Raw genomic sequence first — 138996 nt, 5'->3', positions numbered from 1 at the left:
AACATTCCAGGTGCAGATTCGCAGATCATGGTCCTTAAAACGTTTGCGGGGTTCGTCAACTTTAGAGGGGTTTGTTTTTCTTTTCTTTCGTTTTTTCATAGTAGGCTGTTTTTTCTAGGGGAGGGTTACTAACCCGACGCCCAAACCCAAGTTTTTAACGTTCTTATGGGTGAACGCGCGGCACATGTTAGCTCACTACCTTTAACGGGTGTTAAAGGCAGTTCCCCAGGTGACACCACGGGGAGGTCAGTGTCCACTTGGGATGAAAGAGGGACCAAGATAAATCCTGGGCTTTGCCATGTTAAAACCGGTCAGGACCGTTCCTTGGTATCTTCCATCCCCTACGTCATGTTTGTTGTAACATCCTGTATTCACTGCCCCCATACAACAGTTCATGTATCATCAGGGGCAAGTCCATACTTACTTACTTACTTAGCTGGCCCATTACAGAACATTTGTCCCATAGACCGAACTAAGAAAAGATCTCCAATTCTCTCTGTTTCGTGCTTCGCTTTTTGGAATACCGCGCCTTGTCATCTCATCATCCACTTGTTTGCGCCATCTATTCTTTGGCATGCCAATTCTGCGTGCACCGCCATGTGGCTCGAATTTATACGCCTTTTTAGCGGGTTAATCATCGCTCATTCTTATTATATGGCCTAGCCAACGCAATCGCTGCATCTCGATACGTTTAACTATATTGATGTCGTTGTATAGCAGATAAAGCTCGTGGTTCATACGTCGTCGATATTCACCGTCAACACAGATTGGTCCGTAGATCTTTCGAAGAATTTTTCTCTCAAACACGCCAGGCTTCGGAACCATACATCAGCACGGGTAGTATCAGTGTTTTGTAAAGCGTTATTTTTGTTTGACGAGTTGTGGCTTTGTTTTTAAAGTGCTTACTTAAGCCAAAGTAGCATCTGTTGGCCAATACAATTCTTCTTTTTATTTCACAACTGATGTCGTTTGTTGTGTTTACGGCGGGGCCAAGGTATACGAAGTCTTTTACTACCTCAAAATTCTAGGAACCAACTTTAACAGTCTATGGACGCATTGTCATCAGCTTGGTCTTCTCGCCGTTTACCGCCAGACCCACTTTAGCAGATTCTCCTTCGACCTTCATAAAGATATCGGTTACTTCATTTACTGATCGTCCCATGATGTCGATGTCATCAGCATAAGCAAGTAACATTTGGCTATTGGTGTAGATTGTGCCACTTCTTTTGACGTTTGCCTCTCATATAACCTTTTCTAGCAGGATGTTGAAAAAGGTCACACGAAAAGCTGTCTCCTTGTCTGAAACCTCTTTTGGTACAAAACTCTTCGGAGAGGTTATTTCCTATTTTAACTGAAGATCTTGTATCAGTTAGAGTCATTTTACAAAGCCGAATGAGCTTTGCGGGGATACCAAATTCAGACATTACTTGGAATACCTTTGAACGTAGTGGGCTGTCGAAGGCTGCTTTATAATCGACAAAAAGGTGGTAGGTGTCGCTCTGCATCTCTTGGGTCTTCTCCAGGATTTGCCGCAGGGTAAATATCTGGTCAATGGTGGACTTGCCAGGTCTAAAGCCGCATTGGTATGGTCCAATTATCTCGTTGACCATAAGCTTTAGTCGTTCGCACAATATCCCTGACACGATCTTGTAGGCAATAGGGAGAAGACTTATGCCCCTATAGTTGGAGCATAAAGTCTTATCTCTATTCTTATGGACGGGACACGGGGTGCTCAGGTTCCAATCGTCGGGTACTCGTTCTTCCTGCCAGACGGTGCTAACTAGCTGATGCATACACCTTATCAGCGTGTCGCCTCCAGTTTTAAACAGCTCCCACACAAAATTTCTGATAAGTTCACTTTAAGACCTGCTCTCGAATCACTTTGATTTCTGTTGCAGCAACTTGCATTCGCAGCCTCAATTTCGACGTTGAATGCTTTTTCAGGGGCAAGTCTATACTTCTTTTAAAAACAGCTTCAAAGGTGTAAAAACCCCTATGCCACCATATGTAGTGGCAGGAGCGAGAACTGGTAAACCGATTTGGTCCAAAATTTGGCCTTCGTCATATGTTGTCCAAACTAAGTTTCAGTTCGAAGATGAGCCATATCGGTCCACACCTTCTGGTACCTCGCCCCAATATACCCCGATATCTCTTGAACAGGGCAACCAATTTGGTCCAAACTTTGGATCTCCTTGTTGAAGCCTGCCTGGACCAACTTTGATAGCAGATTTAATGCAAATTATAATTTCTTGGAGATTTTATGAATTTGTCTTTACCGGTGACATACAAAAAATGTACCGGCAGATATCGGTGCATGCGAAAGATAGCACATACCAGCTAATATTTCATCGGCCGAGCAGCGAACAACCCGTGAAAACATATCAATTGCAGACAGTTACTTTTGGAATTAACTGCGCACCGTTTTTGGCTTTAAAGACTTTAATTCAGCTTGGAGAAGATTGCAAATTGAAAGATAGTTCGTCGTCTGAAATATTAAGGTATGAAACGTATGTCGATGATGTGCTATCAGGAGGGCATAATATAGCTGAAGCCCGTGATAAACAAAGTCAACTTATTGAAACTTTAAGGGGAGCAGCCTTCCCCCTGAAGAAAATGGCATCCAACTGCAACGCTCTGTTGGAAAATTTGGCCGGAGAGGATCTTCTTGATGAAGAAATTTTTAAATTTGATGAGACAAGTACTGCTAAAACCCAAGGAATTCGCTGGAATGTGAAGAATGATACTTTTTTCTATAAGATTCAAGAGGTTAATAACACTCTGGTAGCTACTAAAAGAGATATTCTATCAGTGATTGCGAGGTTATACGATCCACTTGGCTGGACAGGGCCCATCATAGTGGTCGCAAAGCTACTTATGCAAAGTCTTTGGCAGGAAAAAGTTGATTGGAATGAAGCAGTTCGTCCCAGTATTATGGTATTCTGGAGAAAATTCCTTGAAAACTTACCAAACATAGCTGAACTGGAAATATCTAGAAGGATAAGATATTCGCCGGAAGCAGTCATACAAGCACATGGTTTCTCAGATGCCTCTGAGAAGGCGTACTGTGCAATAGTGTATATAAGAGTTGAGCGCCCATTGGGAGAATCGACCAGCCACCTGCTGGTAGCAAAAACAAAGGTAGAACCACTAACGAGTTTAACAATCCCTAAATTAGAACTTTGCGGAGCAGAAATGTTGGCGAAATTAATGAATTGTTGGGATATTCGATACGATTATAAGAAGTTTTATTGGACTGATTCGCCGATCGTGCTTGGATGGCTTCAAAAAGATCCACAGTCACTTAAAACATTTGTAGCAAATCGTATTTTGGCACTTAAAGAAATCTGTAACATTGAAGACTTGCGTCATGTAGGCACTGACGAAAACTCCGCAGATATTGGTTCTCGTGGTTGCACAACATACGAACTCAAACAGAACGAACTGTGGTGGCATGGGCCACCCTGGCCTTGAAAACCATTAGAAGAATGGCCAAAGCCAAGAGCCTTCGATCCTCCAACTTTAGAAACCAAAACGACATCAACCTTTACTCTTCTTTTTAAAGATAGAGGCATTTTCCAACGGGTTACATCTTTGAATAGAACTATCAAAGCAATAGTGCAAATCATTCGGTATTTTCAACGACGTCGATGCCGAACCCACCCTGGGTAATACCTTACTGCCAAAGATCCAATTACGACTGCGGAAATTATAGATTCTAGACGAAGAATGATGGCGTCGGCTCAAAAAACATTTTATCCTCTTGATTACGAACAGCTATTTCAGAAGAAACCACTTAACAAAAAGAGCGCAATAATGAGCTTGAACCCCTTCTTAGATGAAGAAGGTCTCATTCGAGTAGGAGTAAGATTAAATAGCTCTGGATTGAGTTATAATGAGCAACATCCTGTCCTTTTGCCCACAAAATGCGGCCTAACAAAACTTTTAATCCAATATACTCACGAAACTTTTCTTCATGCAGAACACAACATTATGCACAGAGCCTTAAGACAGGCGTATTATATTCCGAGGCTTCGAAATGTCATAAGAAAGTGCATAAGAGAATGTACGAAATGTACCATCTACAAGCAGAAGTTCCAGAATCAGATCATGGGAGCTCTTCCACGAGAACGAGTCACATTCTCCCTCCCTTTCACTTATACGGGAGTGGACTTCGCTGGCCCTTTCAGCATTAAGTCGTTCCCTCTCAAGAATGCAAAATTGTTGAAAGGATACGCTGCAGTTTTCGTGTGTTTTTGTACGCGAGCCGTCCATCTTGGGTCTTGCTCCTACCTCTCCGCAAATGCATTCCTGGCTACTTTCTCTAGATTTGTTGGAAGACGCGGTATGCCGAAGAATCTCTTCTCGGATAATGTGCGTAACTTTGTCGGTGCTCACCGAAAACTTCTTGAAGAACATGCAGCCTTTTTGAAATCTCTTGGAGAGAAACTCGGTGAAAAATATAGCGAGCAAGGATTTACTTGGACCTTTATTCCCCCTTATGCAACCCACATGGGAGGCCTGTGGGAGGCGGACGTGATGAGTATGAAGTCTCACTTAAAAAGGTCACTGTAAACTGGAATTTTACATTTGAAGAGCTTACGACGCTCCTCATACGCATTGAAGCTGTACTCAACTCAAGACCATTGTGCTCAGTATCGGAAGATCCAAATGAATTGGTTCCCCATGACCCCTGGTCACTTTTTGCGAGGAGCTCCTCTAACAGCTCCCCCTGAGTCTTGCCCAACCATACCCATGGAATCACTCTCATACATTAACAAATGGCAGCGGTTAAAAACACTTCATCACATATTTAGTTAGAGATGGAAAGCAGAATACGTCACTGAATTGCAAAGAAGATACAAGTGGAAAACTTGCAGAAATAATCCGAAGGAAGGTGAAGAAGACGCTCTTCTCGGATAATGTGCGTAACTTTGTCGGTGCTCACCGAAAACTTCTTGAAGAACTTTCAGCCTTTTTGAAATCTCTTGGAGAGAAACTCGGTGAAAAATATAGCGAGCAAGGATTTACTTGGACCTTTATTCCCCCTTATGCAACCCACATGGGTGGCCTGTGGTAGGCGGTCGTGATCAGTATGAAGTCTCACTTAAAAAAGGTCACTGTAAACTGGAATTTTACATTTGAAGAGCTTACGACGCTCCTCATACGCATTGAAACAGTACTCAACTCAAGACCATTGTGCTCAGTATCGAAAGATCCAAATGAATTGGTCCCCCCGACCCCTGCTCACTTTTTTGCGATTAACTCCTCTAACAGCTCCCCCTGAGTCTTGCCTAACCATACCCATGGAATCTCTCTCATATATTAACAGATGGCAAAGGTTTAAAACACTTCATCACATATTTAGTCAGAGATGGAAAGCAGAATACGTCACTGAATTGCAAAGAAGATACAAGTGGAAAACTTGCAGAAATAATCTGAAGGAAGGTGATCTGGTCATTGTCAAAGACGACTTACTACCCCCTACTGAGTGGTGTCTTGGACGAATCACTCAAGCTTTCACCAGAAATGATCTCTTCTCGAGTTGTGGAGATAAAAACGAAAAACGGTCTCATTGTTCGCCCAATTGTTAAGGTGTGCCTTCTTCCCATTACCGCACCTCAACCACTTCCAGATATTAAGGTTGATGAAGAATTGTCTAAAATTCTTGTCTAATTCAAGTTTCTCATTGTATATGTTTGTCTTTTCCTTTCTTTTCATTCACAGATACAACATGACTGACAGCAACCCAAAACCACGCTGCTTCCTTTGTGGCCGTAACCATCCGTTAAAGTACTGGCTAACTTTTCGTAAGAAGCTTTTTCTCGGAACGTCGCCAAGCACTTGAAGGGCAAAACATCTGCCTTAACTGCCTCGGCTATGGACACCACAGGTCAGTCTTTCAATCTCCACATCGATGTGAACGGTGCAAAGCAAATCATCACTCCATGATCCACCATGACATAACTCTCCATGACTCCAGTCTTGAAAACGTGGTCGAACCCAGTAACCACTGAGATGACAGACGACGTTGCAGACGAAGTGGTACCCTTCTACAAGCTATCCACCACATATCGACGCCTCCAAACAATAGTATGCTAAGTCGACTTAGCATGTTTTCAAGTTATTTACATTTTTATATTTAACGTCCTTTAACTTAAATTCTGTCAAATTTTGGTAATGATCGGACAATCCGAACAGAAGTTATAAACAAATATTTACTTAGCATAGTACTGAAGGTCAAAGAAATTTCCAAACTTTTAGAGCTTGTCCTGCAAAACTCGCTTTTCAGAATTAGCAAACTATTATTTGCAGGTGTCGAACGTCCTTTAACTTAAATTCTGTCTAAATTTGGTAAAGATCGGTCAATCCGAACAGAAGTTATAAACAAATATTGACTTAGCATAGTACTGAAGTTCAAAAAAATTTCCAAACTGTGAGAGCTTCTTCTGCAAAACTCACTTTTTAGACTTAGCATACTATTATTTGGAGGTGTCGATATGAAGGAGCCAGAGCAGTTGATTACGTACCACCAAAAAGAGCCCACTACCCATACGACACCGAGATACAGTCGGTGATCCAGTGCGAATTGTCCGCAAGCGGCATGAAGAAGGTGGTAACTTTGGCGTGGTTCCCTCAAGTGCCAAAGTCATGTGTTTTGTATGACAGCGTGAGAGAAATGGTTCAACAGAAATCGAAGACTGGCGCCATCTCAACTTGTGATCTGGACATCCACGCCCCTGGTGGTGTGATAAACGAACGATTTGTGGTACTGGAAAGTGCTCCATTTTACACTGCCTCCCCGATAAAGCGTCCCGACCATGTCATTCATGCAGACAGGCGACCATTAGCTCACCCTGAGCCGTTCACATACGGGAAAATCGACGGAGTAATTGGCCACGACCTTGAAGAGCAAATTATACGTGGCCCATGGGAGAAGTCCAAGCATAATCCAAACGTACTCATGCGATATACTATCTTTGGCGTAGTCTTCGACGGCTCATGTGCCCGTAGCAACATTCTTTTCCCATTTCCCCGCATAATCACCATGTTGTTCCCGGGAGTAAGTTGGAGCCATGTTCAACAGCAGAGACGTCCCCCTGACTCATCACTTTCTTGCCATCACTATTTAGTTTTTTTATTGTTATCAATTAATAGGCAATTCATGATGCCTATTTTAGTACATTCCAATATTTTCTCTCATAAACTTACTCTTTATCCATTATTATTACTAATACTCACATATTGTCATTGTATATACATATATATATCTTCACATATTTCGTACATATCGCAACTTTCAATTTTGTAATTAGTCTTATAGAAGATCTCAATAAAGCAGGAACTTTTAATTTGAATTGTCCTAGAAAACTGGATATTTGTTTCGCTTTTCTGGGAACCCAACAGCAGAATTCTGAAAAAAGATCAGAATTCTTCGCTCCTAATATTTTGTCCAAATTTAGAACTTTAATCTTAATCCACATTTTTGCCGGCAAGTTTATATATCCAAAAAGGGCCAGAAAATTCTGAAAAGACCCTATATACATTCTATCTGACGGTAGATGGAAGCTTCAATTCACATATGCTGAGGGTTTAACTCTGTCGACAAAGGCGACTGATACTTTTTTACTTGTTTAAACGTAATTGTATATTTCGAGTTCTCTCTGAATCGGAAATTTGCTTCCAAAAAATTGTTGGTGTATGTCAATATATCAAATATAGCCTCACATTACTATACCTGCAGATTCCACGTATGTTGAAGCAAGCAAACTCATGATACAAAATTAATATCTTTTATATACAGCATATTGTGTTTGCTTTTTTGGTCATAGACTGAGGGCATATCTCTGTCAGCACAGCTGACTGATACTTTCTTACTTGTTTAATAGGCAAAAGGTCAAAAAGTCATAATCCTAAAGTACATATATACCTTGGCACAACTATCTGTTTCGCACATTTTTGTCATTAAATAATATAAAGAAATATTATACAAATTGTTTAGCCGTTGTTTTTTATACACATAAGAATTATTTATGATTTTTCTTTTTATTTACCATTTGTTGATTATGCCAGATCTCGTCTATATTATGAGGGAACATTTAATTTATTAAGCAAATATAAATTCCACGTTTCCATATACGCATTGCTACATACATAGATAGGTATTCCTACACGTACATCAAAAGATAATGAGATAATGATTTTATACTAAAAAATAGATAATATAAAGAAAAAGGAGTAAACAAAAAATAAGAATTTCTAATATCATAAAATATTAAATTTATTACAGCAAAATATCCGGCGATTATATATGGACTGTGGACTAAAGGTTAAAAACAAGTAAACAAAAATCAGCCGGTATTGTCGAGAGTTTTTGAATGTACAAAAAAACATTAACAGGGGTGCTAGACCTAATTGTCTGTCCTATGAAATGATCTCAATTTAAAAATAAAGCGTTTTCGTTGTTTGACGAAATAGGTTTTGAAAGTTTCCATTTAGGTGTCAAGTTTGGATAGCAAAATTGTAGCGTTTTAATAAAGACCACAAGGATTTCCTGCTCCACAACCCTGGACTTAACTGCACATTTGTGCTCCAGGTGTTTGAAGGACTGACCTTAAATTGTGAATTTTAAGGAAGGTACCCAAGAAGTTGCCCGAAATAGACTTTCTTGGAATTTGATTTACGTTTTGAAAGCAGGGGTTTTGGTTGGTGTGATTTGTGTGCGCCAGAACTAAATGAAAGGAGAGAGGAAAAGTTTTAGCGGATACTAAAACTACAATGTTCATACATGAGAAAAATAAAAAAATAAAAAACAAAAAATGCCGGTGGGATTTTTAAATAAATCGCAGTCAAAGGTCACATTTTTAGGGTTTTTTAGGTTTTCATGATTTTATTTGGAAATCGCAAGACCTATCGATTTGGGACTAAAGAGAATATTGTAGAGAATTTTCACTGCTACACATTTTCTTTAGTTTCATTTCGATAGGATTTGCGATTTCCGAGTAAAATCTGGAAAACCTAAAAAACCCTTATTTAAAAATCCCTTCCGTGAGTTTTTTTATTTTTCTCATCAGAATCCACAAAAATTTCCCGGGTGTAAGCTCCTTTCATTTAAAGTTAGTTCAGGCGCACCATGTAGATCTATTTCTCGATGTATAGACTAGGTAAACAATTTCAATACGATTCTCGAACACCTAACAAACTTCACGTAATATTTTTCTTTTAAATTGTGTGTTGACAAATGGACGGATGCACCAGGCTAAATCGAGTCCTAACGCATATGTAAGGTCTAAGACCATTATTTCAATGAGGCACATTTCTTGGAGTGGCAAAGTGTCTATACCCTTAGGCGCAAGGTTGAGGGCATATAAGTTGGAAATTTGTTTATTATATAAGATCTATGTTCGAGGCAACGAAGGTGCATATACCCCATAGGGATGATTGGACACTTAGCAGCCCACCTCTAGACGGTATAGAGATTTATACCGACGGCTCTAAGATGGAAACAGGCACAGGATCAGGTGTCTATAGCAATTCCCTGGTTGTACGTATTTCATACAAGCTGAACGAATATTGTAGTGTCTTCCAAGCTGAAATTTTTACGATCAGGAAGGCCGCGGAACTGATTAACAACATGAGAGAGGATATATCTGGACCGGTGACTATTTATGTTGATAGTCAAGCGGCCCTAAAATCTCTCAGGTCCCTTTACATCAAGTCCGCGGCAGTTCTGGATTGCAAACACGCTTTGAAGCCACTAAAAACAATCGTCACCTTGTGTTGGGTCCCTGGGCATTGCAACATCGAGGGAAACGAGGCAGCCGACGAACTGGCACGCTGCGGATCGGAGTCACAAAGTATTGAAATCGACAACTCCATCAAGCCACCATTAAGTGGCACAATAGTACAAAGATAGTACAAATATGTCAAGAAAAATCAAGGGCAATCTGGCCAATCCCGTCGAAGACAAGAACCGCCTCACTGCTCCCAATGAGGAAACCAGACCTGAAACTAGCAGTGGAGATCATCACGGGTCACTGCAGAACAAGATCCATGACGAGTAAATGGGAAGTAGACTTGGCCGACTACTGTAGGCTTTGCGAGAATGAGGAAGAAATAGAGACGATTGAGCACCTTTTATGCCGCTGTCCTATGCTCATTTCCAGAAGACTGTGTACCATGGAGGTACATACCATCCAATCATTAACAGCATTTAGCCAAGCAGAGCTGTCGGATCTACTTCACCTTGCTAAAGGCCTGAAATGGCTCCGACATACTGGGAATGCGACAAGCACCACCTCTACACAGTAGCATCGTCAAACGCATTCCAGCTACATCTCACCCAATTTCACCACCTCAATGCTAACAATATTCGCTACATACCCTGCCAACATTTTTTCAATTTTTGGAAGATTGTTCGCTTAGATTAATCTTCTGTGATTCCCCACGGCGATCATTAGGTGATTGTTTACATTTTTTTCTTACATTTTTCAAATGATCGCCGTTGGGAATCACAGAAGACTCTTCTGGAAGAGCAACAGATGATTGTTACTAACATTTTTGATTTTGTTGCATATAATTCTCATATACACTTTCTACAGAACTTTGATATAAATGGCACGTATAATATTATGAGTATAGACAAACCACACATGTCCAGGTTTTGCGAAGTTTAACCAAAAGACAACATAGTTACTGAGGAAACAGTACTGAGTACAGTGCCTATAACAAATAACCACAACATAAAGGAATAATTAAAAACCATAACAAAGCAGAAAAGAAAACAAAAGCAGAAAACTAAACAACAAATAAAAGAAACAAAAAACAATTGTTCTATTCTTTTTTTTAATTTTTCTTTACATGTTGATCTTCTGAAGATCTTCCAGATGATTAATCTGCGATTCTTCCTCGCGATTCGCTCCCCGGACACAATTACTTTATGTCGGCGATTCGCAGGTTATCATTAGGCGCGCTCTTCCGCGATTGAATTGATCTTCCCCGCGAATCGCAGATTATCTTTAAGCGATTAAAAATTTGAAAAAATGTTTGCAGGGTATATCCGTATCTAATCAACAACATCACTACAACTATAGTCTCACCAACCTCTTCTTTACAGACGTACCGCTAATTGCTTCTCATCCACAGGCAACACCTTCACACACATCACTACACCTATGGTCTCATCTACACACACCCATAGTCTACATATGTAGACATTTTTTCAAATTTTTAATCGCTTAAAGATAATCTGCGATTCGCGGGGAAGATCAATTCAATCGCGGAAGAGCGCGCCTAATGATAACCAGCGAATCGCCGACATAAAGTAACTGTGTCCGGGAAGCGAATCGCGAGGAAGAATCGCAGATTAATCATCTGGAAGATCTTCAGAAGATCGACATGTAAAGAAAAATTAAAAAAAGAATAGAACAATTGTTTTTTGTTTCTTTTATTTGTTGTAAAGTTTAGTTTTCTGCTTTTGTTTTCTTTTCTGCTTTGTTATGGTTTTAATTATTCCTTTATGTGTGGTTATTTGTTATAGGCACTGTACTCAGTACTGTTTCCTCAGTCACTATGTTGTCTTTTGGTTAAGCTTAGCAAAACCTGGACATGTGTGGTTTGTCAATACTCATAATATTATACGTGCCGTTTATATCAAAGTTCTGTAGAAAGTGTATATGAGAATTATATGCAACAAAATCAAAAATGTTAGTAACAATCATCTGTTGCTCTTCCAGAAGAGTCTTCTGCGATTCCCAACGGCGATCATTTGAAAAATGTAAGAAAAAAATGTAAACAATCACCCAATGATCGCCGTGGGGAATCACAGAAGATTAATCTAAGCGAACAATCTTCCAAAAATTGAAAAAATGTTGGCAGGGTACATCATACCATAACATCTTCAACCAGTTTTCAATATCCAGTATGAACACAATGGACCTCAAGGTCTCCGAGTGTAGTGGCTACCCATACAGCAGCTGAGCATCCTATAACCTAACCTAACCTAAGATCTATGTATTTGTCATACCCTCCACCATTATATGGAGGATATAATTAATTTTTTCATCCCGTTGTAACACATCGAAATATTCATCGGAGACCCTAAAAAGTATATATATTTTTGATCAGGATAAAATTCTAAGTCGATATAACAATGTCAGTCAGTCCGTCCGTCTGCTGAAATCAAGATACTGCTCGCAATTTTTAAGATAGATCTTTGTAATTTGGTATAGAAGTTTATATTACTCCTAGGATGTTTGGTATTGCAAATAGGATATATCGATCCACGTTTTGATATAGTCCCCATAGAACGGTACCGGTGCCCGGACATAACTCCCACGGACATAACTTCCAAAATGGGTGTTATGTCCGTGCCGCAAATCGGACATAACTCCCAAAAAAAAGCGTACGTTACTCCAAACGATTTTTTTTTCAAAATTATTTCTTTCCTTGAGAAGGCCGAAGTATCCACAAAATCCTCTTGATAGATAGCAGTTCGGAAAAGTTTTACAATACTACGGTATTCGACGAAGACATTTTGTATACATGATAATTATTTAAATTTTTCACTATATTTTTACATGTAAATATAATTTTTTCTTTTTTAATTTACAACAACTTCGTATTTTTTTTTAATTGTGCAAAAAATGCGCGATTTTTTTTATACCCTACACCACTATGTGGGGAGGGTATTATAACTTGGTTTTGCCCAAAAAGTTTGTAACGCATTGAAGTAATGGTAGTAGACCCATACTTATATATATATATATATATATATATATATATATATATATATATTAATATTAATGTCTCGACGAGCTGAGTCGATCTGGCTATGTGTGTCCGTCCGTCCATCCGTCTGTCCGTCTATCCATCTAAACCTTGTAATCACGCTACAGGTCGCAATTTTGATCGGTTCGTCACGAAATTTTGGGTGTGGGTGAGGGTTCCGGAGGGGAGAGGGAGGGGAAGAAGCCTATTGATTTTGGTGATGGTCGGATAATATTCAGGGGTCGGAATGGGCAAAAAACTTATGTGGTTTAAAAGACAACGTTTTTTTCCAAAGCGAATATCTCAGCTTCTATATGGGGTATACCAAAAGCAAGACCTGACAATAAAAGTAGAAAATATCGCCTTTCTAATGATGCAAAGTAAGTTCTCGTAGGTGATCAAACAACGAAGATATTACAATAGTCGCAAATAAAACCCAAATTTTCATTCTTGCGATTTTAGTTATAATGACGAATATCACAGCTTTGGTTGCAGACTTTTCAAAAGAAAAGCCTGACTATGAAAGTAGGAGATCCCATCTTTACAATGATGCAAACTAGGTCGGCGTAGGTGACCAAAGAACGGAGATATTGCAATAGTCGGTAATACATCTCATTTTTTCCACTTTTTGGAAATCACGCTACAGATCGCAATTTTGATCGGATCTTCACGAAATTTTGGGTGTTGATGAGGGTCCCGGAGGGGAAGAAGCCTATTGATTTTGGTGATGGTCGGATAACAATTAGGGGTCGGAATGAGCAAAAAAGTTATTTGGAGAAAAAGTCTACATTTTATTCCAAAGCAAATATCTCAGCGTCTATAAAGGGTATATAAAAAGCAAAACTTGGCAATGAAAGTATAAAATATCACCATTGAAACGATGTAACGTAGGTTGTCGCAGGTGGTGCCACAACGGTGATATCGCAATAGTCGCTAATAGAACCCAACTTTTCATTTTTGCGATTTTAATAATAATGACGGATATCACACCTTTGGTTGGGGACCTTCTAAAAGCAAAGCCTGACTTAGAATGTAGAAAATTTCATCTTTAAAATTATGCAAATTAGGTTGGCGTAGGTGGTCAAGTAATAGAGATATCGCAATAGTCGTTAATGCATCCCTTTTTTCCACTTTTTCTGCAACACAATTTTGATCGGATCATCACGAAATTTTCTCACAGAGATAGAAGCCTATTGATGTTGGTGATGTCGATAGTGGCCTAGTATAAAATTAAATATTATTTATTTTGAATCAGTTCGCCTTAAGTCATTTGGTATAAAAGCCAGATAGGTGAAAACTTTCGTATCTCCGTAAAAGAAATGTTTTCGAGTGAAAATATTATGCACAGAGGTAGTGGTGTAGGGTATCACATAGTCGGCCCCGTACCGACTATAACCTTTTCTCTTTTGTTTTAAATATGCCCCCTTCAAAATTCAAGAAAATATGCCCGTACATTCCCTGACATTTTCAGGAAAATCGGTTCAGTAGTTTTGTAGATGTAACATATTTCAAAAAGTGGGTGTTGTCAAGTCTTTGGATCCTATAAAAGTGGGTAAGGTCTTTCGAAATAGATACATTCGTTATTATTGTAAATATAACATTTTTAAACCAGTAAGGAAAGGATCAAAGTCGGGCGGGACCGACTATATGATACCCTACACCACTGTGAATATGTAAAATATAAATCGGAGCTATATCCAGATCTTAAACGATTTTGATATAATTTGGCACATTTATTTCCAGACCGAATTCAGTCAATTCCAAATTTCATCAAAATCGGACTTATATATCGTGTTTGGAGCAGAAAATACACGAAATCGGCCGAAAATATATATGGGTGCTATATCCAAATCTGAACCGATTTCGATATAATTTGGGCACATTTATTTCTAGACTGAATTTTGTCAAACATGCCAAATTTCATCGAAATCGGAAATATATAGCGTGTTTGGTACAGAAAATACGTGAATTTTATTTATTTTTAGACCGAATTCAGTCACATATTCCAATTTTTTTTTTTTAAATCGGACGTATATAGCGTGTTTGGTACAGCAAATACATCAAATCAGCCGAAAATATGTATATATGAGAGCTATATCCAAATCTGAACCGATTTTCACCGAAAGCAATAGCATTCTTCCTATGGCTAAAACAAATTATACTCCGCAATTTTCAGCAGAATGGGACAAAAAATGCGACCTGTACGTTGCGAACAAAAATACATGGACAGGCGGACGGACGGACATGCATAAATCGGCGCAGAAAGTGATTATATGTATATCCCCAAAAGGAACTATGGGTCTATTTCGTTTCCTTTTGTATGTTACATACAAATGCACAAAGACGTAATACCCCTTACCACAGTGTGGTGTAGGGTATAAAAATGTGACCTTTGACCGCAATTTATTTGGATTTCCTCATCTATGAACATGGCTGTTCCAGAATCCACACAAACTTCGTAGATGTAAGCGGTTTTCATTTAAAGTTGGTTAAAGTGCACCCTGCATACCCTTGTTTTATAAGAAGGCGATACCGTCAGTGCATTGTACCAATTTTAACTTCTATATCTCAAAAATGGTAAAACCTACAAAAATATTATAAAGTTCAATCTTGTAGAAAATTTTCACAGCTACAACATTTTCTCTAAACTCATTTCGATAGGGCGTGTGGTTTCCAAGCAAAATCGTTAAAACCCAAAAACCCCCTAGCAATGTGAACTTTTACTTTTACTTTTTTTATTTTTAAGAATGTAACCGCCTTTCATTTATAGTTAGTTAAGGCACAACGTGACTTGTTTGTATTATATTTCAACCATTTACTTAAATATGTTTCATTTGAAATAAAAATTAAATGCAGATAATTCCTCGCTTCAACGCCTTCATATTGCCCCCATAGAACTGTACCTCCCGATTTTCGGTATTTTGAAGGTTGAAATTTCAAACTTATATGGATGCGATATCGTCAGTGCATTGTCCCAATTTGAATTTCTATATCTCAAAAATGGTAAAACCTACAAAAATATTATAAAGGTCAATCTTGTAGAAAATTTTCACTGCTACAACACTTTCTCTAATCTCATTTCGATAGGGCTTGTGGTTTCGAAGCAAAATCGTTAAAACCGAAAAACCCCTAACAATGTGAACTTTGACCGCGATTTATTTGAAAATGGCGATTTTTTTGTTTTTTGTAGTTTCAGAATTCGCAAAAACTTCCCTGGTGTAACCGCCTTTCATTTAAAGTTAGTTAAGTATTATATTTCAACCATTTACTTAGATATGTTTCATTTGAAATAAAAATTAAATGCGGATAATTCCTCGACTTTAGTTTATTTTACGCATTAACTGCATTATATCTGCTCTGATCAGTTAGTGGTCCTAAGATAACATTATCACACATCCCATAATATACAAATGTAGTGTACAAAATACATTTACTCAAATTTAAACACATACATACATCCGCATATACATACATATGTACGTACGATATGTATTAACAATGTCAAATATAACGTCAAAGAAGTTTGCTAATGTTACATATGTACAAACACAAACATATTTACATATGTTTCTATGTCTCCGACATTTTATTCGACTTTGTCTTCGGTCAATGTCGTTAAGTTTTTATCGGTTCTCTAAGTGAGGCTGGGTAATGATGGCTGGCTGGCAGGCGTATGAACAATTTAATGCAATTAAATTTATGCCATTTATTTGGTGTACCTGTATTAATTGAGGCCACAATTGAGAGTACGTCGACGTCGAATGTCATGATAATGAGGAAGGATAAGGCAGGTACACATCTTTACCTAAACATACAAACATTAATACCAACAGTGTAGAAACATTGGCCGCAAACATGCCAATCGCTGTGATGTCATCAATAATCTTAATGACATTTTGCAATGTTTGCTTGCAGGCTGGCTAGCTGGCTGGCTGGCCGACCATGTTTCATGTTCGTTGTTCGGATGCAGTCATTTATGATAAAATTCTATGAATTACGGCAATTTGATAAATTATGAACATGTCTGACAGTATTAGCGTAAGACAGCATATTTTCTACATTACAAAAAAACAAAAAACTATGTCATTGCTTATACGCCCTCTGGCCCACTTTTGGTCACACATAGACATAAAAGCTAACATAAAAACAACGTTGTAAAGCACCAGAAAACAAACGACAGGATGACAGTGTATGGTGCACACCCTCTCTTATGAATTACGCGATCACATCACCGAATTGTGATGTAATATTGTGATTTGTTGTTAGTTTTTATTTTATTTTTAACAAAACGAAGAAAGTGGTGGTGTGGCAGACGGGAATGGTGGGTTATTTGTAATTTCATTCTTTTTTTCCCCTAAACCAAATTTGTTGGTAGTTTATTTTTTTAAATGTTGTTATTTATTCAGAAATTTTGTTATGAATAAATGCTAAAATATTTCTACGTTTATTTATATACCAAGCAAGCAATAAGGAACACATACATACAAACGCACACACATGTTGTTGTTGGTGTGGGTAAACTTTATTTACTTGTCCTTTATACCACACAATAATTTGTTTTCATGGACATGAGATAAACTATCAAAGAGAAAGTCATGTCAAGATACTCACACACACACGCATAGTGATATATATGTGATATATATGTATGTAAGTCTTTGCTACAACTACACGTGTATGTATTTTTTTATTCTTTTGTTGTTCTTTGGCATTGTTATTCTCTGTCTTCTGTCTGAGAGCAGAGAAGGTAAATTTCGTTAGCTATTTTTATACGCGTAATTACTTAAGACAGCTATTTAGTAATACCTACACTCACACACATGTACATGTTACGTATAATTTCTATAGAATATTTTATGATTGTTGGGACCTAAAGCGGAAAATAATAGATTTATGATTGATTGCTATTTAATTTAGTAAAATTACAACCATATATACTGTTGAAAAGGTATGCCGCTGCACGTAGTCATGTTTTGAATGAACTCTTATGCAATACTATTATGAGCGTCGTTCTACTTCTGAGGATTTTATCCAAACTTTGGTGATCATTCTTGACACACCATTCGGGTTTAGCAGTAAAGAGGAGCTTCCATCTAATTAAGCTAAAATTATCGGGGTACACTCATTGATAATCCACTCAGTCCTTTCGGAGATGTTAGTGGGAATTGCCTTAAGTACGGTGACCAACGGATCAACCGATTCGGTTCAAAATTTGGCCTTCCTAATATTTTGTCCAAACCAAATTTAAATTCAAAGTTTAGCCATATCGTTGCACTCCTTCGGGTACCCCCCTACAAAAGTTCAAAACTTTTCGCTAAAATGGTGCGCACGAAATAAAGCTGATGTTGAAGAATTTAGCTTTTATTCGAATTGCAGCAAGTCTTTCATTCACTGGGGTGGAGCTGGATACCAGATGTTTTAGCCTCCGACTAACTACGAATCCGCAATCAAACTCATGCTTAACGTCATGGAATTTTTAATACAGTGCGTCACATTTAGGTGTTGTTGTGACGCCTTTCCCAATCCATCGTATTTCCTGTATGGCGGTAATATCGGCCATGTACTTTTCAAGTACGTCTGCAAATGCGAAGACGGCACCTTCTCTATAAAGAGTGCGAACATTCCAGGTGCAGATTCGCAGATCATGGACCTTAAAACGTTTGCGGGGTTCGTCAACTTTAGAAGGGTTTGTTTTTCTTTTCTTTCGTTTTTTTCATAGTAGGCCGTTTTTTCTAGGGGAGGGTTACTAACCCGACGCTCAAACCCAAGTTTTTAACGTATTTATGGGTGAACGCGCGGCACATGTTAGCTCACTACCTTTAACGGGTGTTAGTGTCCACGGGGAGGTCAGTGTCCACTTGAGATGAAAGAGGGACCAAGATAAATCCTGGGCTTTGCCATGTTAATACCGGTCAGGTTCCATCCCCAATGTTAAGTTGACATTTTAGGAGTTTTTTAGGTTTTCACGATTTTGCTTGGAAACCGCAAGTTCTACCGAAATTGAACTAAAGAATATATTGCAGCAATGAAAATTCTCTACAAGATTGACTTTTACGATATTTTCGTAGGTTTAGCCGTTATTGAGATATAGAGGTTCAAATTGGGACAATGGATTGACTGTATCGTTTCCTTATAAAACAATATCATACATGGTGCGCCTTAACTAACTTTTAGTGATAACCGCTTACACCTGGGAAGTTTTTGCAGATTTTGAAACAGCAATGTTCGTAGATGAAAAAATCCCAAAACAAGAAAAAATCGCTGGAGGGATTTTTAAAAAATCGCGGTCGAAATTTACATTTTTAGGTTTATTTTGGGTTTTCGCGATTTTGCTCAGCTGTGAAAATTGTCTAGAGAACTTCTAAAATGGTACAACCTAGGAAAAAATAACGAAAGCCAATCTTGTAGAAAATTTTCAAAGCTATAAGATTTTCTCTAGTCCCATTTCGACAGAACTTGCGGTTTTCAAGCAAAATCGTGAAAACCTAAAAACTCTTAAAAATGTCGACTTGAATCGTGGTTTATTTAAAAAGCGATCCGGCGATTTATTTATTTATTTTTATTTATTATTATTTTTTTGACGTTTTCATCTATGAACATTGTAGTTTCAGAATCCGCAAAAACTTCCCAGGTGTAAGCACCTTCCATTTAAAATTGATTCAAGAGCACCGTGTATAAGATTGCATATTTTCTGAGAAAATGACCGTATGCGTTTAGAAAACCTGACGGCCACAATATGTAGTAACGGGTGCGCCCGACAACTTTCGAACTAAATACTGGCTTCATCCTTTGCATATGGCAATACTTCTGCAAATCTTAGAAAAAAATCCAAGATGGTTCTTATCAGCCCACTCCTTCCGGTTCCTCTCCTACAAAAGTTCATAAATATTCGCTACAATGGTACGGAGCAACCGATCTGGTCCAAATTTTGGGATCTTGTAATATTTTGTGCAAACTTTGTTTTTGTTCGAAAATGGGTCATATCGGTTCACTGTTTAAGGGTACCTCCCTCACAAAAATTCAACATTTTTGTTTAAGTGCAGTTTAAGGTCTGTTCGACGATTCTTTGGAAATGTTTACCGTCATTTCAGTTGATCACTTGCTAGACTTGCCTACGAAAAACTTGATATCGATGTAAATGTTGCCTTTTTATTGCGAAGATCAGTTTTAATATTAATATTTAATTAATTTCTCGTTGGAATCGAGCTTAATGACCAATGATGCAAGTGAAAAAGGAAAGACGAAGATTCGAACCCACATAACCACCACTATGTGACATGCATGTTTCGTTTTTGGCAGAGGCTCTTCAGACATATCGGCCATGGAGCGGCTTCTCTTCTTCTTTCAAATGCATTTTTGTTTTTTTACAACAACAATGGGAATTTGCTGGAGCTGGCAAACTATCGATATTCGCAACATTCAAAAAATTGATTGCTATCGATACTATCGTTAATTTGTAGTCATCATTAATTCGGAAATTAACATGGCGGAAATGTATATGCTTTTGTGGACTTTTTGCACAATTGTTCACAGAAATATAAAGGAGAAAAAAAAAAAACATTATATTTATGTAATAAAAATATACAAAAACAAGTAAGAAATGTCTATAGTCGAACGGAGCCGACCATGGGATACCATATACCACTATCCCTGGACAATTGCTCTCTACGGAACTTCTTTTCAATGATTATGAAAATTTAATTATCAAATATCAGAGATGTAATGTATAATACTTATGACCAAAACCAAAAAGTTATCTAGCATGACAAAGACATTTTTGTAGCAGGAAAGGAAAATTTAGTTCACACAAACTAAAATGTAATGAAACCCACTTATGTAGTACTACTACTTCCGTTGTTTAACAGCTAAGTTATTAAAATTTTTACCAATTTCACACAAAAGTTTCAGTCCATTTAACCCGCTAACTATTATCTGATCTTCACGTTAGTTTGTACGCTTCTTCTTCTTTATCATAAATTCAAACTTTGTTTAAAATTTGCGGGTTATAATTTTGACCTACAGAGCCGCTACAAAATTGGTTAAAATTTAGTTTTTGGTCCATTTCATCCCCTGAACATTTCACGATCATCACCAAAAACTAATCATTTCTATACTGGCCCGAACCCAACCTCCTTAAAAAAATCGTTACAATCGGTCCATAGTTGCGGGGATAAATGTGGTTCTCTACACAGAACCCATTATATATTAGGCAGTAGGCCCGTTATCTAGCAAACACTTTATTGCAATTTACATCAGAGGAAAGGTAAGTTGTTTTTTTCCATATGTAGTCTACTTTGCGAAATATATATGTCCTCAAGGAATTAAAATATCGACCAAAAATACAATTTTTATATTTTTCATACAAAAGTAGTGGTCCATTTCACCCGCTAAAGAATATCAGATCATCATTCAAAATTGTAGGCATCTTTTTCGACCTATACTCTTACCCGGTGCAAAATTTCGTGACTATTGATGTATAATTGCGACTTCTAGCGAGTTTATTATTACACTACAAACAAATAACGGAATATATTAGGCTGTAACTCTGTTATCTGATCATTCACACCAACATAATTGGCATCAATTGAAAGGTCAAGCGTTCCACTTTCATGTATATCTCACTTGTCCGGAATGTCACTTCCAGGAATTAAGATATAAGCTGTATATTAAAAATTTTCACAATTTTCACACAAAAGTTTTGGTCCATTTAACCCTCTAAATATTATCCGATCGCCATCTCAAATTGCATGCTTCTCCTTTGTGATATACTCTTACCTTATTTAAAATTACGCGTTGATCGGACTATTATTGAGACCTACAGAGCCACTAGAAAATTGGATAAATATTATGTTTTTGGTCCATTTCACCCGCTAAATATTTCACGATCATCACCAATAAGAATAGGGATCTATTCTGATCTGAACCCGACCTCCATACAAAAGTTCGCGACGATCAGTCCATAATTGCGGCCTGGAGCGTGTTTACAATTTATAATGGACAGACGGAAGGACGGACACACATCTCAAAATCGCTTTATCTCGTCGAGATATGAAGATTGGTATACCACATTGGGGGTCTCCGACGAATATTTCGCGGTGTTACATGAATTTTTACCAAAACAAACTTATAATACCCTTTTCCACATTGTGGTATAGGGTATAAATACATTTTACTTTTACGAAAAATTTCTACGTGTGACTACGGACTTACTTTCTCACATCCACAAAACCGAAAAAACGCGAAATTTCTATTTATTTCAATGAATTTTTGGTTAGGGATTCTTAATCCGATCATATCGATAGACGAAACTTTCTATCGATATTGGTTTTTTAAAAAATAATCGATATTATCTATAGTGTCATCGATTTCTTGTCAGCTCTAGTATTTGCCCATTTAGTTGTGCTTTTATGCCAAACACTTAGCGCTGCCTTTGAAAGTAATGAGTTTGACTCAGCCTGGCTCAACTGATTTTATTTATTTGAAAATTTTACCTTTCTAATGCGAAGATCATTTTTAATATTAATTTTTAATTAATTTCTCGTTGGAATCGAGCTTAAATACCAATGATGCAAATGAAAAAGGAATGCCGAAGATTGGAACCCATACAACCACCACTATGTGACATGCATGTTTCGCCTTTGGCAGAGACTCTTCATTTGTGTTTTTATCAGCTATGTAATAAAAAGTAGGGCTTGGGTTACATTTTCGCGATTTAATATCTAAAAAATTAAAAAAAAAACAACAACAGGCTATAGTCAGGATGTGGCCGACTATGTGACACCCTACACCACCAACACTGTGCATAAGCTTTTTACTGCTAAACGTTTAATTTAGGTAATATTATCCGCCTATCACCAAATTCAATATTCTACTTCCTCTATGGAACCGCCATAGACCACCAAAATTTCGTGACGTGATAAGGTAGCGATATTTCCGTTGTTTCTCCGCTTACGCCAACCTACTTTACATCAATGTAACAGAGAACTTTCCCTCTTCCATTGATGGACTTTCTTTTTTGAATACTTTTACTATGTAGAAGCGGAGCTATTCGCATAAGAATAAAACGTAGAATTTTCTTCACATAGGTTTTTTGTCCATTCCGACCCCTGAACATTTTCCGACCATCACCAAACTCAATAGGCTTTTTCCTCTCTGGTATGTATCACCATTAACCCCGAAAATTTCTGACAAATTGGCGACCTGTAGCGTGATTTAAAAAAAATGAAAAAATGGGATGTATTACCGACTATTGTGATATCTTTGTTATTTGGCCACCTACACCAACCTACTTTGACCCCCCATCAATACCCAAAATTTTGTGACGATATGATCAAATTTGGGACCTGTTGTGGATTACAAGTTTAGATGGACAGACGTGACAGACGGACGGACAAACGGACACACATAACCAGATCGACTCAGCTCGTCGAGACATTCAGTGTGGTATACATAAGTATGGGTCTACGAGCATTATTTCGATGCGTTATAAACTTTTTGGCCAAAACCAACTTATAATACCCTCCCCACATAGCACAGTGGTGGCACTTACATGGGAAGGTGTGACAAAAATAGATCTAGATAATATATCGAGCAGAAATTTTTGTCGATGGAACCTAGTGGCCTAAAAACACTCTAACAAAAATATTGTAGTACTAGGTCCAAGTTTTCGCGTGGTTCCCATGTAACAAATCATCTTGAGTTGAAGTATTTTACTGTTACCAACAAATTGTTCAATCGAATTTGCTGTAATCTGGTACCAGGAGTTCTTATTTCAAAGTAAACCTACCCGCGAAAAATGTGCAGTATTGGTCCATGATTTGGTATATTCCTATATGATTTATATCTCGATTTATTTCGGCAGACTTGTCTACGAAAAAACATATATGGCTGTAAACAGGACCACAAAAAACATCATCAGTATAAATTTGCAAATGATCTCCGAACAGACCCTAAACGGCACTTGGACACAAATGTTGAACTTTTGTGGGGGAGGTATCCTAAGGAGAGGACCGATATGGGCCATTTTAGAAGTTAAACTAAGTTTGGACAAAATATGACGAACGCCAAATGTTGGACCAAATCGGTTTATCAGTTCGAGAGTTATTGTGCTCTCCAGCTGGTTTTTTACAACTTTCGGGCTGTTTTCGCAAGAAGTATGGACTTGCTACTGAAAAAATGTGTACCGTTGTAATTGAGACAGCGATTGCAAGTTGCTTCAACAGAAGTCAAAAGCAGGTCTTAAAGTGAACTTATCCAACATTTTGTGTGGGAGGTACCCGAAGGAATAGGCAAATTTAGTCCATATTTAAACCTGATCTATAACTAGTAGATATATTAGGATGCGTAAAGTATGGACCAAATCGGTCCTTTCCTTAAAGAGTTATCGTACACACAATTTTTCCGAACATTTTTGAACTTTTGTGGGGGAGGTACCTGGAAGAGTGAACCGATATGGCTTATCTTTGAACTTAAACTAAGTTTGGACAAAATATCAAGGCCAAATGTTGGATCGAATCGGAAGATCCATTCGAGGGTTATCTTGCGCTCCAAGCCCTACACACGGTGTCATAGGGGGTTTTTGAACATTTCAGGCTATTTTCTCAGCAAGTATGGTTTTGCCCCTGATGAAACTTGTACCGCCGTATGGGGGGACCGTGAATACAAGTTGTTACAACAAAAATCAAAACCATTCGAAAGCAGGTCCTAAACTGAACTTTTCCGAAATTTTGTGTGGGAAGTACATGAAAGCGTGGACCGCTTGAGTCCAAATTGGAACCTCATCTAAGTCTAGTAGAAATTTCACAATGTGCAAAGTATGGACCAAAATCGGTTACTTCCTTCAAAAGTTGTCGTGTGCACAAATTGTCCGAAGATTTTCAAACTTTTGTGGGGGGTATCGGAAGGAGTGGACCGATATAACATATCTTCGAACTTAAACTAAGTTTGGACAAAATATTGCGAAAGCCAAATTTTGGACCAAGTCGGTTTATCCGTTCGAGAGTTACCGTGCGCACCAGCCAGACAGACAGACGGACGGACGGACATGGCTAAATCAACTGCAAATTGTCTGAAACGGATTTCGTCCAAACATACTTGGGTCTAAAACCATTACTTCGGTGTGGCACATTTTGCCCGTATGAAAGTGTATATACCATCGTTAGCATAAATGCTGAGGGTATATATAAATTCAACACATAGAAACCGCAAATTTCCGCAAAATGTCTAAACAGTTTTGAAATCTACAGACCCTTGGCTTTATTTTGGTTCTAGTGGCGATTCTAGTATATGCTTGGAAAGTGACCAAAAATTTAATATTTTTATTTTGACCAATATTATAACTAAAATATTTGGTAACCCTTTCAAATTACAGGAAATGACATAAGTAAGAAAACGAAGCTTAGGGAATTTTCTAAACCATTCAACTTAAGTTAGGGCGTGAATAATATTCCTTTGTTTCAGAAAGTCGCTTATAATATAACCATTTTTTGTCATTTTGAAATTAATTTTTTGTTTTTTCTTAAAAATTAATCATGTTTGCAATCCTTTTGCTCCTTAAGAACCGCGAAAAATGACAAAAATAAGTTGAGTTTCGAAAAATTTGAAATGTTTAGAGCCGATTTGTATCTTTAAATTTTTAATATGGTGACATGAATTTTTTGATTTTTGTCGTTGGGCGCATCCACTGTGCATAGTGGTGTAGGGTATACAAATTACAAACATGTTATTTTACGTCAATATGTAAAGAAGCCGTCGGGATGTCTGGACTTCAGCGAATTTAAAACAAAACAATATGTGATTGGCAGTACAACCGTTGAAGTCACCACATATAAAGTTCTCATGCAGATGAATAAGGAAACGACGATGCTGGAAGTAGTACTTACACACAGTCGCTGTAAGACCAGAAAACTATGAACCTTCTGGCAATGTAAAATTCTAATCCATGAGATTGTTATAGCAGAAGATTTATTAAGGTCTGTGAAGAATTGGGGTATATGAAAATATGCCAATATCAGCTCAAAAGGGAATTCTACATGTCTATAATTTAGAGATGCGAGAAGATTATTTGGTATGTTGCACAGTGTAGATTCAATGTGAAATATCAATAGTTTTCGCGTAAATACCTAGCAATATATGTATACCACAGCAATAGATTTTATGGTTTATCAAACCCATAACTGTGGTTTTTAGGAATACTTTCTAAAGAACCACAGGAATAAATAAAGACGATTTTAACAACATTTGTATAGCTTTATTGAATTCGATTTTTTGTACACATTCAGGAGATTAAATCGTAGTTTTCTCAGCAATATTATTTTTAAGAACATATTTGTCGTCGTTGAGTAGATTTCCTAAACATTATATTTAAATTTAATTTTTGTACCATTGAAGCAATCAATATAAAGATAGTTTATGATAACCCTGGCCCGTACATGACACATTGCGTGTATCCATTAATTACATTTTTGTTCTGGTTTAAATGAAAACAATTTATTTTCTAACTCAGAAAAACAACAACAAAAACGAAGAAAGAAAAAAATCTATAAAAATAACAAATTGACGCATTCACGGACACTGAAAATAATAATTTAAACAAATAAAATAGAAACTTTTTACTATTTTAAAGTGTGAAAATAAACTCGTATGAAAAATAGAGAGCAATCACCAGCGAAAATATACGCATGCTATGGGTGAGAGCAAACCAACTATCGAATACCCTACACAATAACTCTTAGAAGAACAAATTCTATTTATGAGATTTAAAGTGATTTATTTATCACCTTCGCTAATCTTTTGCGGTATTCATAATATCCGAAAACTCAACATCCAATTGAATGCAACATCGAATTTCCTACATACATGCCTATCGCTTCCATATCCCTTGACAATGTAGGGGATGTATGCTACGCTATTATAAAGCGACCAAAAAACAGTTTGTATTTCATTTCGGTTTAACTTTTCCTATTTCATGAAGCGAAACATTTTCTAAAAATTCACTTTTGGCCGCTGATAGAAAGATTGAAAAAATAGCAACACTAGATAGATAGATACCAGCAGATACTGTAAAAATAACACAAATAGCCAGCCACCTCTCGTTGCCGACAACCGCCGTCTCACCTACCACCTTCTACATGCTGAACATGCCATGGTATTGTATCGCATTGTGTGATACAAGAATATATCTCTGGCTGAATTGCCATCAAAAGTTTGCTTTCGCTCCTTCTTTTCGTTATTGTCCGCTTGTCCGTCTGTCCGTGGCACCAAGAATAAAATACATTTTTATTTTTCGTTGAAATCACACACATATTTCACCACTTGGCCACTTTTTCCTCATTTACTCATTTTAATGTATCTGCCTGCTTGCCTGCCTATCAGCCAGCCAGCTAGTAGAGCCTGCAAGTTATTCTCTCAATTATGTGGGTTGTTGGGAAAAAAGTTGTTTGTTTCATTTCTTATTTTTCGAAAAAAAGAAATAAGCAAAAGAATTGTTTGACGAAGAACCTAGTGGCGAATTGTTTATCCATCTAATATATTTATCTATACATAAATGCCATATTCTAATACACTACTACATGGAAACACAGCGAAAGATGTGTGTGTGTAAAAGCTCATAACTATGCATATTGTATAAAAATACAATATATAAATTTTGTTTGTTAAAGATATTTTTGAAGGTGTTCACTTTTTGAACATTTATGGAAATCTTCATAGAAATTTGAGTAAACAATACCTGGGTTATTATCACAACTAAATACCTTTGTATGTACATCTGTACATACATATGTAATAAAATAATTTAGTTTTAGGCATAGATTTTAATTGTATATCTTAAGCGGGGATAAAAGGTTAAAACCTTAAATTTCGGTACCATTTCTATTTGAATGCAATGGTATGCACACCCGCCTTGCACACATAAGATCGTGGGCTCGATTCCCCGGACAGGCAACATCAAAACACTTTTCAACGGTGGCAAAATACCCCTCAGTAATGTTGGCGACATTTCCTGAGTATTTCAGCCATGTAAAACTTCTCTACAAAAGTGGTGTCTTAGACACGCCGTTCGGACTCGGCGATAAACTGTAGGTCCCATATCATTGAGCCAATATGAATCGGGGTGCACTCATTGATATGAGAGAAGTCTCCCTTGTCCCTTATGGGATGTTTGTGGAACAATTATATATATATATTTATTAGTGGAGAAAGTTTAATCATTGTTCGCCAAGGGGTAAGGCAGGGAAGACTAATTTCGATCCTCGATGCAGGATCTCATCTGTTCCCTTGTTTCTTGTATGTGGATATTCTCCACCGAAGTTTTTTTTTCAATAACTTCTTCAACAAAACAAATGTTGTACCCAAACATCAATCGTCAGCTCGAAGTATAAAGGTGAACAAAGAAAAAACTTGAATGAGAAGTTTTTCTTTGGCAATTTCACACAACCCCTACGAAAGTATTTGCAAAAACAAGGCAAACTTTCTCCACTGTTTGCCGACAGAGATATACCCTCAGCCTGTGTGGATTGAAATACTTAACAAGTAAGAAAGAGTCAGTCGGCTTTGCCGACAGATATATACCCTCAGTCAATATGAAGCGAAACTTTCACCTCCAAACAGATCGTTTGTATTTAAGGTCTCTTCAGAATTTTGTGGCCCTTTTTCGACATTTGGACCTGCCGACAAAAATGTGGATTAGGAATTAACTGCACTAAGACAAAAATGCTGAAATTTTATAGGGCAGGTACCCTTAGGGAGGACCGATATGGACAATTTTAGAAGTTAAACAAAATTTTGACAAAATATTAGGAGATCCAAAGTTTGGAACAAATTGGTTACCCCATTCAAGTGATATCGTCCTAGAATTTTAGTAACATTTTTTAAATATTAGGGAGAAGAACCAGAAGTTATGGACCGGTATTGCCCCATGAAACTAAGTTTGAATATAATATGACGAAGACCAAATGTTGGACCAAATCGGTTGAACAGTTCGAGAGTTATCGTGCTCTCCAAATGCCACATATGGTAACATAGGGATTTTTACACCTTTCGGGCTGTTTTCCCAAGAAGTATGGACTTGCCCCTGAAAAACTTTTACCGTCGTAATGGAGGTAGCAAATTAAAATCGCTACATCAAAAATCAAAGTGATTCGCGAGCAGGTCTTAAAGTGAACTTAACAAAAATTTTGTGTGAGAGGCACCCGAAGGATTAAACAAATATAGCCAATATTCGAACGTGATCTATATCTGGTAGATACTCCCTTCAAGAGTTATCGTGCGCTAAATTTTTCCGAACATTTTTGAAGTTTTGTGGGGGAGGTACCTGAAGGAGTGGACCGATATGGCTTATCTTCGAATTTAAAATATGCTTTGATAAAATATTACGAAGGCCAAATTTTGGACCGAATCGACAGATCTGTTCGAGAGTTATCTTGCGCTCCAAACACTTCACAAGGTGTCATAGGAGCTTTTTGCAACTTTCCGGCCATTTTCTCAGGAAGTATGGACTTGCCCCTGATGAAACTTAATCCGTCGTATGGGGAGAAGTGAATACAAGTTGTTGCAACAAAAATCAAAGCGATTCGAGTGCAGGTCCTAAACTGAACTTATCCGAAATTTTGTGTGGGAGGTACCAGAAGGAGTGGGCCGATTGGGGTCATATTGGAACCTCATCTAAGTCTGGTAGAAATTTCACGATGTGCAAAGTATGGACCAAATCGGTTACTCCCTTCAAAAAATATCATGCCCACAAATTTTCCGAACATTTTGGAACTTTTGTGGGGGAGGTACCGGAAGGAGTGGACCGATATAGCTCATCTTCGAACTTAAACTAAATTTGGACAAAATATTAGGAAAGCCAAAATTTGAAGCGAATCGGTTTATCCGTTCGAGAGTTATCGTGCGCACCAGCCAGCCAGACAGACGGACAGACAGACAGACGGACGGACATTGCTAAATCAACTCCAAATTGCCTGAAACACATTTCGTCCAAACATACTTGGGGTCTAAAACCATTATTTCGATGAGGCACATTTTGCCCGTATGAAGTACCGAAGTACCGGAAGTTATGAACCGGTATTGCCCCATGAAACTAAGTTTGGATATAATATGATGAAGACCAAATGTTGGACCAAATCGGCTGATCAGTTCGAGAGTTATCGTGCTCTCCGACAGCCACATATGGTGACATAGGGGTTTTTAACACCATTCGGGCTGTTTTCCTAAGAAATATGGACTTATCCCTGAAAAATACTTTTACCGTCGTAATGGAGGTAGCGAATGCAAATTGCTTCAACAAAAATCAAAGTGATTCAAGAGCAGGTCTTAATGTGAACTTATCCGAAATTGTGTGTGAGAGGAACCAGAAGGAGTAGACAAATATAGTCCATATTCGAACGTGATCTATATCTGGTAGATATATTAGGATGTGCAAAGTATGGATAACATCGGTCACTCCCTTTACGAGTTTTCGTGCGCACAGTTTTTCCGAACATTTTTGAATTTTTGTGGGGGATGTACCTGAAGGAGTGACCGATATGGCTTATCTTCGAATTTAAACTATGTTTGGACAAAATATTACAAAGGCCAAATTTTGGATCAAATCTGTGGACCCGTTCGAGAGTTATCTTGCGCTCCAATCACTACACACGATGTCATAGGGGTTTTTGCATTTTTCAGGCTATTTTCTCAGGAAGTATGGACTTGCCCCTAATGAGACATGTACCGTCGTAATCGGGGCAGTGAATACAAGATGTTACAGCAAAAATCAAAGGGATTCGAGAACAGGTCCTAAACTGAACTATTCCGAAATTTTGTGTGGGAGGTACCCGAAGGAGTGAACCGATTGGGGCCATATTGAAACCTTATCTAAGGCTGACACACATTTCAGGATGTGCAAAGTATGGACAAAATCGGTTACTCCCTTCAAGAGTTATCGTGCGCATAAATTTTTCGAATATTTTGAAACTTTTGTGTGGGAGGTACCGGAAGGAGTGGACCAATATAGTCCATCTTCGAACTTAAACTAAGTTTGGGCAAAATATTACGAAAGCCAAAATTTGAACCGAATCGGTTCATCCGTTCGAGAGTTATCGTGCGTTCCAGCCAGCAGGACAGACAGACAGACGGTCGGACATGGCTAGATCGACTCCTAATTGTCTGAAACACATTTCGTCCAAACATACTTGGGGTCTAAAACCATTATTTTGATGAGGCACATTTTCATCGTATCAAATTGTATATACCCTCTTTAGCTTAAAGGCTGAGGGTATAAAAATCAAAGCTATTTGAGAGCGGGTCCTAAACTGAACTTTTCCTAAATTTTGTGTGGGAGGTACCCGAAGGAGTGGACCGATTGAGTCCATATTGAAACCTCATCTAAGCCTGGTAGAAATTTCACGATGTACAGAGTATGGGCCATATCGGTTTGCCCCTTCAAGAGTTATCCTGCACACAAATTTTCCGAACATTTTCGAACTTTTGTGTGGGAGGTACCGGAAGGAGTGGACCGATATAACCCATCTTCGAACTTAAACTCATTAATGTTAGAATACTCGATACTTAAAGCGTTCAGGTTTTCACTAGAAAAATCATCATTTCAAAATCTGAAAAGCCAATTGATAATTCCCTTCGCCGGGATGAAATCATGATATTGGTAGCGATCAGTAAATTTTGCGAGCTGTCAGTGCGTTTTGTAAACATTACTCTCTGTAGAGAAAGTAATAATGAAGTTAAGCCAATGGGGAAATACTCCAGACTTAAGTAATCATTTGATTGAATCTTCAACTATAACAAAACAAACAATACGAGCATTCCAAAAAAATATGAATTCAGCGCATAAAAGCGGGGCTAAACATTTGGCCATAACTGCTAAAACCGCAAATGTCCGAAAAAAGTCTAAACAGTTTTGAATTCTACGTACCCTTGGCTTCATTTTAGTACTAGTGGCGATTCTTGCATATGCTTGGAAAGTAACCAACATTTTAAGAAAATCCATACATCTTTATTTAATACTTTCATTTTAATCAATTTTATAATTAAAAACCAGTAAGGAAAGGATCATAGTCGGGCGGGCCGACTATATGATACCTTACACCATTGTGAATATGTAATATATAGGGGATATATATATATATCAATTTGAAGTAATTTCTATATAATATGGTACATTTATTACTGGAAAAAATTTCGTCACACATTCCAAATTGCATTAAAAATGGACAGATATAGGGTGTTTCTTACAGCAAATATGTGAAATCGGGCGAAAATATGGGACGAATATATGGGAGCTATATCCAATTCTGAACCGACTCCGATATAATTTGGCAAACTTATTTCTAGACTGAATTCAGTCACACATTCCAAATTTCATCAAAATCGGACGTATATAGCGTGTTTAGTGCAGCAAATACATCAAATCAGCCGATAATATATATGGAGGCTATATTGAAATCTAAACCGATTTTCACCAAAAGCAATAGCTTTCTTCCTATGGCTAAAAAAATTATATTACCCAGTTTTCCGCTGAATCGGACAAAAATGCGACGTGTAGGTTGCGAACAAAAATACATGTACAGACTGACAGACGGACGGACGGGCAGACGGACATGCATAAATCGACTCAGAAAGTGATTATATGTATATCCCGAAAAGGAACTATGGGTCTATTTCGTTTCTTTTTTTATGTTACATACAAATGCACAAAGACATAATACCCCTTACCACAGTGTGGTGTAGGGTAGAAATATTTTTTGCAAATTAGAGGAATTGTTATAAGTAGGAAAACGAAGCTTAGGAGATTTACTAAATCATTCAACTTAAGTTAAGGCGTAAATGATAGTACCATGTTTCCAAAACTCGTTTATAATATAACCATTTTTTTCTCATTATACCCTACACCACTATGTGGGGAGGGTATTATAAGTTGGCTTTGGCCAAAAAGTTTGTAACGCATCGAAATAATGGTCGTAGACCCATACTTATATATACCAAAATGAATGTCTCGACGAGCTGAGTCGATCTGGCTATGTGTGTCTGTCCGTCCGTCTGTCCCTCTAAACTACAGCTACAGGTCGCAATTTTGATCGGATCGTCACGAAATTTTGGATGTTGATGGGGGTCCCGGAGGGGAAGAAGCCTATTGATTTTGGTGATGGTCCGAACGGGCAAATTAAACCCAAATTTTCATTTTTGCGATTTTAATTATAATGACGAATATCACAGCTTTGGTCGGGGACTTTCCAAAAGCAAAGCCTAGCTATGAATATAGAAGATTCCATCTTTACAATGATGCAAACTAGGTCGGCGTAGGTGACCAAATAACGGAGATATCGCAATAGTCGGTAATACTTCCCATTTATCCATTTTATGTCAATTTGGTCGTCTATAACTAAACCTTTCCTTCAGTATACTTCTTTTACTTTTACAACCGTAATTTACTTAATCACCAAAATTGCTAATTTCTTAATGAGTAATTTTCTGTGTTTATTGTCTTGGTCAGTTATACAATTGGTCATCCTCTAGGATTTAAAATTAATACCTGAGCCAACGTAACACCTCAACGTAATCAACATCAAATACTCATCATCATTTATCATAAATTTGTGTTTCAAAATACAAAAGAACATTTTTCTATCATCACAGAATGGCGTTGATGCAATGCGAAAAAAGAAAAGAACACCAAATATATCGGACACATCACTTTAATCCGACTTATCCGACATATTAGAATTTGGCTATTTTGAGTGGCTGCTGGCAGGCAGCAGGCAGGCATGTTGGCAGTGTAATGTAGGTTCTGACTTAATTATGTGGCACTATTCTATTGTTGACAATATTGTGGCGACTATATGACAACATGCTAGAAGACATACGCATGCAGATACGTATGTATGTACTACGTACCTATATGTATGTATAAGGGTATATGTTTGTGCATATGTGTGTTATTTATTCATACATAATTTCTTAATATGATGATATTTTTTTGATAGGTGCCAAATACATTTTATGCTGCTGTCTGCATAAATGTGCATATATACATATACTCGTATATATAAAATACATGGCGTACATTTATGTACAAGAATATATGTATGTATATTGCAACACACAAAAATTTCTAAGATTTTTTTTAAAATTTCAAGAGCAACAAAATTTTGTTAAATTCTAAAAAAATAAAATAAAAATTGGCGACAAACAAACAAATTCATGTATACATATGCACATACAAATATATGTATGCACTTATATTGCCAATTTGTTGATAGATTCCTTTAATGAATTCAATGATGTGTGTAATTAATTGCAATTTTGTATTTGATTGAATTTGTCATAGAATATTTTAATAATTGAAAATTACTTTGTTGTAATTTGTATGAATTACAAAATTATCATTGGGCGCATGATTAATTAAACCTTTATTCCATAAGACACAATCACTCATACGTTGGGTACTGCCAGGGAAGTAACAAAGGAAGTACTCATTACACCCTCAGCATTTATGCTAACGTAGGTATATACACTTTCATACGAGCAAAATGTGCCTCATCGAAATAATGGTTTTAGACCCCAAGTATGTTTGGACGAAATGTGTTTCAGACAGTTTGGAGTTGATTTAGCCATGTCCGTCCGTCTGTCTGTGTAGCTGGAGCGCGCGATACCTCTCGAATGAATCAACCGATTCGGTCCAAAGTTTGGCTTTCGTAATATTTTGTTCAAACTTAGTTTAAATTCGAAGATGGGATATGTCGGTCTACTCTTTCCGGTACCTCCCCCACAAAACATATATAGGGAACATATATATAGGGATATATATAGGGAATAGGGAATATATTTGTCTGCTCCTTCTGGTACCTCTCACACATTTCGGATAAGTTCACTTTAAGACCTGCTCTCAAATCACTTTGATTTTTGTTGAAGCGATTTGCATTCGCTACCTCCATTACGACGGTAAAAGTTTTTTCAGGGGCAAGTCCATATTTCTTGGGAAAGCAGCCCGAAAGGTGTAAAATCCGCCTTTGTCACCATATGTTGTGGTCGGAGAGCACGATTACTCTAGAACTGTTCAACCGATTTGGTCCAACATTTGGTCTTTGTCATATTATATCCAAAATTAGTTTCATGGGGCAATACCGGTCCACAACTTCCGGTACATCTCCCTAATATTTAAAAATGCCACTAAAATGCTAGGACGATATCACTTGAATGGGGCAATCAATTTGGTCCAAACTTTGGATCTTCTAATATTTTGTCAAAATTTAGTTTAACTTCTAAAATGGCACATATCGGTCCTCCCCAAGGGTACCTCCCCCACAAAAGTTCAACATTTGTGTCTTAGTGCAGTTAATTTCTAATCTAATTTCAAAAAGGGCAACAAAATTCAGAAGAGACCTTAAATACATTCGATCTGCTCGTAGGTGAAAGTTTCACTTCACATTGGCAGAGGGTATATGTCGGTCGGCAAAGCCGATTGACATTTTTTTACTTGTTTTTATATCAATTCACCCACCAAATCATGAAAGCATTTCGGTCTCGGAACTATTTGGAACGTAAAGAACGATGAAAAAAATGTTGAACTATATCTGTCTCGAAAATATTTGGAACTATAGAACTATATTAAGGAACTAGTTAATTTTGGGAAAAAGAACTAGAAAGATCGATCCGCTCCGGGAACTAGATCGCCCAACTCTAGTTTCAATAGCACATGTAGTACATACTTAGAAAATGTGAGCGTATACTTAATATTGTTTTCTATATATAATCATACGCCAGGATGGATATTTAAATAGTAGCTTCTAGTAATAGGTAATGGAAAGCAATTAACGATTTTTTGATTTTGGCTAAAACTAAAAATGCGGTTTTTGGGTCTGTCGATTATCACGGTGTTCCTTAACAAAATTTAAATGGAAAGTGCTTACACCTGGAAAGTTTTTGCAGATTCTGAAACTACAATGCTCATAGATGAGAAATATCCAGAAACAAAAAAAAATCGCCGGAGGGATTTTCAAATAAATCGCGATTTAAATTCACATTTTTAGGGGTTCTTTAGGTTTTCACGATTTTGCTTGGAAACCGCGAGTCCTATGTAAATGGGCCTAAAAAATGCGGTAGCTGTGAACATTCTCCACAAGATTGCCCTTTATGATATTTTCGTAGGTTTTACCGTTTTTGAGATATAGAATTTCAAATTGAGACAATGCACTGACTGTATCGCCTCCTTATAAAACAATATCATGCTCAGTGCGCCTTAACTGACTTTTGATGAAAACCGCTTACACATGGGAAGATTTCGCCGATTCTGAAACAGCAGAAATGAGTCTAAAGAATTTTTTTAGCTGTGAAAACTCTCTACAAGACTGACCTTTAGGTTTTTTCGTAGGTTTTATCATTTTTGAAATATAGAGGTTCAGTTCAAATTTTTAGGTTTTTATCTTAAGTCTTCCAGATTTTGCTTGGAAACCGCAAGTCATATCAAAATGGGACTAAAGAAAATGTTGAAGCTGTGAAAATTCTCTACAAGACTGGATGAATTATGTTTTTCCTAGGTTGTATCATTTTCAAGACATATAAGTATTATTTGGGAAATTGCAGTAATGACATTGTTTTATAAGGAGGCGATACAGTCAGTGCATTGTCTCTATTTGAACTTCTATATCTCAAAAACGGTGAAACCTACAAAAGTATCATAAAGGTCAATCTTGTGGAGAATTTTCACAGCTACAACATTTTCTTTAGACCTATTTACATAGGACTCGCGGTTTCGAAGCAAAATCGTGAAAACCTAAAGAACCCCTAAAAATGTGAACTTAAATCGCGATTTATTTGAAAATCCCTCCGGCGATTTTTTTTGTTTCTTGATATTTCTCCTCTATGAGCATTGTAGTTTCAGAATCTGCAAAAACTTCCCAGGTGTAAGCACCTTCCATTTAAAATTAGTTAAGGCGCACCGTGTTATTTCAGTTGTCCTAAACTCGACTTTTTCATAACCGCAGAAAATCGATTATAATCGATTACTCGTCGATTTTCGAGTTTTCTTTTGAAGCTGTAAAACCACCAAGTCAACAATCAATGGGCAAACTCGAAAATCGATCACAAGATAAACGATTATGGGATTTTCGCTCCAGGCAAAAGTCGACTACAATTATTTTTTTTTTTTTTTTTTTTTTTTTGACTGCAAAAAATAGATTAATCGATTAATCAAAAGCCAACATACCTATCCCTAGTAGCTTCAGTCTCTTTTTTTTTTTGAGACTAACGCAAAACAAACCTCAAACAATTGAATTTATCTTGGGTATTGATTTACAACAGCCCGTGAAATGTTTCACCATCAATTCTCTTTCAGTTTTTGTTGAAACAGAAATAAGTTAATATTTTTGTAGATTTTTTTGTTTAAATTGTTAATTGTTTAATTAGAGAAATGGTTTTTAAGGATACTGAAGTGCAAACATTGATAAAACGTCGAAAGAAACTTCCAACAATCGTTCTCTCCTAATTTCTCTTAAATGGTGTTTTATTCTCTTTCGTGTGAAAAACACCGTTTTGAGCCTCCATGACTTACAACCATAACCCAGATTTACTTTCGGCAATTTTCCTTGAAGCAAGTTTTCTCGTTCCCTTCTATACAATAAATTCACTTTCAGCAAGTCATGTTTTCAAAACATTGAAAATCTTATTATATAAAAGAACTTAGTGATAAGTAGTGTTGGGTAATCTCGTTCGTTGAGCGGATCGATCTTTTTCATTCCGTTCACCAAAAAGATTCGGATCCTCCACCTCGTTCTTTGGCTCTTTTTCGTTCAATAAAACATTTCAGTCTATCATTTTTATGTGGCTATCGTTCGTTCTCTGCATCAATAGTCGTTTTATCAGTCTTAAAGATAGACAAAAAGTATTCTTATATCCAATTTCCATTCAATTTTTTTATATATAAATTAAAAACACTACACTCAACACGCAAGATATTTGTTTTGTTAATTCATCAACGCGTAGTGATGTTAACAAGAAAGAAACTAAATGTTTTCATCGTAATAGGGAGATAGAGCGAAAGTTAACACTCGTTCCACTTAATAAACTAGGAAAACAAGAGTTATAAGAACGAGTGAAGCAAAAAGAACGAGAGGAGCCAACTGAATAGATGAGATGAATAACATAATATAAAAGAACGGTGTAAAAGAATGTGTCCAATATGGCTCCGTTCGTTCTTTTGAAAAAGTTCGTTCATGAACGACACAACTCTGCAACCCAATGCATTTGTGTTGCTTGTTTAAGGAGGCTCGGTTTTTGGAAATTCGAACTGGAAGGGTACGAAAAGTACTAAAAGGTACTAAATATGGTACCCTTTGTATTAGGCAAACGGTAAGAACTAGAATTCTGAAATTTTGAATGAGGGTCACTGGTGGAGAGTTAGAAAGATGTACCAAAGGGTTTTTGGAATTTCGGCCTATATGTGTACGAAAAGTACTAAAAAATATAAAATTTAGTACCAATTGTATATTTTGAACGGCTATAGCTAGAATCTTGATATTTGGTATGGGAATCAGGCTTGGGAAGTGGTATTGATATAAGGAAATGGTTTTGGAAATTCATACTTATGTGTACGAAAAGTACTAAATGGTACTAAATTTAGTACAAGTTGGATTTGGGTGAACGTATAGAGCTGGAAACCTGAAATTTTGAATCAAGATTACTGTTGGATTTTAGGATTGAGGTAGTTTTGGAAATACGTACTTATGGGTACGAAAAGTACTAAATGGTACTAAACTTGGTACACTTTGGATTTGAGTGAACGTATAGAGCTGGAAACTTAAAATTTGGAATTAAGATTTCTGTTGGAGCGTATGATTCACATATGGAGGTAGTTTTGAAAAGTCGTACTTATGTTTACGAAAAGTACTAAATGGTAAAAAATTTAGTACAATTTGAATTTGGGTTAACTGATAGAACTGGAATCCTGAAATATGAAACTAAGATTAATGTTGGAGAATAGGATTGAGGTAGTTTTGGAATTTGTACTTACATGAACGAAAAGTACTAAATGGTACAAAATGTGTTGCAATTTGGATTTGGGTGAACGGATAGAGGTGGAATCCTGAAATTTGGAATTATAATTACTGTTGGACTGTACGATTGAGGTAGTTATGGAAACTCGTACTTATGGGTATGAAGGGTACTAAATGGTACTAAATTTGGTACAATTTGGATCCCGTGAACGGATCGAGCTGGAATCCTTAAATTTGAATTAAGATTGCTATTGGGGTGTGGGATTGAGGTACTTTTGGAAATTCGTACTCATGGGTATGAAGGTTACTAAGTGGTACTAAATTTGGTACAATTTGGATTTGGGTGAACGAATAGAGCTGGAATCCTGAAATTTGGAATTAAAATTACTGTTGGACTATACGATTGAGGTAGTTTTGGAAACTCGTACTAATGGGTACGGAGAGTACTAAATGGTACTAAATTTGGTACTATTGGAATTAGGGAGAACGGATAGGGCTGGAATTCTGAAATTGGAATTAAGATTGCTATTGGGGTGTGGGATTGAAGTAGATTTGGAAATTCGAACTTGTGGTAAGAAAAGTACTAAATTTGGTACAATTTGGATTTGGTTGACCGGATAGAGCTTGAATCCTGAAATTTGGAATTAAGATTGCTATTGGGGTGTAGGATTGAGGATGTTTTGAAAATTAGTACTTATTAAGTACTAAATGGTACTAAATTTGGTACAATTTGGGTTTGGGTGAACGGATAGAACTGCAATCCTGGAATTAGAAATTAAGACTACTGTTGGAGTGTAGGATTGAGGAAGTTTTGGAAATTCGTATATATACTAAATTTGGTACAGTTAAGTTTGGTTAAACGGATTGAGCAGGAATTTTGAAATTTGGAATTAAAATTACTTTTGGAGCACAGGATTGAGGATGTTTTAAAACTTCGTACCTACGTGTATGAAAAGTACTAAATGGTACTAAATATGGTACAATTTTGATTTTGGTGAACGGATAGAGCTGCAATTTGGAATTACGATTACTGTTGTAGTGTAGGATTGGGGTAGTTTTTTAAATTCGTACTTATGGATACTGAAAGTATGGGTACGAAGAGTACTAAATGGTACTAAGTTTAGTACAATTTGGTACAAATGAACGCATACAGTTGAAATCCTGAGATTTGGAATAAAGACTGCTGTTATTATTTTGTATTAATGTATGTGTAGGGATGAGATATGTGGTTGTCGAAATACGTACCATAAGTATACAAAAATTACTAAATGGTTCTCAATTAGCTGTTGGATGTAAGGACTGGAATCTTTACTTTTTGGAGTTAGGTGAGTATTAGTGTGAAGCGTTGGTATATGAATGTGTTTTAAGAAATACGTCCATAACTTGACGAATATTACCTAAGCGGTCTAAAATTTAGTATAGTGTGTAGGAACAAAGCTGGAATTCAAATTTTTTTTCAAAGAGTTACTGTTTGGTATGTGATATGTGATAAGATATGGAAATGCATACTATGAAAAGTACTAAACGGTACAGAATTTGATATAATTTGTTATTGTGTAAAGGGGTTAGCAGGAATTTTTGAAATTTTAGGGGGAGGTTTCGGAAATTCGTAAATTTAAAAGTAAATTACTATTATCGTGTTTGGAAGAACTGGTAGAGCTGGAAATGAGGTTTGCGATTGGTATAAAAAGTAATTTTAAGGTTAAGGTCTACGAAAAGTACTAAATTTGTTACCATTTAGTTATTGCATGAACTATAATATAAGGAGTTTTTTTGAAATGCGTACAAATTCTGACATTTGGTATGAGGGTCACTAATGGCTGAAATGGTTTTATAAATGCCTACTATAAAGCTACAAAAAGTACTAAATTGGTCTTGGGTGTATTTGTTTACAAGAGTGTTTTAACTTCTTGGGACAGAATTAAAATGCCTCAAAAATGTGGGTTCGCTGTGGATGTGTAAGGGTGCGATAAAGTACTTAAATAAAATTTAATATAGTTTAAAATTGGTATTAGTAAACCAAAACCTTTCAGTGTTCGCCACTTCCATATTAAATATTGTTTATTTTTTTATATCCTTTCCGCATCCGAAGTAGCGGGCATTTTGCTAGTAATATCATAAAATAATAATATAGTTTACGAAAAATTACAAAAAGTTTCCAGTATGAGCAATTTTTTAAAAGCAAGTTCAAACATTCTGAGAAAATTGGCCGAACGCGGTAAAAAAACAGAGTTCAAAGATGATGCAACAAAAGTTCATAAATATTCGCTAAATTAGTACTCGCGATATATCTTAAACGTACCAATCGATTTGTTCCAAATTTTGGATCTCATAATATTTTGTTCAAAATTAATTTAAGTTCGATAATGCACCATATCGGCCCACTCTTTAGGGTATCTTCTTCACAAAAGTTCAACTTATTTGCTTAAGTGCAATTTAAGGCCTGGCAATTTTTACCGAAGCTACTCTTGTAGTACTGTTCATATGTCCGAAAGGGTCACAAAATTCTGAAAAACCCTAAATACAAAATATTTGATTGCGTAGCCGGATTTTGATTGCGATCTGTCAATAGATAAAAGTTGCACTTCACACAGGCTGAAGGTATATCTCTGTCGGCAAAGCCGACTGATACTGTTTTACTTGTTTTTTTTTTTTATTTTTATTTGTTATTAATTTCTCTTTATAAATTAAAAAGAAAAGTTAAAAAGTTTCCCGCTCAATAACTTAGGTGTAAGTATACCAATCGAAGTAAAGCCACTTCCACTCTCGATATACCTGATGAGCTGTGTAACTAACAGTGAAACCGGTAGCATAATGTGGTGGCTGTGTGGGAAACTTTTACACTTTCATTTTCATTTCGAAAAATCGTCGAACATTCAGCTCAACTTCAAAGATAAGTTATTCATTATACCCTCAGCATTTATGCTAACGAGGGTATATACACTTTCATACGGGCAAAATGTGCCTCATCGAAATAATGGTTTTAGACCCTAAGTATGTTTGGACGAAATGTGTTTCAGACAATTTGGAGTCGATTGAGCAATGTCCGTCCGTCTGTCTGGCTGGCTGGAGCGCACGATAACTCTCGAACGGATCAACCGATTCGGTTCAAATTTTGGCCTTCATAATATTTTGCCCAAACTTAGTTTAAGTTCGAAGATGGGCTATATCGGTCTACTCCTTCCGGTACCTCCCCCACAAAAGTTCGAAAATGTTCGGAAAATCTGTGCGCACCATAACTCTTGAAGGAAGTAACCTAGTTGGTCCATACTTTGCACATCGTAAAATGTGTACCAGACTTAGATAATGTTTCAATATAGACTCAACCGGCCCAATCCTTCGGGTACCTCCCACACAAAATTTCGGAAAAGTTTAGTTTAGGGCCATCTCTCGAATCGCTCTGATTTTTGTTTTAGCAAGTTGTATTCACTGCCCTCCATACGACGGTACAAGTTTCATTAGGGGCATGTCTATAATTCCTGAGTTGCTAAAACCCCTATGACACCATGTGTAGTGGTTGGAGCGCAAGATAAATCTCGAACGGATCTGCCAATTCGGTCCAAAATTTGGCCTTTGTAATATTTTGTCCACACATAGTTTAAGTTCGAAGATAAGCCATATCGGTTCACTCCTTCAGGTACCTCCCCCACAAAAGTTCAAAAATATTCGGAAAAATTGTGCGCACGATAACTCTTGAAGGGAAGGACCGATTTGGTCCATACTTTACGCAGCCTAATATATCTACCATATATAGAACAGGTTTGAATATGGACTATATTTGTCTACTCCATCCGGTACCTCCCACACAAAATTTCGGATAAGTTCACTTTAAGAACTGATATCGAATCACTTTGATTTTTGTTGAAGCAACTTGCATTCGCTGCCTCAATTGCGATGGTAAAAGTTTTTTCAGGGGCAAGTCCATACTTCTTGAGAAAACAGCGCGAAGGGTGTAAATCCCAAAGGCACCATATGTAGTGGCTGGAGATCCACGTCCATAATGGTCAATGTCGATCCATTCCTTTTAGTATCTCCTCCGCAAAACTTTTGATCTTTAATCCTAGTTAACATTTTTGTCGGTTCAACAGCCCAAAATTTTTAAAACCCCCCTAAATACATACGTATTTTGGGAAAAAATTGTTTCAATATACACAGGCTGAGGGTATATCTCTGTCGGCAAAGCCGACTGATACATTTTTACTTGTTGTATGGGCACTCCTATTATTCTGAAAGCAAGTTTATATGGGAGCTATATTTATATCTGTACCGATTTTTATATAAGTTGGCATATTTATTTCTAGACCGAATTCAGTAACACATTGCACATTTGGTGCAGCAAATTCGTGAAATCGTCTGAAAAAATATATGGGAGCTATACCCAAATCTGAACCGATTTTCACCAAAAGTAATAGAGTTCTTCCTATAGCAAAAAAAAAATATATTCCCCAAATTTTAGCTAAATCGGACAATAAATACGACCTGTACATTGTGAACGGACGGACGGACATACATTAAACGACTCAGTGTGGTGTAGAGTATAAATATACAAACATTCAAAATCCGGTGACAACTCATCAGGCATATCATATGTGAATGGTTAGACAAAGATCGAGATTGACAATTTAACTTTTGATACCTCAAAAAAAATACTTTGACCCTTACTCGTAATTACATTTTTGTATACATGGGGACTTTGACACTACCTCTGTTTCACTCTTATACACAAGAGTATTATGACTAGGCAAAAGTTACAGATTCATACTACTTACATCAGAATATTGTAAACAGTTAGAAGATGACCAAAAGCTACATATCTTGAAAAGATCAAAACTAAAAAAAAATTGATTTAAGTTAGTTCGAAACACTGTTTGCTTGTAATAGTCGTTGTGGAATGCCTTATATTGTCAAATAAATGGCACATTTTTATTATACCAAATGTGACCGTTACACAATATAAATATGGGCCAAATGAAGAATATAAAAGTTAATGAAGATGAAATTAAAGAACATGAAGAATATAAAAGTTAATTTCCTCATTTCATTACATTTCCTTGATTTTACGCTTCTAGATGAGCGTATCATTAATATTGATTTCCAATTCATCATACGCCACAAGCTATGTTCATTGTCATTCAAAACTACTTCTAAGGCAATTAAAAGACAAATATATTGAATTGTTACACTGTAAACGTATTTCTTTTCTACTGTCCATTCTATTATCACGCTATATTGATAACTTATATCTCTCCAATTGAAAAATAAAGTTACTTGTCAGCATCTTATTTAAATTATATCATTAAAATTAATTTCCTTAATCAGCTGTTAAAACAAAAACATAATCATTTTTGACGAAGATCGTTTTTAATTATAAATGTTATTAACCTCTCTTTGGAGTTGAGTTGAATGTTCGAAGATGTTTTTCAAATGAAAAGGGAAAGCCGAAGAGATTCCCCTACACTACCAACTTATGAGACAGATTTCGCTGTTAGTTAAACAGCTAAAAAATTTATAGCAGCAAGTTATAATTACTTTCCTATAGCCTGATCATTTAATTTGGGAAATTAACATTTTTGAACTTTTAGAAAATATACAAAATCTTTAAAGAAATATATTAAAACAATTACATTTCCAATTAAAAACACAAATACAAATTTTTATTTTTTAAATCCCTTTTTATTTTCAAATAAAATATCACTAGTACATGTCACTTAGCTTATGTATAAAATACTTCAATATTTTCTTTAAATAATAAAATAATATTTTTTTCTTTGTAAATAAAAATCAGCTGTTTCTTTTGAGGAAACCACTTTTTAAACAAAAATATATTTTTTCTAACACTAATTATAGAAAGCACGAGAAACTTTTTTATCGATTGTTTGAAATACAACTGAAGACCTGCTAACAGGCGTCGGTGGCACTCTAGTTACTAACGGCCATAAAAAAATGCAATTTTTTTTAGGTGGTAAAGTGATGCCAAGTTTATGCAATAAATGCATACGTAAATATGTATATATAAGATATACATATGTATGTAGAAGTATTTATGGTATGTGATAATATCGACAGAAAAAATAAGAAAATCTAAAACAAAAGTATCCGATAAACAAATGAAATACCACAAAAAATAGCAGGTATTTTCATGTATGGGTGCTACCAATGCGTTCGTTGCCAAAAGAAGGGGAACAACAATAGCGTAAAACACCTTGATGACCAAAAAATAAAATTGTCTCTCCCTAAGCTCCCAACAACTCCTTTCCACAATGGCTCTTTTCCCCCTAATTTTATCAATGACCCCAGCATCACAAAGGCAAAATGTTGAAAATGCCATATACTTTCCATACATACATAAATACATATGTATGTATATAGGTGTATGTGTATGTGTATGTATGTAAATGCTTTTTTCATTTATAGATCATATGTGTGTATTTAAAACATCACCCACTATTATTTGATCTTATAATAGTTGTTATTGTTTTTTTTTTTTTTTGGTATTTTTATTCTCTTCTGGGGGATATTATTGTTCTGTTGAGATAAGATAGCATTTAGCTTTCGATGTAGTGGTGTGGGAGCTTATTCTTTTGTTGGCCAAAAATGTGTGTTATTGTTGTTGGTTTTTGTTGCTCTTTTGTTTTTTTGTATAATGACTAGACCAACGCAGTCAATGCCAACTTAATACACATGGCAACAATAACAAGAAACTGGCAAATTCCTTTTAAAATCATTCTAATCACATTGCAATGTGACACACATATACACATATATGTGGGTATATATGTATGTAAATAAGCAATATTCAGATGAGCACAAACACGCACACACACTCCCCCATATGTTGTTTAAAATTTAAATGAGTACATCAAGGAGTTTTTGCTTAGATTTTTAATGATTTTATTGAAATTTGCGAAAGTGTAAAATATGCCCTTAAAATTGAGAATTTTGAAACTCCCTTTCAGTTAAGATTTGTCCAAAATCATCCTTAAAATTATGTTAAAAATCCTTTACTTTTTTAAAAAATCTTGGAAAGTGTTTATTAGGAGCTTTTTTCTTTGCACCCACACTTTAGTCCACCTGAAATGTTCTCTACTCTCTTTCTCTCTTTATTGGCAAATGCGTGAGAATTTCATTTCAAAATTGTATAATGCGCAACATGCATTGCGCATTTTGAGAGCACATTATGCCATAGATCGGAAATTTGTTCTCCGACTCTCCCACACTCTCTTTTTCTGTGGATCGATGGTTGTAAGGCTATCCTTTCCTTCTGTGCTTCTTCTTCTTTATCATCAACTGCCACTCTATACTAAACTTTATACTAAACGCAATATATTGCATCATAGCTAGCCGCCTAGCTATACTAGAGCACCACTGATCGCACTGGCTCTCTTGCTCTCACACTCACACACCTACACATGTACAGGCAATATCAAAACAACCACTGATCAATGTTTACTGAGTCATGAGCTTACCATTTTCTATTGTCACACGCACACCAATACACCTTCTATGTCTGATGTTTCCAAATTTCTTTTATTCCCACATATGTATGTAGACAGGTATGTGTATGTATATGCATATGTGTTTTGTGTGAGGCAATGCGTATATGTATTATGAAAAATCGGGAAAACAACAACAATCCCCTCGGTGGGAGCGTAAAAAATCAACTTGATGGTATGCCAGGGGGAGTAAATATCGCTGGCATCCTCCTCTAATCTAGAGGGCGGGGAAGGAGGCATGGCCCAAGATGTTCGTCGAGGCGATAGCTGAGAGTTCGTGTCAAACAACGGTATCAAATTGCCTCATATAAAAAGGAACACTACCGGCTGTGTGGGTCAGAACGGCTTTCGAACGCGTAAGTGCAACACTTGATGTTGAAAATTTCCTTGACTGTGTGTGGATATTGGATTTTGAAAATTTTCTGTACTGTTTTGGATTTTCACCGACCAACCAACCCAAACGAAGCGGAGAATTTTTTGGTTTTTTTAAAAAAGAAAAAATAAGAAAAAAATCTGTATTATTGTGATGCATGATTGAGTGTGTTTTTGTGTGTAAAAAAAACGAAAAGAAAGAACATTATGTCCTGAAGGACAAAAACGAAAGAGAAAAGAAAAAAAACTTTGAGAAAAACTCTATAAAAAAGACAATAACTCCTAAAAAAACTGTGTGAAAAAGTCTTAAAAAATCCGTTTTTTTCTACAACCCAGAAATAATGTGGCTATGGATTACTTAAGCCCCATGGATTACCAACCCAAAATAAAATTGGATTACTTTTAGCACATTGAGCAACAGAGATCACAACACACTGAGAAATATAACCTAAAAAAACTTTAGTGAAAAAGAAGTTATAATCTCAAAAGAAAAAAACACTTGAGATAAAAAAAAGAAAGTTAAATTTTAAAAAATTCGAAAAAATTTTCACTTCAAATCAGGAACTAAACATAAAAAAATCAAAAAAAAAACTTCACCTAACCTGGAGTAGTTTTCAGTTCACAGATTATGTAATGGCTTATCAAAAAAGCTTTGCGAAAGCTTTTGAAAATTTCAAAAATAAAAACACTAAAACGTTGAATATTTTCAAAATAGTTGCTGGCTACCAATGCGTGCTTCACAATTTTCGAAAATTATGCAAAATTCAAATAAAAAAACGAAAAAAAGCTTAAAAGGCGTTTGCAAAAAAAAAAAATCTAAATAAAAATTGAAAATTAAGAAAAATATTAATATTCAAAATTGAAAAAAATACAAGCAAAATAATAAAAAACGAAATTATTCTAAAATGGAAAGTTTTGAAATTTCATACAGAAAAATATTTTTTTCAAAAGAATCAAAATTTTGAATATTAAAAAAATCAAAATTTTGAATATTCAAAAAAAAAAAATAAAACTTTAAATATTCAAAAAATAAAAAAATTAAAATTTTGAATATTCAAAAAAATTAAAATTTTGAATATTCAAAAAAATTAAAATTTTGAATATTCAAAAAATTAAAATTTTGAATATTAAAAAAAATTATTTTGAATATTTTAAATTACAAAATTTTTCAATATTCCCTAGTTTTGGAATATTGAAAAATTTTAAAATTAAAAAATTTAAAAAAAAAATTGTATTACAATTTGAAAAGCCTATGCCTTTGCTTAGCATCATTTAAAATAAATTATTTTTCAAAATTAATTTAAAAATATTCATTGAAATATTTTTAAATTAATATGAAATTGTAATTTTAAATAAATGATAAACGCAACCGCTTGCAAGCAAATCAAAAATTCAATAATGATTTTTGCAGCTAAAATAAAAATTATTGAATTAAATATTCAACGTTTTTTTAGAATTTTTAATTAAAAAAATATTCAAAATAAACAAACAACAATTTAAAAAAACTATCTGGCATAGCAAATTTGTCTCAGATTTTCAAATGCTTTCATATGAAAATTTTTCATTAGCAAAAACTTAGCAAATCTGGCCATAATGGTTTTGAACTGAATTAAATTGAAAATTAAAATCTGGTCTTAAGATTTCTCCTCCCTGCTTCAAAGATAATGAGAAAAATAACGACGAAATGAGTACTACTTGCTTTTGCCTCTCAAACAAAATGTAATCGGTTATTTTACTAGGTCCGGGACTTTTCAGCCCTTGCTATTTTAATTGCAAAATCGAAAATCTCAACGATTTTTCGAAGAAGACTACTCCAAAAATTCTTAGTTTTGTTTTGAAACCAAAGAAATAATGAATTTCTATAAATTTCCACATTATGTTGAATTTTCTTTATGGGACCGGGACTTTTCAGCCCTTGCCATTTCAACTCCAAAATTGAAAATCTCAACTATTTTCCGAAAAAATCTACTACAAGAATTTAAAATTTTCATTTGAAACCAAAGAAATAATGCTTTGTGATAAATTTCCATATTATGATGGATTTCCTCTATTGGACCGGGACTTTTCAGCCCTGCCCATAGTGACTTAAAAAAATTAAAAAAATAAAGAAAATTTAACTTAATATTAAAGGCTATATTTAAAAACAAAAACCTAATGGTTTTATATAAATTTTCATAAATAATGGAATATTCACTAGGTCCGGGACTTTTCAGTTTTCGCCATTTTACCTCCAAAATGGAAAATCTTGGAAAATTTTCAAAGAAATTTAGTTTGATCAAGTAACTTTTGCATTCGAAATCAAAAAAATAATGGTTTTTCATACAATTTCTTAGGATGGTTTTATATGAAAATTTTCAGGCCTGACCAAAGTAACTTCAAAAAATTTAAATAATCAATATTACCAACTAAAACAACTGAAAACCAAATTTTTAAAAATTGTTTTCATTTGAAAAATTCATATATTTACCGGTGTCATTAAAAAATATACAAAATATCACACAAAATAAATTTTGGATTAGGGCCAAATAGAAAAGTAAAAAAATCAAAATAAGACGAAAAATCGCCTTAAAGAAAACTCAAAAATCCATCCAAAACTATTTTGACATACACACACATATATTTCCTATATAAAAATACTTTTCAAAAAAGCTCTAGCAAAAAAGAGATAGCACCAAAAAAGCTCCAAAGGTCCCCACAAGAACGGGTGTGAGACAGAGCAACAAAATGAAAAATCAAAAAAAAAAACGCTACAAAAACAATTCGAAATCATTTCGAAATGTTTTAAAAATAAACTCAAAAAATGTTTTTCAAATCTCAACGTGTTGTGTTGGCCACGTTTATATAAACACACTCATATATATAAGATATATGTATGGCTGTATGTGAGTCTCTCTCTCCGTCTGTGTGTGTGTTATTCGAAAATTTTTTTAGAAAAGTTTTTTGTTAAATTTCATTCATTGCGTTGTCGCAACTCGGACGTTTTAGATCAATTCCTATCACGGATGTGTTGTTCTTGCAAACGAATTCTAAACGATTTCTCTTTGAATTTTGTGTGAAAAAAAAATTAAATAAATTCGAAATTAATAAAACGAAGCGATTAAAGTGTCCTTTGAATGAAAATTTGAACGAAATTTGATTTTGAAAAAAAAAAACTTTTTTGAAAAAAAAACCAAAAGTGAGTTGAATAGAAAGAAAAGGCAGGAGAAGTGAAGAGAAAAATTTTTCGAATTTTTATATAACGATTTTTTTGAAAAATAAAAAAATTAAAAAAAATTAAAAATACAAAAAATGGTGTGGACAAAAAATTTACAAAAATAGAAAAGAATAAAAAATCAATTAAAAATTAATTTTTTGAAAATTAAAAATTTTCACAAATAAAAGTTTTGAAATTTAAAAATATTGAAAATTAAAAAAAATATTTTAAAAAAATTTCAAGCGATTCCACCCACAAAATGTTCTTCAGTTTTTTTTAATTGTGTCACTTCAGCTCGTGTGTGTATCATGGTGTTTATATGTATGCTCTATATATAGCAAACACAACCCACACCTTTTGGCCCATACATACATACATACACCTGTATAGTATACAATTACATACCCAGATGTGCTGTGTGTACCAAATGATGATGGGTGGTTGTTGGCTGGCCCAACATTTCGATCAGTTCCTAGTTATGACATCACACACACACACTCAAATACCCATACCCAGCATGTTTATATGTGAGATGTGATGGGTGATGGGGTGTTGGCTATTGCAACCGGCCATATATACACCAAGTGATCATTTGTGTTTATTTGAAACAAATTGTGCTTGATGTTTTCTTGTGCGTATATCGGCGCATCAGTATTGAAGTGATTTTTTTTTTTTTTGAAATTTCAAAATCCCAACAAAAGTAGTCAATTTGGTGAGAGCCTCTGTAGAGCTTTTCGAACAACTACAAATATCCAATTACCTCAAAAATATTGAGTTTTCTTTAGAACAAAAATTTACTTATTTGGAATTTCGAAAGCAAAAATTTTTGGCTTAATTTCGAAAATAGTTTTTTTTTTATTATTTTCAACATAGGAATGTTGCGACGGTAATCCATAGACACAACGAAAAAAATTAGGTCATCGTTATGTATCACAAAAACAATAATACAGAAACAATTCCCCAAAACAGAACGGAAAAATAAAAAATCCAGAAAAAAATATATAAGAAAATAATATAGAAAATATGGGATATAAGGGAGAAAGCATATAAGAAAATTTTAAAAATAATAATTCAATTTTTTTATAAAAATAGATTTATTAAAAAATTAAAAATTTCAAAAATAAAAAATAAAAATATTTTAACAGTTCCAAAAATAATGATTTTAACAAAATTTAATTTAAATTTTAAAAAATATTTATCTATATTTTTCTTCAATTTTTTATATAAAAAAATAATAAATATGTTAAAAAATACAAAAAATTTCGATTTTAGACAAAATTTTTAGAATTTGAATTTTCAAAAATATTTTTCAATATTTTTTTAATTATAAAAATATTCAAAAAATAAATTTTAGAAAAAATTAAAATTTATTAAAATATTTTCAAAATTATTTCATTTTACTAAATTTTCAAAAATTATAAATTTTCAATAAAAAAATTAAAATTTTTAAAATATAAAAAAAAAATTTAAATATATGGCATGAATTAAAAAATTTTTAAATTAAAAAAATAATAAAAAATATCCAACACCTGCCCACATTTTGCGTTACGTTAAGTGGATTTCTGACAGACAACAACAAAAATCGCCAACTTTATATCCCCCCTTTTACATATTATTTTCTACAAAAAAACCACACCTTACCAATTTTATTCAATTTTAAAACAAACAAAAAACTAACCATGATTTCTTCTCCTTCTTTTTCATTTACAGGGAAGCATTTGGGCTGAGACGACGAGATATTTTTTGAACAAAATATTTTAGTTCCAAAAAAATATAAAAAAACAAAATCTAGAAAAGTTTACACTTTTCACCCAAAACTCTAGCCCTATCTCACAAAAACGAGCTTCAATTTTCTTTTTTTACGTTAAATTTTTAACTGCGAAACACTAAATCAAGATGCCCCGTCCAATTGCTAGCCAGGAAGATGAGGATCCCACCCCATACTTGTTCGTCTCCTTGGAACAAAGACGTATCGATCAATCGAAACCCTATGACTCCAAGAAGAATTGTTGGGTTCCCGATGAGAAGGAGGGTTATCTCCTTGGTGAAATTAAGGCCACCAAGGGTGATATTGTCACCGTAGGCTTGCCCGGCGGTGAGGTAATATATTCGTAAAGCCAATTTTGGGGTTTTTTCCTAAACCAAAGAAAAAATGGGATTTTAATTTTTTTTTTTTAATGAAAAAACCAAGTTTTAGAATATTCTTTGGGAATATTTTCAAACTTTTTTCTTAAATTTTCCAAAAAGAAAAAAATTAATAACTTTTATTTATCCATCATCTCTAATTTGAAAATAATTAGACAAAAGATTTCAAATCCCACTTGGTGGAGAAAACCAATCCTCCAAAATACGAAAAAATCGAAGATATGGCTGATATGACTGTCTTGAACACACCTTGTGTCTTGCACAATTTGAGACAGCGTTATTATCACAAGCTGATCTACGTAAGTGTCCAACAACAGACCATACTAATCACAACTCTTTTTTGCTCTCTCTCTCTCGCTCTATCAAACTATCTATCTACTGACCGACCCCTTTAAAAAAATCAAAAAAAATGTAAAATCTCTCGACAAAAATTTGACCCATGTCTGAAAAAAATAACTGTGGGGTTTTGAAAAATAAAAAAAAAATTATGTGGGCTTCGAAAAACAGAGCAAAGACTTCAAGAAAGACCAACTTCAACAAGTCAACCCTCCCAAATACGAAAAAGCTGAGGATATGTCCAACTTGACATACCTTAACGATGCCTCTGTACTCCATAACTTGAGACAGCGGTACTACAACAAATTGATCTATGTAAGTAGCCGAGCGGCCAGCAAGCTTAACGCCACAAAGCAAAAAAGTTAAGCTATTGTGTTAAAAAGTTCCCAATCCCCCTCAAAAAAAACTAACCCTCATTTTGGCCTTTTAATAAAAACAAAAAAAATCATTCAAAAATATTGCTTCAAGAATTTCAAAATAAATATTTAAAAAACATTTTTGAAATTCTTCTTCCTAATGCCCAATTTTTTTCTCATGGGAAAAATATTTTATGATTTTTTTTTCTTGTGGCGTTTGAGTCTGAACCCACTTTTCAAAAAAAAAAAAAAAGAATCATAAAATTGTTAGCAAAACCGCATTTACACAAACCCTGATTATCATGATAACCAGCCACATGTGGATTTAATATTTTTGAATATTAATCTAAACACAGCGCTAATCATGATAATGGGTGGTAGGGTAAATGTGACGCCAAGAGGAAAAAATCCACATTTAACTTAGGCAATTTAACTAACACCAGGTTTACATTGGCCTGCATTCGGAAGTTAAATTCTCTATCATGACATTATCAATGTCACATAGAACAATTTATCTTCTTTAAGGGCCTTAGTGTAACCTGGTATTTAAATCATGATCCCCTCACCCATTTATGTTCTAACCCAGCACGCCACGCCAAGCCCTAACACCGAAACAAACCAAAAAGCTTTAAGTTCCAACCACAAACCAGTACACAGAACAAGAACTGGCCGTTGTTACACCACCATCCAGAACCATACAAACTGTTTGAAGACAAAGCAGCAAACATCAACACCAACCTACCAATCAATCAATGGATGTGATCTGGAAACCCACTACCAGAAACAGATCACAAACAAAACACTCACATTACAAATCTACCCCCCCAAAAACACACACACCCAAACACCCACATTAAAGTACCCACAATGAAAATCCCACAACATCAGTGAACTGAGAGGATTTTCTTCATAAAAAAAACCAAAAAAAATCATGAAACACTTTTCCCCCCCTCAAAAAATCAGTTAAAGACCTGTAAAATGTAGTTCTACATTTCCCACCACAATGTTTCAGTAGTTAGTTTTCCTCCCTCCCCCTTTTATAATTTTCCTTATGTTTTTAACCCCCCACCCATTTTGAACCACAAAACTAATGAAATTACTTTTCCTTCCATTTCTCCATGGAAACTTTGTTACCCTCATCTAGACCTACTCTGGTCTTTTCTGCGTTGCCATCAATCCCTACAAGCGTTACCCCGTATATACCAACCGTTGCGCTAAGATGTACCGTGGTAAGCGCCGTAATGAAGTGCCACCCCACATTTTCGCCATTTCTGACGGTGCCTACGTCGACATGTTGACCAACCACGTCAATCAATCTATGTTGATTACCGGTGAGTCTGGTGCTGGTAAGACTGAAAACACGAAGAAGGTAATTGCCTACTTCGCCACCGTCGGTGCCTCCACCAAGAAGGATGAATCCCAAAAGAACAAGGGTTCCTTGGAAGATCAAGTCGTACAAACCAATCCTGTTCTTGAAGCCTTCGGTAACGCCAAGACTGTCCGTAACGATAACTCTTCTCGTTTCGTAAGTATTTGGAAAACTTGGAGAAATTTGAATTTTGAGACTTATGGCTCTCTCTTTTCTCTTTATCTCTCTCTTATGGCAAATAGGGTAAATTCATCCGTATTCACTTCGGTCCCACCGGTAAATTGGCTGGTGCTGATATTGAAACTTGTAAGTATCTTTTTTTGAATACAAAACATGAACCTTGGCTACGTTTACATCAATCCATATTGAATGGAATGGTACATTTTATGGAAACTTATTTGATGTAAACATAGCCTTAGAAGAAACAATTTATGATGCAAACACAAAATCATGAAACGTAACAGGGTGATTCAGAAACATTAAAAAACCTTAGCCTGTTTCCCCACCTTTTGGGAAAACATTATTTGGAATTTTAATTTATTTTGAAACACCCTTTGTTTGTGATTTGGTAATTTTAGTTTGCCTTATGCCAGCCTTGGGAATATTTCATTGGGAATTTTTGAAAAAAAAAAATTCATAAACAATTAAAAAAATATTTCATATTAAAATTTTGAAAAAACATTCCCCAAAAAATATTTTCAAAAATATTCTTAAGAAATATTTTTACAAAATATTCTTAAGAAATAAAATATTAAAAAAATATTCCTAAGAATTCCGAAAAATATTTCAAAAGAAATTTTTGAAAAAAAAAATCATAAATTTTTTTTCAAAAATATTTAATATCAATATTATGAAACATATTTAAAAAAAATAATTCATAAACAATTACAAAAATATTTTATATTAAAATTTTGAAAAAACATTATCACAAAATTTTTTTCAAAAATATTCTTAAGAAATAAAATATTAAAAAAATATTCCTACAAATTAAAAAAAAATATTCCATATGAATTTTTTGCGAAAAATTTTTCAAAATAAATTTTTGAGAAAAAAATTTCATAAAATTGTTTTTCAAAAATATGTAATATTAATATTTTGAGTACATATTTTTTCAATAAGTATTCCATGTAAAATTGTTTGTGGAAATATTTCAAAAGTATTTTTGGAGAAAAAATATTAAAATTTTTTTTTTTTATATTTCATATTAAAATTTTGAAAAATGTTTCTAAGAATTTTTAAAAATTTCGTATTTAATTATTTTGTGGAAAATATATCAAAAGAAAATTTTGAGAAATATTTCTGAGGAATTTTTGAATAAAAATACTTCATAAATATTTTTGGAAAAAATAATATTTCATATGAATTGTTTGTTTATTGAAACTTGTTTAAAAAAAATATTTTTACATGAAATTTTTGAAAAAAAAAAATGTTTTATACATTTCTATGAAATTACATACTTCACAGCAAAATTATGAAAAATTATTTTATGGAAAATTTTGAAAAAATATTTCATAGAAAATTATGAAAAAATATTTCATAGAAAATTTTGAAAAAATATTTCATAGAAAATTTTGAAAAATATTTCATAGAAAATTTTGAAAAAATATTTCATAGAAAATTTTGATAAAATATTTCATAGAAAATTTTGAAAAAATATTTCATAGAAAATTTTGATAAAATATTTCATAGAAAATTTTGAAAAATAATTAATTAAAAAAAATATTTCATGAAAATATTTGAAAAAATATTTCATTGAAAATATGGAAAAATACTATTATAATTAAAAAATAAATATTCCACAAAAAATAGAAAAAAAAGAATTAAAATTTTTTTGTGAAAAATACTTCATATGAAATTAAAAAAAAATCATAAATTTTTTTTAATAACAAAAATATTTTGTATTCAAAATTTCTTTTTAAAAATTTTTCATAATTTATTTTTCAAAAAATTTTTGAAAAATTATTCCTTAAGAATTTTGTGAAAAACATAATTTTAGAAGAAATATTCACTTTCTTGTGAAATATTTTTTTTACATATTGTTCATCATCTGGCATAAGATTTTCTCATATAAAAGGCATTGAAAGTTGCATATAGATTTTCTTTAATGGAATCTTTCATTGCCTGCCATAAGAGTTTCAAAAATTGTTTCTCCTCTCTTTATAACACTCGTTCGTGTTTTTTTCTGATTTTCGACTTACAAATTTTTTTCTTTTTTTTTCACTTTACCCTACAGACTTGTTGGAAAAGGCCCGTGTCATCTCCCAACAATCTTTGGAACGTTCTTACCACATTTTCTACCAGATTATGTCTGGCTCTGTTGCTGGTGTTAAAGGTATACAACAATGGTTTCATCTTTTCATCTCTCACTCTCTCTCTCCAACGGTTTCTCTGGGACATTTTCCTGGTCACAAGGGAAAATGTTTTGGTTGAGCCGTAACACATTTTACCACACTCTCATATTTCAACTATCATTTTCAAATTCATCATACATGCATTCTCTTTTGCTTCACATAAATCATTTCAAGATTAATTTAAATCTCTTTACAATTTAAATTAATTTTCTTGGAAAGGGAGTTTAATTTAATTTGAACATGTGTTATGTGAAAATTACTCTCATACTACTTACACATTACTCTTTACTCTCCATTACACATTCTTCATGAATACTTTACTTTTACTCTCATTCTATAATATCTCTCATTCTCACATTTCACTTTCAACACATTACACTCCAAAACATATTCTTCATGAATATGCCTTGGTTGGTTAAATTTTCATTTCAAATTGTCATTCTAATAGGGAACTTTTGGTTACTCTAACTCTCTCTCTAATTTCAAATTGAGTAGTACATTTATCACTCTCATTTAACTCTCCATTTTTCGTTTACTAAACCAAAGAGAAAAAATTCTTCGAACTTTGTTGCCGCTCTGTGTAGCAGCACTTTAGGGTGAAAATCAAACCTCCATCAACATTTATTAACCCTATCCACAATTTTTCTCTTTTTCTCCCCCTCGCCCCTACCCGGTTCTGTTAAACAGAGATCTGTTTGTTGTCTAACAACATCTACGATTACCATATTGTCTCTCAAGGCAAGGTTACTGTTGCCAGTATCGATGATGCTGAGGAATTCATCCTTACCGATGTAATTATTCTTTTTTTCAAAAATATCTTTTTTTAAACAAAAAATACTAAAAAAAAAACAAAGCAAAAAAACTAAAAACCTGCCGCTATAATACGATCTTAACCTCTAACTTTTAGTAAGGAAGTAGGAGCAAATGATTTTTTTCCTAGGAACAACTTCTTCTTCTTCTTATCTTCAAATCACAACATATCACGGCAAATCTCAGAATACGTAAACCCCCATCATTTTGCGTGGTTTATCTTTTAGATTTATTTTAAAATATTATTTATTTATTTATTTTTTTCTTAAACCATAAACAAAAATTCACAGAGATGACATTTTTAACACCCCACATTGGTGATTATCCCGGCATATGTCAGGGTAAAACCAGGATACCCGGTGTCAATGATGGTGAAGAATTTGAATTGACCGATGTAAGTTGGGCATTTGTTTGTTGGTTAGCACTCTCTCGCTCTCTTTATGCAGAGATTGCACTTTGTTATGATGGTCCAATGGCAAAGAGCTAAGCTCCAATACCCCCCAAAAGGAGATATATTTTTCATCTCTTGCTATCTCTCTCTCTCAAGCTCTCTTTCTCGTTTGTGTGTATAAAACAGTGCTGATATATCTCTCTCTATTTTTCTACGCGTCTCTTCTTCTTATACTCTTGCTGTTATAAAAAGCCAAAATGAGATACACATACCCAGCAAGCCACTCCACCCAAAAAAAAAAGAAAAATGAATAATTTGTAAACAAATTTGTGTAATTAAAAAAAAAACAACTTTTTGGTAAATATGTTTTTTATGGTTTTTGTTTTAATGCAAAACAAACTATTGTAAATATGAATGAATAACTTTCAAGCCCAAAAAATGTTATTCCGGAATTTCTATCTCTCTTTCTCTCGCTCGCTCTATCTATCTCTCTACTTGATTTATTTTTGTTAAAGAGAAACACTTTCAATGAAATGCTGTGTAATGAAACCCATTTCTCTTTTGCTCTTTCTCTCTATCTCTCTTTTTGTTTGTCTCCAATAATACCACCAAATGGCCCAAATTTTTAAAGAATTGCCCAGGCACCCAATTTCTTTCTTTGTAATTTTTGTAAATATACACCCCCTCCAACTGGGCTGGGAGCAGGGCTCTCTGCAAAGAATGAACTAACAAACAAAAGTACCAACAACAACATCAAGAAAACACCGGGTTATGCTGATCAATTCAGGGGACAAAAAAGCCTGCTCCTGGCTCCATAAAGAGCCTTCAATGAACCAACCAACCAATCAACCAACCACCCAAACAAATTCAAACCCCACAAAACTCAAAACAGACAAAATCCAAAAAAAATTACTCATTACCACGATTTGTTCGCTCTCTCTCTCCGTACTCTCTGTACTGGGATATGTGTTATAAATAACAATCGGCCATTTCTAAACTTTTCTCAACTTTTTTGACTCTCAGACATGTGCTTCTTGTCGGACAACATTTACGATTACTATAACGTATCCCAGGGTAAAGTCACTGTACCCAACATGGATGACGGTGAAGAATTCTCTCTTACCGATGTAAGTTTCAAAAAATAGCAACAACATACAAGACTTTTACACATCCTACACCAAAACACCAACTCTCCCCGAAACACTATCACATTTAAAAAGAGAATTTTGACTTTCTCTTCAAATGTTTACACACAAATGTTCTCTTACCCAAACCACCTTAAACTCTTCCCACAGTTTTACACCACTTGTCAATGAAATTATGTGTGTCTGTGTTTCTCTTTTTGTGTATGCGTAAGTGTGTCTTGAAACCCTTCTAGCTCACTCTCTCCCTCGAGTTGAAATGTTTTAAGGCACTCAGATTTGTGTTAATAATTTTTTTGGAAATTTATTTTAGTTTGAAACCCAAATTATCTAGACTTGAAAACAAACATCAAAGAAAGTCTAGAGACACGGTGACTAAACAGCAGTTAGAGAATGTGTTAAGGTTTAAGGCATGACAAACCCCATCGCAAACCTCTCTCCCTCTCTCTTACCACACTCTCTTTTCTACTCCCTTTCTATCACAAACAGACTGTTATCCTCGGCCTTTGAGAGCAATCAATACAATGCATGATGCTCTTAAGGCACCACCACACACAAAAACACCAACACCACCTAACTCTCTGTCTCTCTCTCCCCACACTCCCACTTTTTCCAAATATCCCCCAAATTTTCTCTTAAAATATCTATTTGTGTTACTTTTTTCATAAATTCCGGAATAGTTAACTGATAATTTCTGTTGATAATTTTGAAACTTTTATCCCGGAATGATGTTAGAAAACAACCCGAAACAAAAAATCCTTCAAAACGGATTTCAGAACCTAGGAATGAAAACCGATAAAAATAAAATTTAGGGAAATCAGTGACTAATTATAAAAAACGAAAAAGTACTAATTGAAAATGCTTGAAATTTTGACTAACCAATTTAGTAACTAAGCAAAAAATCGAAAAATTGCGAGCTATATTTTTTTTGAAAAAATTCCCTCAAAAATAGCAAATTTCCCTTAAGGGGAAATTTTTGTTTTTGGGAATATTCCAAAAATTCCTTTTGTTTTGGAATCTATGGACAAAGTAAAACGAGACTACATAAAAAACTGAAAATTTCCCTTGTGGGAAATTTTTGGGGAAATTTTTGTTTTCAATGGAAATTCCTTAATTTCATTGAGATATAATAAAAGATCAAAGAAATTAATTTTTTCGAGCATTAATAAAAATTTCCCTTTTGGGGAAATTTTTGTTTTTCCATAAAAAATTGAAAATTGTTAAATTTCTTAAATTTCTTAAATTTCTTAAATAAATTTCCCTTGGAAAATTAAAAACTAAAAAATATAATATTTATATTAAAATATTCATGGTAACAAAAATATGGCTCGTTTGTAATTTACAGAAAATCCAAAATTTTTAAAAATATAAAATTTTCGAAAACAGAAAAATATTGAAAAAAATAATAAAATTTGTCCATTTTCCATAGGCAAAAATGGGCAATTTAGGCAAAAAAAGTACTTAAAAATTTGGATTTTTCTGCTAAGAAACAAAAATGTAAAATAACCCCAAAAAACTAACAAATTTTGGAATGCTTGGTTCTAACGAAAAATAACAAAAAAAAAAATACCTAAACAAAAAACAACCAGAAAAACGCTCTAAACACCACCTAAAAATTCCAAATTAAACGCTTCCAAAACTACCCAAAAAACCATAACCCAACTACCCCACATAACAAACCCCATCGCACCAAAACCACAATTAATGTTCATTTTTTTCTCTCTCTCCCTCATTTTGAAATTTTCACCAACAACAGCAAGCCTTCGATATCTTGGGCTTCACCAAACAAGAAAAGGAAGATGTCTACAGAATCACCGCCGCTGTTATGCACATGGGTGGCATGAAGTTCAAGCAACGTGGTCGCGAAGAACAAGCTGAACAAGATGGTGAAGAAGAAGGTGGCCGTGTTGCCAAATTGTTCGGTTGTGATTGCGCTGAATTGTACAAGAACTTGTTGAAGCCCCGCATTAAGGTCGGTAACGAATTCGTCACCCAAGGTCGTAACGTACAACAAGTCACCAACTCAATTGGTGCCCTCTGCAAGGGTGTCTTCGATCGTCTCTTCAAATGGTTGGTCAAGAAATGTAACGAAACTTTGGATACCAAACAAAAACGTCAACACTTCATCGGTGTATTGGATATTGCTGGTTTTGAAATTTTCGACGTAAGTTTTCAGTGGGCCAACACACACGCTCACTGATATACACAAAACACATACACCATTCACACACACACCACACACATTTATCACCTTTTGAAAAGAAATTTTTGGCAGGGGGTACATTTATAAAGTAGTCCCTGGGGAAAAAAGAGGAAATATTTTTTTTCTTATAGAAAACAAATTTGAAATTGAAATTTTTTATGAAAAATTTAAATTTTAATTTTTCAATTGGAATTTTAATTTTTTATAAAAAAATTGAAATTTTAAAATTTTTCTAAAAAAAATTACCATTTTAAAATTTTCACATAAAAATTTTAATTTTTAAACAAATTGAAATTTTTATAAAATATTAATTTTAATTTTCTATAAAAACAGAAAATTTAGAAAATATTTAAATTTTCAAATTTTTATAAAAATCTGAACTTTTTAAATGTTTTATAAGAAAACAATTTTAATTTTTTATAAAACTTGAAATTTTAAAATTTTTTTAAAAATTTAAATTTTAAAATTTTTATAAAAAAATTAAATTTTAAAATTTTTATAAAAAATTAAATTTTAAAATTTTTATAAAAATTTAAATTTTAAAATTTTTATAAAAATTTTCAAATTTTCAAAAAAAAACTGAAATCTTCAAATGTTTCATAAAATAACAATTTTTAATTTTTTATAAAATTTGTATAAAATTTACATTTTTATAAAACTGAAATTGATTTATAAAAAATGTATTTTACTTTTTTATAAAATTTAAAATTTCATATTTTTATAAAAAATTCACAGGAATTTTATAAAAAAAATCAATTTTTTTATAAAATTTAAAAAATATTTCCTTCTCTTTTAAAAAAAGTTTGCTCTTTCTTCCCTAAAGAGATCTCTATAAAAATCCCCTTCCCAAAAGCACACACACACACTAACACACCTCTACCAAACTTTGTTGGGAGAAAAAAAAAGACAAGAAAAAAATACTTTCACAACACCACGAAATTCTCTTTCCAAAAGAAAATATTGAGAAAATCCTCTTACCAAAAACCCCCTTTAGTACAACGGCTTCGAACAATTGTGTATCAACTTCACCAATGAGAAGTTGCAACAGTTCTTTAACCATCACATGTTCGTCTTGGAACAAGAAGAATACAAAAAGGAAGGTATCAACTGGGACTTTATCGATTTCGGTATGGACTTGTTGGCCTGTATTGACTTGATTGAAAAGGTGCTTATTTGCCAAATTACTCACTCTCCCACACATATGTATTTGTCTTGTCTTCTGTGCACAAATTTTTGTTTTGTATATGTATGATGACAGCTCCAGCACCACCTTCAAACTTAGTCTCCTTTATAAATAATATCACTATTCTCTCGAATGATATTGTATAAAAAAATGAAGAAAAAGAACAGGGTAAGAAATCATCAGCTATGTATGTATGTCTCTCTCTCCTTGATCAAAACAAGCACCACTACCTTTTTGTGTGTGGCTCTCAGAAAAAAAAGAGGCCAAGCACCCAACCTTCAAACCTCAAAGAGCACAGCCTTCATACTTGTTTTATATGCACCAAGTTCCAAGGGAAACAACAATTTTGTTTGTATTATATACCCCCACATATACACTTATGTACACACACAAACCACTCTATCCCCAAACCACCCTCCCACATACACAATGTTATCCACCACACCAGGTTATGTTTTTTGCCCCAAACATGATTTTTATGTTCATTACCTCCTTACCTCCTCAAACTTCTAGTACAACGGTTTCGAACAATTGTGTATCAACTTCACCAATGAGAAGTTGCAACAATTCTTTAACCATCACATGTTCGTCTTGGAACAAGAAGAATACAAAAAGGAAGGTATTGACTGGGCCTTCATTGATTTCGGTATGGACTTGTTGGCCTGTATTGATTTGATTGAAAAGGTTTGTTCAACAAAAGAAAAAAAGAGTATCTAACAAAAAGAAAAAAAGAAACGGGCCACAAGTTATAAGGAATGTTGCATCAAACCAAAAAAGAACAAACAAATCACAAAAAGGGATCCAACTACAAATCCCTGGGAATGTTTACATGTTTGCTTTAAGCCACACAAGCGTATGGAATGAATGGCTTCGTTATTCCAAATATCCAATGTCTCTTCATGTCTGGAACTTGTTTGGAAACCATTTTTATATAATGGACCACAAGTTGGGCGCCACCACACAACACAAAAGATCCTCTCTCTATACCTCCACCATACACAGTCAGTCTCCCCCAAACACAAAATGGAATGTCGCCATTTCCAAACTCTCTCTCACTCTCCCTCCACTGCCTTTGAAAACTCCAGCTCGGAGAAGGCAACCCACTCCCCCAAGAAAAAGATCACTAACCCCACTCATCATCCATTTTTATCACACATTTTCTCTCCCCCACCCCAAGAACATTTATGTCTAACCAATTCGAAATCTATTTACCACTTGACAGTATAACGGTTTCGAACAATTGTGTATCAACTTCACTAACGAAAAATTGCAACAATTCTTCAATCATCACATGTTCGTTTTGGAACAAGAAGAATACCAACGTGAAGGCATCGAATGGACTTTCATTGATTTTGGCATGGATTTGCAAATGTGTATTGAATTGATTGAAAAGGTATAAAAAAACAACGAATTTCTCTCTCTCTCTCTCTCTCTTCTAACTTCTTAAAAAAAAAACGTAGCCGAAAAACATCAGCAAAATCTAATCCAGCCAAAGAAAATAATCAGCAAGAACCAGGAATAAGAGAAAATCAGGAGATTTATAAAAATTACCCATTCTCTCTATCTCTTTGAGGGTGTTTAGGTTTTTAAAAATCTTTGGAGCTCTCTTATTCCCATGGTTCTATAGCAGCAGTAAAGCTAACTTCTATGGAATTCGATTCCAATAACTCTCTACTTTCTAAAACAAACTTCTCTCTTTCTCTTAACTACAAAAGTAGTCAAAGCAACGCCGCTGTACAAAGAAATGCCAAAGTAAAATAGCAGCAAACTTTTTGCTCTTAGAAAAGTAAAATCAATATTCTAATATCACCGTAAATCTCTTAATTCAATGTAAAGAAAATTAGTCACTCTCTCATATATTAACCCTACTCATTCTAGACACTATTAGACCATTGTAGCACTAAAAATTTAAATTTAATAATTTTAAAAAACTTTCATAAAATCTTCTGAACATCATTTCACATTCGTAGTCTCACATTGACACTTTCTAACCCTCCATAGTGATACCTTTGTAGCACTAAACAACTACTCACCATTATTACTCTCTTTGTGAAACAATTGAAAACTCACATTTGTCCATTCTTACACTCTCTAACCATCCGCAATGTTACTCTTACTCTCCCTCTGGCTAACCTCCATAACGTTACTCTCTTTGTTAAACATACTGTTACTCTGTCTCTCGTTAACCCACCACAATGTTACTCTCTTCGTTTAGCGTTTTATTCGTTAACATTATCTTAAGTAGTTTTATACTTCTCGCCATTAATCACAAATATCAGAACGCTCTCTTTCTCTCTCTCTAAAAAAAATGCTTGCTAATTCTGCTAACCCCAGGTAAGTTATCTTTGTCTAACCTCTAAAAAAAAGTAATTTTAAATGTTTTATGGCTCGTCGAAAAAGAAAATTAACCCCCTTTAATACCCTCAAACATTGTTGACAATAAATGCTCACCACAATCTCTTTTTTTCTCTCTTCCTTTCACCAACAAACAGCCCATGGGTATCTTGTCCATCCTTGAAGAAGAATCTATGTTCCCCAAGGCCACCGATCAAACCTTTGCCGAAAAATTGACCAACACTCACTTGGGTAAATCTGCTCCCTTCCAAAAACCAAAACCACCAAAGCCCGGTCAACAAGCTGCCCACTTCGCCATTGGCCATTATGCTGGTGTTGTAGCCTATAACATCACCGGTTGGTTGGAAAAGAACAAGGATCCCTTGAACGACACTGTTGTCGATCAATTCAAGAAGTCCAAGAACGCCTTGTTGGTTGAAATCTTCGCTGATCACCCTGGCCAATCTGGTGGCGGTGAACAAGCTAAGGGCGGTCGTGGTAAGAAGGGTGGTGGCTTCGCTACTGTCTCCTCAGGTTACAAGGAACAATTGAACAGCTTGATGACCACCTTGCGTTCGACCCAACCTCATTTCGTACGTTGTATCATTCCCAATGAAATGAAACAACCTGGTGTTGTAGATGCTCACTTGGTTATGCATCAATTGACCTGTAACGGTGTACTTGAAGGTATCCGTATTTGCCGTAAAGGTTTCCCCAACAGAATGGTATACGCTGATTTCAAGCAACGGTAAGTATTGTGGGCGGGACATGAACATTACACACACACATAGGAAATTTTAGGGGAAATTGAATTGATTAGGTTGAATGGGAAATATCTTCAAAATTCCTGGGTAGATTAAAAAATATTTTCTTTTTTTTTAATTTTTTCTTACAAATTTTTTTTTGGTTAGTTGAAATTCCAGGTTAGATTTTTTTAAAACTTTATTTCCTTATTTTCTTAATTTTTCTATTACAAAACAGTTACATGATTTTGGCACCTGCCATTATGACCCAAGAAAAGAGTCCCAAGAATGCTGCAGCCAAATGTTTGGAATCTGTCGGTTTGGATCCCGATATGTATCGTATTGGTCATACCAAGGCACGCAAGATATTATTTGAACATATGTTCTATGTTGTACCCCCCTAGTAGAGTTCCTCTATTCCACCTACCTGGTAGTGGTAGTCCCTCTTCCACCATGTAGTGTTGACCCCTTTCCACAAAAAACGTACAAAGTATTTAATGTAAGAGTTTGTAACTCTTTTGTGTTGCCTTGGTCTGTCTCATTGATTATATACTTTCTTGCTCTTTGTGTAATTGTCCTCATGTGTCTCTCTTTTATGTTGAGTCTGTGAGAAAGACAATTGTGTATTTGTAGCTGTTACTATTTGGGTACTCTCATTAGTTTGTCTCATCTTTGTCTCTTTTTTTTTTAAATGTAGAAGGCTCTCTCTCTTTCAGTTGCACCATCTTTTTGTAGCACAATTATTGTTTTTATAAAGAGAGCCATTTATCCTTGTAGTGTTGTTTCCATCTCTCTCTAGTCTTTTGTTTTTATTGTAGTGTTGTTTTTTTTTTCAAATGTAGTTTTTATTATTATTAGAATTATTGTATAATACACTTTAGTTTTGTAGAATATTGAACAAAACACATGCACCAAATCACTCATCCATTTCTGATATGATCACTTGATGAGAAGACACCATTCCTCCTCACATAAACACCTCTCTCTCTCTCTCCCACCTCAATGGCTAATGCAAGGTAATTTTGTTAAGGCACAACTGCATTTGCCAAGCACAGTGGTATTAGCACATACAATTTGTTTTTTTTTTCAAAAGAGAAATGAAAACATTTTCCTTCCCTATCCATACTTTCTCTCTCTCACTCTGGCTTCATTCTATGATGGCTCTGAAGCCTTTTCATTTCCTTTGGAATTCTAATTCATTTATCACTTTTTTCTTCAAAATGGTTTAATTAATTTATTTATCCAAATCCTTATTTGAGTAGCGTTCATCTCTTTCTATCTCTCTCTCTCTAACCAAGACCTACTCTTTTCCTTTGCAGTTTAAATTTTTTATTTCTCTTTACCTTAAAATTCATTCCTGTTTGATACCTTGTCCTTAAACATGACATATTGAAATCTCTTATGCTCTCTTTTTTTGAAAGGGAGTACATAAATTCCTCTCTCTCTCTCTCTCTCACTGACACATTACACTCAGTAAACAACACAACTGTAGCTGAAGACTTTCATTTTGTTTTCAAAACAAGAGAACACTTTACTCATTCTCTCTCTCGTACATTATGGCTCATTTATTACTGCTCTATTGCCATTGTTTTGTCTTCATTGTGTTGTATTTTTTTCTCTCTCTTTCTCTCTTGAAAATCAAACTTTTACAGGTATCAAATTATTAATCCAGGTGGTATTGTTGGCATTGCGGATATTAAAAAGCAATCTCAAACAATTCTAGAATCAACTCCACTGGATCCTGATATGTATCGTATTGGTCATACCAAGGCATGGATAAAATATTTAAAATCTTTATTTTTTGGCTTAAAAGCATTTCAAAAATTCAAAAATTTCCAATCCAAAAACCAAACAAAGCATTTTCTATGGAAATGTTGCCTTTCAAGAAATATCCTGAGAATGAATTACCCCTCATTTCTCTATCTCTCTATCTTTTTCCATGGCTCTTTCTCTATCTCTCTATGATTTTAGCTGAGAAATGTGTTTGAATTCAGAATGTGCATGTGTTAGGTCAAGAGTTTTGGTATTTTAGAATTATTTTTTATTTATTTATATTTAATTTATTTTTTTTTTGTATTGTTATTACCCCCTCACTTTCCCCCACGAATCTGAAAACACACACCAGTTATCAAATTTTGAACCCCAAGGGTATCAGTGGCCTGGAAGACCCCAAGAAGGCCTCCAAGATCCTTATTGAATCCACTGAATTGGATGCCGATCTTTATCGTCTCGGTAACACCAAGGCATGTGTCCAAAAAAAAAAAGAACAGCAAATACATTTGCCACTCTCTTAGAACAAAAACACAATCTAGAACTTTGTTTCTAACCCCAGGCCTTTTGCAAAACACACCAAGCAAAGATCCCTAAAAAATATTTTTACCACCAAGGATCTTTACACACTCCCAAGATTCTCCAAAAGATTCTGAAAAAACAAACTTGAACTTCTAAGAATCTTTACACTCCCACACTTTGTCCAAAAATTCTCTTTGAATGGAAGAAAAAGGACTTTTTTACACCAACACACAAACACACACATCCAGCTGGCCCCTTTTTGCTCTTTAAGTAGTTAGTTTGGTTCATCATTCAGCAGTAGTAGTAGTAGAATTTGTTTATTATTTTATTATTATTTTTCAAGTAGAACATTTTTGTTAATTTATTGAAATTTTTTGTTTGTTATCATCTCTACAATTTTGCCAAAAAAAACCCTGAAACTCTTTATGGCAAAATATACACACCCACATACACACACCACCTGCCTGACTGCATGAACAACCAACAACAGTTACCAAATCCTTAACCCCAGAGGTATCAAGGGTTTGGAAGCTGATCCCAAGAAGGCCTCCAAGATTTTGGTTGAATCTACTGAATTGGATGCTGATCAATACCGTTTTGGTAACACTAAGGCATGCATCGAAACCAATAAGAATTTCCATATATTTTGCTCCATTGGAATTCTTCACACAAAAACACACAGAATTCGTTATTCCTTTTCATTGTTTTTCTCTTAAATGTTGTTCCAATTTTTAATTCGTTACTGCCTATGCCACCCCACTGCCAAAAGAAAGAAAAAAAAACACCCAAAAACGGTGCAATTATTTGCTACTATTATCATTCCCTGACCCCTCACCAAAGGCTTACCCCTTCCCATTTTTAAGAAATCCTTTGCAAAACAGGACCTCAAAATGGGTTGTAGTTTCTTTAGTAGTATTATTTTGGTTTAAATTTTATTTTTTTGACAATTTTTATTTATTTGTGCACGTATTTTTTTCTTCCCCCCACCACCACCACCACAATCATTTTATTATACACCAAAACCATCATTATCATGGCTCAAAATGGTACACATGATCGCAAAAACCACTACAGCTACCAGATCATGTGTCCCAACAAATTGAAGGGCGTCGATAAAGACACCAAGGCTTCCCAAATCATCATTGAACACATTGATTTGCCAGCCGATCAATATCGTCTTGGCAAAACTAAGGTATATCCAAACAAACACAGACACAAAATACCTTCTCTCATGCGTCACACTTAGATGTTTGCTAACCCACCACACATTCTCATTTGAGGCTGGAGTTACTCTTGGCATGCAACACAAGGGAAATGGAGAAATGTTATGGGGCTCTCTTCCGTTTTCTTTACTTGAGAATGAAGAGAACCTAGCAACATTTTCCCATTACCATCCGTCCACAGGCCCAGAGTAAACCTGCCCCCTTTCTAATTTCATTTCAACAAATTTTACTAACAATTTTTTTTTGTTTATTGTTTTTGTAGTGTTAAATTGTTGTTTTGTTTTTACTTTCATTGTAAACTCTATTGTCCTCTTTTTAACATTTCTTATTAGAAAAAAATTTCTACTAATAATCCTTTGTCTTTCTTTCTCTCTGTTAACCCCACTGTCCAAAATTGTCTAGAAAAAAATGTGTTTTTGAAGAATTATGCGCGCTTTAAAACAAAAACAGCAACAAAAACAAGCCACATGAAAAAAATTTAAAAAAAATCCTACATTCCAAAATATTCCAAATAATTCTGCATTTAACTTCAATAATAATTCCTTACAAATTTTCACAAAAAATCCCTGAAATTTCACAACAAACCAAATTCAAATGATTTGGTCAGATTGTCCCCCTAAGTTCCTCTCTGATTGACATACACCACCCAAAACGAAACATTTTATGGAGAATTGAAAAAAATCTCCCCGCTTGTCAGTGAAATGGCGCCCAATTGTTCCATCCACACTCTTGTGGAGTTGTTAAAAGCAGTTACCTTTAATTTCAAATGAATCGGGCAAATATTCCCTTACAATATTTTAGATCCTTTTCTATTCTATTTTTCTCGGTGTAATACCAGCATTCACGCCTCAAATGGTGGCCAAGAAAAAATTATTTCCTTCGATATTTCAACCAGTTAAGATCCATTCGGAGATGGTAAAAATAAACAAAGGACTCCATCTGCGATCAGAAAATAACTCTGCAAATATGGCGGCTTAAATGGCGCCCAACCTGGATAAAATATTTCCTTTGGTATTTCAGCCAGTTCAGATTCCTTCGGAGATGGTAAAATTTCCACAATGGACCCCCTTGGTAGTCCAAAAAAAACTCTGCAATAAAATCCCTCCCCCCATTTTGCTCGGTGACTGCTCAAATGGCGCCCAACCTGTCAAAATTCATTCCTTTGATATTTCAATAAGTTCAGGTTATTTCGGAAATGGTATAAAAACCACAATTGATCCTTTTTGTAGTCTAAAAAAACTCTGCATAAAATCTCTCCCCCATTTTACTCGGTGATATACCCCCCTGACTGTGCAAATGGCACCCAACCTGAAAAAAATGTCTATTGATATTTCAACCAGTTCAGATTCCTTTGGAGATGGTAAAAAATCTTCAAAAGACTCCTGCTGCAGTTCAAAAATAAAATTCCTCTTCTATTTTTCTCGGTAAAATGGCACCTTGGCTGCTCAAATGGCGCCCAACTTGGAAAAATTCTTTCCTTTGCTGTTCCAACCAGTTCAGGTTCCTTCGAGGATTGTAAAAATCCTCAAATTACTTCTTCTGCAGTCCAGAAATAAAATCCCTTTCCTATTATATTCGATGAAATACCACTTTGGCTGCTCAAATGGCGCCCAACTTGGAACAAAATATTTCATCTGATATTTCAAGCAGTTTAGATTTTTTGGGGACCCCTTTGGCAGCCCAAAAAACCCCCGCAATAAAATCCTTCACCCACTTTAATCGGTGGAATACCACCTTGGCTGCTCATATGGCGCCCAACCTGGAACAAAATATTTTCTTTGATATTTCAACCAGTTCTATGGGAAAAAATTGCTTTGTGATGCATTTTTGGCGTTTCATAAGTGGCGCCCAATGTTGAAATGTTGTTAGTCTCCGGTATTTCAAAGAAATTGTGACACAAACCCCAAATCTCACTCCAATATATCCCAATTATTGCTGAGGGACCCGATAAAAGGTTCCCAAATGGGAAGAGAATATCATATACGAAATTTCACAACAATTTTCCGGAAAAAAATCTCCGATTAATGCACTTTTCTTCTACGAAACGCTTCGCAATGGCGCCAAATTATAGTTGAGGGAACCGAAAATGGCGCCCAACAGGGAAAATTTGATATTTTTTCAAAAAATTTACGGAAGACATCTTTCTTCTATGAATCGCTTTCCAATGACACCCAATTATTGTTCAGCGGAAACAGAACATGGCGCCCAATGGCTAAATTTCGCAAAATAAGAGAAATAATTAAAGAATTTTCTTCTACGAATCGAAAATGGTGCCCCCGACAAAATATTCCGAAAAAAAAAACAGGAACATTTAATATAAGAAAAATCCAAGAAATTGTGTCCACTTATTGTTCGGGGAACAGAAATGGCACCCACTAATTTCCCAAAAAAAAAAATTAAAAAAAAAATTCGGAGAACCCAATAATTGTTAACGCAAATGAAAATGGCGCCCAACGTCTAAATATTGGAAAAATAAGAAAATTTTAATTTTTAAAATTGCAAAATTTTCTACGAATCGCTTTCCAATGGCACTCAATGATTGTTGAGGCAAAAGGAAATGGCGCCCAACGTCTAAATAAAAACTAACAATTATTTGCGAAATGGAATATTTAAATCGTTTTGGAATAAAATAAAAAAATTGAATATGGCGCCCAATGTAAAAAATAACTAAAAATTTTGCTACAATGTTTAGTGGCCCACAAAACTTAAAATATGGCGCCCAAAGTTAAAATAAAAAAACCTCTAAAAACATTCCAAATTATTAAATGGCGCCCAATGTTAAAATGAAAACCCTGTGGCTTCTTTTTGTTGCACCAAACGCCATCAAAACAAATCTCAAGAATCTATGATTTTAACATATTTTTTTCCTGGGGTTCCCCAACCGTTACCCCCGCCTCCCTATTTTTTTCTTTACACTTGTAAAACTATAGGTCTTCTTCCGTGCCGGTGTCTTGGGTCAAATGGAAGAATTCCGTGATGAACGTTTGGGCAAGATCATGTCCTGGATGCAAGCCTGGGCTCGTGGTTACTTGGCCCGTAAAGGTTTCAAGAAATTGCAAGAACAACGTGTTGCCCTCAAGGTTGTCCAACGCAACTTGCGCAAATACTTGCAATTGCGTACCTGGCCCTGGTACAAATTGTGGCAAAAGGTCAAGCCTTTGCTCAATGTATCTCGTATTGAAGATGAAATTGCTGTAAGTATTGAAAATAAAATGTATATTTTTTCTAATTTTTCGTAGCTATTTGGCGGCGTATGACGATTATCATTGTTGGCATGGAGGAAGAAAGGAAGGAGAATAAATGGTTTGGTTGAATGGTTTCATGTTTCTTCACTCAGTCAGTGAGTGAGTGAGTGCAAGAGTTGTGAGGAAATTTCACTCAACAACAGGTGTAAATTGCTGTTCCCCCCTCCCCTTTGGGGGGTAAAATATTTGAAATATTTATTTCGTGGTATTTATATTTAGCCAGCTTGTTAGGCAGCTGTTGCTGGCTAATACCATCTAATTATCAAAGCCAAATTACAAATTTTGTTACGCCAGGAAAATGTATTTTTTTCACCCAACCACCCACCTACGCATAATTTTCCGATTAACGTCATCATTGGCTTTTGGTTTTGATTCATCACATTTGCCATCATGATGATGACTAAATTATTATTGATTGAAAATTCTAAATTTAAAAAACATTTTCCACATTTCCGCCTAACCACCCAAAACTATGCCGAATATGGGTCACTTTTGTTTCTTATGATCAGATCTCTGATGATGATGAATGCTTTTCATCTGGAACTTAGCAAAGCATAACATGCTGCCCTGTCTGTCTGTCCAAAATTTTTGATTATTTGCTTTATAATTAATGAGTTGAGGAAATGTTTAGCGTAACCTCGGCAGCAGCACCAGCGAACGTCGACACTCTGCCACAATTGGCTCATTAATTCTGCTGAAATAAAAATGAAAAAACAGATTTACATTATGATTACCAATAATTTCTAAATATATATTCCTTGGTGTGCACTGTACACCAGCCAAATTAGAGGTGGAACCTCCTCAGCAGCCAAACGCTTCACTCTATTTTTAATTAATTATCGAAGTGAACAAGTGTTTCGAATGATGTTGGCTAATGTGTTAATATGGCTCCTTGCAAGGCAGGGAACTCAACTCATCGCACACCAACAACCAAACGACTCACTCACTCTCAAATATTGGCTGCTGAGCCTTTTGATCTGTCATCCCAAACATGAGTAATTGCAACCACATGCAACATTGTGCTCGAGTTGTTGTTGTCGGTGTTTTGATTTCAAAATTATTAATAACATAATTGAAATCTCATAAATTATTGGCTCAAAAATAAAATAGATGAGGGTCCAAGCATCACCATCACCACCACTGCCCACCAACGCCTGCCTTAGGCATACATATAGAATCACACCTGTGCCATATCGATCGTTTAGCACGATAATAACATTGAATCAGCCACCCCTTTGCCCCACAAACCTGGCACCCATGAATACACATGAGTGGCATACCTCTGCCATGATGAAGCATGGCAAATGTTGGTGGAAATTGGCATAGCCTACCTACCTTTAGCTAGCCATCCATCCATCGATGGCCACCCAATTTATGAGTTATTGCTCATTTGCCTCGAGTTGGGGTGTTGTAAAATTTCGAATTGAAATTTTTAAATTAGAATTTCATATTCGCTCGAACGAGAAGTGTGGCTACAACAAGCATTCCAGTTGTTGACCAGTAGCTAAACGGTTCTCTTAGTCAAATCACAAAAAACTCCAAGGGTGCCCAAAACGAATTTAATAACTAAAAATAAATTGGAAACGATTTTAACGAAAGAAAAAAATAACTGCCAATTAAAAACCAACAAAAATAAAACAATAACAACAAATAACGATTTAAAAAAAAAATAATTCTGAATAATGGCTGAGGATAAAAAAGTGAAAAAATCCAAAAAAGGTGAAAAAGGTGAGGGCTCAACCACACCTGGGGCAAGTGAACAAGCAGCACCCCCAGAAGCTGAAACAAAACCAGAAGAAGCCAGTGCCGAAGCAGCTCCTGCACCAGCACCTGCTGAAGAACCTGCAGCTCCTGCCAGCAATGAAGAAAGTCAACCAGCCCCTGCAGCACCTGCACCAGCGGCCGTAACTAATCCCTCCCCCGATAATTCTTCTGATTTACAGCGTCTAGAAGAGAAGGCCAAGAAGGCTGAAGATGCCCACGCTGCTGAAGTTAAGGTACGCAAGGAATTGGAAGCCCTCAATGCCAAATTGTTGGCTGAAAAGACTGCCTTGTTGGACTCCTTGTCCGGTGAAAAGGGTCAATTGCAAGACTTCCAAGAACGTTGCTCCAAATTGCAAGCCCAAAAGAACGACCTCGAAAATCAATTGCGTGTAAGTATCCCGGCCCAAAAAGGGTAAAAACCCAACAACAAAAATCCCCAATTAATCCCCTATTAATTTCACATTCGCTTTCTTTCCTCTCTTCCCCCCCCACAACAGGACATCCAAGATCGCTTGACCCAAGAGGAAGATGCCCGCAACCAATTGTTCCAACAAAAGAAGAAGGCTGACCAAGAAATCTCTGGCCTCAAAAAGGACATTGAAGACTTGGAATTGAACATCCAAAAGGCTGAACAAGACAAATCCACCAAGGATCACCAAATCCGCAACTTGAACGATGAAATCGCCCACCAAGACGAACTCATCAACAAGTTGAACAAGGAAAAGAAGATGCAAGGTGAAGCCAACCAAAAGACCGGCGAAGAATTGCAAGCCGCCGAAGACAAGATCAACCACTTGAACAAGGTTAAGGCCAAGTTGGAACAAACCTTGGACGAATTGGAAGATTCCTTGGAACGTGAGAAGAAATTGCGCGGTGATATCGAAAAGTCTAAGCGCAAGGTTGAAGGTGACTTGAAACTCACCCAAGAAGCCGTCTCCGACTTGGAACGCAACAAGAAGGAATTGGAACAAACCATCCAACGCAAGGACAAGGAATTGGCTGCCCTCACCGGCAAATTGGACGATGAACAAGTCTGTGTCAACAAGAACAACCGTCAAATCAAGGAATTGCAAGCCCGCATCGAAGAATTGGAAGAAGAAATCGAAGCTGAACGTCAAGCCCGCGCCAAGGCCGAGAAACAACGTGCTGATTTGGCCCGCGAATTGGAGGAATTGGGTGAACGTCTTGAAGAAGCCGGTGGTGCCACTTCTGCCCAAATTGAACTCAACAAGAAGCGTGAAGCTGAACTCAGCAAATTGCGCCGCGATTTGGAAGAAGCCAACATCCAACACGAATCCACCTTGGCTAACTTGCGCAAGAAGCACAACGATGCTATTGCCGAGATGGCCGAACAAGTTGATCAATTGAACAAGATGAAGGCCAAGTAAGTATGACAGGGTCCACATCTCTCTTTTCTCTCTCTTTCTTTCAAGCAGAAAAAACGTTTTGCTGTGTACCCATCCATCCATCCGTGGTGTTTTGTGTTGTTGTCTCTGTTGGAAATTTAATTTTTTTTTTAATATATTAAAATTTCTTTTAAAAATCCATTCAAAACTCTAGGGCTGAACATGATCGCCAGACTTGCCACAATGAGTTGAATCAAACTCGTACCGCCTGCGATCAACTTGGCCGCGAAAAGGTAAAGCAAACATTTCTCAGGGATTTGCAAAATCCTCTCTCTCTCACACAAACTCTTCCCTTACACACTTGCACACTATTTCCCACCCTAAAAAAAGTAAAACCAGACACACACAAAACATAACCTCAAAGAAACGGCAAGGCAAAGAAAACTCAACGAATTCTTCAAATATGGGTATCCAGCAAGCAGCGTATCTTCTATTTGTTATAAAGCTAATAAACCTTATCTCTCCTCTGAACACACCTACCTTTAACACATAACCTAACTAAACGAACAACACATTCCACTCGTATCTTAATCTAGGTCCGAAAAGGAGAAGAACGAATACTATTCCCAATTGAACGATCTCCGCGCTGGCTGCGATCACCTCGCCAACGAGAAGGTATTACACACATTTTCAAATTTGCATTTTAAACGACGCTGTAAATTAAAAACGCTGATATTGTAGTTGGCTCCCCGGCTCCTCCCGGGGGGACCTTGTAAAAAGAAACAAAATTACCATAGCTGAGCTTTTTTGAAGAATGCAAATCGGTAAGGGATGCTAGGCATCCCAAAAGACTTTGTATAAAAATTCTGCCGCCTTAATCCCATGGCCCAAAATTGTAAAAAGAAAATCCACACCTAACCCGCCCTTAGTCCGCCACAAACACTAACTGTACATAAACAAATGCACACACACAAAATATCGCCCTCTCTCCTTATCTCTTTCTAATGCTGTTTCTCTCCGTCTCTAGGCTGCCCAAGAAAAGATTGCCAAGCAATTGCAACACACCCTCAACGAAGTCCAATCCAAATTGGATGAAACCAACAGAACCCTCAACGATTTCGATGCCGCCAAGAAGAAGTTGTCCATTGAAAACTCTGACCTCTTGCGCCAATTGGAAGAAGCCGAATCTCAAGTTTCCCAATTGTCCAAGATCAAGATCTCCCTCACCACCCAATTGGAAGATACCAAGCGTTTGGCCGATGAAGAATCCCGCGAACGTGCCACCCTTTTGGGTAAATTCCGCAACTTGGAACACGACTTGGATAACTTCCGTGAACAAGTAGAAGAAGAAGCTGAAGGCAAGGCCGATTTGCAACGTCAACTCAGCAAGGCCAACGCTGAAGCTCAATTGTGGCGCAGCAAGTACGAATCTGATGGTGTTGCCCGCTCCGAAGAATTGGAAGAAGCCAAGAGGAAGTTGCAAGCTCGTTTGGCTGAAGCTGAAGAAACCATTGAATCCCTCAACCAGAAATGCATTGGCCTCGAAAAGACCAAGCAACGCTTGTCCACCGAAGTCGAAGATTTGCAATTGGAAGTCGACCGTGCCAACGCCATTGCCAACGCTGCCGAGAAGAAACAAAAGGCCTTCGACAAGATCATTGGCGAATGGAAACTCAAGGTTGATGATTTGGCCGCTGAATTGGATGCCTCCCAAAAGGAATGCCGCAACTACTCCACCGAATTGTTCCGTCTCAAGGGTGCCTACGAAGAAGGCCAAGAACAATTGGAAGCTGTCCGTCGTGAAAACAAGAACCTCGCTGATGAAGTCAAGGACTTGCTCGACCAAATCGGTGAAGGTGGCCGCAACATCCACGAAATCGAAAAGGCCCGCAAACGCTTGGAAGCCGAAAAGGACGAACTCCAAGCTGCCTTGGAAGAAGCTGAAGCCGCTTTGGAACAAGAAGAAAACAAGGTATTGCGCGCTCAATTGGAATTGTCTCAAGTACGTCAAGAAATCGATCGCCGCATCCAAGAGAAGGAAGAAGAATTCGAAAATACCCGCAAGAACCACCAACGTGCCCTCGATTCCATGCAAGCTTCCCTCGAAGCCGAAGCCAAGGGTAAGGCTGAGGCCCTTCGCATGAAGAAGAAGTTGGAAGCCGACATCAACGAATTGGAAATTGCTTTGGATCACGCCAACAAGGTAAGGAACCCCACTAATTTATACACACTTTCGCTCTCTCTCGCTCTTTTGTTTTCCTCATACTCATCAACATTTTTCCTCTCTCTCTCTCTATTTAGGCTAACGCCGAGGCCCAAAAGAACATTAAGCGCTACCAACAACAACTCAAGGATGTCCAAACCGCCCTCGAAGAAGAACAACGTGCCCGTGACGATGCCCGCGAACAATTGGGTATCTCCGAACGTCGTGCCAATGCCCTCCAAAACGAATTGGAAGAATCCCGCACCCTCCTCGAACAAGCCGACCGTGGCCGTCGCCAAGCCGAACAAGAATTGGCCGATGCCCATGAACAACTCAATGAAGTTTCCGCCCAAAACGCTTCCATCTCCGCTGCCAAGAGGAAATTGGAATCTGAACTCCAAACACTCCACTCCGATTTGGATGAATTGTTGAACGAAGCCAAGAACTCCGAAGAGAAGGCCAAGAAGGCTATGGTTGATGCCGCCCGTTTGGCTGATGAACTCCGTGCCGAACAAGACCACGCCCAAACCCAAGAGAAATTGAGAAAGGCCTTGGAACAACAAATCAAGGAATTGCAAGTCCGTTTGGATGAAGCCGAAGCCAACGCCCTCAAGGGTGGCAAGAAGGCTATCCAAAAATTGGAACAACGCGTCCGCGAATTGGAGAACGAATTGGATGGTGAACAAAGAAGACACGCTGATGCCCAAAAGAACCTCCGCAAATCTGAACGCCGCATTAAGGAATTGAGCTTCCAATCCGAAGAAGACCGCAAGAACCACGAACGTATGCAAGACTTGGTTGACAAGCTCCAACAAAAGATCAAGACATACAAGAGGCAAATCGAAGAAGCCGAAGAAATTGCCGCCCTCAACTTGGCCAAATTCCGCAAGGCCCAACAAGAATTGGAAGAAGCTGAAGAACGCGCCGATTTGGCTGAACAAGCCATTAGCAAATTCCGTGCCAAGGGACGTGCCGGTTCCGTTGGTCGTGGTGCCAGCCCCGCGGTAAGTAATCTAAGCTAATAAATAAATGCGATCTCTCTTCTTAGCTCTCTCTCTCTCAAGGCTTGCTTAATTCACAATGGAAAATCATTTCTCTATTCTCTTTAGCTCTAAATCAAAACAACTATGGCACTGTATATCCACAAAAATACCATGGTCCACAATTTGAGATTCAGATTCAAAAACAAACAAAAAAATAGCTCATAAGTTTATGCTTTAAGCGTTTCTGATCCACAACATCCACTCCATAGCGGGAGAAATGCGTAACAAAAAAAAAAAGAAAAACAAATGAATCGACCAACCATCAAATCAAAGAAATCTCTTTTTTTACCTACCACCAGCTTAAATATTCAGTCTCAGCCCCACTCCAAAACGAAGCTCAAAAAAAAAAGATTTCATCGCTTACAAACCAAAAACAAAATCACGAACATTTCTCCGCTCATAAGTTTTTTTATAATAAAACATAATAATAATTTTTTTCTTTGTTATTAATTTCTACTCTACTATATACTACTATATAATATGTATATGTATGTGTGTGTATACTATATACTATCTACTATAGCCGGGAATGTCTAAAGGTGGCCGCGGCAAAAGTGTGCTGGATCAGTAGAACAACTTTCATTACATTTGTAAGTTGATAGAAGGAAATGAGAGGAATGCGTTACTTACTTTGTACACACACACAGCCACACAGAAATCCCACATCATTATGTTCTCATTTTGCAAAGAGACTTTCTCTTTCTCTCTATCTCTACCCTCACTTGGTCTTCATTTGTTGTTGATTCCCTTTAAGTAACATACAATGCATTATTACTCTCCTCAAGGAAAAAGGAGACTCATACTCTCTTTAATCCAAACAAGAGAAATCTGGACTTTCTCTCTTTCTACTCTCCCACTTATCACACCAAACGTCTCTAATATGTTGTTGATTGAAAGTGGCTGATGTCACAATCTCCCTCTTCCCCTCTCATTATTTGGTCATTTAACTCATGCTCCTGTTGGAGTAAGATGCTCTCTCTCTCTCATACATATTACCGCCACTCTCCTGGGTTGTGTTGTTAAGTTCTCAATGTGGTCACCATCATCTTCAACCTGATCATCAGTGATAATCAATGATTGTTGTTATTGAAAGTTATGGTCCTTCGATTGCCTTGTGCCTGCCCATGCATGCTTTATATTATCTTATTTTTTATTTATTTGTAGCCTATTTTAATAATTTATTCTTTTTTCTCTTCTCCCTTTTAGCCCCGTGCTATGTCCGTGCGGCCACAATTGGACGGTATGGCTTTCCCACCAAGATTCGACCTTGCTCCAGAAAACGAATTCTAAATGCCATTAAAACATTTTAATTTATTTTATTAATACTATTTCATAAATTATTTTATTTTACTTTAATTTATAAATATTTTACAAATACTTTTTTGTTTTTCTAATTAAAAAAAAAGAAAGAAAGAAAATAAAAACAATTTTAAAAAAAGTTTTTGAAAAATACCAAAAAAAAGCAAATATTCAACTTACTTAGACAATACTACTTACAAGCTAACCAGCAACAACAACAAGAAAAAACAACAACATCCATAAGGAGACACAAAATATCTCAAAACAGAAGAACATCTCTAATAAATCCAGAAAAAATTATAATAATAAGGCAACCCATGTGGAATGTGTAGCAGGCGGTGGCGTTTAGTTTCACTTTCGGATTGGAGAAGACATTATGCGAACCCAAAAAACAAACAAACAACAACTCGACTCGATTTCAGCCCAAATGAAAGTCCCAAAACAAAAACAAAAAACAACGAAACCTTTACTCATATTGTTGTAAACGACATATAACACACATACACACACAAACATATTTGTATAGCTAACTTATGATGATAACTCTGGCCTAAGCCCCGTCAGATTATCAGGATGGGCGTCCAAAAACCATTGGTCGTTCCCAACCCAAATCGTTAATAATTTGTATGTGTTTAGGTTTAATTTTTAGTCTTTGCTAACAAACACTTGTATTTATTTATATTTGTATCTAATTGTATATTTGTATGTGAATATTAATACTTACGAACAAATGTCATCTATGATGAAAGTTGAAAATAACACCAACAACACTACACATTTTTTAAACAAATAAGCAAATAATAAAAAATATGCAATGAAAAAAAAAACAATACCAACAAGAAAAAACACAAAACTCTTTTTATTTGAAATGCATACACCAACACTAAGAAAACATTTGGGGAGGACAGTATGGGACCAAAGAACCCTTTCTTTCAGACTATAGAAGCACCCTTTTCTTCAGAAAGGCACTTTAGAAACACCCTTTTCTTCAGAAAGGAACTATAGAAGCGGCCTTTCTTTCTGAAAGGAACTATAGAAGCGGCCTTTCTTTCTGAAAGGAACTATAGAAGCAGCCTTTCTTTCAGGAGGGGACTATAGAGGCACCCTTTGTTCCAGAAAGGGACTATAGAAGCACCCTTTCCTTCAGAAAACGCCTATAGAAGCACCCTTTCCTTCAGAAAGCGACTATAGAAGCACCCTTTTATTCAGGAAAAGGCTATAGAAGCACCCTTTCCTTCATATCGAGACTATAGAAGTAGCCTTTCTTCCAGAAAGGGACTACAGAAGCAGCCTTTCTTTCAGAAAGGACTATAGGAGCACCCTTTCCTTCAGAAGAAAGTACCCTTTCCTGTAGAAGCACCCTTTCCTTCAGAGAGCGAATATAGAAGCATCCTTTCCTTCAGATAGAGACTATAGAAGCACCCTTTCCTTCAGATAGAGACTATAGAAGCACCCTTTCCTTCAGATAGATACTTTGGAAGCACCCTTTCCTTCAGATAGAGACTTTAGAAGCAACCTTTGTTCCAGAAAGGGACTATGGAAGCACCCTTTCTTTCAGAAAGGGACTATAGAAACACCATTTCCTACAGATATAGACTATAGAAGCATCCTTTGTTCCAGAAAGGGACTATAGAAGCAGCCTTGCCTTCAGAAAGGGATTATAGAAGCATCTTTTCCTTCAGAAAGGGACTACTGAAGCACCCTTTCCTTTAGTTAGAGACTATAGAAGCACCTTTTGCTTCAGAAAGGGACTACTGAAGCACCCTTTCCTTCAGTTAGAGACTATAGAAGTACCTTTTCCTTCAGAAAGGGACTACTGAAGCACCCTTTCCTTCAGATAGAGACTATAGAAACATCCTTTGTTCCAGAAAGGGACTATAGAAGCACCTTTTCCCTCAGAAAGTGACTACTGAAGCACCCTTACCTTCAGAAAGTGACTACTGAAGCACCGTTTCCTTCAGAAAGGGACTACTGAAGCACCCTTTCCTTCAGTTAGAGACTATAGAAGCATCCTTTGTTCCAGAAAGGGACTATAGAAGCACCATTTCCTTCAGAAAAAGGCTATAGAAGTATCCTTTCCTTCATATCGAGACTATAGAAGAAGCCTTTCTTTCAGAAAGGGACTATAGAAGCACCCGTTCTTTCAGAAAGGGACAATAGAAGCACCTTTTCCTTCAGAAAAGGACTATTGAAGCACTCTTTCCTTCAGAAAGGGACTAAAGAAGCACCCTTTCCTTCAGAAAGGGACTATAGAAGCACCCTTTCTTTCAGAAAGGGACTATAGAAACACCGTTTCTTTCAGAAAGGGACTACAGAAGCACCCTATCTCTCAGAAAGGGACTATAGAAGCATCCTTTCCCTCAGAAAGGGACTATTCAAGCACCCTTTGCTTCAGAAAGGGACCATAGAACCACCCTCTTTCACTCTTTCCTTCAGAAAGGGACCATAGAACCACCCTCTTTCACTCTTTCCTTCAGATAGAGAATGTAGAAGCACCCTTTGTTCCAGAAAAGGGACTATAGAAGCACCCTTTGTTCCAGAAAAGGGACTATAGAAGCACCCTTTGTTCCAGAAAAGGGACTATAGAAGCACCCTTTGTTCCAGAAAAAGGACTATAGAAGCACCCTTTCTTTCAGAAAGAGACTATAGAAACACCCTTTCTTTCTGAAAGGGACTACAGAAGCACCCTATCTCTCAGAAAGGGACTACAGAAGCATCCTTTCCCTCAGAAAGGGACTATTCAAGCACCCTTTGCTTCAGAAAGGGACCATAGAAGTACCCTTTCCTTCAGAAAGGGACTATAGAAACTGAAAGGGATTATAGAAGCAGCCTTTCTTTCAGAAAGGGACTACGAACGCAACCTTTCTTTCAGAAAGGGACTCTAGACGCACCATTTCCTTCAGATAGAGACTATAGAAGCGAAATTCGTTCCAGAAAGGGACTGTAGAAGCACTCTTTCCTTCAGACAGGAACTATAGAAGCACTCTTTCCTTCAGACAGGGACTATAGAAGCACTCTCTCCTTCGGAAAGTGACAATAGAAACACCCTTTTTTCCCGAAGGGGACTATAGAAACGCCCCTTCCTTCATATAGAGACTATAGAACCACCCTTTTTCCAGAAAGGGACTATAGAAGCGCCCTTTCCTTCAGATAGAGACTATAGAAGCACCATCTGTTCCAGGAAGGGACTATAGAAGCATCCTTTTTTTCAGAAAGGACTACAGGAGCATCCTTTCCTTCAGAAAGGGACTATGGAAGCACCCTTTCCTTTAGAAAGGGACTATGGAAGCAGCTTTTTTTCAGAAAAGGACTATAGAAGCACCCTTTCCTTCAGAAAGGAAGCACCTTTTCCTTCAGTAAAGGACTATTGAAGCACCCTTTCCTTCACAAAGGGACTATAGAAGCATCATTTTTTTCATAAAGAAACTATAGAAGCATCCTTTCCTGCAGAAAGGACTATAGAAGCACCCTTTCCGTCAGAAAGGACTATAGAAGCACCATTTCCGTCAGAAAGGACTATAGAAGCACCCTTTCCGTCAGAAAGGACTATAGAAGCATCCTTTCCTTCAGATGGTGACTATAGAAGCACCCTTTCTTTAAGAAAGGGACTATAGCACCCTTTTCTTTCAGAAAAGGACTATAGAATCCGCCTTTCCTTCAGATAGTGACTATAGAAGCACACTTTGTTTCACAAAGGGACTATAGAAGCACACTTTGTTTCACCAAGGGACTATAGAAGCATCCTTTCTTTCAGAAAGAAACTATAGAAGCATCCTTTCCTGCAGAAAGGACTATAGAAGCACCCTTTCCGTCAGAAAGAGACTATAGAAGCACCCTTTCTTTAAGAAAGGGACTAAAGAAGCACCCTTTCTTTAAGAAAGGGACTAAAGAAGCACCCTTTGCTTCAGAAAGGGACTTTAGAAGCACCCTTTCCTTCAGATAGATACTATAGAAGTACCCTTTCCTTCAGAAAGGGACTAAAGAAGCACCCTTTGCTTCGTTAGGGACTATAGAAGCACCCTTTTCTACAGATAGATACTATAGAAGTACCCTTTGTTCCACAAAGGGACTATAGAAGCAGCCTTTCTTTCAGAAAGGGACTATAGAAGCAACCTTTGCTTCAGAAAGGGACTATGGAAGCACCCTTTCCTCCAGAAGCACCATTTCCTTCAGATAGAGACTATAGAAGCACCCTTTGTTCCAGAAAGGGACTATAGAAGCAACCTTTCTTCCAGAAAGGGACTATAAAAGCACCCTTTCCTTCAGAAACGGACTATGGAAGCACCCTTTCCTTCAGGAGCACCATTTCCTTCAGTTAGAGACTATAGAAGCACCCTTTGCTTCAAAAAGGGACTATAGAAACACCCTTTGATTCAGAAAGGGACTATAGAAGCACCCTTTCTTTCAGATAGATACTATACTTTCTTTCAGAAAGGGACTAAAGAATCAGCCTTTCTTTCAGAAAGGGAATTTAGAAGCAGCCATTCTTTCAGAAAGGGACTATAGAAGCAACCGTTGCTTCAGAAAGGGACTATGGGAGCACACTTTCCTTCAGAAGCAGCCTTTCTTTCAGAAAGGGAATATAGAAGCAGCCTTTCTTTCAGAAAGGGAATATAGAAGCAGCCTTTCTTTCAGAAAGGGACTATAGAAGCATCCTTTCTTTCAGAAAGAAACTATAGAAGCATCCTTTCCTGCAGAAAGGACTATAGAAGCACCCTTTCCGTCAGAAAGGACTATAGAAGCACCCTTTCCTTCAGAGAGTGACTATAGAAGCACCCTTTCCGTCAGAAAGAGACTATAGAAGCACCCTTTCCGTCAGAAAGAGACTATAGAAGCACCCTTTCCGTCAGAAAGAGACTATAGAAGCACCCTTTCCGTCAGAAAGAAACTATAGAAGCACACTTTCTTTAAGAAAGGGACTAAAGAAGCACCCTTTGCTTCAGAAAGGGACTATAGAAGCACCCTTTCCTTCAGATAGATACTATAGAAGTACGCTTTCCTTCAGAAAGGGACTAAAGAAGCACCCTTTGCTTCTTTAGGGACTATAGAAGCACCCTTTCCTTCAGAGAGTGACTATAGAAGCACCCTTTCCTTCAGAGAGTGACTATAGAAGCACCCTTTCCTTCAGAGAGTGACTATAGAAGCACCCTTTCCGTCAGAAAGAGACTATAGAAGCACCCTTTCCGTCAGAAAGAGACTATAGAAGCACCCTTTCCGTCAGAAAGAGACTATAGAAGCACCCTTTCCGTCAGAAAGAGACTATAGAAGCACCCTTTCCGTCAGAAAGAGACTATAGAAGCACCCTTTCTTTAAGAAAGGGACTAAAGAAGCACCCTTTGCTTCAGAAAGGGACTATAGAAGCACCCTTTCCTTCAGATAGATACTATAGAAGTACGCTTTCCTTCAGAAAGTGACTAAAGAAGCACCCTTTGCTTCTTTAGGGACTATAGAAGCACCCTTTCCTTCAGATAGATACTATCGAAGTACCCTTTGTTCCACAAAGGGACTATAGAGCAGCCTTTCTTTTAGAAAGGGACTATAGAAGCAACCTTTGCTTCAGAAAGGGACTATGGAAGCAACCTTTCCTCCAGAAGCAATATTTCCTTCAGATAGAGACTATAGAAGCACCCTTTGTTCCAGGAAGGGACTATAGAAGCAGCCTTTCTTCCAGAAAGGGACTATGGAAACACCCTTTCCTTCAGAAACCGACTATAAAAGCACCCTTTCCTTCAGATAGAGACTATAGAAGCACCCTTTCTTTCAGATAGATACTATAGAAGCACCCTTTGTTCCACAAAGGGACTATAGAAGCACCCTTTGCTTCAAAAAGGGACTATGGAAGCACCCTTTCCTTTAGAAGCACCATTTCCTTCAGATAAAGACTATAGAAGCAGCCTTTCTTTCAGAAAGGGACTATAGAAGCAGCCTTTCTTTCAGAAAGGGACTATAGAAGCAACCGTTGCTTCAGAAATGGACTATGGAAGCACCCTTTCCTTCAGAAGCACCATTTCCTTCAGATAGAGACTATAGAAGCACACTTTGTTCCAGGAAGGGACTAGAGAAGCACCCTTTGCTTCAGAAAGGGACTATAGAAGCACCCTTTGCTTCAAAAAGGGACTATAGAAGCACCATTTGCTTCAGAAAGGGACTATAGAAGCACCATTTGCTTCAGAAAGGGACTATAGAAGCACCCTTTTTCAGATATATACTATAGAAGCACCCTTTGTTCCACAAAGGGACTATAGAAGCAGCCTTTCTTTTAGAAAGGGACTATAGAAGCAGCCTTTCTTTCAGAAAGGGACTATAGAAGCACCCTTTGCTTCAGAAAGGGACTGTGGAAGCACCCCTTCCTTCAGAAGCACCATTTTCTTCAGATAGGAAGGGACTATAGAAGCAGCCTTTCTTCCAGAAAGGGACTATGGAAACACCCTTTCCTTCAGAAACCGACTATAAAAGCACCCTTTCCTTCAGATAGAGACTATAGAAGCACCCTTTGTTCCAGGAAGGGACTATAAAAGCACCCTTTCCTTCAGAAAGGGACAATAGAAACACCCTTTCCTTCAGAAGGGGCTATAGAAGCACCCTTTCCTTCAGATATAGACTATAGAAGCACCCAGATAGGGACTATATAAGCAACCTTTTCTTTCAGAAAGGGAAAATCAACCTTTCTTTCCGAAAGGGACACCCTTGTAATGTTGGACCTCTCTTTCTAGATCTTGACCTGCCTCTCTTTCTAGATCTTGACCTGCCACTTCATTGTACACATGTTTGTTTTTGTATCGTTTTCTGTGTTGGGAACAGCATATCCCTGGATGCCTCTTTTGATGAGAGCCGGAAAGTAGGAAAATCCAGGACGCATCCACCACACTCAAACTTCGGTGGGATGTAATAGATGGGGGGAGTGGGTGCTTCTCAGTGCTTGCTCTGGACTCGTCTATGTGAGGGACTAAGACATGGACTATGTACCGGCATGCTGCGTAAACACATCCCTAGTGAGTCGTGACAGCAGCTGCACATGCAGCACTTAACACCAGCCAATCTTTGAAAATGTGGATTTCATGAGTCGGAAAAATATCAGAGAATTTACCAGTCACTTTTTCAGAGAGCTGCCAATTCCCTTGGATAGCTGAAAGAACTTTCCCCGACATCATCACTGCAGCAACCGCTCGCTACATACCTGCTGGTCGAATACCCGATATCGGAACAAAATTTCCCAGCAGATGACAGGGAGGTAACAAATGAGTGCTCCCTTTCCATTTTCCAAATTAGAGATCGGTATAAACCTCTATAATGTCTAGAGTTGATGTGTAGTAGGATACGTGTACATTTATTGGCTCGAAGCTCACTGATTTCCTCCTCTGTACGAGTACTATGAGATCTAATGGGTGGAGATCCAGTAGCTCGTTAAGAGCTCAACAGGCAAGAAAAGAGCTCAGACTCCAGATCTTGCCATGGAATTTTTGCAGCAATACAGTGTCATTAGAAATCTATTGGTGCGTTCCTCGACATTTCGATTCCTGTTTAATTGGGAGTCAAGAATGATCGCGAGATAGTTGGCTTCCGAAGAGAGCCCTCGGGTGACACCATCCAGCATTGGCGAGATAAATGGTTTTATTTTCTCTTGTTTGTGAACAGAACCAACTCTGTCTTTGATGGCCACAAGACCGTTGTTGTGTAGTCATCTTGATAGTTTGACTAGAGTTCCGTGTATAAGTAACGATAAAGTTTGTGGGAGGCTACATATATTGTGTTAACAAGGAATTTTAGAAATTCCGTGTTTGCGCAACATATGATATGGGCAGCTCTACCGAACTGTGTGAATTTGAGGAGTTCCTCATCGCTCAGGAAACACACACCACTTAGACGACCTTGGGCGATAAGCAGCCATCGATTTTCACTGATCTATCCTTCTATCGGCGACAGCCACTCATAGTTCATCTGGTGCCTTTCGTCTTCCGGTTTCTTTTCAACGCTGCTATCCACGAGAAGAGATCGGAAAGATACGTTGTGGATTAGGTTAGCTTGTGAGGCTACCTTCACAGTGGTGTTTTTCATGCTCTTAGTCTTTTGATAACAGGCAAAACAAGTAGTAGGTTTGGAGTCCATCCCAGCAAAATTTGAAGGTAGGGGTTCCATGCGATGACGTTATTTCATGGAATCTTTTGCTTTGGTTCGAACGAAGTCGTGAAAGATCCGATCTTTTCATTATCATTTGAAGCAATCCAAAGACAGTCGTGAAAGATCCGATCCTTTTATCAGCATTTGAACTCATGCAAAGGATTTCGTGAAAGATCCGATCTTCTCATCAGCATTTGAACCCATTCCATTGTTCCAATAGAGATGAATTTTGTGTTTTTATTTATACACATTTTTCTAAATATATAAGATGTATTATTTACAATAGGCTTGCTGTTGTCGGAGACTCGAAATCACAACCGTTGTTAAAACTCTCATCGTAATGATAATGTCATTGCAAAGGGTTGGTGAAAATGACATTCCAAAGCATTGGTGGAAATGACATGCCAAAGCATTGGAGTAAATGACATTCTTTGGATCCAAAAATGAATAACATCTTTTGGGGTCCAAGCTCATATAAAATTCATCGATGAAGATGCTAAAAAGATGACATGCCAGATCACTTGCACCCATGATTGAATGACATCTTTGGCATCGAACATATTGCTGGCATGTTTCTGGCAATATCAGGTCGGCCAAGCCGTTTCATCCTATTTATACTTACTTACTTACTTAGCTGGCCCATTACAGAACATTTGTTCTATAGGCCGAACTAAGAAAAGATCTCCAATTCTCTCTATTTGTTGCTTCGCTTTCAGGAATACCGCGCCTTTTCATCTCATCATCCACTTGTTTGCGCCATCTATTCCTTGGCCTGCCAATTTTGCGTACACCGCCAAGCGGTCCGTGTTTATACACCTTTTTAGCGGGGTCATCATCGCTCATTCTTATGATATGGCCTAGCCAACGCAATCGCTGCATCTCGATACGTTTAACAATATTGATGTCGTTGTATAGCAGATACAGCTCGTGGTTCATGCGACGTCGATATTCACCGTCAAGGCAGATTGGTCCGTAGATCTTTCGAAGAATTTTTCTCTCAAACACACCAAGCGCTGCCATGTCTGCTTGCGCAAGTACCCAGGCTTCGGAGCAATACATCAGCACGGGTAGTATCAGTGTTTTGTAGAGCGTTATTTTTTTTGACGAGATGTGGCTTTGTTTTTAAACTGCTTACTTAAACCAAAGTAGCATCTGTTGGCCAATACAATTCTTCTTTTTATTTCACAACTGATGTCGTTTGTTGTGTTTACGGAGGTGCCGAGGTAGACGAAGTCTTTTACTACCTCAATAATATAGGAACCAACTTCCACAGTCGGTCCGAGCTCAATGGACGCATTGCGCGTCGACACCATCAACTTGGTCTTCTCACCGTTTACCGCCAGACCCACTTTAGCAGATTCTCCTTCGACCTTCATAAAGGTATCAGTTACTTCTTTTACTGATCGGCCTATGATGTCTATATCATCAGCATAAGCAAGTAACATGTGACTATTGGTGTAGATTGTATAACCATTTCCAGCAGGATGTTAAAGAGATCACACGAAAGACTGCCTCCTTGTCTGAAACCTCTTTTGGTACCAAACTCTTCGGAGAGGTTCTTTCCTATTTTAACTGAGGACCTCGTGTCAGTTACAGTCATTTTGCAAAGCCGGATGAGCTTTGCGGGGATACCAAATTCAGACATGGCTTGGAATACCTTCGAACGCAGCGGGCTGTCGAAGGCTGCTTTATAATCGACAAAAAGGTGGTAGGTGTCGATCTGCATCTCTTGGGTCTTCTCCAGGATTTGCCGCAGGGTAAATATCTGGTCAATGGTGGACTTGCCAGGTCTAAAGCCGCATTGGTATGGTCCAATTATCTCGTTGACCATAGGCTTTAGTCGTTCGCACAATATCCCTGACACGATCTTGTAGGCAATAGGGAGTAGACTTATGCCCCTATAGTTAGAGCATACAGTCTTATCTCCCTTCTTGTGGACGGGGCACAGGATACTCAGGTTCCAATCGTATGGTACTCGTTCTTCCTGCCAGACGGTGCTAACTAGCTTATGAATACACCTTATCAGCGTGTCGCCTCCGGTTTTGAACAGCTCGGCTGGTAAGCCATCGGCTCCTGCTGCCTTATTATTCTTCAGCCGATTTATTGCTGTCTTTACCTCATCTTGGCTGGGCGGTATACATTCTATACCATCTTCTGGAATTGGGACTGTGGTATCTTCGTCGTCGTCGCTGCTATTGGATGCCAACAGTTTTGAAAAATGCTCTTTCCATATCCTGAGTACACTATCTGTATCAGTTACCAGATTACCTTGCTGGTCTCTACAGGAGGATGCACCTGTGCCAAAGCCATCAGTTTGATGCTTGACTCTTTGGTCGAATTTTCGGACTTCATTCTGCCTCCTGTACATCTCGATTTTTTCACACTCCCGCTTTTCCATCTCTCTCTTTTTCCAGCGGAAAAGACGTTTCTCCTCTCTCCTTTTCTCCCTGTATCTCTCTCGTGCGCTACGCGTTGCTACGGATTGTAAAGTAGCCCTATATGCCGCATTTTTCTCTTCGGTGGCAGCACGACACTCCTGATCATACCATGGATTCCTTGGTGGAGGCCTCTGGTATCCAAGTATGGATTTTGCGGCTGTTTGCATGGAGTGGGCAATGCTTTGCCATTGCGCTGATATGTTATCGGGATGAGGAGTGCTTTGATTAAGCAGTTGGGCTAGTTGAGTGGAATATGCCGTGGCTATCTGTTGTGATTGCAGCTTACCGATGTTTAACTTTCGTGTTGTGTCTGTTCGTACTTTGTTTGCTACGTTTAGGCGGGTGCGTACCTTTGCTGCAACAAGGTAGTGGTTCGAATCAATGTTTGCGCCTCGGAAAGATCGTACATCCAACACGCTCGATGAATGTCTTCCATCTATCGCAACATGATGAATTTGGTTTCTTGTTTTCTGATCTGGAGACAGCCAGGTGCCCTTATGAATATCGTGATGATTAAATCTGGTACTGCTAACTACCATATTTTTTGCAGCTGTAAAGTCTATCAGCCTCATACCATTGTCAGATGTTTCACTGTGGAGGCTGAATTTCCCGACTGTTGGGCCAAAGATATTCTCCTTTCCAAATTTGGCATTAAAATCGCCTAGAATGATTTTAATATCATGGGTAGGGCAACTATCATATGTTTCTTCTAAGCGCTCGTAAAATATATCTTTGGTCTGTTCGTCCTTTTCTGCAGTGGGAGCATGAGCGCAAATAAAGCTGATGTTGAAGAATTTAGCTTTTATTCGAATTGCAGCAAGTCTTTCATTCACTGGGGTGAAACTGGATACCAGATGTTTTAGTCTCCGACTAACTACAAATCCGCAACCTTTCGGACGCCTTTCCCAATCCATCGTATTTCCTTTATGGCAGTAATATCGGCCTTGTACTTTTCAAGTACGTCTGCCAATGCGAAGACTGCACCTTCTCTATAAAGAGTGCGAACATTCCAGGTGCAGATTCGTAGATCATGGTCCTTAAAACGTTTGCGGGGTTGGTCAACTTTAGAGGGGGTTGTTTTTCTTTTCTTTCGTTTTTTCATAGTATGCTGTTTTTTCTAGGGGAAGGTTACTAACCCGACGCCCAAACTCAAGTTTTTAACGTTCTTATGGGAGAACGCGCGGCACATGTTAGCTCACTACCTTTAACGGGTGTTAAAGGCAGTTCCCCAGGTGACACCCCGGGGAGGTCAGTGTCCACTTGAGATGAAAGAGGAACCAAGATAGATCCTGGGCTTTGGCACGTTAAAACCGGTCAGGACCGTTGCTTGGTATCTTCCATCCCCCACGTCACCCAATGTTGCTCACCGCCTTGAAATTGATCCTAATTAACTTACACCCATTTATCGAGATAAACGAGGTTTCGATGCCGTTATACATCCTGAGGTAGTGCATCGACCTACAGTAAGCCCTCTTCTCTTTAGTCAAACGATTTTCAGAGCTGGTTGAGACGGTGGGAACAAATCTGCCCAAAACTTTGCTCAGGGTTCCATCCTTAACAACGTCCTGCCTCGGAAGACTAATTCTATTTGCTTTGTGCCTATGGACAACCCTTGGGTTTCAAAGGAAGGGTTCCATCCTTAACAACGTCCTGCCTCGGAAGACTAATTCTATTTGCTTTGTGCCTATGGACAATCCTTTGGGTTTCAAAGGATTAGCTGAGGCTAAATTATTGACGACAAAAGCCGACGACTGTAGTATCAAGTTCGTCGCTGAATAAACTATTCCCGGCCTCAACAGAAGCACTACCCCGAGGCTAAATTATTGACGACAAAAGCCGACGACTGTAGTATCAAGTTCGTCGCTGAATAAACTATTCCCGGCCTCATCAGAAGCTCTACCACGACTGAGAGCCATCGTCTTCTACAGAAGGGCTGGAAGTTGTCTGCTTTGCACAGCTAGACTATCTTTAACAACTTCTAAGTTGGAATATGTCATCGAAGGTACTTCTTGTGATTCTGATTAAAATTGTTCCACAAACATCACAGACGGAACAAGGAAGACTTCTCTCATATTAATGAGTGCACCCCGATTCATATTAGCTCAGTGATATGGGACCTACTGTTTATCGCCGAGTCCGAAAGGTGTGTCTTAAGACACCACTTGTAGAGAAGTTTTACATGGCTGAAATACTCTGGAAATGTCGCCAAATTTACTAAGGGGTATTTTGCCACCATTGAATTATTTTAAGTTGCCTGGCCGGCAAATCGAACCCACCACCTTCAACGTGCAAGGCTGGTGTGCTCCCAGTGGTCACAAAACTTCTCTATAAAAAAGATCATCCATGTTTTGGTATTGTTCCTTTAGCCACATTTTTGGACTGAAATACCAGTAATTTGATATTTGAGGTTCCCTGAAGTCAGAAACTTCTCCACCCAAAAATTGTCAACATAAGTCTATGTTTTGAGATAGCCCCCATATAACAGTACCTTCCGATTTTCGGCATTTTGACAATTTTAGCCACATTTTTGGATTGACATTTGAAGCTCCCAGTGGTAACAAAACTTATCCAATAAAAACTATGAACAAAAGTCCATTCCGATTTTCGGTGTTTTGAGGATTTTAGCTACATTTGTTGACCGAAATACCCTTAATTCGACATTTAAGGTTCCCAGTGGTCACAAAACTTACCAACATAGATCCATGGTTTGGTGCAGTTCCCATATAAATGTACCTGAAAAGTTCGGTTTAGGAATTTAGCTACATTTGTTGACCGAATTATCTGTAATTTGACATTTGAGGTTCCCAGAGGTCACAAATTTTTCTCCACCAAAAATTGTCAACTTTGATATAGCCCCCATATAAAGGCAACGTCCGATTGAAGAAATTGTTAAATACGTTTTCAGACTTAATTTAGGCATTTGGGATTTTCGTGGTCGGAAAAGTTCCCCACCTAAAATTGTGAACAGGAAAGGAAACTAATTATTCCTTATTAGTTCAAGATATATTATGGCCCTGTCCAACTTAACGATTTTTTACTTGTTTCTTGTTATTCACAAACTTTTTTATTTTAAAAAACATAACTCAAATATATGAAAGATATGTACTAGGTATATAACTTTCAGCTCACTTCGAACCTGGTGGTTTCAAATTCGGTTTGATTCTCAGTAATTGTTTGTGTTGACCCAGAATATGTTCAATGTGATTACATTCTCTCAACAGTCCCTTGAATTCATCTAAAGTTTCATATAAAATTGGATACAATTGCGGCAAGATACCATGATCCAGGGTTGGGAAGAGATGATGCAGGGCATGATCACCGAAATGGGTTAAAACTAAAAATTGTGATTTCTTTAAATCTCCACGATCAATGATGGTATCCACCTGGAAAAGACCCCAATCACGATCTTCACGATTGGCATCACCTTCATGATAGATTTCCGGATCATGATGGGCAGCATTTAACCCAATAACACAAAAAGCAAAACTTGATATGGCCGTAATATATAACCACTGGCGTATGCACAACAGCAGTGACCAGTCGGAACCCAAGTAGATCGCCAGAGGTATAGACAATGGTATCACATCATGCCAATACATGATGTTTTTGTGTTGCAACGAATAGACGATTCTGAAAATATATAAGAGATGAAGTTAGATTTTTCGATTCGAAATAAGTTTTGTTTGCTCCTCACCTTCCCAACATTTGTAAAAAGAAAGCTATAGTGTAGGCAAACGGCTCCGTTATCCATGACACATAACGCATTAGTAAACTCTTGATGTTGGGATTTGGTATCCAACAGAGCAACGGTTCAAACATGGACAATTCCAAGTCCATATATGAATTCGGATAGATGTGATGTGACATGGCATGCGACACACGCCATGCACAGAAATTCAACATAGACAAGTTGAAGGTGTACATGCGCCAATTGTCGCGACGATGAAAATAATTATGAGCTGTAACGCAGGTCCATACGAGGGCAGTGCCTGCCAAAGCCAAGAATAACAGGCTATTCAAACGGGCACTAGCAATGGCAAAGACGAAAATCGATATAAGCAAGCCGAGGTGAATGAGCTGAAAAGAAATCATAATTTTTTTTTATTAAATGACAACCCAACAGTAGAGTAGTGTAGTTCCGGAACGAACTAGTTCCAAAGAACAATTCTGGACAAGGAACTATTGGAACTATATCCAACTCTTGCGTTCATATATGTAGTTCCTTTCGTTTTTCTCGTTCCTTCAATCTAACGCCTACGTCGATCTTTCGTTGTTTGTTCGCTGCAACTTATTTATTTTTATGTCAATTTATCCACCAAACAATGAAAACATTTCGGTCTCGGAACTATTTGGAACGAAAATAACAAAAAGAGCGACGAAAGAGAAAGATTCGTGGAACTATTTCAGTCTCGGAACTATTTGTAACGAAAAGATCGATGAAAGAGAAAGATTCGTTGAACAATTTCGGTCTCGGAACTAATTGGAACTATGGAACTACTTAAAGGAACTAGTTCCTTTTGGGAAAAGTAGTTCCTTTTGGGAAAAGGAACTAGAAAGATCGATCCGCTCCGGGAACTAGATTGCCCAACTCTACCCAACAGAGAGCTGTAGACAATGATGCCAAGTTCAATTACTTTCAAAGGCCATCAATAAACGGGAAAATTATTATGGGTCAGCCTGTCAGCGAATCACATGACAAATACATGCTTATGGACCGGCATAATTTATTACCATGACAGGCGTTTATTTTCTACGTTTTATTTTGTTATGCAAATCATTTGCACATTTCTTATCAGTCAGCACGCTAGTCTAATATACATACATATGTATGTACGAGTATTTTATAGGCATTTGTCAGCAAAACGGAATCAAATCTGGTCTGGTGTCTGACAAATGCAGTAGCTTGAACAAGTAGAACAAAATCAAAGCAAAGTGATGGACTTTTGCAGTGAAGGTACTTGGAAGTCCCTGTTTCAAATTTTGAAGTCATTCCTTTAGTTAGTTATCCTGCGACTTATACCCCAGATAGACGGCAGCGTTGATTTGCATTAACTGCCTTGATTCAAATTAATTCGTGCATTATCCATAATCTTAATACACAAAATCAAACTGAATTTAAACCGAATTTATGGGTACTTTACACGGTATGTTTTTACATATGAGTTGTCACTTCTCCAATACACAATGTATATGCAAAGTGACAACTCATATGTAAAAAACATATCGTGTAAAGTACCCATTAGGTATTTCAATATGGCAATTCTATAAAAGAGAGTCCATATTCATGTAGGCGAGAGAGAGCATATTCATTCTCTGAGGCACAATTTGCATTGCACACAACAACAAAAATTTTTTTACCAGCAATCAGCTGTTTCGTAATTACAGAAACTGTCGTCCGTCGGGATAAAATTAAATGCAGATCTTAATGCAACGTTGACGTCGTTGAGCAGCCGACAAGTAAACATGTGCATGGATGTACGCATAATTTTTGTGGGGACACTGAACAAAACCGCACACACCCGCCGCATGTTTTCTGGTCGCAGTTGTAACAACCACTGAATGCTGATACAAACTTCCTTGTGATTCTCTCACTACTTTACTCTCTTTTTTATTTTGAGCATCAATGGTTCACACAGACACGGCTCGCGAGCCCAGTGGTGATTAACACTGATCTAGGGCTTTCAATAAGCTAAACAAGTAAAATAGAATTTAAGTGTTGAACTTTTGCGGAGTAGGGACCTGAAGTTAATTGGATCTAATTTTAGAAGTCGTTCGTGCGAATCTGCAATTTCATTTGATCATCGTAGGATTTTTTAGAGGTTTTGAGTTATTATGTCAGGAGCCATAGACATGTCCACGAAAAAATGTAAGGCAGTAATAAGGTTAACAAGCAATAACCTCAACAGAATTTTCAAAAAAAAACCTCAAATAGCCCTCGTACTGTACTTAAGCAAAAATGTGGAAAATTTGTGCGGGAGCTACCGAATGAAGTTTTCCGATATAGCCCATCTTCGAACTTGATTTAAGTTTGAGTAATAATATTTCGAAGTGCAAAGGTTGGACAAAATTCCGTCACTCCTTTGGATAGTTATCATGACCACAAGCCATATTAGTTGGTTACCAAAGGATGTTTCAGAGCTTTCGGGTCATTATGTCAGGAAGCATGGACTTGTCCACGAAAAACTTTATATCAATGTAATCAGAATCGCAAGGACAACCTACGGTGAAAATGTTCAAAACCATCCTCAATGGCATTGAAACTACACATAAGCATACAAATTTTGAACATTTGTAAGGGATGTATCCAAAGGTGTTGTCCGATATAGACCTTCGTGGAACTAGATGTACGTTTGGAAGAAATTTTACAATGTACAAAGTTTCAACCAAATTGGATACTGCATTCGTTAGTTGTTGCGCTCATCAAACTTTGGTGCCGACAGGGGTTTTACAGCTTTTGGGCAATCGTCTCAGAAAGTATGGACTTGCCAAAGATATCCAAAACTACCAGAAACATGACCGTAAATTGTTTTTTGTCGACAAATTTTGAAATTTTGTTCGGAAGCTACTAGAAGTGGTGCATCGTTATAGTCCATATTTGAACCTAATGTATGTCTGGAAAAATATTACAATGTACAAATTGGTTACTCCCTACTACTCCCTACACAATTTCATTTTTGCGAAACATCATGCACATTTGTGGGCAGGTATCCGAAGGACTTGACCCTCTTTACAGGAGACTTCAAATGAGGTCTTCTATAGACCTTAAAGGTGGTTCTCTTAGACCTCAGATGAAGTCTTGTACAGATCTCAAGAGGTCTTATATAGAAATCAGAAGAGAAATTTTTGCATATAACATAGAAAAGGGTTCTTCTATAGACCTCAGAAGAGAACTTCTATAGACCTTGAATGAGGTATTTTATAGACGACCAAACGAAGTCTTCTATTGACCCCAACTGAGGTCTGGGGTGTTCCAAAGAACTCAGGAGACGTCTTCTAAATATCCCAAATTAGGTGTTGTAAAGACCTCCGAAGAGGCCTTCTAATACAGACTTCAGCAGAGGTTCTCTAAACCCCTTAAGTGAGGTCTCCTAAAGACCTCAAGCGAGGCCTTCAAAAGATCTCAAGTGAGGTCTTCAAAAGACCTCAACTGAGGTCTTCTAAAGACCTCAAGTGAGGTCTTCTAAAGACCTTAAATGAGGTCTTCTATAAACCCCAAATCAGGTCTTCTATAGGCCTCAAATGAGGTATTCTATAGACCTTAAGTGAGGTCTACTACAGACCTAAAATAAGGTCTTCTAAAGACCTCAAGTAAGCTCTGCTCAAGACCTCAAATGAGGTTTTCTATAGACCTCTACTAAAGACCTCAAGTGAGGTCTTCTAAAGTCCATAAGTGAAGTCTATTAGAGACCTCCAGTGAGGTCTAGTAAAGACCATAAGTGAGGTCTACTAAAGACCTCAAGTGACGTCTACTAAAGACCACAAGTGGGGTCTATTAAAGACCTCATGTGAGATCTTCTAGAGACCTCAAAAAAGGTCTACTAAAGACCTTAAGTGAGGTATTCTAAAGACCTTCAGTGAGGTCTACTAAAGACCTCAAGCAAGGTTTTCTCAATATCTCATGTGAGGTCTTCTATAGACCTCGAACGAGGTATTCTGAAGACCTCAAATGAGGTTTTCTATAGACCTCTTCTAAAGACCTCAAGTGAGGTCTTTTAAAGTCCATAAGTGAGGTCTACTAGAGACCTCCAGTGAGGTCTAGTAAAGACCATAAGTGAGGTCTACTAAAGACCTCAAGTGATGTCTACTAAAGAAGACCTCAAAAGAGGTCTACTAAAGACCTTAAGTGAGGTATTCTCAAGACCTTCAGTGAGGTCTACTAAAGACCTCAAGCAAGGTTTTCTCAATATCTCATGTGAGGTCTTCTATAGACCTCGAACGAGGTCTTCTGTAGACATCAAGTTAGGCCTTCTATAGACCTCAAATAAGGTCTGCAACAGACCTCAAACGAGGTATTCTGAAGACCTCAAACTAGGTCTTCTGTAAACATCAAACGAGGTCTTCTATAGACCTCAAATGAGGTCTTCTATAGACCTCAAATGAGGTCTTCTAGAGACCTCGAATAAGGTCTTCTATAGACCTCAAATGAGGTCATCTATAGACCTCAAATGAATTCTGATATAGGTCTTCTATAGACCTCAAGTGAGGCCTGCAATAGACCTCGAACGAGGTATTCTGAATACCTCAAACGAGATATTTTGAATACCTCAAACGATGTCTTCTGTAGACCTCAAACGAGGTCTTCTATAGACCTCAACTGAGTTATTATATAGACCTCAAATGAGGTCTTCTATACACCTCAAACGAGGTCTGCTTTAGACCTCGAAGGAGGTATTCAAACGAGGTCTTCTGTATGAGGTCTGCAATAGAACTCGAACGAGGTATTCTGAAGACCTCTTCCATAGACCTCAAACGAGGTCTTCTATAGACCTCAAACAAGGTATTCTATAGAACTCAAACGACGTCTAGATATAGACCTCAAATGAGGTCTTCCACAGACCTCGAACGAGGTCTTCCACAGACCTTCTGTAGACCTCGAACGACGTATTCTATAGACCTCAAATGAGGTCTGCAATAGAGCTCGAACGAGGTATTCTGAAGACCTCACACGAGGCCTTCTGTAGACCTCAAATGTGGTCTTCTATAGACCTCAAATAAATTCTCATGGGTCATGAGGTCATGGGTTATAGTGGGTGGTAATACATTGGGGTGCCATGTCACTGAGATTCCGTGTGGGCCCCATATTTTGAATGATTTCGAGCTTCACATTACATCTGCAACATCGCTGATCCTAAATTGTGGTGAAACTTCTTCGAATGAGAGGGCTCTTATACGACGTAGCATAATCCGCTTTCCACTTAGGATCAGAGGGAATATTTAGCTCTCTAAAGCAGTGATTGCTAGAATTTTTGTACCCTTGCCCGTCAGCTTTCCCATGGCTTAGAGTAGTACGGTAGTCAGAGGTTATGAAGTCGGATGGTCTGGTAAAGGAGACCATGAAGGTGGTCTGATTCAAGTTAAATGATGGGTTCCCAGGACACGTTATTTATCAGACTCAAGGTATTTGCGGTCAAAGTGCCTGCTCCACTTCTGCCGATAAAACGTGCTTACAAAGTAGTGCTTGACTACTTCCAATCCTTGTAGATTAGATTGGTGTATTCATGGCTGACATGTGGTTGGGATTTTAATGCCGGTTACATCGTTGCAGCTTTGTGGGAATATAGTTTTGTGCTTTTAACAAAACGTCATCCAATGCCTGTTGGCTTATGCTTCCTATTGTCCGTTGATGCTGCATTGTACTCCTTTCAAGGACTATCTACTGCCGAATGAGTACGAGTTATTCGCTAAACTAAGCTAAGCGTGGACACAATCGCTTCTATTGTCCTCTTTCGCTTGGAAGGGTATATGTAATGGCACCAGCAGGTTTGCCTTTGCTCTCAATTTGCACTTTGTAGAGTTTTCCTCATTCGCCTTTTACCTTGGTGATGTCAAACAATTCCTTCAATGAATTAACAGTTTGTTTTTTTTCTGCACCGCTCGTACTCTCCCAGAACCTTTGCTACTTTTGCACAAATGTTTTGATCAGATATATGCCGCCAGTTCCATATTTTGCTCCTTTGGACTTTAAGCTTTAAAATGGGGTTTAAATAATGACCGCTCATTAATGTGGTTTCTGTAAAAACTATCCCTCTTAGGCTAAACGTTGAAACTTTCACATGTAACTTTCAGAACTTTAGTGTGAGAACGGATGTGAAGGAGCTCCCTTTCTCCCATCTTACCTATAAATTCAATAAAGTTTCGTATGAAAGTTTCAACTTGTAACATAAAACATACGGAAAACACACACATATGCTCTGTTCCAGAACCTGCAAGAAACAACTATTTTTTACTACGATAGCATTTTTTCCTTTATGTTATCGGAAAAAATGATAAAAATTAGTATATTCTTGCAGTTCTGGAATAATCACAAGTATAGCTCTACACAGTACAAATCTAGAATTGAAGACGTTTCAGAAAATTTTCGTAAAATATTTACGATTATGGGAATGAAGGGATTTAAAATTCTTCTTTAAAAAATTCACAATTCTAGTACTGGTGGTGTCTTCAAAAAAAAAAAAATATATATATATATATATATATATATATATATATATATATATATATATATTTTTTTTTTTTAAATCCCCAATTCATGCTCTGACTGTATTTCAAAATAACACATTTTTAAAATGTCAGACTTGAAAACCTCATAATTTGCTTTATATAACCTCTCAACTTACATCACTCCTCTGCTTGGGCGTATTATCGATTGTTTTCAATTTTTCCACAACTCGCCTTTTCAGTGTCTTATAGAATCCATTCTCATGCATTGTCAGGGTATATATTCTCGGTTTGACAGCATCACGAACTTTGTACTTTTCAATCATTTTGCTCGGAGCGGCGGTCAAATGATGGGCCTCAAATGCTTCGGTGATATCGGTGCCACGTGTTTCACGGATCCAAAACGTACCGCCAGGATGTTTGTCAATGAAATCGGTAAAATCATAAATTCCATCATAAATACGCCACAATCCTTCGGCTTCATCATCCTGACGTTTGCCGTTTAACCAACTGAAATCAAGGAGATGACAAATGATTTCGGATTCTTCCTTTGTTGTTAGACTCTATCCACTCTTACCTATCAACTGTGACAAATTTCGAATTTCGATAGGTTGGGAATTTTGTGGCAATGCCACATTTTTTCCATTCTTCAATCACCATTTATAAAGTAAAATAAAACACTGTAAAAACAAAGACAACGGAACCGAACTACAGATAATTTAATGTAGATTTATTACGACTTGAATCGAACGTGAATAGAAATTGAACTAAACCGCCTGTGAACTTGAAAAATTTTATTTATAATAGAAATGCATCTTTTCTTGGGGCATTATCTTATCTGCTGCTTCGGCTTTTGCTGACTTTTTAATAACAATAACAAAAGCTACATACAAATATGGACAAGTGGGAACACCTACAAATGTACATACATATCTATGTAAGAATGCATTGCAATTGCATTCAGTTATTAATCTGCATGTATACATACATACTTACTAACATGTTATAGAACTTGTCAATCAAACCCACAACAAATAGCTGTTTAACTGCATCTATAGTTTCAACACGCAATTTTTCAATAACTACAATCTGCTCTAGATATCGGACATTCGAATATTGAACAAACAATATGAGGGAAATTTAATCTACGCTAAGATACACTAAATTTGTGGTGGTTGCATCTCAGAGACTATACAGGAAGTCATGCTCAACAACAACAGCGACTTACAGCCTTTTGATGACTACAACGTACTGAGCAAGGATCGCACCAGATGTGGAGGTGGGGGATTAGCTTTCCCATTACAAAAGTCTCTTCAATATAGACCTGGCTCTATTGAATTGGCGTAGAGTGTCACAGTGTACCATACCCAACCATCATGTCACATGGTCTTACAAATGACGACACCTGCCTATTCGTCGTTTCTCTTGGGTCAGACCATCTCCCCCTAATCGTCTACATCAGCGGACCGCCTGATTTCATCACTCCTGAAAGCCGCACTTTCATCAATCATGGCAAGGAGAGTTCACTAATAACCGCTTCAGAGATCGCCTTCTGATGTTCCTGCAACAGATTGGATGTTCCGGGATATCATCACAACTGCAGCTGCTTGCTATATATCTGCTGATCGAATACCCGAAGTGAGACCAAATGTCCAGGCTGAGGCCACGGCATTAGCTTGATGAGGGTGATAACCTTCGTCGAATCAACCCTAATGACCCCAGAGTTAGGAAGCTGACACTGGAAGTTAATTGGTTGGTCGGTGAGCCCTAAATGGAACAAGTGACTAGATCATCTGAAGAATTGCAACGTTGCAGCCGAAATTAGTGAAGCGTTGCGCCCTAACTGGTTGAGCCGGAGTTGAGTATCTCACGAAAGTTCTCAACCTATCGCTAGCCATGCCCGAAGACTGGAAAATGAGCAGGGTAGTCTCGTTACTGAATCCAGGCAAGGTGAATCTTATAGAACGATTTTGCTTTTGTCGTAGTAAAGACTTTTGAGGCTTCAGGTATAGTTATCCTGCTCCAGATAATCGGCATTCCATGAGACAGTGTTGGTGGCGCTTGACTAATCAAAAACCTTTGGTACTGTCAAGCACTCTACGCTTTATGAAAACCTCGAGCAGACTACCCTCCAGTAAGGTATGCAACGTTGGATAATCACTCCGGCCATACCTGCGAATTTCAGGAACAAGAAGAAGAAGTCCCGGAGAGTGAAATGGGGAGTTAATCTTTCCTATATTCCACCGCCTCCAGAAGTCATTGAGACCGTCACGTATGCAAATGATTGTACGGTAGGCTGACCTTTTTCGCCCGAGGAATATGCAAATGTCCACCACTGAGTCTATGACTAATCTGTTCACCAGTTAGACTGCAGAGATGAGCACAGAATTGAATGTCCTGGTCAATGGTAGCAGAATTCCTAGCACTATCTACCCCAGGATTCTAGACGTAACATTCAACAGCGATTGGCGATAAGCTGAAATGTAGGAACAAGATCCTCAAGTGCCTAGCTGCAAGCACTTGGTTTTTGCAGACAAAGAAACCTTGTTGGCCACAACAGACTGACCTGTGTGGTAAACTATGCGGTGCCAGTGTGGACTGGGGATGTAAGTGCAACGTGATGGAATAATAGGGGTGTCTTTTAACTTACTAAATGTTGCTGAAACATTTTTTCCGACAACGTTTCCTCTATACAACTGTCAAAATCTGCAACCTTAGTAATTATTATTACTAATTATCACGTAAAAAGACACAGCTAATATTGAAATCTGTCAAAACGGCACACTGAGAATTGTAAGGAGACAAAAATTTTTCCAGTACGGTATCAAAATAACATGCTCTCCTTGCAGTACTTGCTCGGGTGTTACCATGAGAGTCATCCTAATCAATGCTGCACCTTTTTAACTATCCTGCCAAACCCACTCAACTTTATAAGCGGTCCATTGAGCGTTATTTCCCACATACGCTTGATTGGATTCTGAAGCTGAGGTGTGAACCTTTTTGTTCACTACTGCCTTCCCAGGTGAAATTGAAGCAGTATTTTTGAGTGGAGCAGCCAACCTAGTATTTTTCGCATTCGTGGGTCTCTCTCACAACTTTTCTGATTGCAACTGGCTCCTTGTATTCTCTCAGCTGTTGGCATGAGAATATCCCTGAGGGTCTTGTGGAATTTCATCGCGCTTTGCTTGTTTCCGAGTTTAACGAAAACCGCTTCTTCTTCGAACTTTAGACGAGCAATATGTTTATCGCCGCCTTTTGGTCGTGATTTTTGTTTCTTTTTAGAAACAGGCTCGGTGTGGTGGTTACAACATTAGGCGGGATTCGTTTTATCATTGTGCTGGATCTGAAAGGAGTATTCGCCTTCTTATTCTTCTACTTCATCGCCTGCGTTATTGGTATTCATTGTTGTTGGATCTAAACTTGAAGTCGTTATCTCAGTACAGTTCGATATGATGTACAGTTTTGTGGTCCCATGGTTGTCTATGCAAGCAAAGAGGCCATGCGAGGGTGGAAGTACATAGAATCTTTATGAGAAACTACTTCGGACCAGACCCGTACAAACCGGGGCAAATCTGGTCCTCAACATCCACTTTGGTGGTGACAGAACTGAGACCGTTCTTCAGGACTTCCGAGGTTTTAATATGACGAAGGCATGTGCATTAGGCCGGGGCGATTTGTATGGAAGGAAAAAAGTGATAGTGGGCGCCTGGAGTTTCTGATTCTTGGGATTGTACTGAGCAAAAAAGTCCACTAGACCATATATCTTCGGTGAAAATCGAGCCCCCGGATTTTGACTTGAAATTTTTTTTCAAGGATATTTTGGCCAAATCATATCTCAGAAACTTGACCTATCCTATTTTCCGTTCTTAGTACACTCACCAAGGGCTTTCATCTCCAAAAGAAAAATTCCACCCACGGACTTTGAGTCAAATTTTGTAGCACAGTGTTATTTATCGATATTTTCCGAAAAATGTGCACATTCTCGGGGCCATAACTGACTGAAGAAGCGTTCCAATGCTTTTGCTGTGTACAAGAGAGTTCCTAATTATTGTCTTTGCTACAATTTTTGCCTTTGTGTTGGATCGAAAATCTCAGTGGTTTGGCTGTTATATGCCAAAATATCCAAAAAACCTTGAAAAAAAAACTTCAAGTCAAAATCCGGGGGCTCGATTTTCACCGAAGTCATATGGTCTAGTGGACTTTTTTTCTCAGTACAATCCCAATAATCAGAAAATCCAGGCGCCCGTGGTGGTGTTCAAATCGCCCCACCCTAATGTGCATCATTCGCCTAGAAAGCATTTCAGTAAGATTTCGCTCCACTTTCTCAGGTTGCAGAATACTTCAGCTGTCAGGCCAAGAATGTTTCACTTCCAACAAGTAAAAAAGTATCAGTCAGCTTCGCCGACAGAGGTATACCCTCAGCCTGTGTATATTGAAAAAATTTGTTCCCAAAAAACGTAAGTATTTAGGGGGTTTTAAAAATTTTGATTTGGATTAAAGATCAGAAGTTTTGCGGAGGAGATACTAAAAGGAATGGATCGACATTGACCACTATGGAAGTAAATCCCCCAGCCACTACATATGGTACCACAGGGAATTTTTACACCCTTCGGGCTGTTTGCTCAAGAAGTATGGACTTGCCCCTAAAAAAACGTTTGCGGTCGTAATTGAGGCAGCGAATGCAAGTTGCTTCAACAAAAATCAAAGTGATTCGATGTCAGGTCTTAAAGTGAACTTATCCGACATTTTGTGTGGGAGGTACCGGATGGAGTGGACAAATATAGTCCATATTTGAACCTGATCTATATCTGGTATATACATATACTAGCAAATGCCCGCTACTTCGTATGCGGAAAGAAAAAAATATATATAAACAATATTTAATACGGGAATGAATACTGGAGATTCTGTTGTACTAAGACCTATTTTATTACCAATATTTTTTCGATTGTAGTCAGAATTTACAAAAAACAAAAAAAAAAAAAATTGCCGTATCGCATCCCTACACAACTACCATATTTTTTATATCGAATTTCCAAAACTTGCAAATTTTAGATTTGACTCTTGGTATTAACCCTTCTCTAACACAGCATTCCCTTCCAATACGAATTTCCAAACACTAAACTTTATTTCACCCCTTCACAACAACAATCCCGCACATTTACAATGCAAGGTTCTAGCTTTAGCGGTTTCGCCCAGAGCCCGAATAGGTCCGTTAAACTTTCGGCATTCAAAATGGTCATAAATATCCACGTTTTCGTATATCCCCATATAACGGTACCTCTCGACTTAGTGTATTTTAAAAGAAGAACAAATCTATATTGTCCAATTATTTTTAAATTTGGACATTGAATACTCAGAGGATATAGAAGTTTAATTTAAAAAATCTCCAATTCAATCCACGTTTATTAGAAAAGATATTTTGAAGATTTAGAGTATTTTGAAGATCTTCGGCACATGTTCCAACTGAAATTTGGTATTTGTGGCATGAAAGGTTAGAAAAACTTTTTTACAAGAAATTTTACTTAATGTGCACGGGTATGTCCACCGTATATAACGGAAATTTTTTTGGAAAGTTTTTTTATTATCAGGGGTAAATAACTTCTAGTTAACAAAATTGTCGCATTGGATCACGTTTTCAAATTAACATACCAAAGCGGTTAGAACAAAAACATTTTTGAAAAGATACTTCACGTTTGACTACTTAATTTTGGTCAACTATTTAGAAACGCCTTGGCGTTAACATCAAATCAATGGAACAATATTCAGTACAATTTTTCAGACTCAGAACTTTGTCTCTAATTTTAGAGTGATCTTCATAACAAATATTTTTCCATTTCGTATTTTTTGTACAAATAGCATATTTCCAAATTATATAATCCCAGCTTTGTTCCTACACCCAACACCAAATTTATTACCTTAACTGCTTACACAATGCCAAAATGGTTTTGGTACCAACATGTTACCCAATTTATCGTACAGGTAAACGTATAGGTAAACGTTTCAAAAATTACTTCCTTATATTCAACTTATATCCTAACCCCAATTCACTTTTCCAGCTTTATCCGTTCCTCTGAAACCCATTATAGTACTATTTAGTACTTTTTGTATAAATATGTACGAATTGTAAAAACCTCCTCCCTACCTCCACTCTAAACATCAATTGCTAATCTAATACCGAATTTCAAAATTCCAGTTCTACCCTTTACAAAATCACAAATTGTGCAAAATTCTATACCATATAGCAAATACCAAAAGGTACCAAATTTTTTACCATTTAGCACTTTTCGTACACGAATTTCCAAAATGTACTTTCATATCTCAGCTCTATCCGTTCACCTAAACCCAATTTATAGCCAATGTAGTTCCATTTAGCACTTTTCTATAAGTACGAATTTCCAAAACTACCTCAATCCAGCACTCCAACAGTAATCTGTTTACGCAAATACAAATTGTGCTTTGTGCACATTAGTACGATTTTCTAAAGCTACCTCCATATCTCAATTCTATATTCCAACAACAATCTTAATTCCAAATTTCAGGATTCCAGCTCTTCAAATCCAAATCAAACTAAACTCACTACCATTTAGGACTTTTCGACCTTTGGTACTTCTTTCATACTCTTCATCAGTGACTCCCATTCCAAATTTCAGGATTCCGGCCCTATTCGTTAACCCATATCAAAATTGTACTATATTTAGTACTATTTAGTACTTTTCGTATACTTTTAATTCGACTTTCCAAAAACCTTTCTTTTTACTCTCCATAAGTGACCTTAATTCCAAATTTCAGGATTCCAGCTCTATTCGTTCACCCAAACCAAAATTGTACTAAATTTAGTACCATTTATTACTTTTCGTACACTTATAGTTCGAATTCCAAAAACTTTCATTTTTACTCTTCATCCGTGATCCTCATTCCAAATTTCAGGATTCCAGCTCTATCCGTTCACCCAAATCCAATTTGTACTAAATTTAGTACCATTTAGTACTTTTCGTGCATTTATAGTTCGAATTTCTAAAAACCTTTCTTTGTTACTCTCCATCAGTGACCCTCATTACAAATTTCAGGATTCCAGTTCAATCCGTTCACACAAATCCAAATTGTACTAAATTTAGTACCATTAAGAACTTTTCGTGCACTTGTAGTTCGAATTTCCAAAAACCTTTCTTTGTTACTCGCCATCAGTGACTCTAATTTCAAATTTCAGGATTCCAACTCTATCCGTTCACCCAAATCAAAATTGTACAAAATTTATTACCATTTAGTACTTTTGGTACCCTTATAGTTCGAATTTCCAAAAACCTTTCCTTAATTCCAAATTTCAGGATTCCAGCTCTATTCGTTTACCCAAACCCAAATTGTACTAAATTTAGTACCATTTATTACTTTTCGTACACTTATAGTTCGAATTCCAACAACTTTCATTTTACTCTTCATTAGTGATCCTCATTCCAAATTTCAGGATTCCAGCTCTATCCGCTCACCCACATCCAAATTGTACTAAATTAAGCACCATTTAGTACTTTTCGTGCACTTTTAGTTCGAATTTCTAAAAACCTTTCTTTGTTACTCTCCATCAGTGACCCTCATTACAAATTTCAGGATTCCAGCTAAATCCGTTCACCCAAATTTAAATTGTACTAAATTTAGTACAATTTAGAACTTTTCGTGCACTTATAGTTCGAATTTCCAAAAACCTTTCATTGTTACTCTTCATCAGTGACCCTCATTCCAAATGTCTGTATTTCAGCTCTATCCGTTCACCCAAATCCAAATTGTACTAAATTTTATACCATTTAGTACAATTCGTGCACTTATAGTTCGAATTTCCAAAAACCTTTCTTTGTTACTCTCCATAATTGACCCTTATTTCAAATTTCAGGATTCCAGCTCTATCCGTTCGCACAAATCCAAATTGTACTAAATTTAGTACTTTTCGTACACATAAGTACGAATTTCCAAAATCACCCTCATGTCTCAATCCTACACTTCAACAGTAATCTTAATTCCTAATTTCAGGATTCCAGCTCTATCCGTTCACCCAAAATCCAAATTGTACTAAATTTAGTACCATTTAGTAATTGTCGTACACAAAAGTACGATTTTCCAAAACCACCCTCATTTCTCAATCCTACACTTTAAAAGTAATCTTAATTCCAAATTTCAGGATTCCAGCTCTATCCGTTCACCCAAATCCAAATTGTACTAAATTTAGTACCATTTAGTAATTTTCGTACACATAAGTACGAATTTCCAAAATCACCCTCATGTCTAACTCCTACACTTCAACAGTAATCTTAATTCCAAAATTCAGAATTCCAGCTCTATCCGTTCACCCAAATATAATTTGTACTAAATTTAGTATCATTTAGTACTGGGTACACATTAGTACGATTTTCCAAAACCATTTAATTACATCAACTCCACTTCCCAACCTTGATTTCCATACCAAATTCCATGATTCTAGCTATATCCGTTCAAAATATACAATTGGTACTAAATTTTGTAAGTTTTAGTACTTTTCGTACACTTAGAGGTCGAATTTCCAAAAACCCTTTGGTACATCTTTCTAGATCTCCATCAGTTACACTCGTTCCAAATTTCAGAATTCTAGCTCTTACCGTTTGCCTAATACAAAGGGTACCATATTTAGTACCTTTTAGTACTTTTCGTACACTTCTGGGTCGAATTTCCAAAAACCCAGCCTTATCTCACCCCTACACACCAACAGCAACCTACACCCAAAATTTCAACTTTCTAGCTTCAGCGGTTTCGTCTGGGCGGTGATGAATCAGTCAGTCAGTCAGTCAGTCAGTGAATACCTCACCTCACTGCTCTTTTATATATATAGATTAGGATGTGTAAAGTATGGTATAGGGTGACGTAGGGGATGGAAGATACCAAGGAACGGTCCTGACCGGTTTTAACATGGCAAAGCCCAGGATTTATCTTGGTCCCTCTTTCATCTCAAGTGGACACTGACCTCCCCGTGGTGTCACCTGGGGAACTGCCTTTAACACCCGTTTAAGGTAGTGAGCTAACATGTGCCGCGCGTTCACCCATAAGAACGTTAAAAACTTGGGTTTGGGCGTCGGGTTAGTAACCCTCCCCTAGAAAAAAAACAGCCTACTATGAAAAAACGAAAGAAAAGAAAAACAAACCCCTCTAAAGTTGACGAACCCCGCAAACGTTTGATCTGCGAATCTGCACCTGGAATGTTCGCACTCTTTATAGAGAAGGTGCAGTCTTCGCATTGGCAGACGTACTTGGAAAGTACAAAGCCGATACTACTACCATACAGGAAATACGATGGACTGGGAAAGATGTTACAACAACACCTAAAGGTGACGCACTGTATTATAGCTGCCATGACACAAAGCATGAGTTTGGTTGCGGTTTTGTAGTTGGTCGGAGGTTAAAACATCTGGTCTCCAGCTTCACCCCAGTGAATGAAAGACTTGCTACAATTCGATTTAAAGCAAAATTCTTCAACATCAGCTTTATCTGCGCTCATGCCCCAACCGAAGACAAGGACGAACAGACCAAAGATATATTCTACGAGAGCTTAGAACAAACAAAAATTGTTCTAGGCGATTTTAATGCTAAAATTGGAAAGGAGAATATCTTTGGACAAACAGTTGGGAAATTCAGTCTACATAGTGAAACATCAGACAATGGAATGAGGCTGATAGACTTCGCAGCGGCAAAAAACATGGTAGTTAGCAGTACCAGATTTAAGCATCTCGATATTCATAAGGGCACTTGGCTGTCTCCAGACCAAAGAACAATAAATCAAATTGATCACGTTGTGATAGATGGAAGACATTCATCGAGCGTGTTGGATGTACGATCGTTCCGAGGAGCAAACATAGATTCGGACCATTACCTCGTTGCAGCAAAGGTACGTACCCGTCTAAACGTTGCAAATAAAGCACGGACAGACACAACACGAAAGTTGGACATCGCCAAGCTGCAAACACAACAGATAGCCACAGCATATTCCACTCAACTGACCCAGTTGCTTAATGATAGCGCTTCTCGTCCCGATAACATATCAGCACAATGGCAAAATATTGCCCACTCCATTCAAACAGCCGCAAAATCAGTACTTGGATACCAGAGACCTCCACCAAAGAATCCGTGGTATGACCAGGAGTGCCGTGCTGCTACCGAAGAAAAAAATGCGGCGTATAGGGCTACTTTACAATCAGTAGCAACGCGTAGCGCACGAGAGAGGTATCGGGAGAAAAGGAGAGAGGAGAAACGTCTTTTCCGCAGGAAAAAGACAGAAATGGAAAAGAGGGAGTGTGAACAAATGGAGATGTACAGGAGACAGAACGAAGTCCGAAAATTCTACCAAAGAGTGAAGCATCAAACTGATGGCTTTGGTACAGGAATATCCTCCTGTAGAGATCAACAAGGTAATTTGGTAAATGATACAGATATTGTGCTCAGGATATGGAAAGAACATTTTTCCAAACTGTTGGTATCCGATAGCAGTGAAGACGGCGAAGATACCACAGATCCAATCCCAGATGATGGTATTGAATGTATACCGCCCAGCCAAGATGAGGTAAGGACAGCAATAAACCGGTTGAAGAATAATAAGGCGGCAGGAGCAGATGGCCTACCAGCCGAGCTGTTCAAAACCGGAGACGACACGCTGATAAGGTGTATGCATCAGCTAGTTGGCACCATCTGGCAGGAAGAACGCGTACCCGACGATTGGAACGTGAGCATCCTATGTCAATTTCCTTGAAAAAAAAACTTCAAGTCAAAATCCGGGGGCTCGATTTTCACCGAAGTCATATGGTCTAGTGGACTTTTTTTCTCAGTACAATCCCAATAATCAGAAAATCCAGGCGCCCGTGGTGGTGTTCAAATCGCCCCACCCTAATGTGCATCATTCGCCTAGAAAGCATTTCAGTAAGATTTCGCTCCACTTTCTCAGGTTGCAGAATACTTCAGCTGTCAGGCCAAGAATGTTTCACTTCCAACAAGTAAAAAAGTATCAGTCAGCTTCGCCGACAGAGGTATACCCTCAGCCTGTGTATATTGAAAAAATTTGTTCCCAAAAAACGTAAGTATTTAGGGGGTTTTAAAAATTTTGATTTGGATTAAAGATCAGAAGTTTTGCGGAGGAGATACTAAAAGGAATGGATCGACATTGACCACTATGGAAGTAAATCCCCCAGCCACTACATATGGTACCACAGGGAATTTTTACACCCTTCGGGCTGTTTGCTCAAGAAGTATGGACTTGCCCCTAAAAAACGTTTGCGGTCGTAATTGAGGCAGCGAATGCAAGTTGCTTCAACAAAAATCAAAGTGATTCGATGTCAGGTCTTAAAGTGAACTTATCCGACATTTTGTGTGGGAGGTACCGGATGGAGTGGACAAATATAGTCCATATTTGAACCTGATCTATATCTGGTATATACATATACTAGCAAATGCCCGCTACTTCGTATGCGGAAAGAAAAAAATATATATAAACAATATTTAATACGGGAATGAATACTGGAGATTCTGTTGTACTAAGACCTATTTTATTACCAATATTTTTTCGATTGTAGTCAGAATTTACAAAAAACAAAAAAAAAAAAAATTGCCGTATCGCATCCCTACACAACTACCATATTTTTTATATCGAATTTCCAAAACTTGCAAATTTTAGATTTGACTCTTGGTATTAACCCTTCTCTAACACAGCATTCCCTTCCAATACGAATTTCCAAACACTAAACTTTATTTCACCCCTTCACAACAACAATCCCGCACATTTACAATGCAAGGTTCTAGCTTTAGCGGTTTCGCCCAGAGCCCGAATAGGTCCGTTAAACTTTCGGCATTCAAAATGGTCATAAATATCCACGTTTTCGTATATCCCCATATAACGGTACCTCTCGACTTAGTGTATTTTAAAAGAAGAACAAATCTATATTGTCCAATTATTTTTAAATTTGGACATTGAATACTCAGAGGATATAGAAGTTTAATTTAAAAAATCTCCAATTCAATCCACGTTTATTAGAAAAGATATTTTGAAGATTTAGAGTATTTTGAAGATCTTCGGCACATGTTCCAACTGAAATTTGGTATTTGTGGCATGAAAGGTTAGAAAAACTTTTTTACAAGAAATTTTACTTAATGTGCACGGGTATGTCCACCGTATATAACGGAAATTTTTTTGGAAAGTTTTTTTATTATCAGGGGTAAATAACTTCTAGTTAACAAAATTGTCGCATTGGATCACGTTTTCAAATTAACATACCAAAGCGGTTAGAACAAAAACATTTTTGAAAAGATACTTCACGTTTGACTACTTAATTTTGGTCAACTATTTAGAAACGCCTTGGCGTTAACATCAAATCAATGGAACAATATTCAGTACAATTTTTCAGACTCAGAACTTTGTCTCTAATTTTAGAGTGATCTTCATAACAAATATTTTTCCATTTCGTATTTTTTGTACAAATAGCATATTTCCAAATTATATAATCCCAGCTTTGTTCCTACACCCAACACCAAATTTATTACCTTAACTGCTTACACAATGCCAAAATGGTTTTGGTACCAACATGTTACCCAATTTATCGTACAGGTAAACGTATAGGTAAACGTTTCAAAAATTACTTCCTTATATTCAACTTATATCCTAACCCCAATTCACTTTTCCAGCTTTATCCGTTCCTCTGAAACCCATTATAGTACTATTTAGTACTTTTTGTATAAATATGTACGAATTGTAAAAACCTCCTCCCTACCTCCACTCTAAACATCAATTGCTAATCTAATACCGAATTTCAAAATTCCAGTTCTACCCTTTACAAAATCACAAATTGTGCAAAATTCTATACCATATAGCAAATACCAAAAGGTACCAAATTTTTTACCATTTAGCACTTTTCGTACACGAATTTCCAAAATGTACTTTCATATCTCAGCTCTATCCGTTCACCTAAACCCAATTTATAGCCAATGTAGTTCCATTTAGCACTTTTCTATAAGTACGAATTTCCAAAACTACCTCAATCCAGCACTCCAACAGTAATCTGTTTACGCAAATACAAATTGTGCTTTGTGCACATTAGTACGATTTTCTAAAGCTACCTCCATATCTCAATTCTATATTCCAACAACAATCTTAATTCCAAATTTCAGGATTCCAGCTCTTCAAATCCAAATCAAACTAAACTCACTACCATTTAGGACTTTTCGACCTTTGGTACTTCTTTCATACTCTTCATCAGTGACTCCCATTCCAAATTTCAGGATTCCGGCCCTATTCGTTAACCCATATCCAAATTGTACTATATTTAGTACTATTTAGTACTTTTCGTATACTTTTAATTCGACTTTCCAAAAACCTTTCTTTTTACTCTCCATAAGTGACCTTAATTCCAAATTTCAGGATTCCAGCTCTATTCGTTCACCCAAACCAAAATTGTACTAAATTTAGTACCATTTATTACTTTTCGTACACTTATAGTTCGAATTCCAAAAACTTTCATTTTTACTCTTCATCCGTGATCCTCATTCCAAATTTCAGGATTCCAGCTCTATCCGTTCACCCAAATCCAATTTGTACTAAATTTAGTACCATTTAGTACTTTTCGTGCATTTATAGTTCGAATTTCTAAAAACCTTTCTTTGTTACTCTCCATCAGTGACCCTCATTACAAATTTCAGGATTCCAGTTCAATCCGTTCACACAAATCCAAATTGTACTAAATTTAGTACCATTAAGAACTTTTCGTGCACTTGTAGTTCGAATTTCCAAAAACCTTTCTTTGTTACTCGCCATCAGTGACTCTAATTTCAAATTTCAGGATTCCAACTCTATCCGTTCACCCAAATCAAAATTGTACAAAATTTATTACCATTTAGTACTTTTGGTACCCTTATAGTTCGAATTTCCAAAAACCTTTCCTTAATTCCAAATTTCAGGATTCCAGCTCTATTCGTTTACCCAAACCCAAATTGTACTAAATTTAGTACCATTTATTACTTTTCGTACACTTATAGTTCGAATTCCAACAACTTTCATTTTACTCTTCATTAGTGATCCTCATTCCAAATTTCAGGATTCCAGCTCTATCCGCTCACCCACATCCAAATTGTACTAAATTAAGCACCATTTAGTACTTTTCGTGCACTTTTAGTTCGAATTTCTAAAAACCTTTCTTTGTTACTCTCCATCAGTGACCCTCATTACAAATTTCAGGATTCCAGCTAAATCCGTTCACCCAAATTTAAATTGTACTAAATTTAGTACAATTTAGAACTTTTCGTGCACTTATAGTTCGAATTTCCAAAAACCTTTCATTGTTACTCTTCATCAGTGACCCTCATTCCAAATGTCTGTATTTCAGCTCTATCCGTTCACCCAAATCCAAATTGTACTAAATTTTATACCATTTAGTACAATTCGTGCACTTATAGTTCGAATTTCCAAAAACCTTTCTTTGTTACTCTCCATAATTGACCCTTATTTCAAATTTCAGGATTCCAGCTCTATCCGTTCGCACAAATCCAAATTGTACTAAATTTAGTACTTTTCGTACACATAAGTACGAATTTCCAAAATCACCCTCATGTCTCAATCCTACACTTCAACAGTAATCTTAATTCCTAATTTCAGGATTCCAGCTCTATCCGTTCACCCAAAATCCAAATTGTACTAAATTTAGTACCATTTAGTAATTGTCGTACACAAAAGTACGATTTTCCAAAACCACCCTCATTTCTCAATCCTACACTTTAAAAGTAATCTTAATTCCAAATTTCAGGATTCCAGCTCTATCCGTTCACCCAAATCCAAATTGTACTAAATTTAGTACCATTTAGTAATTTTCGTACACATAAGTACGAATTTCCAAAATCACCCTCATGTCTAACTCCTACACTTCAACAGTAATCTTAATTCCAAAATTCAGAATTCCAGCTCTATCCGTTCACCCAAATATAATTTGTACTAAATTTAGTATCATTTAGTACTGGGTACACATTAGTACGATTTTCCAAAACCATTTAATTACATCAACTCCACTTCCCAACCTTGATTTCCATACCAAATTCCATGATTCTAGCTATATCCGTTCAAAATATACAATTGGTACTAAATTTTGTAAGTTTTAGTACTTTTCGTACACTTAGAGGTCGAATTTCCAAAAACCCTTTGGTACATCTTTCTAGATCTCCATCAGTTACACTCGTTCCAAATTTCAGAATTCTAGCTCTTACCGTTTGCCTAATACAAAGGGTACCATATTTAGTACCTTTTAGTACTTTTCGTACACTTCTGGGTCGAATTTCCAAAAACCCAGCCTTATCTCACCCCTACACACCAACAGCAACCTACACCCAAAATTTCAACTTTCTAGCTTCAGCGGTTTCGTCTGGGCGGTGATGAATCAGTCAGTCAGTCAGTCAGTCAGTGAATACCTCACCTCACTGCTCTTTTATATATATAGATTAGGATGTGTAAAGTATGGTATAGGGTGACGTAGGGGATGGAAGATACCAAGGAACGGTCCTGACCGGTTTTAACATGGCAAAGCCCAGGATTTATCTTGGTCCCTCTTTCATCTCAAGTGGACACTGACCTCCCCGTGGTGTCACCTGGGGAACTGCCTTTAACACCCGTTTAAGGTAGTGAGCTAACATGTGCCGCGCGTTCACCCATAAGAACGTTAAAAACTTGGGTTTGGGCGTCGGGTTAGTAACCCTCCCCTAGAAAAAAAACAGCCTACTATGAAAAAACGAAAGAAAAGAAAAACAAACCCCTCTAAAGTTGACGAACCCCGCAAACGTTTGATCTGCGAATCTGCACCTGGAATGTTCGCACTCTTTATAGAGAAGGTGCAGTCTTCGCATTGGCAGACGTACTTGGAAAGTACAAAGCCGATACTACTACCATACAGGAAATACGATGGACTGGGAAAGATGTTACAACAACACCTAAAGGTGACGCACTGTATTATAGCTGCCATGACACAAAGCATGAGTTTGGTTGCGGTTTTGTAGTTGGTCGGAGGTTAAAACATCTGGTCTCCAGCTTCACCCCAGTGAATGAAAGACTTGCTACAATTCGATTTAAAGCAAAATTCTTCAACATCAGCTTTATCTGCGCTCATGCCCCAACCGAAGACAAGGACGAACAGACCAAAGATATATTCTACGAGAGCTTAGAACAAACAAAAATTGTTCTAGGCGATTTTAATGCTAAAATTGGAAAGGAGAATATCTTTGGACAAACAGTTGGGAAATTCAGTCTACATAGTGAAACATCAGACAATGGAATGAGGCTGATAGACTTCGCAGCGGCAAAAAACATGGTAGTTAGCAGTACCAGATTTAAGCATCTCGATATTCATAAGGGCACTTGGCTGTCTCCAGACCAAAGAACAATAAATCAAATTGATCACGTTGTGATAGATGGAAGACATTCATCGAGCGTGTTGGATGTACGATCGTTCCGAGGAGCAAACATAGATTCGGACCATTACCTCGTTGCAGCAAAGGTACGTACCCGTCTAAACGTTGCAAATAAAGCACGGACAGACACAACACGAAAGTTGGACATCGCCAAGCTGCAAACACAACAGATAGCCACAGCATATTCCACTCAACTGACCCAGTTGCTTAATGATAGCGCTTCTCGTCCCGATAACATATCAGCACAATGGCAAAATATTGCCCACTCCATTCAAACAGCCGCAAAATCAGTACTTGGATACCAGAGACCTCCACCAAAGAATCCGTGGTATGACCAGGAGTGCCGTGCTGCTACCGAAGAAAAAAATGCGGCGTATAGGGCTACTTTACAATCAGTAGCAACGCGTAGCGCACGAGAGAGGTATCGGGAGAAAAGGAGAGAGGAGAAACGTCTTTTCCGCAGGAAAAAGACAGAAATGGAAAAGAGGGAGTGTGAACAAATGGAGATGTACAGGAGACAGAACGAAGTCCGAAAATTCTACCAAAGAGTGAAGCATCAAACTGATGGCTTTGGTACAGGAATATCCTCCTGTAGAGATCAACAAGGTAATTTGGTAAATGATACAGATATTGTGCTCAGGATATGGAAAGAACATTTTTCCAAACTGTTGGTATCCGATAGCAGTGAAGACGGCGAAGATACCACAGATCCAATCCCAGATGATGGTATTGAATGTATACCGCCCAGCCAAGATGAGGTAAGGACAGCAATAAACCGGTTGAAGAATAATAAGGCGGCAGGAGCAGATGGCCTACCAGCCGAGCTGTTCAAAACCGGAGACGACACGCTGATAAGGTGTATGCATCAGCTAGTTGGCACCATCTGGCAGGAAGAACGCGTACCCGACGATTGGAACGTGAGCATCCTATGTCCAGTCCACAAGAAGGGTGATAAGACTGTGTGCTCCAATTATAGGGGCATAAGTCTGCTCCCTATTGCATATAAGATAGTATCTGGCATATTGTGTGAGAGACTAAAGCCTATGGTCAATGAAATTATTGGACCCTATCAGTGCGGCTTTAGATCGACACCTTCCATCTTTTCGTCGATTATAAAGCAGCATTCGACAGCCCTATACGTTCAAAGGTGTTCCAAGCCATGTCTGATTTTGGTATTCCTGCAAAGCTCATTCGACTTTGTAGAATGACATTAACTGAGACGAGATCCTCAGTTAAAATTGGAAAGAACCTCTCCGAAGAGTTTATTACCAAAAGAGGTTTCAGACAAGGAGACGGCCTGTCGTGTGATCTATTTAACATCCTACTGGAAAAGGTCATACGAGACGCGAAGGTCAAAAGAAATGGAACGATATACACGAACAGCCACATGTTACTGGCTTATGCCGACGACATTGACATCATGGGTCGATCGGTAAAGGAAGTAACTGACACCTTTGCAAAAGTCGAAAGAGAATCTGCTAAAGTTGGTCTGGCAGTAAACGGCGTAAAAACCAAGTTGATGGTATCGACGCGTAATATGTCCATAAACACCGCACCATCTGTGAATGTTGGTACCTATAATTTTGAGGTAGTAAAGGACTTCGTCTACCTCGGCACCGCCATAAACACAACAAGTAACATCAGTTGTGAAATACGAAGAAGAATAGTGTTGGCTAACAGATGCTACTTTGGGCTGAGTAAGCAGTTTAGGAATAAAGCCACCTCTCGTCAAACAAAAATAACACTGTACAAAACACTGATACTACCCGTGCTAATGTATGGTTCCGAAGCATGGGTACTTGCTCAAGCAGATAAGGCAGTGCTTTGTGTGTTTGAGAGAAAAATTCTTCGAAAGATCTACGGGCCAATCTGTGTTGACGGTGAATATCGACGTCGTATGAACCACGAGCTATATCAGCTATACAAAGACATGAAAATAGTTAAACGTATCGAGATGCAACGATTGCGATGGCTAGGCCATGTTATGAGAATGAGTGATGATGAACCCGCTAAAAAGGCGTATAAATACGGGCCGCATGGAGGTTCTCGCAGATCTGGAAGGCCAAAGCTTCGTTGGAGCGAACAAGTGAAACGAGATATCACAAAGCTACATATCCCAGATTGGGAAAATACAGCAGCAAACAGAGAGGATTGGAGATTTTTTCTTAGTTCGGCTTATGGAACAAATGTTCTGTAAAAGGCCAGCTAAGTAAGTAAGTAAAGTATGGACCAATCCGGCCGCTCCCTTCAAGAGTTACTGTACGAACAATTTATCCGAAAATTTTTGAACTTTTGTGGGGGCGGTACCTGAAGTAGTAGACTGATATGGCTTATCTTCGAACTTAAACTATGTTTGGACAAAATATTACTAAGGCCAAATTTTGGACCGAATCGGCAGATCCGTTCCAGAGTTATCTTGCGCTTCAACCACCTCACACAGTGTCATAGGGGTTTTTTTGCAACTTTCAGGCTATTTTCTCAGAAAGTATGGACTTGCCCCTGATGAAACTTGTACCGTCGTATGGGGGGCAGTGAATACAAGTTGCTAAAACAAAAATCAAAGCGATTCGAGAGATGGTCCTAAACTGAACTTTTCCGAAATTTTGTGTGGGAGGTACCCGAAGGAGTGGACCGAATGATTACATATTGAAACCTTATCTAAGACTGGTACACATTTCACGATTGGCAAGTTTTGGACCAAGTCGGCTACTCCCTTCAAGAGTTATCGTGCGCACAAATTTTCCGGACATTTTCGAACTTTTGTGGGGGAGGTGCCGGAAGGAGTGGACCGATATAGCCCATCATCGGTTTATCCGTTCGAGAGTTATCGTGCGCTCCAGCCAGCCAGACAGACAGACGGACGGACGGACATTGTTCAATCGACTCCAAATTGTCTGAAACACATTTCGTATGAAAGTGTATATACCCTCGTTAGCATAAATGCTGAGGGTATAAAAAGGGCGATGCTTACTCTACCATGTGTCAGCCAGCCCCTCTTACTTAGAGATCTCCTAATTAGTGTGGCTTTCCCTGAATGGGTTTCACTTCCATCTTAATAGGGGGTACGATCGTTTATCTTTCGTCGGGAAAGTCTCAAAAAATACCACCTTATATAAATCCTATATACCAACCACGATACTCATTTCCAGCTCTATCTTCTTCTTATATTTCAAAATTCTAGCTCATCCCTTTTTCACAATAACCAATTATACCAAATTCTGTACTATGTAGTACTTTTTGTACATTTCCAAAATTATCTCTTTCTTAATTCCACATTTCAGGATTACAAATTTAGTACCATTTAGTACACATATCTCAATCCTACACAATAACAGTAATCTTGATACCAATTTTCAGAATTCCAGCTCTATCTGTTCTCCTAAATTTAAATTTTACGAATACGTCAGTCCTATATTCCAATATTAAGTTGGAAATTTCGAAATTTTCGATCTCATATACCAAATAGTACCAAATTTAGCACCTTTTCGTATACATAAGTACGAATTTCCAAAATTACCACCATCCCACAATCCTATACTACAACAGTAATATTAATTCCGTATTTCAGGATTCCAGCACTCTTCGTTCACCCAAATCGAAATTGTACCAAATTTAGTACCACTTAGTACTTTTCGTACACATAAATACGAATTTCCAAAACTACCCCAGTCCTATACGCCAACAGCAATCATAATTACAAATTTTAGATTTAAGACCCCATCCGTTTATCCAAATCCAAGTTGTACTAATTTAGTACAATTTAGTACTTTTCGAAACCTATCTCAATATTAATCCTACACATCAACAGTAATTGTTATTCCAAATTTCAGGTTTCCAGTTCTATTCATCCGTTCACCCAAATTGTATTAGTATGATTGGTACAAAATGAAGTAACTGTTATTACTTTTCGAAAAACCCTTTGGTACATCTTTTTATCTCGCAGTGACCCTCATTCCGAATTTCAGAGTTCTAGCTCTTTAAATTTGTCTAATACAATGGGTACCATATTTAGCCTTATCTCACCCCTACACACCAACAGCAACCCACAGTCAACCTTCTAGCTTCAGCGCTTTCGTCTGGGATGCTAAGTCAGTCAGTCACTCACTCATCAATAAGCTCTTTTATATATAGATATTTTATATTTTAAATTTTGTATTTTATATTTTCTTTTCATTTTTTCTAGAATCTAGAACATTTTGTTTTGATTCAAGTGTAATTTGACATTTATAGATAAAGAGAAAGCTTTGCACGAAGAATGACTATCGTTCTTATGGGTGAACTTTTCCCCCACAAATGTTAGCTGGGTCTTGAAGTCCCTTGAAAAATATTGTTACGAATGTAACTGATAGGTTTAAGTTAATTTAGTTTAATTTCCGTTAATTTAAAAATTTGAATTGTAACGTAAAGTGTTTTATTACGCAGTTACTTTATTTAAACAACAACAACTACCATGTAGAATTCTCTTCATCATTCTAGTTCTTACTTTACCTTTTATTAATGTGCTTTTGTTTGTTTTCCATAAACATGTAATAATCGATTAGTTGCCATTTCTTATTTCTTGCATTTGTTTGTTGTTGTAATTACGTTATTAGTGTGCTTGTTCACGTGTAATTACCCTGTAGGAAATGTCAATAGTGAATCTATACTGACTTACTACTGACATTGTCAACAGTACTACTGACAAACTGTAGACAACTAATGCAATTTCCTATAGACATTTTGTATGAACGTGTCATTCGAAAGTCAGTACTGACATTGGAACTAGTATGTCAGTAGTAAGTCAGTAGTTCCTGAGGAACCATGTGTTGATATTGGAGGTAGTGAGTCAGTAGAGACATTGTAGGTAGTGCGTCAATAGTTCATAAAGGGTCATATGGAGACATTGGTACCAGACTTTCCTTACTAAGTTTTTTGGCTTATATGAACTTTTTATAGATTAAAAAGCTATATGGTACGTTTAATAAGACGTTGATCTTACACTTTTGTTTAAATAGTATATTTTATTAAAGAAAAATACATATTATTGAAAATGCTAAAAAAGTAAAAATTGCGAATAACGGGTTTTAAATAAGGGCTAAGTCCAAGATTCCACATAAGTTCAAAATGAAGCGAATGTTTTCTAGGCTGGCTAAACATTTGAATATTTAAATAATAACAAAGTCGTTTTCATTGTCAGAAATATCATCGCCTTTTATTTTCTTGGCCATATGACTTGGTGCGACTTGTCTGCTCAAAATATTTCTTCTTCTGCTGCACTTAACCTTTTATCATGCGATTCGCTGAATGTTGATATAACATCTAGGAATTGAAAAGAATAAACATGTATAAAAAAAAAGAAAATGTCCTTAAATTTGCTTACCTATTAAGGCCTGCGTACATAAGCTGCCTTACCTGTTTGCCTTGCTTTCCCGCTTCATTTCTGGCATAATAAAAATAAAAGAATAAAGGAGGCCGAGCAAATTTCGAACTGGGTTTCCCTTTTCTTTTTTATTCTTTTATCAGAAGAAAGCAAGGCAACCAGGCAAGGCAGCTTATGTACGTAGGCCTTTACAGCTGTATAAACAGTGGACATTATAACTCATTATTATGTCGTGTTCAAATATGTATATTGGGTTCAGCATTTCCAGCAAGACGGGGCATTTTATTCGCCAGGCTCCACAATTTTCTCCAATGAACGGAAAGAAACAAAACGATTCCCGTACCAATCACACAACGCCACAAACTTTTCAGCTTCTCTGAATCGTTTCATTCTCACAACCAAAACAAAAACACAAACTTTTCAACGTAAAAAGATGGAAACCGTACGATTGGTGAAATGTAACTTCGGCTATGCTTTGCCAAGTTGTTTCATTCACCACCGAAACGACAAGTATTTTTGGGAAACGTTTGCCGTGCGTTATGGTCAATGACACACTCAGACACACACACACACACACATGTGATTGCTTAACAACCCTATAAGTTAGCATCAGCATACCACAGTGAATTTTATCAACCACCAAAAGTTTTTGATTTATTCACATGTGTTAAGTACTATTTAGTTTTCTATCTGTTGTTGTGGAGTTGAGTACTTTTCGCTTTTCGTTTTGTTCGTACTCACGAATGTAAACAAAACGAAACTAAACAGCGAGCTCGGCCAACGAGGGTTATGTTTCGTTTTGTATTGTTCCTATGGAAAATACGAAACGAAACGATTGGAAATTTCATTTAAAGTATTTTTACGTACTCTGATTTTCTCTAAAGATTCCACAAAATGTCTAATTGTCGAAGTTTCACCACACATGTTGTCAGCCGCCTCAGAATTTGTATTTTCATAATTGTCAATTTTTTCGCTTGTCTTTTATAATTTATTTTCGTCATATTTGTTGTTAAAAACTGAATCACACGTTAAATTCACGATATTTTATTGATTTTTCACAAAAATACTTTTTTCACGAAGCGCCAAAATTATTTTACACCAAACAATCGTTGGGCTATCAGCTGTTAAAATAATCAATGCTTCTTCTTATTAAGATAAAAGTATCAATAGTTGACAACATGTTGACAAAGTGTTGACCATGGTACAATAATACAGGTAGCATTATCATGCCAGCTGATGGTAACATAATGTGTCAATTGCATTGAATTGATGTCAAATTTTGACACCTTATGTTACCAACAATTGCCGATGCGGCTACCTGTGTTTTTGTACCATGGTGTTGACTTTGTCACCATAATAGCTTTGTTCCTTTACTTTTTTAATGGTAAGGGTGGTAAAAGAGAAAAGTGTCAAAATTGCTCTCTCATGACCATTTTTACCAGAAAAGTAAAGGAAAGGAAAAATTTTAGATCTGGCAGCAATGTCAAAAAGAAACATAAAAAAATCAATTTTTTTCAATTTTCACAGTTTTTAATTTAGTTTTGTCAGCGTTCGACCTTTTCTTCTGTTTTCCAGTCCAGTTTCGTCGTTAATCGTCAAATAAAAGTCGAAAAATTAGTTCTGCCATTTTTTACCTGCAGAAATTTTGCTGGTAGCCTGTGGTAGAAGAGAAAGCCATTTTCGCTCTCTCTCCACTCTCTTAAAAATTGCTTCCAGTTTTGCCACTTTTCGGGGTTAAGGAACGCTTTGCAGGTTAAAAATGGTAACAAATGGTAGAAATGGTAACCTCAGGTAAGTAAAGGAACACAGCTAATAGTAGACAAAGTGTTGACATGTCGACACATGTCCCCATGCTTCCTACAGGGTATCTTCCCCCATGTATGTGAGTATGGTTGTTCGCTTAGTGCGAATGTGCATCTGTGTGTTCGCTGCACAGATTCGAGGTGTTGCCAGATGTTCTGGATAATTCTAGACCAAGGAGATTTTGGGAAAAAATACAGGTTGGAACGGCAACATTGAGTTAGTTGTGTTTTAAGCGTTGAACTGAACAGAGCGGTTAAAGAATAGCTGCGTGCTAACTAGAGACAAGCTGTGTGCTTAGTAATTAAAGTCGGTTCCGAATAAGTGTAATTAAGTAAATAAAGCATTGTAGAAACATAATCAGTAACGAATCCTGTTTTATTTGGTACAAATCGTACTTGTGAACAAAACAACGTCTACACGGAGATTAGTTAAATCTAATTCCGTAACAATATTCTTAAAAGAATCCACATCTGCAACAGGCCTTAGAAAAATATTCTTAAAAATGCCCTCCTATATCCCATTGCAATTATGCGGCATTACCTGTATTTATTACATATTAAATATAAACTATTAGAGACAATTCAAAATGGATTTAAAGCAACAACCACTCGTCAAGTGAACATTTGTTGTTTCCGAGAATTTTTTCAATTTATCTCTACAGCTAAAACACGGTTCGCACGTGCTGACTTTAGAAAATTCGATGTTTATATCTAACAAAGAAGATGCCTTTAGAGGATGGACATATTTTAAATCAAAGCATAAATTACATATATAATAGTTCATCTTCTATATTCCAATTGCATTTTTTGCAAGTGAGAACGAAATTCTTATCAGTCAACGAATAATAAAAACAAAACAAAAACACAAATAATGATCACTTACCTATTGAATGAATGCAATAAAATCGACGAAACGTTACATTTTACAAAGGGGAATAAAAGGGAAATTTATTAATTTTATTGAAGTTTGGATTTAATGAACTAATAGCAAGTTTATGTAAAAGGTCTTTGGAGGTTTAATCTCCTTCAAGCGGATTTATTTGAAAATATTGGAAACAAAGTATTTTTCTTCCTTTCTTCTTCCACAAAATCTCTTACTTGTTCTCCGCTCTTCAGTTTGTTTCATAGTTTGCATTTTTAACACCAATTGTCTCTCCTCTGTTCGATGCGTTCTTGTAAATAATTCGCATATACAGTATGCAAAGTTCATATTCGTACAAACTTCAAAAATGAATAAAATCGTTATTAATTCCATATTTTATATTAAAATATGATACAGTTGATGGGGATTAGTATAACAAAGAAAGATTTAAAAATAAAACAAATTTTTAATTTATTGCATCATTTAGGCATAGATGGCGCCTGTGTGGGTAGCAAAGTTCGTATTCGTACACCTAGAAGCACTATATATTTGTAGTATTTAAGGATTTTCGAAGCAAAATACCACCACCTGACCAAAATTTTGAAAGTTCATGCTACAAAAAAATTCTTATTTAGCAATGATGTAAACCTTATTTTCATTACTATTTCTTAATAAAAATGACGTAAGTCTTCTTGGCCAATATCCCCTTGATTTCAGAACTTTTTTGACAATATATCGGAGTTACTATATGTTCAAAAACATGGATATATTAATAATCGCATATATTTTTATACCCTCAGCATTTATGCTAACGAGGGTATATACACTTTGATACGGCAAAATGTGTTTCATTGAAATAATGGTTTTATATCCCACGTATGTTTGGACGAAATGTGTTTCAGACAATTTGGAGTCGATTTAGCAATGTCCGTCCGTATGTCTGGCTGGCTGGCTGGTGCGCACGATAACTCTCAAACGGATGAGCCGATTTGGCTATCGTAATATTTTGTCCAAACTTAGTTTAAGTTCGAAGATGGGCCATATCGGTCTACTCCTTCAGGTACCTCCCCCACAAAAGTCTTGAAGGGAGTAACCGATTTTGTCTATACTTTGCACATCGTGAAATGTGTACCAGGCTTAGATAAGGTTTCAATATGAACTCAATCGGTCCACTCCTTCGGGTACCTGCCACACAAAACTTCGCAAAAAATTCCGCTTAGGGCCTTCTATCGAATCGCTTTGATTTTTGTTGTAGCAACTTATATTCACTGCCCCCCCATACGACGGTACAAGTTTCATCAGGGGCAAGTCCATACTTCCTGAGAAAATAGCCTGAAAGGTGCCAAAACCCCTGTGACACCCTGTGTAGTGGCTGGAGCGGTACGATAACTCTCGAACGGATCTGCCGTTTCGGTCCAAAATGTGGCCTTCATACAATTTGTAAAAACTTAGTTTAAGTTCGGTCCAGATCTATATTTAGTTAGATTTATTTTACCCCTAAAAACAACAGCGACCCACATTTTTGAGGTATTTCAATTTAGGGCTTTCTGTCTTCTTGGGGTAAAAACATTTGTTTTAAAAAATTGCCGCATAGGTATACGTTTTAAAATGAACTTAGTAGAGCATTTTGAATAAAAAACCGAAGACCTTATCTCAAATATTATAGTTTTGGGCTTGTTTGTTCGCCCAATGGCTATGACATTATGTGTAGAAATATGTCGTATATTTTCATAACGGTTCTGATATAGTCTCAACAGTGATCATCATAACAAACTTCAGAGCGTTGGACTTACAATATCAGTGTTCATTTAATATTGTACGCATTTAAAAAAGGCTCTTTATCGTATTGTTTATGCTATACCAATAGTATCAAATTTAGTCCTTTTCGTGCTACTCGGTGTAAGTTTCAAAAATTAGCTCTCTATGTCAACCCTATATAGCAAGCGCAATTCTCATCTGTACCACTTTCTATTCCTTAAAAACGTACGTATGTATTAAGGGGGTTTTAAAAATTTTGGGCGTTTGAACCGACAAAAATGTTGATTAAGGATCAAAAGTTTTGCGGAGGAGATACTAAGAGGAATGGATCGACATTGACCGTTATGGAAGTGGATCTCCAGCCAACATATGGTGCCATAGGGGGTTTTTACACTCTTCGGGCTTTTTGCTCAAGAAGTATGGACTTGCCCCTGAAAAACTTTTACCATCGTAATTGAGCCAGCGAATGCAAGTTTCTTCAACAAAAATCAAAGTGATTCGATATCAGGTCTTAAAGTGAACTTATCCGAAATTTTGTGTGGGAGTTACCGGATGAAGTGGACAAATATAGTCCATATTTGAAGCTGATCTATATCTGGTAGATATATTAGGATGTGTAAAGTATGGACCAATTCTGTCACTCCCGTCAAGAGTTATCGTACGCACAATTTTTCGGAGCATTTTTGAACTTTTGTGGGGGAGGAACCTGAAGGAGTGGACCGATATGGCTTATCTTCGAACTTAAACTAAGTTTGCACAAAAAATTACGAAGGCCATATTTTGGATCGAATCGGCAGATCCGTTCGAGAGTTATCTTGCGCTCCAACCACCTCACACGGTCTCATAGGGTTTTTTTGCATCTTTCAGGCTATTTTCTCAGGAAGTATGGACTTGCCCTTGATGAAACTTGTACCGTCCTATGGAGGGAAGTGAACACAAGTTGCTAAAACAAAAATCAAAGCGATTCAAGAGATGGCCCTAAACTGAACTTTTCCGAAATTTTGTGTGGGAGGTACCCGAAGAAGTGGACCGATTGAATCCATATTGAAACCTTATCTAAGTCTGGAACACATTTCACAATGGGCAAATTATGGACCAAATCGGTTACTCCCTTCAAGAGTTATCGTGCGCACAAATTTTCCGAACATTTTCGAACTTTTGTGTGGGAGTTATCGGATGGAGTGAACAAATATAGTCCATATTAGAAGCTGATCTATATCTGGTAGATATATTAGGATGTGTAAAGTATAGACCAATTCCGCCACCCCCTTCAAGAGTTACTGTACGAACAATTTTTCCGAACATTTTTGAAATTTTGTGGGGGAGGTACCTGAAGGAGTGGACCGATATGGCTTATCTTCGAACTTAAACTATGTTTGGACCAAATATTACTAAGACCTAATTTTGGACCCAATAGGCAGATCCGTTCGAGATTTATCCTGTGCTCCAACCACCTCACACGGTGCCATAGGGGTTTTGTGCAACTTTCAGGCTATTTTCTCGGGAAGTATGGATTTGCCCCTAATGAAACTTGTACCGTCGTATGGGGGGAGTGAATACAAGTTGCTAAAATAAAAATCAAAGCGATTCCAGAGCAGGTCCTAAACTGAACTTATCCGAAATTTTGTGTGGTAGGTACCCGAAAGAGTGGACCGATTGAGTCCATATTGGAACCTCATCTAAGTCTGGTAGACATTTCACAATTTGCAAATTATGGACCAAATCGCTTGCTTCCTTCAAGAGTTGTCGTACGTACAAATTTTCCGAACATTTTCGGACTTTTGTGGAGGAGGTACCGGAAGGAGTGGACCCATATAGCCCATCTTCGAACTTAATCTAAGTTTGGACAAAATATTACGAAAGCCGAATTTTAGACCGAATCGGTTGATCCGTTCGAGAGTTATCGTGTGCTCCAGCCAGCCAGACAGACGGACGGACATTGCTCAATCGGCTCCAAGTTGTCTGAAACACATTTCGTCCAAACATACTTGGGGTCTAAAACCATTATTTCGATGAGGCACATTTTGCCCGTATGAAAGTGTATATACCCTCGTTAGCATGAATGCTGAGGGTATAAAAACGGCTGAACCGATTTTCTTGAAAATTTCAGGGAATGTACAGGGAACACCCGTGGTAAAAATAGGCTATATATTTTTTATTTTTTGGCTATATCCCTAGCTGGTATCTGCATTTTGGAGTCAGGGTAAGTGTTGGTGTGTAGCGTTGGTATATGGAACTGGTACAGGAAATAGGTACGTAACATAAATATACGAAAACTACTAAATCGTTATACATTTGGAATTGGGTGTGGGACAGATCTGGAATTAGTCTAACATTCACTGTTGGTGTGACGGTTAAGATATGGAAATGATTTTGGATATCCGTGCTATGAAATGTAATTAATGGTACTGAATTTTGTACAATTTATTATTGTGTAAATGGTTTAAGATGGAATTTTAAAATATTAGGAGAAGGCTTCGGAAATTCGTACTTATGTATTTCTATGTAAAGTACTAAATAGTACTATCCGAGTATTTTGGGAAAAAAATTGTTTCAATATACACAGGCTGAGTGTATATCTCTGTCGGCAAAGTCGACTGATACGTTTTTACTTGTTGAGTCTATACGGAACATACAAACAAACAAACATACTAACATACACACATTGTCTTTTATATATAAAATAAGACTAGCCGGCTCGGTCCGCGTTACTGTCCCTTGAAACAGTTTTAGGTTACCTTTTCTTTCTTGTGGTGGTTAATCTGGGGTTGGAATTCGCTCTAGATCCACCGGCGATCCTAAGATCAGACTAGGGATAGGTAATAAAAGCAATAATCGATTTTTCGACTTTTCGATTATGGTCTAAAGCTAAAAATGCGATTTTTCGGTCTTGCGATTATTTCACAAACTCGAGTTTTTCACAACCGCGGAAAATCGATTATAATCGACTATTCGTCGACTTTCGAGTTTTCTTTTGAAACTGTAAAACCGCCAAAAGTGTAAAACCGCCAAGTCAACAATCTATCAGATTGATACGCGGCTCTGTAAAAGATAATACAAAACTCTGACTCACGTGGTTTACTGTGTTGGGTTCTTCGGGTTTAACTAGCGCACTGAAAATGTTTCCGGCCCTTTCATATGAAAACCTGGGGCTCAATTCAGTTTCTATGAAAATTATTTCTATGTGAAATTAAAGCTAAAGCTTTAAAGACATTACAAAGGAAACAAATTCAATTGAAAAAAAATTAAATAGGACATATTTTTCATTTCAAATTTGCATAGAACAAGAATCCAGGCCCTGGTGGTACCTATTCACGGTGCTCTTGGACCAAATTTAAATGGAATGTGCTTACACCTGGGAAGTTTTTGCGGATTCTGAAACTACAATGTTCATAGATGAGAAAAATCAAAAACTAAAAAATCGCCATTTTTAGGGGTTTTTGGGTTTGCACAGTTTTGCTTGGAAACAGCAATTCCTATCGAAATGAGACTAAAAAATTTTGTAGCTATGAAAATTCTCTACAAGATTGACCTTTATGATATCTTCATAGTTTTTACCGTTATTGAGATATAGAAGTTCAAATTAGGACAATGGATTGTCTGTATATCCTCCTTATAAAACAATGTCAAGACTGCAATTTCCCAACTTAAACTTATCTTATATCTCAAAAATGGTACAACCTAGGAAAAAATTACGAAAGCCAATCCTGTAGAGAATTTTAAAAGCTATAACATATTCTTTAGTTCCCTTTCGAAAGGATTTGCAGTTTTCAAGCTAAATCCTGAACCTCTACATCTCAAAAATCGTAATACCTAGGAAAATATCAATCACCCAATCTAGTACAGACTTGGTTTCCAAGAAAAATCGTAAAAACCTACAAAAAAAAACTAAAAATGTGTACTTTGATCAGGATTTTTAAAAAATCCACCCGTAGCGATTATTTTTTTTTTTTTTTTTTTTTGTTTTTGGATTTCTCTCATCTATAAACATTGCTGTTTCAGAATCCGCAAAAACATCGCTGGTGTAAGCGGTTTTCAGGAATAAGTAAGTAAAAACTACGAAGATATTATAAAAGTAAATCTTGTAGAGAACTTACATAGCTACAATAATGTCTTTAGTCCCATTTCATTAGGACTTGCAGTTTCCAAGCAAAATCGTGAAAACCTAAAAAAGCCTTAAAAATGTCAAGTTCGAAGAGACCCTAAACTGCACTTAAACAAAAATATTTAACTTTTGAGGGGTAGGTCCTGAAGGAGTGGACAAATATAGTCCATATTTAAAGTATGAAGCAATCCATATTTCAATAATTACACTTTCATGCCCTCTACATTTCAATAGTAACAATTTTCATAGTTTTCTACCTTTGTCATTGTGAGTTTGTGAATATTCCAATTTCCCATTGTGATTGATTCATTGTATTTTGAAGTTAACTGATAGAATGCAACTATGTAAATAATTTATTCTACTACTCTTGTAAAACAACTCATTAATTACTTCTTTCGATATACCATTTTATGCAACTGTAAACTATTAGTAATATATTTACGCCCTACTATTTCTTCTCACGATCAGTACTTAAGCTAAAACAAAATTCAATAAAATCGCTCAGTTTGTGATCTACAATCTAACGCGTTACATAACCATCAGATAAGATCACAAGGGGTGATCTCTATTCTAACACGTTATGTAACTATCAGATAAGATCACAATGAAACAATTTGTCCGTCCGGCAGTATACATCAATCCTCACTTGTGTTTTCCCGAACAATCTAAACCAGGTTGTTATAAGTATATTTAAGATTGGCAGAAGTATTACAACGTGCAAAGTATGGAACATCTAGATTTCTGCCTTCAAGAGTTATCGTATGCACCATTTTAGTGAAAAGCTTCGAACTTTAGTGGGGAAGGTACCTGAGGGAGTGGGCCGATATGGCTTATCTTCGAACTTAAACTTAGTTAGGACAAAATATTACGAAAGCCAAATTTTGGCCAAATTGGTCCATCTGTTCACATATGGTGCCATAGGCGTTTTTACAACATTCGTGCCATTTTCCCAGTCGTAATGCGGCAGCGAATACAAGTAATGGCAAAAAGACTCAAAGCGATTTACCAAAATTTTTTGTGAAATGTACTTGAAGGAGTGGACCTTTATAGTCTCATAGAAGTATTACGATGTTCAAAGTATGAACAAATCGTGAGGTATCCTGCGCACCAGATACTGCAAGGTTTGCCCTTCGAACATAAACTAAGTTTGGACAAAATATTACATAGGCCAAATGTTGGAGCGAATCGGCTGATCCGTTCGAGAGTTATTGTGCGCTCACACCCGGCAGATCGGCAAACGGTCATTGCTATATCGACTCCAAATTGTCTGAAACGGATTTCGTTCAAACTTACTTGGAATCTAAAACAAAGTATTTATTTCGATGAGGCACATTTTGGTCGTATTGGTCTAAAAACTGAGGGTATAAAAAATGTCAAACGAAATTAAATTGTAATTATTTTCTTTGTAATAAATGCATTATAATTAAGTAATTCAAATATCTATTTTACATAAGTATGCCTTCAATGTGATTAGTGCAGACCCCCATTACAATTGACAACATTGTTAGCACACATGCATGTGGAAATACCCTCTAATTGATGGCATAAAATTAATAACAATGTTGTTATTTTAATCAAATGTCAAATGTGGGCAAATTTACTTTATCCAACTGACAGTATTACCCGGACAGACCAACGCATAACTTCGAATGAACTAAAGAAATTTCAATTTAATTATAACCATTCTCAAAATATGTCGCCAAATTTAACCGCAGATTATAGCAAATCAACAATAGCTCGAAATAGGGCAACCTATCGCCAAAAGACATTCGCAACTATACCAAGGTAGTAATATTTCTTACAGCTTCTCTTTTAAATTTAAAACTAATTCTCTTTTAAGATGGCTCGAGGGCAAACGCCAGGATGATGAGGCCGAAGATCTATGGCGTATTTACGACAACCTATATGATCTGAGTGGCTTTATTACTCATCATCCGGGTGGTCGTTTTTGGTTGGAACAAACCAAAGGTTTGGATATTACGGAAGCTTTTGAAACCCATCACATAAAAGGTGTTCCCCAGGCATTACTGGACAAATATTTTGTGCGTAAAGCTTCTAAACAAAGAAATTATATTTTAACCCTACATGAGAACGGGTTTTATCGTACGCTGAAACGACGTGTGGGAGAACACTTAAAGGATATGGATTATAGTCCCAGACAGAGGACACATGTAAGTGTGATATCTAAAAGTTTTCTATTACCATTGGAATGAACGTTTTCTTTAAGAAAACTTCTATACAGCCAGGCTAAATAGGGGTTTCTTTAAGAAAACGTCTATTCAGCCAGGCTGAATAGGGTTTTCTATAAGAAAACTTCCTATTCAGCCAGGCTGAATAGGGTTTTCTATAAGAAAACTTCCTATTCAGCCAGGCTGAATAGGGTTTTCTATAAGAAAACTTCCTATTCAGCCAGGCTGAATAGGGTTTTCTATAAGAAAACTTCCTATTCAGCCAGGCTGAATAGGGTTTTCTATAAGAAAACTTCCTATTCAGCCAGGCTGAATAGGGTTTTCTATAAGAAAACTTCCTATTCAGCCAGGCTGAATAGGGTTTTCTATAAGAAAACTTCCTATTCAGCCAGGCTGAATAGGGTTTTCTATAAGAAAACTTCCTATTCAGCCAGGCTGAATAGGGTTTTCTATAAGAAAACTTCCTATTCAGCCAGGCTGAATAGGGTTTTCTATAAGAAAACTTCCTATTCAGCCAGGCTGAATAGGGTTTTCTATAAGAAAACTTCCTATTCAGCCAGGCTGAATAGGGTTTTCTATAAGAAAACTTCCTATTCAGCCAGGCTGAATAGGGTTTTCTATAAGAAAACTTCCTATTCAGCCAGGCTGAATAGGGTTTTCTATAAGAAAACTTCCTATTCAGCCAGGCTGAATAGGGTTTTCTATAAGAAAACTTCTATTCAGCCTGGCTGAATAGGGTTTTCTATAAGAAAACTTCTATTCAGCCTGGCTGAATAGGGTTTTCTATAAGAAAACTTCTATTCAGCCTGGCTGAATAGGGTTTTCTATAAGAAAACTTCTATTCAGCCTGGCTGAATAGGGTTTTCTATAAGAAAACTTCTATTCAGCCTGGCTGAATAGGGTTTTCTATAAGAAAACTTCTATTCAGCCTGGCTGAATAGGGTTTTCTATAAGAAAACTTCTATTCAGCCTGGCTGAATAGGGTTTTCTATAAGAAAACTTCTATTCAGCCTGGCTGAATAGGGTTTTCTATAAGAAAACTTCTATTCAGCCTGGCTGAATAGGGTTTTCTATAAGAAAACTTCTATTCAGCCTGGCTGAATAGGGTTTTCTATAAGAAAACTTCTATTCAGCCTGGCTGAATAGGGTTTTCTATAAGAAAACTTCTATTCAGCCTGGCTGAATAGGGTTTTCTATAAGAAAACTTCTATTCAGCCTGGCTGAATAGGGTTTTCTATAAGAAAACTTCTATTCAGCCTGGCTGAATAGGGTTTTCTATAAGAAAACTTCTATTCAGCCTGGCTGAATAGGGGTTTCTATAAGAAAACTTCTATTCAGCCTGGCTGAATAGGGTTTTCTATAAGAAAACTTCTATTCAGCCTGGCTGAATAGGGTTTTCTATAAGAAAACTTCTATTCAGCCTGGCTGAATAGGGTTTTCTATAAGAAAACTTCTATTCAGCCTGGCTGAATAGGGTTTTCTATAAGAAAACTTCTATTCAGCCTGGCTGAATAGGGTTTTCTGTAAGAAAACTTCTATTCAGCCTGGCTGAATAGGGTTTTCTGTAAGAAAACTTCTATTCAGCCTGGCTGAATAGGGTTTTCTGTAAGAAAACTTCTATTCAGCCTGGCTGAATAGGGTTTTCTGTAAGAAAACTTCTATTAAGCCCGGCTGAATAGGGTTTTCTATTAGAAAACTTCTATTAAGCCCGACTGAATAGGGTTTTCTATAGGAAAACTTATATTCAGCCTGGCTGAATAGGGTTTTTCTATAAGAAAACTTCCTATTCTGCCATGCTGAATAGGGTTTTCTATACTTCCTATTCAGAGACCCCCATTATTTTAGTCATCCATCTTGTTTTTTCAGCTCTTTCATTGTGGTCTCCTCATTACTAGTCTGCTAATAACCTTATTGTCTACTTACATTAACAATGTTATGGTGGAAATATTAGCTGGGCTCTTTATTGTTTGGCAAGCGGTGGCTGCACATAATTATTTTCATCAGCGGGATAACTGGCAAATGTATAGCTTCAATTTGACTCTCATGAATTTTGCCGACTGGCGTATCTCTCATGCTCTCTCCCATCACATTTATACAAATTCTTTGTACGATTTGGAAATGACACTGCCGGAGCCATACCTGTGTTGGATACCCAATGGAAATATTGCAACGAAAACATGGCGTCTCATATCGGTGTTTCTGCAGCCGTTTGTCTATGCTTTGCTATTTATTGGAAGTTTCCTTCAAAGGTAACTGAGAGGGGTCCTTTAAATTTTTGATCAATAGTTGTAATTCTTATTTCCAGAGCCCTCCGTTCCCTGATATCACAAAATGAATTATATTGGCATGACATCATCGGTTTCATTTTACCAGTCTTAATGTGGTCCTGTTCATCGTTATGTCTCATTGATGTCCTCTTCAAATGGTCCCGCATCATAATAGTTGCTAGTTTTATTTTCAGCTTTATTAGCTTCAATGGATCCCATCATGTTCCGCAAAACTACCATGATGGCGACATATTGCGAGCAGATCTGGATTGGGGTCTTTATCAATTATCCACCATTACCGATCGTAATGATATTAAAGGCCATCACTTTTGGACACTTACCCATTTCGGTGATCACATTCTTCATCATTTCTTTCCCACACTGGATCATGGCATGCTACCGCAATTGTATCCTATTGTTAAAAGAACTCTGGAGCAATTTGGCAAGGGTGAATTGCGAGATCTGTCATTTGTCCAACATGTAATTGATCAAAATAAGCAGTTGCTGAGAACTGAACCAAATACCAGGGTGCATTTTGAAAGCTGAAAATAACATAAATAAAGAAACGAGTGTTGGATTAGAAAAATTAATTGAAATCATCAGTAAAGGGGTGAGTACATAAGCTGCCTTGCCTGCTTACTTTGCTTGCTTCTGATAAAAGAATAAAAAAGAAAAGGGCAACCCAGTTCGAAATTTGCTCCGCCTTCTTTATTCTTTTATTTTTATTATGTCAGAAATGAAGCAGAAAAGCAAGGCAACCAGGCAAGGCAGCTTATGTACGCAGGCCTTCAGGTCTCCTATGAAAAGGTATGTATTCTGCTCATTTGGGGGAGACTTTCTGCTCTAACATGAAAATAATGTATGCTCTCCTTTGAGTAGGCCTTCCATGAGAAGAACTTCTTCTATGGAAATATTTTCCAATGTTTTGTGAAAAGACCTCCGTTTTTCGGTGTTATGGACTTTTGTAATTGAACCTGTTTAGGAATAGAATACCTGTTTCTGCTCTATGAAAAGGCCTTTACTCTTCCATCAGAGACATTTACCACCATTCCATGGAGAGATAAGAAAAAAACACTTGAACCCTTCCTGCCTTTTATAAAAATACCTCCTCCTAATGTTATGAGAATAGCTTTTGGTCTGCTATGAGAAGACCTCTTGGTATTCTAGGAGACAACTTCCTGGACTTCTTTGAAAAGACCTTCTGGTTTTCGTGTTCTCTATTATTTTTTTGTTCTTTTGAATACATCCTGTTCTTCTTTGAGGAGATTTCCTGAGGTTTTTTGAGGAGGCCTCCTTGTCCTTAATGAAAAGACTTACTGGGTAGGCCTCCTTGTATTTTTTGTGAAGTCTTCTTTCCAAAGTCGTCCTGGTCTTCTATGAGAATAGTTCTTCGTCTTATATGGGAAAAATCTCTTGATCTTCTCCCTATCTTCCTTAAGAAAACCTACTGGTCTTCTTTGAAAAGACCTCCTCGTATTATTTGTGAATACCTCCTGTCTTCTATAAGCAAAGTTTCTTGACTTCTACAAGGTCTTCTTTGCGAAGGTCTCGTTGTCTGCTATAGGAGTACTTTCTGGTTATCTATGAAAAAAATCATCGGCTCTTCTATAGGAAGACCTCATTGTCTTCTATAAAAGAATCTGCTGGTCTGATATAATTAGACCTCTGGAATTTTTTATTAGAAGACATTCCGCACTTCTATTAGAGTTCTTTTGGTCTTATTTGAGAAGATCACCTGTACCTTTATCGGAATACTTTCTAGTCTTCTAGGAGAAGATCACCTGGTCTTTTATGAGAAGACCTCCCGGTCTTTTATGTAAAGACATTTGTTATTCAATCAGAAAAATCTTTGCCCGTATATGGGAAGAAGAGTTGATGTGAGAATACCTTCGGATCCTCTATGAGAATACCTTCTGATGTTCTGGTTCTATGAGAATACTTCCTGGTCTTGTTTGAGAAGACCACCTGGTCTTCTTTGGGAAAACCACCAGGTCTTCTTTGAGAAGACCACCCGGTCTTTTTTGAAAAGACCACCTGGTCTTTTTTGAGAAGACCACCAGGTCTTCTTTGAGAAGACCACCCTGTCTTTTTTAAGAATACCCGCCGGTCCTCTTTGAAATAACCACCTAGTCTTGAGAAAACCACCTGGTCTTCTTTGGAAAGAACGCCTGGCCTTCTTTGGAAAATAAGGCCTGGTCTAATTTGAGAAGACCACCTGGCCTTTTTGGGGAGACTATCTGGTCTTCCTTGAGAAGATCACCTGGTCTTCCTTGAGAGAAGATCTCCCGGTCTTTTATGTAAAGACATTTGTTCTACAATCACAAAATTCTTTTATCTTATATGAGAAAAATATATGAGTAAGAATACCTCCGCGTCCTCTATGAGAAGACCTCCTAGTCTTCTATGAGAATACCTCCTGATCTCTATGAAAATACCCCCGGTCCTCTTTAAAAGAACCACCTATTCTTCATTGAGAAAACCACCTGGTCTTCATTGAGAAAACCACCTGGTCTTCATTGAGAAAACCACCTGGTCTTCTTTGGGAAGACCTACTGGTCTTCGTTGAAAAGATCTACTGATCTTATTAGGGAAGACCTAGTGGTCTTCTTAGAAAAGACCTACTGGTATTCTTTGAGAAGACCTGCTGGTATTCTGTGAAAGGGGCTCATGGTCAACTATAAGTGAACTTTATGATCCCTCCTATCCTATGGGAATAACGTTCTATGAGAAGACCTGTTTGATCTTCGTGAGAAGATCTTCTGGTCTTCCATGAGAAGACATGCTGATCTTCTGTGAGAAGGCAACCCGATCTTCCATGAGAAAATCTTCTGGAATTCTATGATAAGGCCTACTTTGTTTTCTATGGGAGGACCTACCGATTTTCAGGAGAAGACCTTCATTGAAAAGACTTACTGGTATTTTATGAAAAGACCTTCTGGCAGGTTATGAGAAGACCTCCTAGTCTTCTTTGAGAAGACATTCTAGTCTTCCTTGAGAAGACCTCCTAGTCTTCTTTGAGAAGACCTTTCGGCCTTTTTTGCTAAGACCTTCTGACATATTTTTAGAAGAGATTTTTTTTGAGAAGAGCTTTTGAGATCTTTTAAAAAAAATATGGCTCCATGATGGATTCCTCATAAAACTTCCTGGTCGTTTTTGAGAAGGCATTCTGGTCTTCTACCGGGTACTCCTTCAAAAGAATTCCTGGTCTTCTTTGAAAATACCTTCTGTGCTTGAAAAGATTTTGAAAATCTTTCCTGGTCTTCAATGGAATAATGTTCTGGCCTTCTATGCCACACGTTGTTTTCTATAAGAGAAACCGATGGTATTCTGTGAGAAGAGCATCCGTTCTTCTGATCATCTGTTTTTTATGAAAGACATGCTTACCAACACCCGCTAGTTGGAAAATAGGTGTTATGCGGATAGGGTAGAATTATGAAAGTATGAAATGCCTCTTTTCGGACATACCTGATGTCCAAATTGATTATCCCACTAATCGAGTCATACTATCAGAACTAGTCGCCGGATTATAATAACATTTTGGAATTTTACAAAATGGGTACACAACATTTTCAACAATGTGTCGGCTTAAATTAATTTATCGTATCAAGTGGTGAAATTCGTCCAAGAATAACCCTTTCTCACTAGTTAAGTCTCTGCTACTGCATTAATTAAAAAAAAAACAAAGTTTTTTATTCAACATCAACAAAAAACAATTCGCTGTCTCTGGTAACGAGTCGTTGACGCAGACATGAACGTCGACAGTAATATAAATAGCTGTGTAATACGAGTATATGAATATTGTTTACTATAGTCTGAGCTGGTGAATGACACTATAGCGTGTCTCATAGTTTTGGGTTTGTAGTTATCAAAAGCACATCAATTAAATAGAAAAATAAAGCATATCATTATCG

At 37.0% G+C, this 138996-nt stretch overlaps 3 protein-coding genes across 53 annotated transcripts; 2 read left to right on the top strand and 1 right to left on the bottom strand.

Moving 5' to 3' along the window:
* The first annotated feature begins 46462 nt into the window (after window positions 1-46462).
* On the top strand, window positions 46463-79664 carry Mhc (myosin heavy chain). 50 transcript variants are annotated; one of them, XM_073965661.1, is made up of 19 exons: window positions 46463-46599; window positions 51519-51908; window positions 52461-52604; window positions 53790-54170; window positions 54257-54320; window positions 56248-56346; window positions 58590-58693; window positions 60465-60872; window positions 61906-62076; window positions 64587-65176; window positions 65410-65527; window positions 71617-71880; window positions 73875-74084; window positions 74193-75079; window positions 75256-75334; window positions 76069-77244; window positions 77343-78248; window positions 78811-78877; window positions 79494-79664. In XM_073965661.1, exons 2-18 carry the CDS (start codon window positions 51705-51707, stop codon window positions 78856-78858), a joined length of 5853 nt encoding a protein of 1950 aa, XP_073821762.1. In that variant the 5' UTR covers window positions 46463-46599; window positions 51519-51704; the 3' UTR covers window positions 78859-78877; window positions 79494-79664. The 50 variants fall into 50 exon arrangements, with proteins under 50 accessions (XP_073821762.1, XP_073821766.1, XP_073821767.1 ...); XM_073965665.1 differs by lacking the exon at window positions 75256-75334 and adding an exon at window positions 75638-75716 and having other exon boundaries at window positions 46464-46599; XM_073965666.1 differs by lacking the exons at window positions 46463-46599; window positions 61906-62076; window positions 65410-65527; window positions 75256-75334 and adding exons at window positions 49312-49790; window positions 62608-62778; window positions 66824-66941; window positions 75638-75716.
* Window positions 79665-93251: 13587 nt separating this feature from the next.
* Cyt-b5-r (Cytochrome b5-related) lies at window positions 93252-101172 on the bottom strand. The gene is made up of 4 exons (XM_073965629.1): window positions 100878-101172; window positions 100480-100810; window positions 93837-94219; window positions 93252-93772 (listed from the first exon to the last, which is right to left on the bottom strand). Exons 1-4 carry the CDS (start codon window positions 100958-100960, stop codon window positions 93268-93270), a joined length of 1302 nt encoding a protein of 433 aa, XP_073821730.1. The 5' UTR covers window positions 100961-101172; the 3' UTR covers window positions 93252-93267.
* A 30664-nt stretch (window positions 101173-131836) lies between these two features.
* Window positions 131837-135675, top strand: LOC141392744 (cytochrome b5-related protein-like). 2 transcript variants are annotated; one of them, XM_073965627.1, is made up of 5 exons: window positions 131837-131939; window positions 132084-132414; window positions 132470-132800; window positions 134685-135067; window positions 135124-135675. In XM_073965627.1, the coding sequence occupies exons 2-5, from the start codon at window positions 132215-132217 to the stop codon at window positions 135629-135631; spliced, it is 1422 nt and encodes a 473-aa protein (XP_073821728.1). In that variant the 5' UTR covers window positions 131837-131939; window positions 132084-132214; the 3' UTR covers window positions 135632-135675. The 2 variants fall into 2 exon arrangements, with proteins under 2 accessions (XP_073821728.1, XP_073821727.1); XM_073965626.1 differs by having other exon boundaries at window positions 131837-132414.
* Window positions 135676-138996: the final 3321 nt, after the last annotated feature.

This window comes from Musca autumnalis, unplaced genomic scaffold (assembly GCF_047663935.1).
Source record: "Musca autumnalis isolate F117 unplaced genomic scaffold, ASM4766393v1 scaffold_2, whole genome shotgun sequence".
Taxonomy (NCBI): Eukaryota; Metazoa; Arthropoda; class Insecta; order Diptera; family Muscidae; genus Musca; species Musca autumnalis.
Note: the sequence above shows the minus strand (reverse complement) of the source record. Positions and strands in the feature narration are given on the sequence as shown.

Bases quoted from the DNA above. Each gene is read 5' to 3' on its own strand.
- Cyt-b5-r (XM_073965629.1), bottom strand. From the start codon at position 100,960: ATGGTGATTGAAGAATGGAAAAAATGTGGCATTGCCACAAAATTCCCA. The intron at 94,220-100,479 runs GTAAGTTGAGAG...ATTTCTTTTCAG, and splicing joins CGCCCAAGCAGAGGAGTGAT to CTCATTCACCTCGGCTTGCT. The intron at 93,773-93,836 runs GTGAGGAGCAAA...ATATATTTTCAG, and splicing joins TTTTTACAAATGTTGGGAAG to AATCGTCTATTCGTTGCAAC.
- Mhc (XM_073965638.1), top strand. From the start codon at position 51,705: ATGCCCCGTCCAATTGCTAGCCAGGAAGATGAGGATCCCACCCCATAC. The intron at 51,909-52,460 runs GTAATATATTCG...TTCGAAAAACAG, and splicing joins TAGGCTTGCCCGGCGGTGAG to AGCAAAGACTTCAAGAAAGA. The intron at 77,245-77,342 runs GTAAGGAACCCC...CTCTCTATTTAG, and splicing joins CTTTGGATCACGCCAACAAG to GCTAACGCCGAGGCCCAAAA.
- LOC141392744 (XM_073965627.1), top strand. From the start codon at position 132,215: ATGTGGGCAAATTTACTTTATCCAACTGACAGTATTACCCGGACAGAC. The intron at 132,801-134,684 runs GTAAGTGTGATA...TTGTTTTTTCAG, and splicing joins GTCCCAGACAGAGGACACAT to CTCTTTCATTGTGGTCTCCT. The intron at 135,068-135,123 runs GTAACTGAGAGG...TCTTATTTCCAG, and splicing joins ATTGGAAGTTTCCTTCAAAG to AGCCCTCCGTTCCCTGATAT.